Source organism: Crinia signifera, chromosome 4 (assembly GCF_055691185.1).
Source record: "Crinia signifera chromosome 4, ASM5569118v1, whole genome shotgun sequence".
Taxonomy (NCBI): domain Eukaryota; kingdom Metazoa; phylum Chordata; class Amphibia; order Anura; family Myobatrachidae; genus Crinia; species Crinia signifera.
In genome coordinates, this window is record NC_139220.1 from 183,283,675 (window position 1) to 183,427,853 (window position 144,179).

Genomic DNA, 144,179 nt, shown 5'->3' on the forward strand with positions numbered 1-144,179 from the left:
TAAACGTTTGAACAAGACTCTCATTCTGTGAGGACTGTCATTTGACATCACAGTGGGCAAAAGTCGGCTCCATATACTTGCACTAAGGATATATAAACGTGATATCCACCTATTCCTATTAAAGTCCTGTGGCTACTACTAATAATTGATGTGATATTGCTGCTCCGTATATAAATATTTTATATTTAAAATTTTATATTGTACAAATTGATGTGTTGATTAATGTGACATATTTGTGTATTAATATTCTTTATAGGTGGCCACCTATTATTTGTTCATTTATTCATTTATTTATAAAATAAATTGCATAATATTCTAAATTAAAACAGTCTCCATTCATTCTGAGCATGTGTATCCATTCATGGTGCAAAAAGTTATGAAAAAGGTATATTTTTAGTACATTAGCGCCCAATCACCTCTGTTTCAGAGGGGTTGAATGTAATGCATGTGTCGGCCTAATCACCCTGTTGACCTAACCCCATTTCGACCTTCAGGTGTGTCAACCTTGATGCATGGCGACCTTCAGTAGTCAATCCGATGCATGTCGACCTTACGTGTAGAAACAAAGCACCATTCACAACATGTATTTCATGGTGGTGTCTTAAATATGTTAAACCCATTACAACACCACATAATATTCACATTGTGCACCATACAATTACTCACATTTAGATATCACATATGGGGGCCTAGTTCAAAAGTGCTCACAGCTGCATGCACAGCAACAACCTTGTATTCAGCTGACTTGCAAAAATATAATTATAACTAAGGTGCTGTTTTATTTATATAGACATCTACTGCTTATGCACAAAAAGTGGAAACATCAATAACATTGGCCCCACAAAGGTCAGACCGTAGGGCCACTGAGCATTCCTATGCTGTCTCAGAATGTGCCTCTCATACAACGTGCCTGGGCTTCCCCCGCTGCGTACAAATTCACAGAGGTTGACTATGGCATAAAATGGTCCCATCATGCCTGCATTATTGTAGCCACTCCATTGCCCACCCCAAATGCTTGCACTGTGTCCACCTCTGAATCATATTCTGATGGCTGCAATGTATTATTTAGGAGGTTTTAAACAGACTTTTTCATTCAAACCAACACATTAATTTCTGACATCAAGAACAATCTAATATATCAGACACAATAATTTCTATATACCGTATATTTTAGAAAAATATGTTATATGTGGTCACGCAAAAAGAAAAATATGTGGTCACTCCAAAGAGAATTCTTTAAATTAAGAGTAATAAAATAATATTGGCATGTGATATATAAACTGAATATATGTAAACTATAATATTACATCTACTTCATTAAAAGCAACGTTTCAGATCCATCAGATCCTTTATAAACAAATAAGGCATTTGTCTTACATTGCTAAGTCAGAATTTAATATTTTACATTAAATAAAAATTACTAACTGGTATTACTGTATTTGAGTTTCTATGTAAAATACAGAAAACAGCCATGAAAAGGGAGAGAGAGAGAGAGAGAGAGAGAGAGAGAGAGAGAGAATCTTTAATATGTACTATAATGGGGTGCCGGACGGGGTCCCGACAGTCGGACCTCTGTACCACACCCCTATAATGAGTACATGAATTATTTATTTAACCATAGTTGCCTACCCTCTTGCATTCTGCAGGAGACTCCCTGAAATAGCAGCAATCTCCCTCTCTCCCTCATTTGTCTATCAATCTCCCTCATTACACCTGTACATTGATGTGGAAAAAAGGAATGAGAGATAGATACATTTTCATTAAATCATCAGCACCAATTCCCAGCACTATACCAAGTATAGTATCTCTTACTAACTCCTTTGGGGCTCATCTACATTTGGCTATAAGTCATTTTAAAAGATTCCTCTCAGATGTAGCAGTACACACCCACACTTCTAGGTGACACATTCACAATCTCTTTTTACAATCTCTCCATATATGGAACTAGACACGCCCTTTGGGTGGAGCATGACATGCCCCCTCAATGGGGGTGCTTTGCAAAATTCTATTGACAACTATAATCTCCCTGAAACTAGTTTTCAAAAGTAGGCAAGTATGTAGTTAACCGTTGGTGACTATCCATTGATGATTGTTAAGCACTGATAAACAAGTATCGGTCATTTCAGTGACACACATTGACTGCTACACAGCATGACCAGACAGAAGCAGCCAGACCTAGTAAAGGAGAAGTTGGGCAAGTAAGATCAGCATCCACTGCCAGCATGTGAAATAAGGATATCTATTTTAGATATACTTAAGTTTATTACTAGACAACCTCAGCGATGCCCTCGGGAGCTTCCTGGATCTACCCAATAGCAGCTCTAGACCCTCTAAATCAGTGGTGTCAAACTCATGGCCCTCCAGATGTTGTGGAACTATGCGGCCCAGCATGCCCTGACACAGTTTTAGCAATCCATTATATAAAATCTGTGGCAGGGCATGCTGGGAAGTGTAGTTCCACTTCAGCTGGAGGGCCATAAATTTGACACCACTGCTGTAAATGGTGCTGCAAAATGAATCACATTCCTCTCACAGATCCACATTACAAACTCCAAATATTGGATCTTTGTACTATCCATAATGCAATTCAAATGTATCACACTGACAAAGGGGCTATTCGGCCAAGACTCCCCTCATGCAGATTCAACTTCATTAAAGTCAATCTTCATTGTGAAAAAAAGCTGCTGATCCTTTCGAATCTGTGCCCATTTCTCACTATCGCCAGCAGTTTTCGCCACTCCACGGAGCTACCCAATGTCAGAATCTATTCCAACAGTAGTATAAAACAGATCCAACATTGAATAGGTCGATTGTCAATTTGACCTAATTTTGTTGAAAACAGCTGATTTTCCCATAGCTTTTAACACATCCCTTCATACATCTCATCTGCAAATATCTAACTCTCACCATATTAATCATTTTTCATTTATTTAGCAACCTTTTTGGCAATAGGACACAAAGCATTTTAAATTACTGCGTAGGGTAAATCTGCCATCTTAGATGCACTCTGTTGTTCTCCTGTGTGGTCTTTCACATCAGTCCCTTTCCCGTTGGAGCTTGCAATCACATACATTGGGTCTATTTCTTGTCAAAGGCTTGATCAACATGTCTTTGGTTTGTATGAGGAACCTGGAGCAACCCAAGCAGACACAGAAAACACATAGTTGGAATTGAACTGATGACCTATGTTTTGTGATGGGTACTGCTGCCCACTATGTGTCTGGCCTAGTCCTCTCCTCTTCTATCACAAACAGCTCTCACTTTTGCATGGAGAACTACTCTCATTCTGCATACACACGGAGATCCGTATCAAACCTTAGTAGACTTGTTTCTACTAGATGCCAATGCTTTCAAACTACTGCATGTGAAACCCCATTTACTCTATAAATCCTGAAAAACAACCGCATAACTCCCTGACTCCAACCCTCTACACCAGGGGTAGCCAATCCGCTCCTTGAGATTCATTAACAGTTCACGTTTTAGAGACCACCAACTGGGGCACAGGTGTGGTTATTACGGTCACATTTTCATACAAGCGCTGTATTCATTCCTAACCAACACATTCTACAGTTCCACAGGTGGCCTGAAGAACATGAAGTGTTGGTAGCTTTCAAAGACCAGGGTTGGCTACCCCTGCCCTTCACAATTCTGGGCACAAAGGCCCTGCTGTGCAAAAGGATCTGATACAAAATGTCTACAGTCAGCGTTGCATTGGTAAAGTGATTATACCTTACACTAGTCTCATCCTAACCTTAAAAATCTCCAAAAAAGATTATTTGACAACATTCTATTGCTGACATTCACAATGTCAGTATTATGCCATTTTGTCAGAACATGTTGACATTCTGGTGTCAACATTCTGAATGTCAACATTTGTTACTCAGCGATTCCCCCTTCTCCACTCGATTGCAAGCATCCAGCATAAATTTCCATCTTTATTCCACATTTATTATCATCTTGTTACTACATCACATGTTATTGTTTTATTTATGCTGTTCCCCACTGTCTAGATCTGTTCATCACCTTTGTCGGAGACCATCAAATGATGTGGGCGTTCCCCCGCAGGCTGCGTATGGATGTTTATGTCAAACATCCACACACACGCTGCGAATGGGTGGCGGCCAGGCCACCATTCGCAAGGCGGGGTTTGGTGAACTCGCAGAATTCGCAGCCTTGCGAATCAACCAGAATAACCCCCTATAGACGGTTTTCAATATTGTATAAATTGCGTAGTTTTGCAATGCAAGAATTTCGATCAATTAATTTCAAACGATTTCAGACGTGCATATATCGGAAAAATCACTTTTATCGTTTCATGCTCTGACCCCTCTTTCCATGACATTCTTCATCAGTTAAGATATTAGTAGAGAGACCTTAAAGGGATAGAGACAAAAGTATCCCACTAGTGTGTTTTACAGTCTATAAATAGGTATCTCACATTTGGTATACCAGAATGACAATATAATAACCAACAGCCATGCAGTATTCGCAGTTCAAAACGTATTTGACAAGTTCTATAGTTAATTGAAATCATTACATAATACTACTGCATTGTTATGTGACTTCAATAGCGGTCAGAATTTAATTTCCAGGATAACAGCAAGCATTGGAATGTAACAATAGGGTAAACCTACATGGCACCAGTCTTTGTTGTGATTTATCAAACTGCTTTAAATGTAACAAATAATTCTGTTACTTGTACAACATGACTAAAGATAGATATGGAGGCTGAACTACCAGATTTAAAATGATAGGTAACAAATATAGTTTGCTCTTACATTTATCCACAAGCAAAAGAACAAAGTTCTCACCAATCCAAAAAAGATCACAATATAATATTTCCTATACAGCCAACAAATGATAATGAATCTTCTTAAGACTAGAAGTACTTGCAAAAGTGTTCCTAAAATAAATGAATACAGTATATGTGTTGTATGCTATAGTCAGTCAGCAAATACATATTCAATTTTACCGTGCACAGATTAAAGCATCAGCTCTCCAGGCAAGATGAGCAGAGTAATTCCAGGGGAAGCAGGTAAATATTGTGTGTTTGCTAAATTTCTGTCCCGAACTGATTACTTCTTACCCCTGGCCAAGTCCCCAGCAGCAGCTGTCACTCACAACGTGCGCTGCCCACCTTCTATTTATAGACATGCAAGCATAGGGACGGTCACATTTTCCAGGAGGTCGTGGTGGCTTGGGAAGTGACTGGATGTTACTGGGGGAGGGTGAATGCATAGAAGATAGCCATACGTAACGTGTTTTGGTAGCTGACTTTTGTTTACTGTATTTATATAGCACTCACATCATATTACATGATATATAATAAAACAATTTGTTTTGCTAAATAATTGCTAACAATTTACTTTATATAGAGAGAGAGATGGCAAAATAGCAACTACTGTATTTAGTTCTTCAAAGTGCTGTCTGATTTTCAAGGTCCCACTTCAAATGTCCTTTTGTACCCCTTTGCTGCTGAGGGTTTTCTTACCCTTGTACTGAGTCCATTTCACATAAGAAGCCTTTGTATTTTCAGAAAAAGTATTTTTACTCATTCTAACACGTTTGTAAAAATGTAATTTGGCCAAAAGTGCGTTATATTGAAAAAAAAATGGAACCAAAAGCAAATGTGATTTTATTAGTGTTATAAGCACCACAAAGAAACAAATAAATACCTTTTTTTGTTCTGGTTTCGGAAATAACCCTCCTTTGCAAAATAGTAAAAAGCAGGATTCTATATGTAGGATATGGCAACAAATTTCCACTTCATTAAAAATAAAATGGCACTTTGTCAGTATAAACACTTCTTAAGTGTAGGAAGAATATGGTAGAGTAACACGGCCTACCATTTTATAAACTAGACAACCTGTCATACAGGGATCATTTGATACAAGATCAAGAAGATAAGGGCGTAATTTCATACAAGGGTGCATCCATCTTTCTAATTGCCAGGGTTCAGGAGATAGAGGAACTTAGAGCCTGATTCTGGTTCACTTGTAAAAGCAAATTCTCTCTCTAATGGACAAAACCATGTGCACGGCCGGTGGGGCAGATGTGACGTGTGCAGAGAGATTTGAGGGAGGTTTGTACTTCAAACTGATTCTAAATTGCAGTGTAAAAAATTAAAGCAGCCAGTATTCACCCTGCACAGAAACATAATAACACCCAAATATAACGCTCTCTGCACACGTTACATCAGCCCCACCTGCAGTGCACATGATTTTGTCCATTAGAGAGAGAATTTGCTTTTGTGAGTGAACCAGAATCAGGCCCTTAATGTGTCGTTGCTCCCCCCATCTAGGACAATAATTTTAAAGGTTTTGCAATATCACTACACCAGTGGGTCTGGTTGATAGGTCGACAGTGTCTAAGTTGACCACTACTTGTCGACAGGCAAAGGCTGACATTGTCTAGGTCAACATTGACAAAAGGTTGACACCAGTTTTTCATGATTTGTTTGTTTAACAGACTGGTTCATACTTCACAATCCAAGTGGGCCTAGAAGGAGAATATAATAGTGTGCACAGCAAGGCACCATGCCCAAAGCATGGCAAGCACAGTGAGCCATGCTAGGGGTCATGGTACATTAATATGGTGCCCATGATGGCAGATGTTGACAAAAAATAAATTGTGTCGATCATTACCTGTATTGACCATTTCCATTTTTCCATGTTGACCTTTTTTCATGTGTTAACCCTTTGCCTGTCAACCTAAAAATCCACACCTCTACTCCAGGGCCAGACCAAAGTGCCAGATGCACTAAGCTTGAAAAGTTATAAGATGGAGAGTGATAAACAGCCAGCCAATCATCTTCTGCCTGCCATGTCACAGACTGTGTTTAAAAAATGTCAGACAGGAGCTGATTGGCTGGCTGTTTATCACTCTCCATTTTATCACTTTTGAAGCTTAGTACATTTGGCCCCAAGACAACTAGAGGATACTTTGCTGGACTCATCATCCACATTATTGGATTATTATATAGTTACTTATATTGAACAGTATATGCTGTTGTGCTTTAAATCTGGAAACAGATAGTAATTACACAAAACTGGGTGATAACAGACAGGCATAGAGGATTGGAAAAAGGCCCTGCTTGCAAGGTCGCCCTCTGCATCAAAGATGCTAACTCTGATTTCACACTGCAGAATTATAGCATACTCATACTGTATGTAATATTATTCGTTTCATTATATTTGATTGTTTGTAACTGTGTATGGAATATGATGCAATGTATTAATGTACACTTGACAGTATTCTCTGGTTTGTTCATATAAATATAGTTGTTTTTTTTTTTTTTTTTTTTTAAATCATTTTTAATTTATAATAAAGTTATATCCACAATATACAGTATATCAGGGAGACAAGGCATATTAATATAAAAAATGGCACATTGTTTACTGAAACAAAAATACAGATGGAGGCATAGGGCGGTATTCAATGTGAATACCGGCGACGTGCAGCGAATCCTGTTTAGGATTCGCTGCACATTCGCCACTGCTCGCTGCGTTCCGGAGCCTCGCCGGCTCCGGTATTCAACGAGTCAGGGGCTCGCTGCCCCTGACCGGCGAATTTGAGCTCCTGCGGCAGACGTCGCAGGGAGCCTGAGGACGGTGACAGGCAGGGAGATGGAAGTCTCCCTGCCTGCCCCAGAACATTTGTGGGGGGGAGGTGGGCTCCCCGGGTTCCAGGCAGCACAGGCTGCCCCCCGGGGGTGCCAGCAGGGGACCGCGTATATTCACTACACCCGATCATGAATATGTAATGATCGGGTGAAGTGAATATATGAATATCTAATGAGCGGCTCGGCTCCGGCCCCCTGCTGGCTGGTCTGTGTAAAAAAAAAATATATATATATTTTTTTTAATTAAATATATATTCATGTGCTTACAGCACATGAATAAAAATAGCATGCCCCTCCTCAGAATAAAATTCCTGATTTTTTGACACCAAATGTAAAAAAAACCCACTTTATTTTAAAAGTTCACATTTCACTTCACCATAAAAACATAGCGATTGCTACTCGGTGAATCATGGCGAAAAAAACCTTGAAATGTATTCGCCATCTGGTCATTGAATAGGGTGATTCACCATTTTAGTCAAAAATTTGCCTAACAGCACAAAATCGCCATAAAAACCTGGCGAATCAGCCTCATTGAATACCGCCCATAGACATTGATATCAACAAATCAGAATGAAGATGAAGTGAGAAATACTCAGTGGTGTAGCTAGGTGCCACGGTGCCTGGAGCAAGGGCTTGTTTCGCGCCCCCCCTGCGCGCCTGTATAGTGGGACACCACGGGCAGCTCCCCTAGTATAATAATAATAATAATAACGGGACATCACAGGCTTCCCTCCCTGTATAATAATAACAACAGGACACAACAGGCTGCTCCCCTTATATAATAATAATGGGACACCAAAGGCTGCTCCACCTGTATAATAATAAGAACAGGACACCACAGGCTTCTCCCCATGTATAATATTAACGGTACACCAAAGGCTGCTCCCCCATAAAATAATATCAACAACAACAACAGGGCACCACAAGCCGCTCCCTCTGTATAGTGGGACATCACAGGCTGCTCCCACTCTATAGAAGCCACTACCTGATCAGACACAGAGGCTCCAGCAATAGATGAAAATGCCATCCTTTGACTGGAACACAGACACAGGCCAGAAGGAAGGTGGAACACACGGGCAAGAAGTAGAGTGCCATTGGCACAGGTTGCCTACCCTCCTACATCCTGGCCACAGCCCCGCCTTCTGTAGAGATGTCACCAGATGTCCTTTCCTCCGGCGCCGGTAGACATTTTCCTGTAGACCAGTACGGCAGCAGAAGTGTGCAGGACAGGTGCGGCGGCAGGCTTTTCCAGTCACCTACCTGCACATCACCTGGCACAGCAGGGAGCCAGAAGCGGGCGGGGGGAGCGGACAGGGCTGGTGGGCGAGCTGGCAGTGAAGGCACGGCTCCGGCGCCAGTCTGATCTTCCTGCGCCTGGAGCTCGTGCTCCGCCGGCTCCGCCATCGCTACGCCTCTGGAAATACTCAGTGGGAATAAGGTCACAGAAAATGAAAAACAAACGAGCAAGACCACATCCAATAGACAAAATGCCTACATTGTAAAACCCCTACAAAAATAATGGTAGTGAGGCAGGTACCCGAAACCGCCATTCAGGCCCATGCCCCACAATATCAGAAGGATGGTGAGGGATTAATATAGACCTAGCCCTAATGTGAGGAATAAGACAGCACCTATCTCTCAACATCTAACCACAAACCGGGCTGGTCCAAATCAGTCTATGGAAAACCAACAAGAAATAAGCAGGTGCCACAGGGATACAGAATAAATACTAGCCAGTATCTCCGCGGCATATATAACAATGACCATCCGCCCATCTATTATTTCCTACACTGTATTACCATAGCACCTACCTACAGCATACTGAAACCCCAACAAACACAAGCTCCCCCCCCCCCTCAACAAAAAGGAGTGCAACTAAACCCACAAAAAATGAGTGCAACTAACCAATGGAACCCCAGCCCAGAATTAAAGGGATCAACAAAGAGAGTCTTAAAAGCAATAAGCAAAACCAAATAGAAAATTACAAGCCCTAGAAGCAGATCATAGTTGCCTACCTTTCTGCCTTCCGGTTGGTGCATGGGGGAATGTCTGAGCGGAAAGATGTGGTGATGCGATTGTTTCATAATTGTCCCCCTCTATACAGTGCTAGAAGCATCAAGGTTGATATCAGTCATCTGCGAGAGTTAGGGAGCTCACAGACCACAGCAGCAGGCTCTAGGAACTATCCCACCACACATGGGGGAAAAATAGCTACCAGGAGACCTCAGGAGGCAGCATGGTATAAAAGGTTGAAAGATCGACAGTCAATAGGTTGATACAAAACAGTCAACATGCACAAGGTCAACACAACCAAATGGTAATTGTCAACATGAACAGATTGAGATGAGTTTTTTATTTTTTTGGTGTCAAATTGTAGATTTCTTCACATGAACCCCAAATTAGTATAGCATTAATAAATAGCGCTGTGAGGTGATTATTAAAGAGGGGTGCCCCACAGTCTCACCGTGTCGTTCCACGCATACTCTCTCTTCCTGCCAAACACTTGACCTGTTCTCACAGATACGGGCGGCAGCCATTGCTGGTGCAGGTGCCTTCCGCAGGTGAGAGTGAGGAAAATACTTTGAGCTCCCTATCTGTCTCTACAGTCTGCTGTGGGAAGCTAGGGTGTCATGGTTGAGGGTTTGTGAACACGGTGAATATGTGAGGTCTGTGCGTGTAAGTGGGAAACAGGAGGTTAAAATGGATGAAAACTTGGAGGGCATAGTGCTTTCTTGTGTGATAGTTGAAACAAGGATCCCAATGAGAACTATCACATGAAGAAGATGGCAGACACTTGATAAATGGTTAGAAGATTTAATGAAGAATTTCACGATACAGTTCAACGGCAACCATGAAAAATAATACAAGGTAAAGCATGAATTGCATAAGGGAATTATGAAGATGAATGCTGGCCCTTGAAAACTGTGAAGAGATGCAGCCTGTGGCTGAGGACTGTGGCTTTAAGGCTAAGTAGTGATATAACGGGAGACCCTGAGAACCGGTATAACTGGAGACACTGTGAACCGGGCTGTGTACCGGTATAACTGGAGACACTGTGAACCGGCCTGTGTACCGGTAAACCTGGAGACACTGTGAACTGGGCTGTGTACACTGAACTGGGCTAAGTACCGGTATAACTGGAGACACTGTGAACTGGAATGCATACCGGTATAACTGGAGACTGAGTAAACCGGGCAGTGTACCGGTATAACTGGAAGCCAGCCGAGTAGCAGAGAGCAGAGATATACAAGAACCAGGTTAATAAGTATTACCTCCCAGGGAATTTAGCTGCTAAGCTCACGCTAAGACTGTGTGACTTGAGGAATTGGCAGCTTCTATATCTCGGGTCTCTCTACTTATACCTCTTGGTAATTTGCGACTATAGTCAGATTATTCATAGAGTCTCAGGCAGCCACATGATTGGATATCTCTTAGTCAGGTGATTAGACCCTGTCATCTCTGTACTCTAGGTTAGGCTCAGATGTGGAATTAGACCTAGTAGATAGAAAACCACTGAAGCCTAAATACCCAATCATGCACAGAGAAAGCTGCACACAGGTTCCTGCTAAGTACTCAGAGGATCTCCACTCAGGTAGCTAATCAGAACCAAGCAACACAGGATTGCAGTTTGCATGCTGAGTTGAAGCCATGCAGATCACAGGAAATGCTGAGGTAAGCCATAGGACATGAGAAACACAGTCAGGATCGTGGCATAGGGCAATTAACATTGTCTTTTTTCCCGTGAGGGCCAGTGTGTTCCCTTTTTTTCACATTGGATACAATGAGGGGGCCAATGTGTGCATTTTTTAGTTTGTGTACACATTACTGTGTTATATTATTTCATATACAGTATCATGTTACATAATCCATACTTCCCAAATGTTACTGTTTCAGCAGGACAGTAATTTGAACGCTGTCCTGTTTACCCTCCCGAAGTAGGAGGTGAGGGGGTTGGAACAGGTTTGGGTAGCCAGTGATCACCACTGCTCTGCACAGCAAAGCAGTGTGTGGAATCTGGACCATGCACAGCATCTAAGCAGTGTATTGTGGTGAGCCTGGTAGCAGTAGTTTGTTTATTTATAAGGCGCCACAAAGTGTCCACAGCGCCATACATAGCAAACAAAAAACAATTTACAAGGTAACGTACAGGGTGTGTTGATAAAATACAGCATAAACAGGGGTATAGCTGGTAGAACTAAAATCAGCATCAGTTCAGAAGTAGGTGTCGAAATTGTCGAGGAGACTGAAGATGAAGTAGAGAAAGAGAAGAACAGGGCAGGAGCACTGGTGAAGTAAAGAGGTAGGGTGAGTACGTGAGGAAGGAGGGCCCTACTCATAAGAGATAACAGACTAAAAGGAGGTGGGTGGACAACGAAAAACAATAGGATAAGTAGGAATGGATGGAGGGGTAGGGTAGGCAGGATAGGAGGAGCGAAAGAGGTTAGGAGGAGGAGGGATAGGCTAGTCAGAAGAAGTGGGTTTTGAGGGAGCGCTTGAAGGAGGTAAGGGAATCAGAAAGCCTGATGGGTGGTGGGAGGTTGTTCCAGTGCAGGGGGCAGCGCGAGAGAAATCTTGGACACGGGAGTGGGAGGAGGTGATTAGGTGAGCTGCTCAGCTTCTCTGGGCACTTCTCAAAATTATGAAAATGGGGGATGTGACATGAAGCCAAGCCCACCCATCCGTGAACACACCCCTTCTCATTCGAGGCCTACCCATTTTTTGCCAAGCAAAGGTACAGAGCCTCCCAGCTTAAAAGTTGGGAAATATGCATAATCATAATAATTGAGTAAACATAATGTTCAATATTTTGTTTTTCATTATTGTGTGAACTTAAAACAACTTCCAATAACGCCAAATCCATTATTAGCTCTATTTCATATCTATCGTGAAAACATGCCAGCCAATGATTGTTATGTGATGGGTCATATCCTAGTAACCACTAAGCTCCTTCTCGCAATACATTGGCGCACATCCTTTATCCCCACACCAGAAATGGTTAAATCAAATGTACAACTACACTGTGAATTTGAAGTAGCGGGTACTACGTATTCCTCATCTGCCTCAAACCTTTCGATAAATGGTTTCAGTGGTCAGAATATTGGCTTTCCAGGACACATGCTCCCCTTTTAGGGCCCCAACCAACATTAACACAATTCCCAGACCTGCCGAAATGTTTCGGAAGCTGATAAACACTAGTATTCAGTAAAGCACCCCAGTAGCCACGATAATCCTCTCAAAAGTTTGGCGAAGCTTCCCCATGAAACATTCTATATGGTGTGCATGTTAGATGACTATGGTCTCACTCTATATTTTAGACTATCGAAAACAAATGATTGGTTTACCCCCGTCCCTTTTTTTGCCTTTTCTGTACCTTTCCCCACCCCATTCTTGTTTGTTTGATTTGTAATATATTTTTGAATCATTGTCATTAACATGTATATGATTCTTTGAAATTTTCAATAAAAATTTAATTTGAAAAACAAAAACAAAAAAACAATCCAACTGAGCCACTTTGTTGTATGTACAAAACAGGATTTTACATGTGAGATGTATAACAAGAGTAAACACAAACTCCTCTTTGGGGAAGTGTTTTTGCCACAGGTAACTTGACACGGACTTCGTTTCCCAGATGATGCCATCTACGTTTCTTCATCCTACACAGTATATAAATCAGCTGCATGTCACATCTGACATCTGTTGCTGTTAGTGAAATTTCCTAGAAGAAATGAACGAGAAATAAGGTACAAAGAAAGACGTAACATCAAAACAGTGTAACATAGTTACAAAAAACACAGTTATTTCTACATAATACTTTATGGGCTCCCTGGAACCCAGCCATTACCCTATAAAATAAGAAATGACTTCTACAAAGTGTTAGTGATCCGGTCTCCTAGACAAACGTCACTGACCTTGGATGAGTTAATAACTGAACTCTCCTGCACCCTTTGCACTTTCCTGTTTGCATCAGCTTAGCAGCTACTCTATGCAGACACTGATGCAAGTGGTGTTGGTTTCATTTCATCTAATCACATGGCACAAGCTCCATTTGAATCAAAGCCCTAGAATTTCTTCTAGATTATAAACTCTCATATCAAGGGACAAAAAGTTTCCAACTGTGGCATTGCGCAATCTTTCCAGTTGCCCAGTGCTGCAGAATATCCTGCACTAGAAGTATGCAACAATACATTACTAGTAATAACAAAAATATGAATTAAGAAATTATTGAATGTTCGATTCCACACATCCTAAATATACTAATTAAAGTGTTGTCACATAGGACATTATTCTGGTCTATTCACAGCCGGCGTTCGTTTGCATGGGGACCGATGTTTGGCATATGCACAGCCGCATTTCTGCGCATGTACATACGCCGGGTGCGTGCGGCCACAAAGAACAGACTGTTTGCCGGGTGTACGCACCCAAGGCTGCGGCTGGAGGGCGTGGGGTGGATAGTCGTGCCCATGCTAATGCCCATGGTAATTGGGCTGTGACGTCGATGCTGGGCAGCTGACATCACCGGATGTCAGCTGCTCGCCCAATTGCTCCCGAGGGTGCGCGCAAATCTAAGTGAACTGAGTCACTTAGAGATGCGTGCACGTTCCACATCATTCGAACTGTTACTGTAAGGGTGCCAGAGAAAGTACCAGTCGTTTTTCCTTAAATGTTTTTTTAGGAAAAATAAAGCTTGCTCTGGAGGGTCATAACATTTTTTTCGAAGCAAATATTATATATGGTAACAAATCTCACCATATATTAAATATATGTTGATATTGGATAACCACAGGTGTATAATGGTGTGCTTCTCTTACCGGTTTTGCCGCTGGGATGGTGCTGCGTCTTCTTCTTGGGGAAGAATTGTGGCAGGAAACCGGTATTGCAAAAAGGGTTAACACTTTATTTCTTCCATGCTAAACAACCAATTGCTTTCAATATCACTAAATAATACACAATGACAGTTGAATAATGTACCACATACGCTATCTAACTACGATCACAGGAATCGATACGTCCCCTTTTCTCAAAAACACGGGTTTAAACAAATAATCAATGCAGTTCACTTGTTGCTACTTGTAACTGTACTACTGTCAATTAGGTACTCTCAATTGAATATAACCTTGGGCATCACATTCACATAAATCAAAACAACACAGATTATTATTGCATAGATAAAGAGAAACAAATAATTCTTACGGCATAGGTAATGACAACAGTAGATATTATTGCGCAATAATTAATGTTTTTATAGTGCACTTTTAGTACCTGAGATGATATCACTGTTAGTCCTTATAGAATCCTTGGGAGAGGAAAGTTCAATCACCCCTTAAAAGTCTAGAGTCTATCACAGAGATCCCAAAGGGTCAGTTCCTGCTTTGGACTATAAACTTGTACTGAATATTTGTAATCCACTGGGTTTTGGCCATAATTAGTGAGATATTAAATGTCTTTCCTGCAGAAGTCTTTTGTTCAAGAGGATCCAACTTTAAGAGGTTACAAACCAATGCAGTAGGATATTGGTTAACTCAGCTGCCTCTTCTATAAGCTGTAACCACATGGGCCAATGATACATACTTCCATACCCTGCCACTGAGCAATTCTGGAGCTATTCAATACAGTCTATTAACATGACAGTCTTTCTTGGTGTGGCTGGCTAGATTTGTGAGAGAGTCACTTAAAGATCATACCTCCCAACTTTGTCAGCTCAGCAGGCGGGAGAAGCTGCTGCTGCGCGCCGCAGGAGCGCCGAAATTTTCGGGGGGCGTGGCCTAATTTGGGGCGTGGCTTATACTCACGGCTCTCCCACGAGGCCACGCCCCCATTTTGCCGCTATGGGGGCATGACCCAGAGGCTCTGTGAGCCTCTAGCCATGCCCCCAGCCCCCTGGCTGCGGGAATAGACGCTGGCGGCACGCCCCAAAATGGGAATAGACGCTGGCGGCACGCCCCAAAATGGTGCCCGCTGTCCATCACACAGCAAGTGACCAGCGATCACAGGTGCTCACACACTGCGGATTGTGGGCATATGCGGGTCTCCTATGATCAACAGGGCTGCAAATTCACACTAGTGCATGTCTGTTTTTTCATACATTCTATGAGTAAAGGCAATATGATAATGTGCTTGCATTCAATATTTCTTCTTGACAAGAAGGAGGCCGAGCAGTGTTCACCAATTCCACCAACCAGGGCCGGATAAAGGGAGGAACGATACGGGTGGCCGTCCCAGGGCACCCACACAAAAGGGGTCCCCACATACTGTAGTTTGTCAATGTCCTTTGTTGGCATACCAGAGAAACAACAATCTGCTGCTGTTGCTTAGCCCAGCTTCTCGGCCGCTGCTGCAGCCTTGGCCCCTGTTACAGCCTGCCTGGGATCGAGGCAAATAAGTAATGGCAACAGCTCACCTCTTGCTCCACCACCCTTACTGTCACTGCCTCCCACTGGCTGCTGCTGCTAAGGGTCTTGGAGCCTGTCTGCTTGGACTGGATGACAGAGGGCAGAGGCTGAAGTCCAGAGAGATAGGCTTCACTGAGCCAGAGGCAATTGGATTCACCTCCCTGGTGAACATTATGCCAGCTGATATATATATATATATGTATAACATAAGACTGCACTCCATCCAACTATATATATATATATATATATATATATATATATATATATATATATATTTATATATTAAATTTACTTATGCTCAGAGTCGGAAATTTCATTTCTGGACGTCAAAGTCATACTGCACGAGGGAAAAATCAATGCCACCTTGTACAACAAACCAACCAATGGCAATTCTTTACTCCTTGCATCCAGCTTTCACCCCAATCCCTTAAAAACTCCCCTTTTCTCAATTTTGTAGGGTATGGAGGATTTGTTCCTCATTTGAGGACGAACAGGAACACTTAATGGCCATGAAAAATAAATTCTTGGAAACAGGCTATGCAACGCAAGATTTACAAGCGGCCTATGATAAAGCAATGAACATACCCAAGCAACAATTCCGAGAAGTCAACACACAAAAGAATGAGGAAGAAAAAATGGTATTCATAATCCAGTTCCATAATAACCATCCAGTTCCATAATAACAAAAACAGCCAAAAATTTCTGGCCCATCGTTAATAGAGATCCAGATAATCCATTACTCATCAATAAGCAATTAACCCCATGTTATAAACGGGGACGGAACATCAAAAGCTGGGTAATGAAAACTAATGTCACCGAATCAAAAATACATCCATCTCAACATTTTTTCACAAAAAAACAGGCAACTTCCGATGCCTGGGTTGTACTACCTGCAACTTTTTGGAAACGGGCACCACATTCTCTCATCCACATAGTGGCACAATTTATAAAATCAATCAAATATTTACATGCAATTCAACATTTCAACATTTGTGGTGTATTTGCTGAAGTGTCCATGTGGTCTTGCATTTAAAGAATGCATGGCACTGCATGGAATGGCCAGTTAGATCACTGGCGTAACTATAGCACCGCAGCCCCCGCCACCGCGCGGGGGGGCGCTGTGCATATGGGGGCGCCGGGGGCTGTGGTGCTATAGTTACACCTCCCCCCAATCCCCCGCAGGCTTACCTATTTCGCTGGTCCCGGAGGCTCCGTTCTTCTGCTGAGGACCACCACAAAATGGCCGCCCCATATAGCACACAGTTCTCTGAAACTGTCAGCTGTATGGGGGCGGCCATTTTGTGGTGGTCCTCAGCAGAAGAACGGAGCCGCGGGGACCAGCGCGAAAGGTAAGGCTGCGGGGGATTGGGGGGGTTTGAATGGGCGGCAGGGGGTGCCCCCCCTAACGGTGGGGGGGGGCGCCCAAAACGTAGCTACGCCGCTGAGTTAGATACCCCCCAAAAATATATATTTTGAAATAATCTATCTATAGTATGAATGTATACATTCTTTATGCATGTATTAGTTCAGTTATCTGCACCTGATTCTTAAGACATGCTGTGTGCGGAGCTCTGCGGGTGGTGTGGCCGTGTCAGATGTGGGGAAGGATCAAGTGGGGTAAGTCACTATTTATGGCACAATTTTGTTCATACACTGTATCCTGATGAAGGGGACACAAAACGTTGATAAGTATGTTTCACTAAATTGAAGTTTTTTCGATGACTTCCACTTCCGGTTCCATGAGCGAGGCTGCTTAACATCGCAGCTCCCGGCGAATCCCGATTACCGGCAATTAGGGGGCACCCCCAGACCCCCGAACACCGCTGCCCCCTGGTCACACACACCCCAGGACACCCCGACCACACAAAGAAACTCACAGCTCCCTCCCGCAGCCCGGCGCGGAGACGCCGGAGATCGAGTGACGTCACCCGCTCCCGGACGCCAGACGCCATTACACACACACTTAGGCTCACTGGAGCGCCAGCACGCGAAGGGAAAGGCTGAAATAGCCTCAATCATCTCACCCTTCAACCGGCACCCTAGCGGCAGTTGTACCCAGCGTCTCGCCCAGCACCTGCACCTCCTCCGGAGTGACTGCACCCGCTCCGCCCAGCATCTGTCAGCCAGACTCCCTGGAACACAGGCGCAGGTAAGGGGAAAGCACAGCCCCCAGAAGCCTATTCACCTCCGGCAGCCCTATACAACCCTCCTCCAGCAACACCACATAACAGCATCCACCTTTCTGGAGTGATTCCTCCTGACTCTCCCAGCACCTACTTATCCCTGCGCCCTCTGGAAATGAGAGAAAGGTACTGTTACACTTAAGTATTTTATACTGGCTATTGAAAATTCTTTTCACCAGCAGCCACCAAACGCTTCTCCCTGTCACCTGAGATACGGGGGCTGACCTCTGCCCCACAAAACCAACAGCACACTATTGCCCCCCATAAAGCAACCTCACCAGAGGCTCTCATAGTGAGACGGTCACCTTCTTCCCTCCACCCCAACCATATCCCCGACCAACCCTGGAAGCCACCAAATCCGGCCCCAAAGAAGAAGCCTACAATTAGACAGACCAACAAGCCACTTCTCTCACAGAGACTTAACCCAAATTACCCCTCACTGATGGATCAGCCCCTCCCCACGGGGAAACAGACCAAACCTACCCCGACAAGAAACGAAAAGCGCAGAGCTGAACAAGCCATGCGGCCAGAGGAAGAGGATGATATCACCCCCCTCTCCCCCGCTTCTAAGAAGTCGGCTGCTACTGCAGGTGACTCAGACACTCCACAGACCCGCAGAGATCTCGACTCACCAGTAACTTACAGAGACATTGTCGATGCCATAAAAAACACCATGGCCCCCCTTTTGTCCAATGCAATGCAAGAAATATCCCGGTAGTCGGCCTACCAGAAGAAATTAAAGGCCCTGCACTGATGGACTTCGTCACCAAGAAACTCCCCGAATTACTAGGCATCTCAGCAGAATGCAAGGACCTAGTGGTCGAAAGAGTCCACCGACTTGGCTTTGTCCCTAAACACAATGATCCCAGACCAAGACCGGTTCTTTTCCGGTGTCTAAATTACCTTCATAAAGTGGCATTTTGGAAAGCCTCCCGTAAAGCCCAGAATCTAATGTGGGAGGGGAAACGTTTACGCTTATTCCAAGACTTTTCTGTGGAACTGTCTAAACAGAGAAAGGCGTTCTCTCCCATCTGCACCCAACTGGTAGAGCAGAAACTGAAATTCGCACTGATGTATCCCGCCCGCTTAAGGATTTTCTTTGAAGACACCCACTATGACTTCTCTGACCCAGAAGACGCCAGGGGATTCCTGAGAGAAAAACTATCCCTAAGGCCAGATGACATCACAGACAACTGACCTACAAGCAACCCTGAACTCTTTATCATTCTTCGACACCTCATTACAGGGACTTCACAACAGAAGAAACCCGTATGACTGCTACCACTTCCGGTCCTAAGACACTATCTCCTTGTCAAAGCCCTTTCATATCACCCCTTCTCTCCCTCCTCCCCCCCCTTACCTTTCCCTACCCCCGCAACCCCCCCCTCCCTTCCATTCCCTCCCCTTCCTTCCCTTCCCACTACTTGCTCTCCCCATTGAGCGCCATACCCGATAAGTCTTAGGGATGTCCTCCATATCCCTGATCAAAAGCAAAAAAAAAAAAAAGGGATTACGCCCAGAGCTGACCCCCTTAATGGCCCGTATTCGCATTACTATCTGGAACCTTGTTATATGGTTCAAATTCATGTTAATCAAGTTTTACTGTTTTCAGCGGAGTGTCCGTTCTTTGGAACGCTCTCTGAGTGCGTGGACCGCACTACCCTGTTATATATGTCTTTCTCTCCCCATGTCTCGTGTATATGTGATCCCCCTTACTTGTACCCCCCCCCCCCAATGTATTTACAGGTTTCCCGAAAGGGCGAGAGGAAGACGGAGAACCGTGTCAACTGGATGCCCCGCCTACACATACACCCTGACTCCCATGACTGAGATCAAAATCGGCTCAATTAATGTCGGTGGTCTACACTCACCAGCCAAACGCCGTAAGGTACTGATGTATCTCCAAAAACACTCACTAGACATAGCATGCTTACAGGAGACACACCTACTCCCCCCAGACATTTTAAAACTCCAAATGCTGAAGTGGAGGGTCTTAGCCTCGGCTCCCTACAATTCAAAATCAAGAGGCATTGTGATACTGGCCTCTAGATCCCTTCCGATAGAGGTCATGTCGGCACAATCCGACCCTGAGGGCAGATATCTTATCATAGAAGCCAAAATAAGTGACAAGCAGTATGTCATATGCTCTATATATGCACCTAACACATACTCAAAACTCTTTTTCAAGAAAATCATTAGTCTACTCACCCCATATGCTGCCTCCCCCCTAATCTTATGTGGGGACTTCAATCTTACGGCCCACCCCACCCTAGACCGCTCTAACATACACAGCAAAACTAGAATCAGCCCTAAGATCAATATTCCTTTCCTCGCAAAGTCCCTACAGCTCACAGACATATGGAGGGAACACCACCCAACCCAAAGAGAATATACATGCCTTTCGGCAGCACACCACACCTTCTCACGTATTGACTATATACTTATCTCCACCAATCTGATACCCCAAATTACTACAGCGAAAATCCACCCTATCATCATCTAAGACCATGCATTATTACATGTCTCTCTACAGCTATCTAAAGAATCCTCCCCATATAGATCCTGGAAATTCCCCTCCCATCTCGCTGCCTCCCTCCCCTTCCGAGAACAACTGACAGCATCCTGGGAAGAATTCCAGGTACTTATGTAATATCTGGGCTCCCGTTTTTCTTATGAGACCGCGTCCCCTCGCGGGGCTCGCTGCGCTCGCCACGCTTCGGGCACGGTGGCTCGCTGCGCTCGCCACACTATATAAAATCAACTCCATGTGTAGTTGGATAGTAGGGGTATGAAAAAATGGGGTGCGTTTAACATGGGAGCCCAGATAATACATAAGTACCGAATTCCACGCCACCCATGGAAATTATCTAGCAACCAACCCCACTTTCTATTGGATGACAGCTAAAGCAGTTATGCCAGGGGCAATCATGAAATATGAGAAAGAACAAAAAAAAAGATAACCCAATCTTATAAAACAGCTCAGAAAACACTAGAGGACTCATATACCACATATCTCAAAACCCCGACCCACACAAACAAATCTAAGTACCTGCAGGCAAAATCCTCACTAGAAGACATATTACAATCCATGTCAGATAAGAGCCAGTTTATAACCAACTATAAATATCATAAATTAGGTAATAAAACAGGTAAATTGCTCTCCACAATATTGAACTCCACCCGCACCCCTATGGTAGTGCACCATCTAAAAACCCCAAATGGGGAACTTGCATCCTCTAACGCCCAGATCTCCCAAGTCATGTCTGATTTCTATAAAAACATCTACTCTGCCCACACTCCTCCCCCCCCCCTCTCCAAATACCACAGATGGCACTGCATCTGACCCACAGAACTCAAACCCGTGGGATAAACTAACTTACCCACAACTCCCTAATGAACTAGCACATAACCTAACGAACCCTATAACAGAATCTGAAGTAACCAAGGCAATCAAAGCCTTGAAAGCTGCAAAGGCTCCGGGCCCAGATGGGTTTTCAGGAGACTTCTACAAAATGTACCCGGACAGACTAGCCCCCATCCTCACTTCAGTCTTCAACTCAATACTAGCAAACAAAGCCATACCCCAATACTTCAATTCAGCAACCATCAAACTGATCCCCAAACCAGGAAGAGACCTCTCTCTTCCAGGCTCCTATCGCCCGATCTCTTTATTAAATTGCGACTACAAGTTGCTAACAAAGATCTTAGCCGACAGGTTGAACCCTATCCTCCCCCACATTATACACCGGGACCAAACCGGGTTCATAATAGGTCGCCACGCAGTCAGAAATGTGAGGAAAGTATTAGCAGTTACACAGCATGCGACCTCACATACCTCAGATTCCACCCCCAAACTAATATTAGCAGTTGACGCCGAAAAAGCGTTTGACATGGTGAGATGGACACATCTCTTTCACACCATGTCAAACTTTGGTATACCCCAACAATTCATCCATTTCCTTCAAACCCTGTATAACAATCCTACGTCCCAAATAGCTTGCAATGGCTACCTATCCCCCCCTTCGAGATCCAGAGAGGCACGAGACAGGGATGCCCCCTGTCTCCTTTACTATTTGCAATAGCTATCGAACCTCTCACCATTGCACTTAGATCCTCTCAATCGTACAAAGGGATAAATATCCGAAACGAAGAGCTGAAACTAGCACTCTTCGCAGACGACTTACTGTTGTTCGTCTCCGACCCTCTTACTTCCATCCCTGCCATAATGACCCTAATCAACTCTTTCGGCCCCATATCAGGTTACAAAATAAATATAGACAAAACTGAAATTTTACCCCTTACGCCTCTACCGACAAATATGACCATTCACCCCACCATTTCCCAATTCAAAATACAACCTGACAGCATAAAATATCTCGGTATCAATATAACTAAGACCCCATATACCATGTATAAAGCAAATCCTTACACCACTAATTCATAAAATCTCCTCACAACTCGAAGTATGGACAAAACTACCAATCTCACTGCTAGGCAGAGCAGCTACCCTTAAAAGCATCATATTCCCTAAAATATTCTACCAACTACAGTTGATTCCTTGCATTATCCCTAACACAGACTTACGCACTCTTGAGAAAATAATGTCTAAGTTTTTGTGGGCAGGAAAAAAACCCAGAATGTCTCTTGCCAGATTAATGTGCCCTAAACCTCAAGGCGGGCTTAAAATCCCCAATTTCCTGTACTACTCTTGCTCTATTCAATTCCAATACATAACAGACTGGCTTTATAACAACGACACATATACAGATCCTAGTCTGGATGAAAACATCTTCCACCCCTTCTCCCCTAGTGCACTACTCCACTCTCCTTTGTCAAAAATCCCCCATCATATCCAAAATCATATTCTCTTTAAGAGCACGTATAATGCATGGACCCTGATCAACAGAAAACTCCAAAGAGACCCACATGTCTCTCCTTTTGTCCCAATATGGGGAAACCCCAACTTCCCCCCTCCCTGACCAATACACAATACAAAGAATGGCAGCAGAAAGGATTAGACATTGCCACCAAACTTTTCGACCCAGGGGGAACCTTCCTCACTTTCCAGACACTACAAGACAAATATAACCTGCGAAAAAAACAATTCTATATGTACTTACAAACTCGTCATTATGTTAACTCAATATCCAAATACATAGTAGCCCCCAAACAACCAGACCCTCTAGAGCAGACTTTTATGACCTTACACCACACCAGATTTAAAACATTTCTCATATATGACATCCTGCTTGCCAAGCTCCCAAATAAATCCCAGGAAACACTCAGACTATCATGGGAAAGGGATGTAGCGGACGTGACCTCACCAGAGATACTGTTCTCAAACTACCAAAAGACCCTACAAATACTGCAATCCTCCTACCTACAAGAGGTCCACTTTAAAACTATTCATCTCCTTTACATAGCCCCGGCTCAAAGCAAGTATATGGCCCCAGAGGCCACAGGCGAATGCTATAAATGCAGAATGAGCAACGCGAAATTTCTGCACTGCATATGGGCCTGCACAAAAATTTTAAAGTTCTGGCGCAAGACTCTTCACTTCATAAACTCCCTCCTGAATCTCAATCTACAACCAGACAAGCTAGCCTGTCTTTGCCTAAACTTCCAAAACTGGGAAATACCCCCACCAGCATCGAAACATATCCCGCTCATAACCATAATCCTCACAGTAGCTAAAAAAATCATACTCACCCACTGGATTTCAGCCACACCCCCAACACTGAGCGAACTAAGAAGCAAACTATTTCAAATCCTCCTATTTGATAAAAGAACTTTGATGCTCAGCTTATACGACCATAAAATCTCCTTCTTTAACAAATGGAGACCGTACATAGATTCCCTAGACCCGACCCAAAAAACCCAAGTCATGACACATCTAACTGAATAAAACACCCCACATCATGAAGCATCCCGGTGTGAAACACAACCTCTCCTACACCTAACTTTTACACTACGAAACCTACCAAACGTTTCTCCATTCCTCCTCCACCACCCCCCCCCCCCCCCGAATGCCCCCCCCCTTCTCTTGTCTTGTCTCGTCTAGTCTACTCCTATCTGTTTGTCACTTTACCAACGAAGCATACTCCCTCATATGCCTCTGACGCTAAGTAGTTTCTTTTTTTCACTATCTTGTATAATGATAAACTATTGATTGCTTATAGAAAATGTTCATACTTTTATTAGAATCTCCCGACTTTACGACGCCCTCACGGGATTTATTGTTAAATTGTTAGAGTTAAAGTTAATACACAATGATAAGACAAGTCGGGATAGGGACTTAACCTAATGCCGCATGAGACCCGGTCATGTTTGCACTAAACTGTACAACACCCATCTATAAATGTATACCGATGTACTTATCATTTTCAAAATTGTGGAAACTCAATAAAAAACTTTTCAAAATAAAAAAATTGAAGTTTTTTCACAAGTCTCTGAGCGCTGCCTCATCATTCCTCTTTCTTCCTTTTAGGTTTGCAGCCCAGAGGAAGGCACCTGAGCCAAATAACCCCACCGGGGGCAGGGGGAGGGTTATTTGGCAAATCCAATAATACAGAATAATCAAATAAGTCATTTAAATGGAAGCTTTTGCAAATCCCCTTGTTCTACCAGACTATTGTATGGCTGCTAGAGGCACAATTTTTTGACACAGATCTGAGTACAATTGACTCCAGAAATAATCCGCCTTTTGTTAAGAGGGAAGTTTCATCCCACTTTCCCCAATGTGAAGGAATAAGCAGGCACCTGCCCCTCTCCCCATGGTAACAGTGCAGCAGCAGAAAATAGTCCCCAGAGCAGTTGACCACCATTATATCACTTTTATTAATAGGGGCCCCCAAAAGTTTGATGTCAGGGCCCCCACAGACCTTAATCAGGCCCTGCCACCAATAATCCCTATTTTCCCACGCAGAGGACACAGTGCAGGGTGTACGGTCATACAAACACACCCTTGCGCTCAACACTCTGGCACGAACATTTAAGTAGATACGGAGTCTCATCCAGTGTCCCGCCCCACCCTAGACCTTCCAAATGCATCAATCTGGGTAATTATACGGCGCAAAGAACGTATCTGAAGAATTTTCTTGAGCACAGATAGCCGAACGTCGCGGAACACCGCAGTTTGGAAAAAGATCTCACTGTTACACCCATTCTCCTGATGAACTGACTAACATTTTTGACATATACAGTATTTACTGTTATTATTATTATTATTATTATTATTTTTGACTATGATTATTTGATGTATGTTTTGCACAGTACTTTATTCCTCAATACAGTAAAAGGTAAAAAAAAAAAAAAAAATATCGTGTTTGCATACCTTCCCCCAAGGTTTCGATTACGAATTCGGACCTGAGCGATGAGGTCTGAACCGCTCCCAATATGTATTATACTTGATGGATTGGTCATCCTTGAGTGCGGCAGCTAACCCAAACACTAGAATTATTTACTTGGTGTGCAAATACACATACCCATTGTATAATTTACTTTGCCTTCCAATGTGTTTGCCTAAAGAATTTTCAGATTAGTAGTTGCCTTTTTACAATGCACTGGGGATTTTAGTTAATTAATATTCCAGGAAATGATATGCAAATGCAGGGATGTGATAAAGATGATTACTTGTGTGCTTTGTGGGTGCTACATTCGTCTACTGCACAGGTTCTTAAACTCGGTCCTTAGAACCCAATGCAGTGCATATTTTACAGGTCTCCTCACAGAATCAAGTAAAATAATTAGTTCCACCTGTGGATATTTTAAAATGTGTCAGTGAATAACGAATAGGTTTTTAGTATGTTTTGAAAAATCAAAAGTAAAAAAAAAGAGGAAACGGGTTACATTTAATTAAGCACTGCCAATTGTTTTATAATTGTCTTAAATGCAGTGACAATTACTAAATATTTTTGCCATAGCCTAGGTTCTCGGGGGGGGGCACGTGCCTCTGCCCTCCTACACTACAGTTCTCATGTGTGCCTCTGACCTCCTCTCCGTGATTGACTCTGAATCCTTCCCTCTCCATAGAACAAATTAATTAAGCCTTACAAAGTGATAAAGTGAAAAGAGATAAACTATCAACCAAACAGCATTAAATATCATTTTTCAAACACAGCCTGTGACATGGCTGTTAGGAGCTGAATGACTTGTACTTTATCTCTCTCTGCTTACCCCCTCCCCTCATCATGAATGCTTCTGCCTACCTCCCTTCCCAATAACTGCCTCTGTATCTTTACTTTATCATGAGTGTATCTGCCTAACTTTCCACACCTCATGTGTGTTATTGCCCCACTTTCACATGCTATGTTTGTTATTGCCTCTTTCCCTTTCCCATATGTGCCTTTGCTCCATTTTACCCCACCCCCCATGTGCGCCTCTGGACCCTCCACCACTTCCTATGTGTGCCTCTGCCCACTTTATCTCCTTCCCATGATTTCCTCTGGCCTCTTAAAATTGGTTTATAAGGTGTAAAAGATAATAAATGTAAGCCTAGGTAAATAGGTTACATAAGGTGATACATTTAATTCAACTATTTAAATCTGTATAAACAAGTGGTGTACAGCTGTAGTGAGAGATGTCCTATTTTTCCTATATATTCTATTATCCAGTCTACAGCGCAAAGTGGATCAGTCGTTTTTTGTGACATAAATTTAATACAACAAAAAGTCAGTCCTGCATCCCATGACTATAGTTCAGTCCACACTCGAGAGCACCAAACCTCCAACAAATATAACCAAAATATGAGTGGTCAAGTAACAACAGTCATGAGTATTCTTTAAAAGATTTCCTCCTTTCTGGTAACGGATCCTCTCAAGAACGAGAAATAACAGGATATAAGTTTACACCAGTAGGTGGTGTGGTGTAACCTTATTTTCTGTTCTTTCTTGTTCCAGAGAGGATCCATTAACAGGAAGGAGGAAATATTTTAAATAATACGCATTAATTCCATTGGGAATGTTGTATGCAAATCTTTTTCTGCTATGAACAAGGGTGTTAACAACATTGAGTATGTCAGGTGTTTAGTTGGCCAGAAAAGTATGCCAACATACTTTTTATGGCAGGGACGTGCGGTGAGGTAAATGGCTGAGGAGTCCCTGGCAAATACCAGAACCAGATACCTGTATGCACACAATATATGAGCCATGGGGTACATGCCGGCATTATACACATGTGAAGCAGTATACACTGCTGGAGATTCTCTGAGTTTTGATAAGAGATGTGCAAAACAGGTAGCCAGGTGAGGCACTGCCTCACCTGCCATAGGCTTTTTACTCCAGAGTTTTGACTATAAAAATGATTAGCATAATAAAAATAATTATTTTTTTATATATTCTTTGTATTTTTGACATATTTTATAAATTTAAACCGCCATATACGCTAGTATGACAGGAAAGGCTGTGCCTCATCTGCCTCACCCCACCGCACGCCACTGTTTCTAGGGGTGCAAGGCCTTCTTGCTTGAGGGAAACATGCAGTTTAGACATAATCTGCTTTTTTGGGTAAGTAAAAACAGCACTGAATTGATTTATGATTTTGAGAGGTAGGATATGTAATATGGTCCTAAATGAATAAAGTTACTTAAGTAGCATTATCTTTTAACTGCTGCAATTTGGCTCAGATGTACCCCTTTCACTGTTTCACATCACAAACACTGGGTCACACCCAAGATATGGACAGGGTTCCATCCTGGGAGCGACCTAGCATTAGCAATGTTTAGCCCCCTAACATCGGGAAGGCTGTGCGTCATCTGGGGTGAGGGAGAAGGCAGCGCTTGTGTCGAGGATGCTGTGTGAAAGGGTTTTCAGTAGACCTCATATCTAACCCAAGTTGGCAAGCTCCCTAATTTGTTCAACAAAGGGAGATAATTGAAATATAAAATAGCTTTTGCTGGTATTTGCACACTTGGTAATTTCAGAATTTAAAATTGTGTGGAGAACGACTGCACAGGATTAATTATTTATATAGAATTTCAGTAATAAGTCATTGATACAGCATATGTGACCCAGGGGTAGATTTATGACCTGTCGATCAGGGGAATATGCGCTATCCCTGTGCATTGTGGCAGGGGATAGCGCTTCCCCTGATCTATGACACCCGCCGAGCGGGTGTCTAGCGTGCGGCGTTGTGGGGCAGGAGGCATAGCGCAGCTACAATATTTCGTAGTCCGCGCCTGCCTAATTTATGAACAGTCAGCATCGCTGACCGTTCCTCCCGCCTGCAGCTATCGACTTCGACAGCTGCAGGCGGCGATGCCCTATGCCCACAGCAGGGACAGCGCTGTCCCTGCTGCTGGCTCTGAGCTGCGCTGGGGATCTCGCGAGGGTAGCGAGATCCCGCACATGCACTGTCAGACAGCCGGGGGGGAAGGAGATGGCTCATCATATTAACTGATGCGCTGTCTCCAGGAGGGACATCGGGGGGGAGTACATCTTGTCCGTGTCCCCTCCTGCTTCACCTCGCTAATGAGGTGAAGCAGGAACTGTTGTAGCAGCGCTACCCCCCAGTTCCCTACCCCATGCCTTAATACCTTATGCACCTGTTATCTCCTGTTGCTGCCTTGAGAAAGGTCCTAAGGGTCCGAAACTGTGTACCATTAAACTTGGACATTTACCTGGATGACAAAAATTAATACAAGTCTGGTGAGTGCTGTTTTCCCCCAGGGGAGTAGTCTGTGTGTATATATATATATATCCGGAGTGCCGGTGATCCCCGGCACTCCGGATAAGTAGAGTACTTGCCTGGTGCCTTCCGTGGGGCACGCTGTTTACACAGGGGCCGAATTCATATGACACAGTGACGGCGGCACTCAGGACTTGATACCAATAACAACAGGAGGCTGTGTTAGTTCAACGTTTCAGCGCTTGTCGCGCTTTTATCAAGAACAGCATAAAGTGATTCATAGTGAACTTACCATATATAGGAGCTCCGGGCTGGTGCTGTGTCCACCTCCATCAGCTTCCTGCTTCCCTCCAGTGACGTGGGTCGCCTTGAAGTGATGTCATCTGGCAGTACCCGATAGCTAGGCAACATGTATACAAAACGCTTGGTGTAGTCTGAAATAAACAGACAAAGATAACAGTGCTTTATCTCATCAAAATACAGTGTTGTTAGGGCATATGGATATGCGATGATACTCAATGTACTGTGTGTGAAGGAAACTGCATTGTGTAACTCAAAAAACAAATACGTGAAAAAAACGTGAAAAACAACGTGACAGTAACAAAAAGTTGTCTCCTAGTGTTGTGACAATCAATTTGCATTGCCTCACACTGAATTGGTGTGGGGACTTTCTGACTAACATTAAACAATAAAAATAACCAGGGGGACTAACTTAATAGACCTTAGGGCATAAACAGTATGTTTACACGAATTATCATTGATCCTATCTTAGAGGTGAAAATCTCACTGTTAGATGAGCTTTTTTAAATGCTTTGAAGCTATATGTACAACTGCTGGGAGGATGACAGAAAGACAGTTTCGAGAGAGAATGGGAGTGTAGGGTTCCGACAGTCAGGATCCCGGCAGTCATTAGCCCGATGTTGGGATCCCGACTGGCCAGACTCAGACAGCATGGCAAGCGCAACAAAGCCACTTGAGGGCTCGCTGAGCTCGCCACGCTGCAGGCACGGTGGCTCCCTACGCTCGCCACCTATTCTATTTTCCCTCTATGGGGGTCGTGGACCCCCACGAGGGAGAATAGCCGGTGACTGTTGGGAACCCATCTGTCTGTTTTTTAACAGTCGGGTAAATGACTGTCGGGATCCCGACTGTCGGGACCCCGTCTGGCACCCTTATGAAACAACCTGTAAAATTAAACGAAGTCCACCTCTATTCCACTCATTGTCCAGTTAGGTGTTCTGCATGAGGGAGGCATGGGTTTCATTATTGTAATGTAATGACAGAAAAATAGAATTGTGGGAAGATAGTTTCAATTTAGCACGGGATATATGCAAGGCAGCGCATGTAGATGCGAGCAATAAATTACCAGATACTGTAAAGGGAAAGTTAGATGGCCTCATATGTAAAAGGTTAGAACGGGGAATGTCAGGACAAAAAGCCTGCTCTAATGCTACCACAGCATAATTATTGGTTTGTCCAATCTACTGCATATAGACCGCTAAAACATAACTACATATGCAAGGTAAATTTACATCACTCAAATTCTTTGATTGACATAATTTAGTCCCCTCCCATATGAATGTACTAAAAGCATTGTTTAAGATCCTTAAATCTGACTCTTTCAACATAATAGGCAACATTCGACCTAATGCGTGTGTGGACCTAACGACCTGTCGAACTTGTGCAAGGTCAAACTAGACCTCTGTTGACCTTGCAGTATGTCGACCTAGTGGTGTAGATGGATTACCTGGGGGTGCAGTATATAATTTAGTATAGGATTCTAAAAAGGCATCAGCTATAGCAGGTGCTGTGGTCAATAAGCCTTTATCAGATGATATATGTGAGATATGTGCTAAAGGACATTGACTTTTGACTATAGAGGCCAGCCTACTTATTACCCCTCTGAAAAATAGCGATTTCTCTGGTAATCCAAAGAGTATTTTCGATGCATAGAGTGTCATAAAGTGCTTTGGTGTCAATGTAAGGCTGCCGAGTTGTGGGGGTAACATCATGAAACATGTCCGAATAGGCGGCAGAGACCGCTAGACTAAGATTAGGAAATCTGGTAAAGTGGGATTTATGTTTATCTGCTACATAGGCTATAATGTAACCCCAAAGCACAGGAAGCAGGCCTAAACAAACCCATGTAATCAATATGTTGTATATTATCATCAACGTAATTTAAAAAAGTGAATTTCCAATGAGCATTTAAAGTTTAGGAAAGGGAAGTGCTTAGGTGAACCAAGTTGGTGCATGGTCTGAAATTACTATATTCTCAATATTGGAGTGATTTACCCTAAGCAACAGGGATGTCGGGATAAGCCAAAAAATGATTCTTGAGGAAGAACGATGTGAGTGTGAGTAAAAGATGTATTCTTGATCTAGTGATTGTTGGTACCTCCACGGGTCCGAAAATTGTAAGAAATCCATTAACAGACTAAGGGCTGGTGGGGGTGTATCTTGTGACGCATTATTGGATTTAACCTGATTAAGTGTTGCATTAAAATCCCCTCCTAACATTATATGACCTTCAGCCCATTCCTCTAGTTGAACCAAAACATCCATTAAAAAAATGCTGATTTGGGACTAATAGGAACATATAAGGTTGCCACAGAAAAGAGTTCTCCTTCCAACTGTAATTTAACAAAAATTACCCATCCCTCAGGATCACACAGTTTATCTAATATAGTGTAACTCAAAGATTTATAAATTATAAGGGCAACACCACGCCGCTTAACAATAAAGGAGGCCGACATATAATCTATAAACCAATTATCCCTGAGAATATTAGGATCCCCTTCCTTCCAGTTGGTTTCTTGTAACACAGCTATGTCTGGCTGGAGGCGTTTCAAATGATGTAAGACCTTTTTACATTTAAGTGGCGTGTTAAGCCCCTCTAAATTCCATGATAAAAACTTTATGTGCTCCTGAACAACTATTTTAGTAGTGTGTAACTGCGTCATCTTAACCAATATCTAATTTTGGAAAAGGCAAACAGAATCTAAAAGTAGCAGTAACAGCAGTAAATCCCCATGTCCCAGCAAGCAAGGGGATCACTGCAGATAACAATGTGACACTGTCCACAGCAATATCAAAACATTACAAACATAACGTGCAGTTCCAATAATGTTTTTCATTTTTTTAACCCAAACAAATGGCCATCAGGGACGTAGGTAACTAGACCAAAATATGTTGGTGCAAAAATGGAATTAATATAAGCCATATAATAAAGGGGAAAAAAAGCAGGAAACCTGGGCCCTTATTCTGCTCTGTTTGCATGGACCAGTTTGTTTACATGGGGACCAATAGTGGGCGTATGCATAGGTGCCGATTCTGTGGGTGCTTGAGGGCCCGAGCACCCACGGAAATTGATGAGCACCCACCCACTCCGCAGCGGCCCACCCGCCAGTGTCCCACTGCACTCCTCCTCCCTCGTCGCTGGCACAGGTACTGTGTGGGCATTTATGTACCGGCACTGTGGAGGCATTTATGTATTTTGCACTGTGGGGGCATTTATGTATTTTGCACTGTGGGGTATTTATGTATTTTGCACTGTTGCCATAATTTGAATATTGGAGAAAACTGTGCTGCGGAATATAAATCAGTATTATTTTGTGGCCACACCCCTTTCCCATGAAGCCACTCCCCTATATTTTTGGCTTGAGCACCCACCAGCAAAAACATAAATCGGCACCTATGGGCGTATGCGCATATGCTTGGTGTGTGAGGCCACGGCGAACAGATTGTTCACCGGGTGCACGCACCCAACATTGCGATGGAGGTGGATAATCGCGCCCATGGGAATGCTGAGTTTGATCCTTCCTGGAGACACAGCAAGGGCTTGTAGGGGCACAGCGTACCTGCCTTCTGAGCTCCGGAGGATGCACTCACCGGAGGGGGACCGCTCACCATGTCCACCAGTGCAGTAGGGATCCGGGAGAGGAAGTCCGCTTGCCCAACGTTATCTCCGACGTCTCTGGTAACCATTACAGGGTTACCGTTACTGACATGTACAGACCCCAAACGCCTGCGAAGGGGGGTCCAAGTAGAGATTCCTTGTAAAAGGGGCCTGCTCCTAGGTCCGCCCACCGGAAGTGCTTTTATTGATGTTTTATATCTTGCATCATACATTTTTTCTTGTAGCAATTAGTTATATGTCTAGTACAAAAAGAATAGGTAACAGAGGAAACCTCTAGTGGGTATAATTTTTTAATGGAAAATGTGTTCATAGGAAATCTTTATTGTAAAATCTTGGGTCCTGTATATATAGGGTATGATTTGTAATAATTACCCTTAGGTCTCAAATTTACTGACTAATGCAGGGTACACACCAGGACAACCCACTCACGATGCACGATGCGCGTAGTGAGTGTTTCTTCCGACCCGCTCACGATGTGCACCGTGAGCGGGTTCGATCCGATGGCGACCCGCACTCGGTAGTATGGTCGTATGACCGACCGACCCGCGGGACCGCGCATTGGATCGATATCGGACCACACCAGGACAGAAAAGGGCCCAATCACCACACAATCTACATCCAATCAGTCGGAAATGGATCTAGATTGATGGGATCGGACCCTTGTCGCCAGGTGTGTACCCAGCATAAAACTTGATTTATGTTGTCCAAGTAGTCAAAGTGTTGAGAGAAATAAACCAAAATACCCTACATTTCGTTTTTCAAATATACGAATCCATATAAAAAAATCGGGAAAGGTGAAAACATAAACATTAGAATAAAAGGGTACAGAAAAAAAAGGGAGGGAATATAAGGAAGGGTAGGAAGGGGAAGGGTACATTCCAGGGGGTTACATTAAAAATGCCCACACAATTTAACATTAACTCTCCATTCCTATATAACTATGAAGGTTCTTGTTAGGAACCATTAGTATGGTTCAGGTCTGTTTTGTGTTCTGTTCTGTTTGTGTTTGGCATTTGACTCTTTGGTGGCCTCCGGTCGTCAGTCTGTGCCATTGCAGCTCAAATCTTCTGGAGTCTTGATTTATTCACAAGGCTGATTGATAATGAGCTCATTATTCCTGCTGGCAGGTTGGCTGAAGATGTCACAGGTGTGCTAATCACCTGAGTCCTTCTTAAGGCATTCTCCCCAGCAATGCAGAGCAGGTGATAGCTTCCTGTTTCCTGGTTTGCAATTTCCTGGTCTGGATTGTCTTGGTCTGTCAAGTACAGTATCTTGTCCTGCTGCAGTCTGGGTCCAGACATCCTGTGCCTTATACAGATAAGAATGCCCTTACATTATATTAACACTTTTCACTCACTAACACTCTCTCTCTCTACTATTTTAATTACATTTCATTTTTTTATTTTATCTCTATATATAGCTTCGGCTTTCTATCACTAATATTTATTAACACTATAGTATCTCAATGGAGTGCTGCACTGGGCTTCCTAGCTTATGACAGTTTTTGGGGTGCCGCATCCTGCACCTCGATATAGCGCTAGGGACCCCCAATATACAAAGAAGCCTTGACGTGGCTTGGGGGCATAGCATACACCTGCGCAGGTATATGTAACCAATATCTCTGAATTCTATTATCATGTAGTGTTCAAGATTGGTTACTAATACCACTCAGTGTGCTGGGGGAAAAAATGTCTTGTTTTACTTATCCTGTGCAGGATTCTTCCTGGGACGTGCTGCTGATTCCTTTCTGCCTGAGCCTGCTGCACTTGCTGACATCTTGGGACTTCCATTTTCCATCTTATACCCAGTGTCGTGAGTACTCTGAGCCTGCAGTTAGGTGGCTCTTTAGCATGTCAGTTGCCCTAGCGGAGGTTGGGCCTTATTCTTCCTTATGATTTGTGTGGGGTTAACCCCTTAAAGTTGTGCTGGGAACAACTTTACGGTTTGCGACGAGGTCCCTTGGTTGCGACAGAGTCGCTTGGCTTTGGTTTTGCTTGCGACATAGTTGCTGGATTCAGTTTCATTATGTCAGTACTCCAGTGTTTATTTATCTGTTTATCCCGTACTTGTGTTGCAATAGGGATTTGTACTTCTGCGTTATCCTTCAGAGCTGGGGTTCGTTAGTTTAGTTAGATTCTCCTCTTGGACTTATCCTTGGCGGTTGCCGTGGGCTTGTCACCACCTAACACCTGGCTGCATCGGAGCTTGGGCGGGCCTAACTCGCCCTTTCAGCCGTGGCGGCTACAGGCGAAGCCTAGAATCCCGCAGTCCACCTGCCAGAGGGAGCCAATGGAGTCAGGCTAGAGGATAATGCCACCTACCAGTCTGAGTTGGCACTAGGTTACCAGAGTTACTCCCTGGATCGTAACCGTTCTCTTATCTGTATTCCACAGTTGCACTTCTTACCTCCCATTACCAGCTCTGTTCCCATCTATTCAGACATACATTTCTACCTCAATAAGTTGATGTTTTAGAGATCCAATCTATTCTACTTTTATTTCTAGGACCCTCCCGCTTTCTGTAACATATGTACACCATATCCTCCATTTTCTCAACAGCGATATTGGAGGTGAAATACCTAGTGTGGCCTCTGTCTCGATTGTTTATTGAAACTGGACCTTGGAAATCACCTTCTGGATAGTTTGCTTCCAACATTGGACCAGGGCTGCTCGTGCTGCAATACATTTGTGACCCACCACATACCGTTGGTTCACTGTCCCTTCTATTGGCTATACAGATGGAGCTGGCCTGGTCTTTGCAGGGGATGGCGGAAGAATCACCAGCCGACTTCCCCCGCCAGCCGCCATCTGATCTGCGAAAGGGGACGGCGCTTCCCCCGGGTCCCACCCAGGGTCCCCACGCCTTCTCCGCTCTCCCCCATCGCCTCCCCTAACCCTGTCCGTCTCCCTGAAGCGGAGACGGACAGGGTTCCCGTCGCCCCGCCACCCGGAAACTGAGACGCGCGTGCTTGTGAGACGCACGCGTGTCTCAGTCAGATGGAGCGCCTCACCACTGGAGGATCACCAGCAGAAACAATCTGCTGATTCGCCAGCAAGAGGGAGGCCGGCTCCATCTGTATGTGTAAGAGGGCCAATTGTGGGGAAGGAACCACTGGCATTTCCAATACCTTGCTAAGAAGCACAAAGACCTCTCTCCAATATTGTTGTATCTTCGGACATAGCCAAAACACGTAATAAATATTACCCACTTCTCCACATTCCCTCCAGGAGTATTGTGAGCATGAGGGCCAAAATAAATGTAATTTGCCCAGTCAGATATAGCCTATTTATTAATTTAACCTGCATTTTTGAGTGATTCAGACATCTTGACATACAGTATTAAAGGAGGTAGTATAAATTGCTTCCCATTGTTTATTGGATAAATGAAGGCCCATGTCGCTTTCCACACTTTTGTTGGGCTGGGGACCTTGGAGTTTGGGACATTTCTGCCAAACAGTTATACCAAGGTGAAATACCTCCCCTTGTGTCATACTTATTCAATTGGGCCTAGATTTCTTAATATGGGAATTTACTAAATTAAAGATTCATCTAATATTGGCCCTTATTCTGGTTCATTTGCATAGGCAAATTCCTTCTCAAATGGACAAAACCATGTGCACCGCAGGGGGGGGGGGCAGATGTAACATGTGCAGAGAGAATTGGATTTGGGTGAGTTATTTTGTTTCTGTGCAGGGAAAATTCTGGATGTTTTATTTTAATGCTGCAATGTAGATCTCACTTTGAAGTTAACCCCACCCAAATCTAATTCTCTCTGCACAAGTAACATCTACCCCCTCTGCAGTACAGGGGCGGATTGGGTTAGAAAACCAGCCCGGGAAATTTTTGGAAACCAGCCGGAGTCTGCTGAGAGGTGGGGTCTGCTGATGCTCCCTTCTCAAAAGCAAGAGCTTTATAAAAAAACATTAACAAATGTTTTCCTGGAATCTTATGGTATATATATGGATACCACCATGCAGGGTGCAAATGTGCAGCAAACTCTGTCACATATATAATCGACAAATTGTGGCACTCTGGTATCATTGATAACTCAAATCATGATGCATCAAAGCCATGATTTGAGTCTACAGTTACACAATTCTATGAAAGACTGGTGTGCTGCAGTTCGTGGATAGATAGATAGATATATATATGAAGAAGAAAAGCGTCACTCCAGAAAAAAAGACAAAACTTTACTGTGGTTGGTCTACACCATTTCAGGCATTTTGTCTTTTTTGCACAAGTCCTGGAGTGACGCTCTTCTTCTTCATATACTGTATGTAAAATGGGGGATTCGTCCTGACAAGCACCCATGCATTTACAGCACACTGACCTGCAGTGGCGTATCTAGAAATGCAGCTCCCCCTGCCAAAAAAATTCTGGCGGCCCGCTCCCCTACAGTATGCAGAATTTGTGCCACTAAAAGTCTGAGTCAGTCAGCCCTTGGGGACAGTGCATACTGGCACCTGTAGTGCATCAACTTGCGATCTTCATATTGCTGCAGCCCAGGTTTACGATAACTCTGGATAACACATAATGGCATGACACACTGTACATGAAGTACCTTGTGAGAAGAACGGCCATAGTGCAAAGCCCTAGCTGCAGCCACAGAAAGATAAGGCTAGCATGACAATCCATCTATTCCCCCCCCCCGGCTCTCCCCACCTCAGCGCTGCACATCTTCTGGGGGGCCGTTGTACACAACAAGCATCACTATCGAGCGCAGAACCTGGCACGCTTGTACACCCTACTCCCAGCGGGTGACCGGTCCATTGCACAAGTGGTAGTGACTTGTGCAAGGGTGTGTAATCTCCCCTCCTTCCAGGGACTGCAGCAGATAGGCATCAGCTGGGCAGAATTGACACCAGTGACAGCCAGGCAGAGAGCAGTGGCCTGCCCGACTGTCCCCAGAGCAGGGTCTCAGCCATTTGAAATTTCCTGCCGTCTCGCAAGCTAATCGGAGCTCGTCGAACCTGCTCTGGGGACAGCCGGGCAGGCCACCGCTCTCTGCCCGGCTGTCACTTCTGCCGGCCTGCCTGCCCTAGTGTGAAATCTGGCCCTGCCTGCACCCCAGTGATACTGGGGTGTCAGCAATGGAAGTGCAGGGACATGAGGCAGGGGCCCCTGTGTGCAGGGCAAATAGGAGGGGAGAAGCAGGGTGGGTGCTTCATGTCTGGGTGCCTAACTGAGGCTGGGCGTAGGGTAGGGTTGCTCCTGATGTCCTCTGCGGGTGAATGACAGGCTGCCAAATCCCACAGGCTCCAGCACTGGTAAGACACCCTGGCGACGTGTCTGTCCTTGGTAACTGCAGCCAACATTATCCCCAGCGGCTCCGGCCGCAACAAAGCACCGCGCGGTGTCCTCCCTGCTCAGGCAGGCGAGAATGGCACCAGCGAGGGGGAGAAGAGTGCCGTCACAAACATAGGACCAATGCGCTGCCTGCTGGGGATCACCTCAGAGGGGCCACGGGAGCTGCTGCGTGCGACCGTGCATGCGCACCAGCTCTTCTGCGGCCAATATCAAGGGATGATGCTGGCCGTGGCCATCTTTGTTTTGGGTAAAATTGCTGTTGCCGCGGCCGCTAACCTGCGGAGAAGGAGGTCGGGCGGTCCACGGTCCAGGTTTCCCGGTGGGCCAATCCGCCCTGCTGCAGTGCATATGGTTTTGTCTATTTGAGAAGGAATTTGGCTCTGCAAGTGAACCAGAATAAGGGCCAATGTGTGGTGCCTTGTCTAATTGACTAAATTATGTACAACAGGACCAATCATTTGTTGGCATTTATGCAATAACAGTTCAAATTTTGCTGGCCAATCAGGTGTTAGTTTAGGGACTGGAAGGACCTCTGACTGAGTTTATGCTCTCTAAAAAATTTGTATGGAGTTATCAAAGCTTTGTTTGATTTGGCAATCGTTTAGTAGTTATATTAGCATTATGCTGTTTGTGGAGAATTATGGAGCTATCTAATTGTTATGCTATTTGAAGATCATTTACTAGGTTATGTAATTTTTCATAATAGGAAATAATAGTATTTACAATGTCTTGTGGGGGTTGAGATTTAAGCAGCTTGCTTGTTATTTATACTGAATTACAATTGTCTATGCAGAAGCTCACAAGGTAGGAACATCATCTACTGCCTGCTGGAAGTTCATCATGTTTCTTATTCTTTTTCTAGCTATTGTTTCCCCTAGATTATTAGCTGTAGTATCTAAAATGTAGAAGTTATTTATTAATGAGCTCTTTATTCAATATTATTATTGGTAATTTTTTTTCTAATATTTCTAGTAAAGCGACTTCTTAATTTTCATTACAAGAATTATTGTAGTCTCTCTCTCTCTCTCTTTCTCAAGCACCAGGGTCATAAATGTATGTGTTCTATGGTCCTGCATCAATAGGGTATGAAGTTCCCCGGTCACCAATGTCTATTTCGACAGTCACTAGGTCAACCACTAATGGTCGACAGTGACTAAGCCGGCACCTATTAATGGTCAACATACTCTAGGTCAGGGCTGGGCAATTGCGGCCCTCCAGATGTTGAGGAACTACACATCCCAGGATGCTTTGCATTAGTTTTGCTATGTGGCCATGCTGAAACTGATGCAAGGCATGCTGGGATGTGTAGATCCTCAACATCTGGAGGGCCGCAATTGCCCAGCCCTACTCTAGGTCAATATGACAGAAGGTTGACATAAGCTTAAGGTCGACATGGACATGGTCAACATGAATAACAGACTCCCCTGAAAATGAGAAAAACTCATGTCACCCATGACCATGTCAACCTATCAGTTTTCACCTAGGGTATGTCGATCATTCTTAGATGACAACCTAGTCACTGTCAACCATTAGTGGAAGAACAAGTGACTTCGACCTGGACATTGTCTATCATCTATACCAGGGATGGGGAACCTTTGGCCCTCCAGCTGTTGTTGAACTAAGCATCCCAGCATGCCTTGCAACAGTTTTAGCATGGCCAAAATAACATTTTGAATTAAAAAAACAAAAACAAAACTGTAGCAGGGCAGTATGGGTTGTGCAGTTCAACAACAGCCGGAGGGCCAAAGGTTCCCCATCCCTGATCTATACTGTATGACATTGGGCCTAATTCTGATGACAACGCACCTTTTTTTTTTTTAAATGAACAAACCCATGTTCAATGCAGGTGGGGCAGATGAAACATGTTTAGAGAGATTTAGATTTGGGTGAGTTAATTTATTTCTGTGCAGGGTAAATACACTGCGATTTGGATTTCAGTTTAAACACACCTCACCAAAATGTAATCCTCTGAGCCCGAAGCATGGTGAGCGAAGAGAGCCATGCGAGGGGACGCAGTACACTTTATCCTGTGTCCATGTCAACTGTGTCGACATTCGGGTAAAAAACAGTGAAAAACCTTTTGACTGTTGACCTAGACCATGTCGACATAATGCTTGTGTCGACATAATGACCTGTTGCCTTAGACCCATGTCGACATTTCAACATGACGACCTAGTGCTGTCCACCTAATGACTGTCGACCAATTGATCCATACCCTAACAGACAGTTATAGAGTTAGAAAGGCCCTGCTCACAAGCTTACAACCTATAGGGGAAGAGGCATTGATAGGTAAAATAGGTGTTTTTATCGGGATACGGTCATTGGGTCACCACCAAGTAGGTAGACAAGCATTAGGTCTTCACCACTAGATCAACATGCAGGTAGGTTGACATGACTTTAGGTCAACATGGGTTAGGTCAACAGTCAACAGTTAGGTCGACAGGGTCATTAGGTCGACATGGGGAAGGTCAACAGTCAAAATGTCGACATGGGTTTTTTACTGTTTTTTTTTGTGCCGACAGGTGGTATTTAATGCCCTACCATCCACTAGGGCACAGTGGGAGAATAAAATAGTGTGCCAAGCATAGTGAGGCACCATGCTCAAAGCATGGCGAGCCATGAGAGGGGACGCGGTGGTACGTTTCGGTGTCCATGTCAACACGACATGTGCCGACAGGCGGTATTTCATGCCCTACCATCCACTAGGGAATGGTAGGAGAATACAATAGTGTGCCTGAAGCATGGCGAGTGTAGCGAGCCATACCAGGGGACGCGGTGCTATGTTTTAGTATTTATGTTCACTGTGTCGACATCCGGGTGAAAAAATGTATCATGTCGACATAACCAATGTCGACCTTTCTGCATGTCGACCTAATGACTGTTGACCAACATGCTGGTGACCTAATGATCCATACCCTTTTTATATATTGCGTAATGACCCAGTTACATCCCCACTGTACAGTCCATACATAGCTTCACATATAGGGGGCGATTCTCTATTACAGAAAACAGGGTTTTTACCGCATTTCTATATGCTATATGGCGCCTCCGCAGTGGCAGTGCTGCGGAGGGAATCGCCAGCAAAAGCTGGCGATTCCCTGCAGAACCCCATGGGCTTCTTACCGCAGCGCTGTTTGAGGGATCCGTCACGGATCCCTCCCAGCATGCCCTGAGGCCGGCGCGTCACTCTGCGCATGCGCAGATGGACTCCCGGGTCACAGACCCGGAAGTCCAGTGCCGGCACCGCATCGCAAGGGACAGCTCTTATCGCAAGAGCTGTCCCTTGCGTTAATAACAGCATATGTTACAGCATATACCATTATTAATAATGCGATGCCCAGCGAAGGGGGGCTGCGGATGTTACAACATCCCGCCCATATTCTCTTTTCACTTTCACATCATCCTGACCCCAGGCCAACATTGCTGTTTGACCATGTGGTACTTGTGTATTATAGCGGCGCCTCCGATGTGCATCGCACGATGTTTTCATCGCGTCGCATCGCATGCCATGGGATGCGACGCGATGTTTGCCCCCTATGCGATGAAAGATCGTATAAGCACCATAAAGGGTGCTTTTAAGCACCCTAATGGGTGCTTACAATGTGAAATGCACCCCCACGCCACCCCCCCACTATAAACGTGAACCCGAAGCGTGGCGAGCACAGCGAGCCGACGAGGGGTGGCGGTACGCGTCCTCCGACCTTTTCATACCCCCACTATCCACGTCGGCGTGGAGTTGAGAATAGAAAGTGTGGCGAGCCCGAAGCGTTGCGAGCGCAGCGAGCCCCGCGAGGGGACGCGGATACCTTCACAGGTATCCGCGTCCTCTCGCGGGCTTCACAGGTGTCCGCGTCCCCTCGCGGGGCTCGCCACGCTTCATCAGATAGATAGCTGGGTCCACTGTAAAAGAGAGTAAAATATGTATCTATATTTTACTCTCTAAGGAAGCCACTGAGGCTAACAGCAGGTGGGGAAATGCGTCAGAGGCTTATTGGACAGACACATTGGACACTCTTGTATTCACCTAAGAATATCCCTTTCTTTTACAGTGGACCCAGCTATCCATCTGCTGTAGCTCTGTAACAAGCTGTACCAGTAAAGGTACTGTACCTTCTAATTGATTGGCTAGACAGGACTTTAAAATGTTGGCACACATGTAATATATCAACTTAATTGATAGATGATGATAATAATAATATTAATAATACAGGAAGAAAATAGACTGTTTAAATGCAAATTAGATAACACAAGAATATATTATATAAATCTGGTGACTAACACATAGCTGCCTACCAATCAGATGGCTGATAAATGGCTAATGTATCGCAGTTCTCCCATTTGTTAGCCAATGTACATTAGCCTATGAAAGGATAAAGATAATTAAAGTGGACCTGTCAGTTACTCGGAAGAGGCATCCGTTTTTTGGCTGACACAGTGGCCAATAAATCAGATAGAAAAGAATGACATCACATATTCATGAAGCATGACTCAATTTTGTGCAGGTGACAATTCCACGCTAAACTGAGAAGGCCAAGCTGCAGCTGACTGATGCAGGGGAGACAAAGCTCTTCTGCACATTATACTTTCAGTTACCGTACTTGTGAGTATCTGTACATAGCTGGCTATTATTTTCTTTCTTTGTTTATGGATAGAAAGCTCTTTTGACCTATGTTTTCAGCTTATGTGCATATGCAGGGTGAGTGCACCCACTGTGAATACACAGATCACTGGGTGCATGCACCTAGGACTGTGGGTGGGGGGGGGGGGCGGCCCTATTAGCTTATGTGAATGCCCAGCATTTTATGGGCGTTCTCATGCTAACGAGGCCATGACGGGGCCAACGGGGGCAGGCAGCTGACATCACCGGATGTCAGCTGCCTTCCCATTTCCTTCAGAACGTGCACACATATGTATGGGAGCCTCAGACCACTCTTTCTTATGTGTGGACGCTCCACATCATTCGATGGTCGGCGACCATCACATGATGTGTGCGTTCCACTGCATGCTGCGAATGGATGTCTATGCAAAACATCCATTCACAGTCAGGGCGAATGAACGGGCCTTGCGAATGGTGGGCCGGTGGGCCGGCGTGCCACAGTTTGCAAGGCGAGGTTAAGAGTTGACTCGCAGGATGCGTATATGCATCCAAGGGAATCAAGCAGAATAACCCCCTTATAACGCATGCCAGTGGTAGGAAACAAGATATGTTTTAGGACTACGTTTTAAGTAGGCCATCTCATATGCTTACAGCGGAGGATTTGCGGTTCCTTTTACCATATTTTCAACACATTTTAATGTTTTTTTTTAAAGTTTATCTGGTACTTGTGTAGTTTCACGGCGCCAGGGTTCTACACTCGGGTTCTACGTTCGCCACAAACTATGTTAAAAAAAGTAACTTAACTCCATGCCAACATGGATAGTTCATACCCCCACTATCCATGTTGGCATGGAGTTGATTTTAAATAGCGTGGCAAGCGTAGCGAGCCACTGAGCCCACAGCATGGGCGAGCGAAGCGAGCCCCGCAAGGGGACTCAGACGCACATACTGGCGCCGTGAAACTACACAAGTACCGTTTATCTTTATTTGACATTTTCTGTACATACAATCCATAGACATTAATATACAACTTTTACATCACTTACTTATTACGTACATAACAATGACACTAACATTATACTATCACTAACACACAACACATAAAAGTTCTGCATCATATCTTTAGTCCCATGCACTCTTGCCCCGATCCTACCTGTCTCTTATATCCTTTACTAACCCCTATCAAGTCCCACAGTTTTGTTCCATATAGAGGTGGGGGGATTTTTATTATTATTTATCTTTGACCGAATTTTGTTCCTGCCTGGTTAACTTATTGTTTGGGCAGTGACTATTTTATAGTGTATCCCTACCCTATCGTGGCTATACCTACTATTACTTCAAATCTTATACTTTAATATATATATATATATATATATATATATATATATATATATTTATTAACCAATTAAATTTTACCTTAATTTGGCTTCATGTGTACGCCCTACTGTGGTTATTTAATTATACTTGTGGTATTCAAAGAAATTTTTATTTGTGTACTTTTATCTTAAACTTTTGTGTTTATTTTATATTTGTTATACTTTCTTAGTGATACTATCTACTTATTTGGCCCCTTATCATTCGCCTTTCTAAGTGCTTGGTGCTGTATTATAATATTTTGAGTGATACCAGGGGAAACGGTCATCTGTCAGACCAGACTTAGGTCGACAGTCATTAGGTCGACCCCGGAAGGTCGACTGTCCCCAAGGTCGACAGGGTTAAAGGTCGACATGGCTCAAGGTCGACGTGACTTAAGGTCGACGTGGGCCAAGGTCGACATGGGTTTAGGTCGACAGTCATTAGGTCGACATGAGTTTTTCACTGTTTTTTGCGCCGACATGTGCCGGCAGGTGGTATTTCATGCCCTACCATCCACTAGGGCGTGGTGGGAGAACAAAATAGTGTGCCGAGCGCAGCGAGGCACCATGCCCCAAGCATTGCGAGCGAAGTGAGCGATGCGAGGGGCTGCGGTTCGACTCCAACTGTGTCCATGTCGACTGTAAAAAAACTGTAAAAAACTCATGTCGACCTAATGACTGTCGACCTAAAACCATGTCGACATTGGTCCATGTCGACCTTAAGTCATGTCGACCTTGAGCCATGTCGACCTTTAACCCTGTCGACCTTGGGGACAGTCGACCTTCCGGGGTCGACCTAATGACTGTAGACCTAAGTCTGTTCTGACAGATGTACCGCTTCCGATACCAGTCACCCCAAATTTTGTAAAATGTATTTATGTTGTTTCTTGTTATATATATATTTCTCTCTCGTGCTCAAAAGTATTGTTAACCAGGTTGGACCATTCTATTAGCGCCGGTGCTCTCTTTGCCATCCAATTCCGTGCAATGCAGAGTTTGGCTATCGAGTTTAGGTTAATAGCTAGCAGCCTTATTTCTGCGGACATACCCAGATTAGGCCAAACTCCAAGTATCAGTGCAATGGGCTTGATTTCTAGCTGGGGTATTCCCAGACTGGTCATTATGCCACTGATATCATTCCAAAATTTTTGTACCGAATTGCATTGCCAGATGAGATGCCAAAAATCGCATCCTCCCTCTTTACATTTTGGGCATTTATCTGCCTCTTTACCTGAAAATGTACTTATTTTTTCAGGGGTTAAATAAGTTCGGTGAAAAATATTGTACTGAGTTTGTTGCACTCTTAAAGAATTTGTTGAGGTCTTTATTATTGAGAGAGCCTTCTCCCAGTCTTCCTTTGTTAGTTCCGGAATGTTGCCGACCCATTTCGTCGCTAGACCTTCAAGCTGGTCTGTCTGTGTTATAGATATAATTTGTTTATACAATTTGGAAGTGCTTTTACCTATGCCCATTCTTTTAATAAAGGTTTTTATTGGGTTGTCCTTCACATCGATATGTTTGTTTTTAGTATAGTCCTCCAAGGCATTCCTTATCTGAGGTACTGGAAGAACATGGTCTTTGGCAGATCATATTCATCCTGGAGTTGAGAGAATTTTTTAAGTTTATTTTGTTCGATAACTTGGCCGATTGTTTTCACTCCGACGTCATCCCATATTACCCTGCCTTGCTGTTTTTCAAATTTTTTAAACGGGGTCAGAGAGAATATGGCTGTTTCGGGATCTATCCCATTTGTTGCCTTGATCCTTACTGAGCCATCTCCATATTTTTATAGCCTGGTTAAGTATTGGGGGATATTTTTTACAGCACTTACTTGTAAGGATGGCTTGTAGAGGCGTGTGGCCTGGGATGGCCACATTAACCATTATCGATAGCTCCATCGCTCCATTCCAAATTTCAAACCGTATTACATGGCTGCTCAGCTGGCCCACTTGCAGGAATGGTCCTTAAGCCATTCCTGCAAGTGGGCCAGCTGAGCGGCCATGTAATACGATTTGAAATTTGGAAAAGCAAGTCCTCCTTGTTCTTTCGACCTCATAAATGTTTCAGGTTTAATCCTAGGGGTTTTATTTCTCCAGATAAATGGTATTAATACCCCATTAAGCCTCCTAAATACCGTGTTACTGACGTATATGGGAGAATTACAGTATTAGGATGGGTTAATAGATTGGTATATCGCACATCCAGCAGCCGGTTGGCCTAATATTCCACAATAAGGTCCCTCTAAACCTTCACCAACACCACAAAAAAAGAATTAGGAATCAGACTTATCCGGCGCTTGGAGTCTTGATTACACCTGGATCTCTCTGGTGACAATTTACATAGAAATAAGAAAAAAGTGTGCAATAGTGAAGTACGTTTTTTTAAAGCACTTCCAATTTAATACATTTCTCATTAAAATATAATTAAAAACACACATAAAAAATCTCAATTACACAAAGCAATTAGCACTGTTTTAAAGTGCATAGGCGGAATCCAGAATGAGAAAGTACTGAGAATTACCGGGTAAGTGGGAACTGATACACGGAACAGTCCCAAAACAGCTTAAATGTGCACTCCTATGGAGTATATCTGCTGGGCTCCAGGTCCTGTCACGATCCCCCGGGTATCAGTCTGTCTCGTCAGTCCATATGCATATAACACCAACGCGTTTCTTCCTCTTAACGGAGGACTTTTTCAAGGTGTACTTGTCATGAGCATACAGTCTGTTTAAATACCTAATCCTTCCCGCGCCCCAGCTGGACTCTAATTAATTCAGCAGAAGACTACCAGTCCCATAGTCCTTTGCTGGGACGCGGGCTTCCTGTTTCCGTCCGGCGACGGTATTCAGGGTAACCACGGCAACCACTGACTCACTGACGCAGCAGAGGTCGGGTGCCGATACGTCACTTCCGCTTCGTCACTTCCGTTTTGAGCGCAACTTTTAGAATGGAGAGAAACTTCATATCCCAGCAGCCTTTTTAAATGCTGCCGTCCTCCATCTTTGTTGTTTACGGTTGCTAGGCACTATTTTACTATGTGCCGCACGTAATGGCTTTGCAGAATTTCTCTGTTTTTGATCTGTACACAAATAAATATAGATTAATACAGAGTAAATACCGTGTATAAAATCAACATATATATTTAAAATATGAAGTGCATTTTGCAAAGGCCACATATTAAAAACTTTCTATATGTTACAATCAACAGTAAAAATCAATGGTAAAAATCAATGATAAAAATCAATGATAAAGAAGATTTTTCCTTGATAACCTCAAAAAAACTTTTAAAATGAATTAGAGAAACCACTTGATTTCAAAATCAGAGTTTAGACCTCCAGGCATTAGTGTATTGAGGTCATAAATCATCTGCATTTCTGCACGGGCTAATTGTTTTGCTAGCCCCTTTTGTCGCCAGTTTTCCTTAATTTGTTTGAGTCCACAAAATGTTCAAATATCCTTCGTGCTGCAGTTATGGTGCACCCTAAAGTGCTCTGCTAGTGCATGTGTTTTAAAACCATTTCTTATGTTTCTGAGGTGTTCCCCGATTCGCACCTTCAGTGGCCTTGATATCCTACCTATATACCATAGGTTACACTTGCATTGTATTGCATAAACCACACTGCTACTATTGCACGTTACAAAATTGTCTATTTTCACAATTTTTTCATTGATGGTTATTTCAGTGGTTTTGGACACTTTTCCCGGTACCCCCCTACATGTGTGTTTTTAATTATATTTTAATGAGAAATGTATAAAATTGGAAGTGCTTTAAAAAAACGAACTTCACTATTGCACACTTTTTTCTTATTTCTATGTAAATTGTCACCGGATAGATCCAGGTGTAATCAAGACTCCAAGCGCCGGATAAGTCTGATTCCTAATTCTTTTTTTGTGGTGTTGGTGAAGGTTTAGAGGGACCTTATTGTGGAATATTAGGCCAACCGGCTGCTGGATGCGCGATATACCAATCTATTAACCCATCCTAATACTGTATTTCTCTGCCTCTATAATAGAAGTGGTTAATCGCAGCAATGTTTTCCCTAAGAGAGGGGAGGAAGTCAAAATTTGAATATGTGTTCCAGGAAGAAGGTGACTCTGTCATCTTGATTGATGAGAACCTGGAGAGTGTGATGAAAAAATTGGAAACATCACTCTTGAAAGAAAATCGAATCTGGTGGGAAGTGGTAACACTTGAGAAATATCTAGCCCACCAGATTATACCAAAAGGTTTGCTCATCTCCAAAGATGCATCTTTTTCATCCTCGGATGAAAATTTTGTTCTGGAATGGCAACATATCTTAAAAACATGCTCTTTGTCACTAATTAAATTGATTATTCTGGATAGAAAAAGAGATCTAGAATATCTAGATAAAGAGATAAGTACGCTAAAAGAACTCACTCACCCCTTCATTAATTTAGAAGAATATAAAGAACTGGAAAAAAGAATAGAAGGTAACCTAAGAAAAAATGAGAACGCTATTATAGAACGTAAAGTTAGAAAATTTAATAGGGATAAAAAACGAGAGGAAACGGGACCAGTAGATAGTGACACACCAAATATCGCCAAACCAATAGAGGAGATCAAAGAACCTAAACAAACTAAATGGGCACTTAAAAGTGGAAAGAAAAATAGGAATAAATATAATAATGATTATATAATAATTTCAGGGGAATAGAAAGTGGATTCCACCCCATAAACGAAATCATCGGGACGGGGAACAATATAACAATGAACCTCCACTCCCTAAATATGAGTTCACTGAGAGAGAACGTTATTGTCACAATTCCCCACCTATTAAAAGACACTTCCACCAAAAAAAACCACACCTGAGATCAAGGTGGGATGAAAGAGCAGAAAGAGAAAATGGGGAAAATAAACGCCAATTCCAACCTGCAAATAGAAGAAAAAATTCCAATAGAGAAGCTGATAGGGACTATAGGGATTTTGGACCATCTAGATGGGAGAACCAAAATAGGTTTAGACCTCTGATGGATAAATCTACCCCACCACCGATTTTTTTATCCAGAAGGAGGGATTCATTCCGACCAAAATAGAAATAAAAACAACTAATAGGACTAAAAGGGGAAAAAGAGGTGGGAAACTGAAACCTAAACAAAAGAAATCAAGAAATAGAAAGAAAAAAATTAAACAAACCCGTGTAGAGGGAAGTAATGAACCCTCGGAGGAAAGAGGTAAGATTAAAATCTTTAACCTCAGCAACCATATTCTAGAAACAGCAGAAATAGCTGTCCTGGAAAAAGGGTTAAAATATGCCCCTTCACTCCTGTTTAATAAATTTAATACCTTCGTGGATTTGAACAAATTCATTCGGAAATTAAGCCTAAAAAAAATTTTTTGGGGTAAAGAAACAGAGATGGAGAAAGAGGAACAAGCCACTCCATTTAAACCAAAATCCATTTTCAATCCTGTCCACATGAGAGGAAATTTTATAGAGACATTCCTTAAACTAGTATCGGATGATATAAAAGAAATGGCTCCAAAAACCAAAGACTGCAACCTGACCTTTAAGGAAAGGGCAGCCCTAAGGAAACTCAGGGAAAATGAAAACCTGGTAATTAAGCCCACGGACAAAGGGGGGGGGGAATTGTCATCATGACTAAAGAGAATTATGACAAAGAAATATACAAAATTAAGATGTGACCCCACCACTAAAACTATGGAGAAAGTCAAAGACCTTTTAAACACATATAAAGAAAAAGAGGTAATATCAGAGAAGGAATACTCCTTTCTCTTAAATGAGGAACCATCCCTCCCTGTCCTCTATATTCTTCCAAAGGTCCATAAAAACCCCCTGTGCCCCCCAGGAAGACAGATAATTTCGGGGATTGGCTCAGTAACGGCCAATCTCTCGGAGTATATCGACTTTTTCCTTCAACCGTTAGTGACTAAAAATAAGTCACATCTTAAAGATACTAAGGACGTCCTAAACATCTTAAAAAAATGTCAAATGGGAGGATCTGCTTATTACAGCAGATGTAAAATCACTGTACACTATAATCGAACACCATAAAGGTATAGATGCCCTAAAAAAAGCTTTAAGTACAAGTGATTTAAATGATGACCTACAGGAATTTTTAATACAAGGAGTACGTTTTATTTTGGAGAACAACTATTTCTCTTTTAATGGTGGTTTTTACTTACAAAATTTTGGCACCGCGATGGGCACCAGGTTCGCCCCCAGCTACGCTAATATTTTTATGGGGCAATGGGAGGAGGAAAATATTTGGAACCATTGTCCCCTGGGGGCGAACCTGGTGCTATGGAAACGCTACATCGACGATGTCTTTTTTTTTTTGGAAGGGGGAGAGGAACTTTTAAAAACTTTTTTTACATATCTCAATACTAATGTGTGGAACATAGAATTTTCATTTGAGAAAAGCTGTAAGGAAATCAACTTTCTCGACATTTCCATATATGTAGAAAACAATATATGACACACACAAAATTACAGTAAACCAACTGATTCGAGTGCGTACATCCAGGCCACTAGTTGCCATCACCCAAATTGGCTTAGCTCAATACCAGAGGGCCAATTCAGACGCTTAAGAAGAAACTGCACTGAAAAAAGTGTCTACACAGACCAAGCAGCAGTGATGAGCAATAAGTTTAAATCATCCGGATATGTGGGAGAAAAAATTGACTGTGTCAGCAGTAAAGTAGCTGAGCTGGACAGGTCAATACTCCTTAAACCATCCGAAAAAGTGAAAGAGGATAATCCATCTGCATTCCAATGGGCTTTTATTACAACCTTTAATAGTCAGTACAAGTCCTTGGAACAGACACTTCAAAGACATTGGGCCATATTACAAAAGGACCCGGTAATAGGGAAACTTATACCAGAACGGCCCAAATGTATATACAAAAGAGCCCCCACAATAAGAACACAACTGGTCAAAAGTGCAGTTCCCCCTAGCAAGTCCATGACCACTATAAAATCTAAGGGGTTCTTTAGATGTGGACTCTGTTTGGGATGTAGGGGGGTACCGGGAAAAGTGTCCAAAACCACTGAAATAACCATCAATGAAAAAATTGTGAAAATAGACAATTTTGTAACGTGCAATAGTAGCAGTGTGGTTTATGCAATACAATGCAAGTGTAACCTATGGTATATAGGTAGGACATCAAGGCCACTGAAGGTGCGAATCGGGGAACACCTCAGAAACATAAGAAATGGTTTTAAAACACATGCACTATCAGAGTACTTTAGGGTGCACCATAACTGCAGCACGAAGGATATTTTAACATTTTGTGGACTCAAACAAATTAAGGAAAACTGGCGACAAAAGGGGCTAGCAAAACAATTAGCCCGTGCAGAAATGCAGATGATTTATGACCTCAATAGACTAATGCCTGGAGGTCTAAACTCTGATTTTGAAATCAAGTGGTTTCTCTAATTCATTTTAAAAGTTTTTTTAAGGTTATCAAGGAAAAATCTTCTTTATCATTGATTTTTATCATTGATTTTTACCATTGATTGTAACATATAGAAAGTTTTTAATATGTGGTCTTTGCAAAATGCACTTCATATTTTAAATATATATGTTGATTTTATACACGGTATTTACTCTGTATTAATCTATATTTATTTGTGTACAGATCAAAAACAGAGAAATTCTGCAAAGCCATTACGTGCGGCACATAGTAAAATAGTGCCTAGCAACCGTAAACAACAAAGATGGAGGACGGCAGCATTTAAAAAGGCTGCTGGGATATGAAGTTTCTCTCCATTCTAAAAGTTGCGCTCAAAACGGAAGTGACGGAGCGGAAGTGACGTATCGGCACCCGACCTTTGCTGCGTCAGTGAGTCAGTGGTTGCCGTGGTTACCCTGAATACTGTCGCCGGACGGAAACAGGAAGCCCGCGTCCCAGCAAAGGACTATGGGACTGGTAGTCTTCTGCTGAATTAATTAGAGTCCAGCTGGGGCGCGGGAAGGATTAGGTATTTAAACAGACTGTATGCTCATGACAAGTATACCTTGAAAAAGTCCTCCGTTAAGAGGAAGAAACGCGTTGGTGTTATATGCATATGGACTGACGAGACAGACTGATACCCGGGGGATCGTGACAGGACCTGGAGCCCAGCAGATATACTCCATAGGACTGCACATTTAAGCTGTTTTTGGACTGTTCCGTGTATCAGTTCCCACTTACCCGGTAATTCTCAGTACTTTCTCATTCTGGATTCCGCCTATGCACTTTAAAACAGTGCTAATTGCTTTGTGTAATTGAGATTTTTTATGTGTGTTTTTAATTATATTTTAATGAGAAATGTATTAAATTGGAAGTGCTTTAAAAAAACGTACTTCACTATTGCACACTTTTTTCTTATTTCTATGTAAATTGTCACCGGAGAGATCCAGGTGTAATCAAGACTCCAAGCGCCGGATAAGTCTGATTCCTAATTCTTTTTTTGTGGTATATGGGAGAATGTTGTAATACATAGAGTACTTTCGGTAAAATTATAATTTTTATTAGGTTGACCCTTCCCATAATTGTCAGGGGTTTCAGCCAGTTTTTACATTTTGTTTTTATTTCATCGATCAGTGATAAGATGTTATCTATTACATACTCCTTTGGGTCCTTAGAAATTACGACTCCTAGGTAGTTAAATTTGTCTATTCTGGTGATATTCCCTTCGCCAATTGGTATATTCTCCGATTTACCCACTCTTTCTTCTACAATCAAAAAAGACTTGTTCCTGTTTATTATTAAACCCGAATAGGATCCAAATTCCTGGAGAATAACCATTACCTGAGGAAGGTCTTTCTTATAATTAGAAATGCCCACTAGTAGGTCGTCTGCGTACAACGAGACAAGGCTGCCCACCTCACCCCCGTCCCCCGCTTTATTTTCATAGAAGTTTTTCCTGAGCTTACACGCAACTGGCTCAATGGCCACCGCGAATAAGGTGGGGGAGAGTGGGCATCCCTGTCTCGTACCGCGATATAAGGGAAATAATTCTGAGACAAACCCATTGATGGAAACTCTAGCAGTGGGGCTCTGGTAGATAGCAAAAACCCTATTTACAAATCGTGGTCCGAAGCCAAATTCGTCTAGTGTGTTTTTCAGGTAAGGCCACTCCAGTGAATCAAAGGCCTTATTGGCATCAAATGAGGCCACCGCTATCTCAGTAATGGTGATCTTTCCAGTTTGTAGGTAGGTAAATACCCGGCGTAAATTTATTGCGGTGGACTTACCCCTCCTAAATCCATGCTGATCTGGATGGATAATTTCATCTATTACATTGTTTAATCTGTTAGCTAGAACAGTTGCGAATATCTTGGCATCCACCGTTAATAGGGAAATTGGCCTATATGACTCCGCCCTAAGTGGGTCTTTTCCTTTTTTAAGTATTACCGTAATAACGGCCTCTGTCATAGACTGAGATAGCGCGGCCTCATTTTCCAATTCTCGAAAAAAATATAATAGCCTTGGTGCTAGTACGCTCAAATGCCTTATATAACTCTGCTGGCAGGCCATCTATCCCAGACGCCTTACCGGCCGAGAGTCCCTTTATTGCACCTTCAATCTCTGCTAGCCTGAAGGGCTGTTCTAGTGATTCCCTGGCTTCGGGGGATAACATAGGAAGTTCAAGATTATGTAGGTATTTATTACAATCAAGAATCCCCTGTGTATTTTGGGATTTATATGTTTCTGCTAGATGAGTCACAAACACATCTACCACCTTTGGTGTATCGGTAACTATTTCACCTGTATTTGTATATATTTTAGGAATTACATTAGAGGGTTTGTCCACTCTAGCCATAAATGCCAAAAGTTTTCCTGCTCTATCTGAATTCAAAGACATTTTGTGGGAATCCTTTAACAGCTTGCATTTTGCCATTTCTTGTAGGTGTGTCACCCAGGCGCGTTGTGCGACCAACCATTCTTGTTTACTTGGTTCGGTTTGACTTACAGTAGGAGCAAGTTTCATCTTTGCTCCTTTGGTCATGGCTAGCCATGGCCATTGGCTCCTTTGGCCATGGCTATTCTATTGTTCTCAGCTGCAATACAATACGTATTGCAGCTGAGAACAATAGAATAGCCATGGCTAGCCATGGCTAGCCATGGCCAAAGGAGCTCCTACTGTAATAAAAAATTTTGCTCTAAGTTCATCATTTTTGCCTCTAACGACAATGCTATTTTTTGCAGTATTGCTTTCACCTGGGCAATTTTTTAAATCATTATACCTCTTAAGAAGGCTTTAAAGGATTCCCAAACAATTGCTGCTTTAGTGGAGTTAATGTTCATTCCAAAGAAGCCGTCAATTTTCATTGTCACATCGCCTAGATCGCCCAGCTGAGACAACCATGCTGGATGGAACCTCCAGTACTGGTGGCCTCAGCAGGGTTCTGGATCCATTTGTATTTTATTGAGTAGATCTCTGGATGAAAAGAACATATCAATTCTTGAAAAGTTATTAAAAGTAGGCGAGTAACATGAGTATTGACGCTTCTCCGGAAACTTTTCTCTCCAGATCTCATACCAGCCTACTTCATCAGTAAACTTTTTTTTTTATTAAGTTTTTATTTATACAAAAAACAGACAAACATTTTTGAGACATACACTTACATACATAACAATTACATAGATAAAAGGAATTTACGCTATACGACATAAGCACACTTCCTCTTAAGAGATACTGAGTTAAAACCAGATAGAAAGAACGACAATCTGCCAATTTTCTTATTCCTGGCGGGGTAGTCTATAATATTCATTCTAAGCTGTCTTGTTGATTTCTAAATTCATATGTATATGTTTATATCTGCTTGAGATTGTTTGGACACTACTACTACTACTACAAGACTATTGACCCTCATTGGTTTATGCGTAACAACTTACTAGCCCTCACAGATTTCCCACTTATTGACCTACCATTAATCAGGCCCATAACTTTTATAACTAGCCAATCGCTGGCCTCGAATACCTCTTATAGAAAAATAAAGAAATAGAAAATTAAAACGAAAAAGTAAATATAAGTGTGTATCTACGTAGCAACATATTGAACAATATCGGTTGTAATGAAAGTGACCTGTGTTATGTGTTCCCCCCCCCCTCCCAACCTACCCTCCCCCACTTGTATTATGTCTTAGTTGATTCCAGTGTCCTAATACTTCATCGCTTCCAATCTATAGGTGAAAACCAAAATATTAGTTTATATATTCCCCCCCCCTTTTATACTTAAGTGACTTATATGCTATACTTTTCTTAACGTGTCATTTTAAGTGTTCCTTGTACTTTAAAGTGTTGAGATCTATGCCAAGTTTCCCAAATAGCATAGAATTTAGTGCTAGAGTTTCTCGAAGCATAGATGAATTTTTCGTGTTCATACGTGATATTTACTTGATTAATCCATTCCTCTACTACTGGGCCATTTGTTGCCATCCAGTTGCGTGCTATAACTAGCTTGGCCAGTGCTGTGAGGTTTAGTAGCAAGGCTCCCACCTCTCTAGGGACATTTCCTCTGTGTCATACCCCCAGCACTAAATTTATTTCTGATAGGGCATTTCGAGAAATCTCCAAGCCACAAATGACCTGGCATATCTTTTCCCAGAAACATCTCACCTTTTCACAGGCCCACAATAAGTGCCAAAACGTGGCCCCCCCTTCCCCACATTTTGGACATTTATCTTTTTTGGAGCTATTCATTTTATTTAGCCTAACCGGGGTTATATATGTCCTGTGTAATATATTAAACTGGACTTGTTGTGTCCTTGTGGAGTTCGTCGCCCTTCCTGGATAGGCAAGAGCTACCTGCCGATCCCTTGCATCTAAATTTGGGATATCCCCGGTCCATCTCTGCCTAACCTGGTGTAGGTTTACATTGTTGACAATAGTCTGCGAATATCCATATAGTTTGGAGATCTGTTTCTGATGGGATATTTGTTGGATAAATTTGTTAATTGGGGTTTCCTCCAACCACCCTTCCCTTCCTCCACTATGCTGGGTCATTGCACTCCAAACTTGTAAAAACCTAAAGAACATCTCTCTGGGTAGTCCGTATTCAGCCTGCATATGCTCGTATGACTTAATGTTTTTCTCTTGGTAGAATTGGCCTACTGTGCATATGCCATAATTTAGCCATATTTTCCCACCCTGCTGTTCCCTGACTGCTTGAACTGTTGTTAAGGTTAGGAAAGAGGTCTCTGGATCCACCCCTGTGTATTTATCCTGTTTACAGACTATTCTCCATATTCTGATGGCCTGGTTAATTATGGGAGGAGACACTCTAGATGTTCTATCAGATAACAGCATCTGTAGGGGAGTTATCCTCCTGTCAACACTATTTATCAAACTGTTCAATTCCTTGGTTGCTTCATCTGTCTTAACTCATGTTTTTATCTGTGCCATTTGGGCTGCATAATAATAATTTTTAAAGTTCGGTAGTGCAAGTCCCCCTTTTTCTTTTGTTCTCCAAAGAGTGGCTAGTTTGACTCTAGGTCTTTTATTACCCCATATAAAGGCAGATATTATGGTATTTTGATTTCTAAAAAAGTTGTCTTTAATGTATATTGGCGAATGCTGGAGTATGTACAGGATCTTAGGTAATATGACCATCTTTATTAAATTAATCCGGCCGATTAGTGTCAGAGGGAATTTTACCCAACATATACATTTCTTCCTAACCTCCCCCAACACTGGTATAAGATTATCTCTCAGATATTCTTCTGGGTGTCTGGACATTACAATCCCCAAATATTTAAAGCTATTTACTTTTTCCAGGGACGTATTTACTTGTTCATCCTCTAACCAATCCTTACCTATTGCCAGTAGGTGGGATTTGCTCCAGTTGATGGTAAGCCCAGAAAATTCCCCGAAGGTTTTAATCTGTTCAACTATCATTTGCAGATCCCTTTCGGGCCTGGCCATGCTGACCAGGAGGTCGTCTGCATATAAGGAAATCAAATCGAAGCTCCTATCCAATCCCACCCCCTGGCAATTCAGCCTGGATCTTAGTAGGCGTGCCAACGGTTCAATGGCTATCGCGAAAATATAAGGTGAGAGAGGACACCCTTGACGGGTCCCTCTATTCAATAAGAAAGGGTCAGATGTAAACCCATTTATAGATATGCGTGCACTTGGGTTTCTATACAGTAACTTTAGCCATTTAATAAAGGATGGACCAAATCCAAATGCCTCAAGGGTGCCCCAAAGATAACTCCATTCCACGGAGTCAAATGCTTTGTTGGCCTCGAATGAGGCCAACGCAGCATCTAACCCCACTTTGTTAGCATATTGGATGTATGAGAATGCCCTCCTTAGATTTATCATTGTGGACTTTCCACTCATAAACCCTGTTTGATCAGGGTGGACTATACTTTGGATGACGCTGCTCAGTCTGTTAGCCAAGATTTTTGCGATAATTTTAGCATCTGTTGGAATTAGCGAAATCGGCCTGTATGAGTCCACCCTGATCAAATCTTTACCCCTTTTAGGTATGACTACGATGGAGGCTTCTGCCATTGAAGGTGGTACCTCATCTTCTTTCATCATATTTTGATAAACTTTGACAAGCCGTGGGGCCAGAATTCTCTCAAACTTTTGATAAACCTCTCCTGGCAGCCCGTCCAGACCTGGGGCTTTCCCTGTAGGCAGGGATCTGATTACTTTTTCTACCTCCGCCATTTCTATAGGGGCGTCCAGGAGAGCTTTGGCTTCAAATGAAAGTTGTGGGATATCTAATTCTTTTAAAAAAATCTCTATTTCCTCCGGGTTTTTTGTTATGTGGGATTGGTACACTGTCTTGTAGTGTTGGACAAATTCATCCACAATTTTGGGAGTGGAAGTCAGAATTTCTTCTGATTCCATCTTCATTTTTAAATATTATATTTGATGGTCTATCCTGTTTTGTTAAATATGCCAAAAATGTACCAACTTTGTCAGAGTTCGAATACCAATGGTGCGAACTTGAAATAAGCCGTCGGCTATTTATATCCTGCATATACTCCAGCCAATCACCTTGAGCTTTTTGCCACTTACTCCAATCTATATCTGTTTTGCTAAATTGGTATACTGCCTCAAGCTGCATCATATGTACTTCCAGCTTGTGAGCACTCTTCCTATGTTCTTTTTTAAGGAAAGAGATTTTTTTGATGAATATGCCTCTCAAAAAGGCCTTAAATGCGTCCCATAGACACGTATTTGAGGTGGATCCTTCATTGTTTTCAAAGAAAACCATCATTTCTCTTTCAATCTCATCTGAGTTAAATTTTGACAGCCAAAGCGGTTGGAGCTTCCATGATCGATAACCCACCGATTTCTCCAGATCCATATGTATTATTAAGGGGGAGTGATCTGAAATTCCACGCGCTTTATACTCTATATGCACAATTTTATTAATTATTTTATCTGAGGTTAGCATCATGTCTATTCTGGAGAAACTCCTATGGGTTGCTGAATAGCAAGAGAATTGGGACAGGTCTGGATATCTAATACGCCATGGGTCCTTCCATCCTATCCCTTCTATAAATTCTGCGAATCTGTTCTTGCTATTATGAGGTTCGCTGTTTACCCTACTCCATCGATCGAACTGCGGAGAAAGGATATTATTGAAGTCTCCAAGACATATCACATGGTTCTCAGGATATAAAATAGAGAAATCAACCGCGGCCCTTAATACCTCATATGAAAATGGCGGAGGGATATAAACATTCATCAGACAGAAATCAACATGGTCAATGCTACATTCAATAAAAATAAATCTGCCACCTGGATCCGCTTTAACCGTTCTACTTACAAAGTTAACCGATTTCTTCACCAGTATTGACACCCCTCTAGATGTGGATGTAAACGGGGCGTGAAAAACTGCGCCTAACCATGGGCGTTTTAGGGCCATTACCCGATCCCTACTTAAATGGGTTTCTTGGAGGCATATGATTTCGGCCTCTAATGTTTTACAGTGATTTAATACTAATGCCCTTTTGATTTTGTTATTGAGACCCCTAACGTTCCACGTAAGTAGTTTAATCATCAAAACATGTTTTTATCTGGTATAGTCCCCGCCCCTACTTTCCGGTTTCTGTTTGTCGTTTTAATAACCTCTATCTCATACAGTATCTCTAATTGCGTTCCTGTTTTTTCATAGTGCTTAGACCGAACCAAAACATCCTGACACAACATATACAACATGTACCCCTTCCCCCCACCCCCACCCTGTACCTCCTGAGCCCCCAGGTGTACCTAAATTCCCAATCCCCCCCCCCCTTCCCTTACTATCCTCCTATATCCTCCAAGGAGCACTTAGTTAATAGCCACCAAACGCGCGGCCGGCTCTCCATTTCTGTATAGTTTTATATCTTATCCTACCCCTCCCCCCCATCTCACATCCGAAGAAAAGAGGAAAAAGAACGAAGAAAAGAAGCGAAAAGAGAAAAAAAAAAAGGAAAACAACAACAACACCAGGATTAAATCATGTGTCCATAGTATCCGTTTAGCTATATGCTATGAACATAAACGAAGAAAGGAAGAAACGCATTCCATCAGGTCTCCAGTCTTTGCTGGAGGTTGTACATTTGTCTCCTGCCCGGATAGGATCTGTCCAACCATTCGGCTACTTCTCCTGGGGAAAAAAAGAATTTTGTCTCTCCATTTACTTTGATCCTTAATTTAGATGGGTATAACATTGAATATTTAATGTCCAACTCCCTGAGCCTTGACTTTATTTCTCTGAACTTTGCTCTTTCTTTTTGGATCTCGATCGGGAAGTCCGGGAATGCTGAGATTCTTTTCCCTTTATAACCAAAATTGGGTTTAAGCCGTGCTAAACGTAGAATACAATCGCGGTCTTTGAAGTGTAAAATCTTGGCAATAATGGTCTGGGGAGGACCTCCTGGGATGGCGGGGCGTGCTGGAATTCGATGGGCTCTTTCGATAGCAAATTGTGCGGAAAAGGCCTCCTTCCCAAATTCTTGTATCAGCCATTCCTCCAAAAAAATTTCTGGCTGGCTGCCCTCCGCCCGTTCTTCAAAGCCAATGAATCTGATATTATTGCGACGAAGTCTCCCCTCGAAATCTGTCATTTTATGTCACATATCCGCCATTTGTACTGCCAAAGTTTTAAATTGAGATTGAAGGGGGACCATTGCATCCTCCACTGAGGAGACTTGGCCTTCTATCTCTGTGACCCTTTCCCGTGTCTTCTGTGCATCGTTTCTCAGCAACATTATGTCGGGTTGGACCTTCATTATTTGTTCCGAAAGCCGAGATTCACAAGTGTTGACGGCTTCTAATACCTGCTGCAGAGTAACATCAGTTGGTTGCGGGTCCTTAGATCCCTTAGCAGGAGTTGTCTGAGGAGTAGTTAACTGGGAACTGTTCCCAGTCTGTGTCTGGGAGCGGGCATATTTCTCCAGCCGCGCTGCGGCCGTGTTTTGGCCTGTTTTACCCATCTTTTATATTATTTGTTGCACAGAAGATAGAAAAAAAAAAAAAAAAAAAACCCCGTCTCTTTCCTTTCTCACCTCCCTCCTCCCCACCTTCCCCCTTCGTGCTTTTTTTTTTCTTTTTTTTTTCCCCTTGCTTTTCTTTTTCTTAGAAGGGGAGAATCACAGACGGGGTGACAACGAGGCACGGTTGTTCTATTTTTCCAGATTATTTTTTCTCTTTACCAGCTGACGAGAGTAGAGACTCTAGAGCTTTCTGTACCCTCTAGTTATTACCAGGGCCAATGAGACCCGTTTCAAGTTTTGCAGAGTTAGGTATAGTTCGTATAACAGTCACTGACCGGACCTGGATGAGAATTACTAAGGCACAGTTCACTTTAATGCAGGCTTATTCGCCTCTTCCTGTAGTTTATGTCACACTTGTCTTTGCAGAAAACACAGAGCCCCAGTCTAGGCTGATATGCAGTTTCTATGCAAACGGATACTGAACCGTGTTTATGCGCAGTATTGCGGCAGCAAAAGCAGACACCGTTCACCCATGTATCTGCTTATTTCCTTGTTTATGCAATTCATACCCCTCCTGCCATTACCAAAAACACAAGTCCCCACACATAGGTTTATATAGGGTTCATATGGCAGTCTTTGATGAAAAGAGATAGAAGGCACACGACAGTCACAGTAGGCGTTTATATATTTATTCTGCCTTTTTTGGTCCCCCTACTCTCTGCCAGGAGCGCCTTGACCCATAGATGGGAACAATAGTATTATATATAATTAGGTGGCAGTCTCTGTGTGAAAGATTGTTCAGCAATAATGGCTATGCGTTAAATGAGAGACTTGCTTGTCTCTAAACTTCTGGTGTGTCCCCACCTGTCTACCACCACCAACCTTTTTGACCGCTACCGTGGGTCGAGGAGGAGGATCTGTCCTGTATAATAAAGAGGTTCCCAAGGTGGTTCAGATTTACCGCTGTGGCTGGTATCGCAGTCAGGTGGGTAGCCCAACACAGTCCTCCACTCAGGTGCAGTTCCAGCAGGACCCGTGTCTCTAGCCACAGGGTTCCCCCTTGCTTTTAATCTTTACAGCCGCCTTCTCTCCGCTGCTCGCTCCGTGCTAGCAGCTTTCTAGCTGCCGTCTGACTGCTTTCAGCCGCTGTCGCGTCTCCCGGTGAGCGTCAGAGGTCGCACCAAGGGTCAGGCAGGAAATACGCGGCCAGCCGGACAGGCGTCACACGCCGCAGCACCGTCCTCTTCCAGCCGCTGGAATATGCTGCGAACTTCACGGATGCAGCGCTAAACGAAGCTCCGACTGGCCTCTATGACACACGCCGTCTCAGATCACCCCAGACACGGTAATCATCGCATGTGGGTCTGGGCGTTAGGAAGCCGTTCTTTCACATGTAGGAGAGCCGGCACATTACCTCCCTCACTCGCGCGCTGCCGTGGCCACGCCCCCCCTTCATCAGTAAACTTGGCAAAATTACTTCTCCCCTCCGGGCTTCCCCTTCTGGGGCTCCATATATCCAGCCCATAGTTCATCACATTATTATAATCGCCTAAACAAATAAATGGATTATCAGGCCTAGCTGCAATAAATTCCAGAGCAGCTCTTAATACATCGAATTTGAACGGTGGGGGGACATATACTGTTAACAAGCTTAACCTAACTGTACTGACCAGTCCATCTATAAAAACATAGCGGCCATTCTGATCAATCTGGACCGAAATGTGCTCATATACCACAGTTTTTTTTATGAGAATGGCGACCCCTTGTGAGGATGTGGTAAAAGGTGCATGGAAGGCTCGCGCTATCCATGGACTTTTTAAAGACAACAATTTTTCTCCACACAGATGGGTCTCTTGCAAGCAGATTATATCAGAACACATTTTAATGTTAGTTCTAATGTTTACTGCCAACCCGCTAAGAAATCCCACATTTTGGCTCCAATCATTGTAATAATATATACAGTGGATTACCACATATTTGTTTATAACACAAAAAAAAATCATCCTCTAAACCAGATAGCATGAATAATTGTATTTCTGCAAAAAGGTGCGAGACAAGAGCTCGGTGTTCTTTTCTCACTTTTATATAGTTCCCACATTTCCTCATTTTATTACTGCTTTCTATAGTATTTCCTTTTCCTCTCAGAAGTGTTTGTTGCATCTCAGTTCTTCACATACAGTACCACCAGACCACATCCTACTTTCTGTTCCAGGAAATCTTAGTTTGTGGAGCAAAAACAAAAGTTCTGAACAGCAAATTTTGTTCAGATCACAATTGTCAGCTTGAATGTCTACACTTTTTTAGCACCACCTAAACATCTATCTTATCCATTAAGAACATTCATCTGGATCAGAGTCAAAATCAGATTACAGATTGATGGAGGCCCACTAATAAATCTTCCCTGTAAAAATTAAGCAAACGCAGGTTGGGCAAATACTGCACTTCAGTTACAGTAGTTTTGCTCAGCCTTATCAGTACTATCAGTTCACACAACACTCTGTAAAGAGAAGAGATAGAAATGCAGACACACATAGTGGCACAGCTTGGCAGCAAGGAGCCTGCACACAGGCTCCTATGCGGCCGCCCAACCATTAGAGGAGGGGCTGCAGCTTACGGGTGGTACCCTGAGGTAGAAGGCGGGAAAGAAGGATTTCGGCAAGAACACATACATTGCAATGTATGTGTTCACATTGCGGCTGTAGCGCTAGAAATCTGGTCAGCAGTGGCCGAATCCTGTTCTGCAGGATCCAGCCCCACCGCTGTGTGTGACCCCACACAGCCTCCTTGCGGCAAAGTGGGTACAGCTATGTGTGGCCCCAGCCTTACTTTAACTTTTAATTTCCAAGCAATTACTATGTAACCTGTATACTGCCCAGCCATAGCTCTATAATGTTTCCTACCTTACCAGTCTATCCCAAATTTGTCCAATCCTTACAATTATGTATCACAAAACCCTTTGTTTCACCTACTTTACCACATATAGTAACATAGTAATTAAGGCTGGAAAAAAGACACTAGTCCATCGAGTTCAACCTATCTAACTTGTAAAGGCCCATACACACTGGGCGACTTTGCTCAAAGCCGCCCAGTGTGTATGGCCCGGCGATGAGCGGTGAGCGCTGCTGCGCGCTCCCGCAACATCGCTGGGAAAGCCGTTCATCTGCTGGTTATACCAGCTGATGAGTGGCTTTCAGGACGGCTTTGCATAGCGCTCTGCTATGCAAGCCGTCCTCCCCCCCTCCGTTGGTGCCGGGCAGGGGGAAAGCCGCTCAGTGTGTATGCACTGAGCGGCTTTCCCCCCAGCGATGAACGTGATCATCGCTGTCCATACACGCTGGGCATAGTCGCCTAGTGTGTAAGGACCTTAACTACTGACTTGAGTAAGTCAAATCTATAGGATTCCCTTAGTGGCCAAAAATGTATCCAGTTATGATTTAAATTCATTAACAGTAGTTGCTGTAATCTTCCCCACCGGCAATGAGTTCCAGAATTTTACTGCTCTAATGGTGAAGAATCCTCTTCTTAATTCAGTATGGAATTTATTCCACCCTCTTCTTATTTATAATAATAATAATAATAATATTTGTACTATGCAGCATAAATTAAATGTACATTAGTGAACTACAGTATCTTAGGAGAACAAATCATAAATACAAATATTGGTACTTGTTTCCTAGCACGGCGCCCGTCAGGGTTGATCGCATGCCTTAAGTTAAGGTACTTAAGGCATGCGATCGACACAATGGATGCGATTTTCTGTCAATTTCCAGCTTTAATTGCCGGTAAAGAGAAAATCGCGTTGATCACGTCCATCGCGGGCCATTATAATGGGCCGTGATGCTACCGACGCGATCAACACGATTTTCCCATAGAGAACAATGTTAATTGAGTTTTAAAGTTAAAATCGCGTTGATCGCGTCGGTCGCATGCCATTATAATATATTATCGACGCGATCAACGCGATTTTACATAGGGAACAATGGGAAAAGGGCCAATATGGCCAATTTCTCATTGTATATGCCCCCTCATGGGTATTAAATATGGTTAATGCCCCCCATTGTTAATGCCACCCCGAAGTGTGGCGAGCGCAGCCAGCCCGCATGGGGGGGCGGTATGCGTCCTCCGACCTTTTCATACCCCCACTATCCACGTCGGCGTGGAGTTGATTTTATATAGTGTGGCGAGCACAGCGAGCCACCGAGCCCAAAGCGTGGCGTTAACAATGGAGGGCCATTTCACCCATCGCGGGGGGGGGGTTTGGGGCTTTGGGGGGGTTTGCTATCAAAATGGGGGGGTTTGGGGCTTTTTACATTTAAATCAATGTAAAATTGGGTCTCAGGGACCATTTTACATTGATTCCAATGTAAAAATCGTGTCGATCGCATCGCATGCGATTTGGTTGGCATGCGATGCGATCGACGTGATTTTTGCGGCCGCTAACAATAAAATTAAAATCAGTGGCGCCGTGCTAGGAAACAAGTACCCAAATATTGTAGTTACACTACAGGCAAGAAGACAAGTACTAGGGAAAAGGGTAGGAAAGACATTGGTGAGACAAAGGGCAAAAGACCCCCATACATCAGAATCAGCTTTATTGGCCAGGTATACTTGCGTATACTAGGATTTTGTTTGATTTGCTGTGCAGCAGCCAGGTGGGTAACAAGTAAACAGCATACAGTATAAACTATAAACAATGTAAACAGGTGGGGGAACATGTACATGTCATATATAAAGTTATTCCGAGGGGACACCGTGTTAGATTATGTGCAAAGGGTTAAGGCGTGACTAGACAGTGAGGTGTTCATGAGTTCACGTGTCAACAGGTGAACCGCTTGAGGAAAGAAACTTTTTAGGCTTCTACTGTACCTGTTGGGAATAGCCCTGTAGCGTCTGCCTGATGGCAGCAGGATAAACAAGCCATGGCCATGATGTAGTTGGTCCTTGACTATTTTCGTTGCCCGCTTTTTTGCTCTGGACAGGTAATGTACAAAAAAAATACTTTGCATGCGATATCCCATCTGTTTCCTCAGGCAGTAATCAATACTGTCTGAGGAAGGGACAGAAGGTTCCCGATATGCGTTGCAGCAGAGGACTGGAGTGTGTCACTTGTGAAAGAAGGCTCCCATTGCTTTTGCAGTTTAAGCATCTGAAGGTGTGGTTTTTCTGAAGAACTAGGAACACCTAAGAAAAAAAGATCATTCTACAGGCACTTTTACTCACCAGCATGTGGTAAACCTCCATTCATAATATACTAAGGCACAAGGTTAGGAGTTTTGTTTGACCCATTCATTTATTCATTACAGTTAACTGTTGTTTTATTGTATATTTTTACTATTGTATTTCTAAATTTTTAATCGTGACAATATTACACTATATCGACTTCTTTATCTTTCATATGGCTCCATTATACATGTTTTCAATGACGAGCCTCTAGTAGGCAAAGACACGTGAGACAAGGAGAGTTGTGTTGATTTCTATGTATTCACCCCACATATATTGATTAAGAGGGTGTCATATTGGGAGATATTCACTGTTAAGCTGTCAGTGCACAAAGTCACTTATCTTCTATTACACAGTTTTAATATCAAGTTCATTAGCCCCAATATTAGCCGCACTGAAATCACATTTTTAGACTTGTCGATTTATAGTAAAGACAATCAGGTATTCAAAAAAACTTTAGAAAGAGCAAAAATTCTAATTCTTATATGCAAGTAAACAGTCAACACCAGAAGTGTGATATAACCAGATTGATGAACTAACAAACTGGTATAGTAAGGAATATTTGAATAAAAGTAGGGTTTTCAACTATGGTAAAGCCGGGTCACTGGACACTAGCGGCCATAGAGCTCTAGAGGCCCTCGGGAGTATTGGACTGGCTGTGGTGTACTTGCACGTCCATGGTATTGTATCCTCTTTGTTTCTTGTTTTGGGAATAAGTAAGGTTTCCCTGGGTATTTCCATAACCCCTTTTTTCGCTCTATTTAGGAGCACTAAAAGAGGGTCTTCCTAAGTCTCAATTTATGAGGGTGGCCAGGATCACCAGTGACAGATCCACATTGGGAGCCGAACTGGACAAGATTCAACACAAATTCGAAGAAAGGGGCTACGAGCGTAGACTCCTAAATAGAGCGAAAAAAAGGGGTTATGGAAATACCCAGGGAAACCTTACTTATTCCCAAAACAAGAAACAAAGAGGATACAATACCATGGACGTGCAAGTACACCACAGCCAGTCCGATACTCCCGAGGGCCTCTAGAGCTCTATGGTCGCTAGTGTCCAGTGACCCGCCGTTACCATCGTTGAAAACAACCAGACCTATGATATGCCACATGAGAAGCAGCAATATTAAAGATATGGGTCGTACATACGGATATCACCAATTATGGACAAGTCACCAAGGACACTCAGAAGGGCAGCTTTTTAAAGAAGAAAACAGGCTGCTATAAGTGCTTGGGCTGCACCACCTGTTCACATATGACCACAGGGCCCACCTTTAAGGATAAATCGGGAGAGAAGGAGTTCCGAATTAGGCATGTGGTAACATGCACAACAACACATGTCGTATACATTATCACCTGTCTGTGCCTACTGCAATATGTTGGCAAAACGGTCAGAACATTCCGGGAAAGAATGGCTCTGCACCAATTGGCCATCAATGCAGCCATTCCTGACAAAAGAAAGGGCAAAATTGCGGAGCAACCAGTGGCCAGACATTTTGTGGAGAAGGGACATTCTATCAATGATTTGAAACATCAAATCATTGATCACGTACACATGAGGGAGGGGATAGGGCAGGCAAGCTGTTACAGCTTGAAACCCGATGGATTTTTGAACTGAAAACCATGAGTCCATCTGGGCTCAATGAAAAGTTCACGTGGGGGGTATTTTAAAAATGTACATAGGCATAAATCCCGAGGGGATAGCATCACTTAACCATACAGAGACAACCAATAGGTGTTCTTAAACTATTTCACAGTTCTTCACAGGCTTTATTTTCTGTATCAGAAATGCCTTTTATATCACTCTAATGAGTGTCTTACAGCACCACAGTAATTAGATTGGTTTTAATATAAATTATTGAGCACCTCATACACCTATTGGAGGTAGTCTGTGTATGGCACAACAACATTGGTGGTCCAGATATGATTATACCCTCTTATTATAGACACACCATAATGGGCTGATAGTCACTATAATTGTCTTATCCCTAAAATCGGGAACATCCTTTCCCCCCCCCTTGATACCATGGGTCAAACAGCATTATTTAAACGATGTGGTTATTTCACATAAATATAGTCAGCGGCATACATATCATACTCTAAGTGATTATCTCTACCACTCTTATCAGAATCAACTTTATTGGCCATGTGTGTTTGTGCAGACTAGGAATATTTTGTGGATTACAGTGCAGCATCAAGCAGGGATAAGGGGGGGGGACATACATTACATTACATGTGGTGGTGGGGGGGGGGCTGGGGGAGAGTGTCACTTAGGTCTGGGGAGTGACAATGAGGCCTGGGGCTGGAGTTGGGCCCTCCCTGGGCTGAGTTCCATGCCACCGATAGTCTGATCCTACCTCCTCCCTTGGGGGGGGGGGGGCGCTGCCGGCAGATGTGTATCGCCCAGAGCATTGATGGGTGCCGCCACCAGGTGCTGATGGGGGGGGGGTCGCCTGCGACCGGGTCCTATGCTACGTCCTGAGCCTCTGGAGGTCAATGCCGGGGCCGAGCTGACGCCTGTGGCCGGGTCCTGTTCCACGTCCAGAGCCGGGTCCCCCTCCTCCTCGTCACTTCCATCTTCTCCGTGCGCATCTCCTCAGTGCCGGGTCAGTGCGGGGGCTGTGGTGGTGCCCTGTCCCAGCCAGGGGGGGGGGAGTGGGTATCACTGTGTCCTATGCCGGGTCTTCTCCTCTGCCTTCTCCCCCCATCCTCCTCCCATCCACAGGGCGCCCTTTCTCCAGGGGCCAAATATAGAAGCTCCAGTAGACGGGAGATCGTATACTTGCGACCATCCCCGGCCCCCAACACTCTGGAGTGTACTGCTGACTCTTCCAATTGCTACCTTTATCACACAATGAATGGGGGACAGATGGGGCACACTGTTGCATTGCACTGCTGACACCGGCTAGTCAGCACACTACTCACAAGGACGGATACTCGGTGGAGGCTGTCAGTGCTGGGAGCCATATGTGAATAAAGTAAGAGCTGGATGTGACTCAAGAGCCACAGGTCGGCCACAACTTCTCTGGAGACTGCCAAACATATATTTCCAATCTCTCAAGTGAATTTTTTTTTATCATCAATAATTTTTATTGAAACCAAATTTTCATGGGGGTACAGAATAAGGAAAAGGGAAAAGGGGAGGGAGGGAAGGGGCATAGGAAAATCCAAAATTACAGTAAGATTGCAGTAAAATTTATAGCATAAATAATACCATTTGAACAACAGAGAAAAACAATGTAGACAATAGATGTAAGTATAGAACATTTTATATGAAAACAGTAAAATATATGGTCTTCTAAAGTGAAGAAATAGGTACAGTAGAAATCTAAAAGAGAAAAAAAATATGTAACAATCTTTTTAATCAGAGGCATTTTCATTTAAGCTGAGTTTCTCCTTCAGTAACATAGATATGCCAAGGGGACCAATGAACAAAGGGGGAGATGGCTGAATAAGAATATGGAATTAGTTCAGTTTCCATGAGGAAGTGGAAGTTGTTTTTTTTTTTTTATAACTTTCAATAACGTTGGGGGGTTCATTTGTTTCCACTGATGAGCCAAATGTGCATGCACTGTGGCATAAGACATTTATTTGTAGGATGGACATCATCATGCATAACATAGAGTAGTGCCAAAGCTGGGTCAGGACAAATGTTCATATTTAATATTTTGTTAAGAAGATCAACAACAATCAGAATGTATGGTATATGTGGCCTATATCGCCACATTGTCTCCAGCAAAGCTTAGCACTGGAAGTCCAAAAGTTATGAATGCGAGCAGGTGTTAAATAAAGTCTATGGATGACATGTAATAGGATGTGATTTTTAGTAAGGTTCTGAAATCGCACCATATCGCATGTTTTCAAATCACATTTTTTTTAGAAATTGACTATTTAATGGGATGCGAATTGAGGCATGAAAAATGTGATGTGATGCGATAAAGTGCAAATTTTAGTCATGAAAATGTGTGAATTAATGCACATGTGCAATTTGTGAAAAAAAAAACAATGGCATGGGGTTCCCCTCTTGAGCATAACCAGCCCCGGGCTCAAAGAACCTGTCCTGGTTTTAGAAATTCAGGGGAGCAAAATACATAGGGGATCCCCAGGATTTCTAAAACAAGCACCAAGCACAAGGGCAAGTTCCCAAAATACGGGGTACAAAATGAGTAGGGGTCCCCGGCCAATAGCCGGGGGAAACTTTTTATGCAAGTTCCCCTGGCCAAAGCATTCATCCCTGTGGCTGGTCAGCCTGGGCAAGGACCCTGGAGGAGTGGTGAGCCCGGTCACAGACCCTGAAACCCCCCCCACCCACAATTTTATTGATCCCCTTCAGAGTTAATCCTGCCCAGGCTGAAGCCCGGGACTGTCTCCGGTGCCCCTGGGCTGTGGGCACCGGGCTCATTGTTGTGTAAAAAACATTGTAGTGGGACTACAAGTCCCAGCCATTCTATTCACGTCATGTTGAGAGTGACGGGCATCATTTCATGCATTTTTTATTTTATTGAAGTATTAAGTGTCACACATACAGATGTTTTATAAGTGTTAAAAATACAATTAACAGGACTAGCCATAGTTCCAGGGCAGTATTCAATTCTCCCGATTCACCATTTTTTTTTTCAGCAAATCAGGCTGTTTGCACTCCTTGCGGTGAATCTTTTTCACTGAAAATCTGATTCACCCTATTCAATGTTCACAGTTTTCCAAAAGCGAACAGTGAATGCCGGCCAGTTCTCCATTTTATGATTGCTGCAATTCGCTGGTGTATTTTAATGGGGTTTTCACTGGCATTCGCCATGAGTGTATTCAATGCTAGAATGGAGAACTGCTTTCAGCATGATTTTCGCCATGATTCACTGTTTTGCATTCAACATCTTTTAAAGGTGAACTGGAAAGTGATCCTTTAAAATAAAGGTTTTTTTTGGTCAAAAAATCTGAAAAACTTTTTTGTGAAGGGGCATGCTATTTTTATTCATGTGCTTGAAGCACATTAATATATATATCATTTTTAATTTTTTTACATTTTTTTTACTTTTTTTTTTACATATTCGCCAGCAGGGGCCAGGAGCCGCTCATTACATGTTCATATATTCACTTCACACTGCTCCCGCTCATTACATATGCACGAGTGGGAGCAGTGCAGCGGCTCCCTAACTGTGTCCCCTGCCAGCTGTCCTGGGGGGGCAGCTTCTGCTGCCTGTGTCCCCGGGTGCCCTCCTTCTCTCCCCCCACATTCTGGGGCAGGCAGGGAGGCTTCCAGCTCCCTGCCTGCCGCCGTTCGCCGCAGAGGTTAACATTCGCCGTCAGGGGCAGTGAGCCCCTGCGGCGTTGAATAGGGTGACAGGGAGGGCTGGCAGCGAATGCTGCAGCCCTCCGTAACCCTGTGAATGTGCAGCGAATCCTAAACAGGATTTGCTGCACATCGCGTAATTTATCATTGAACACTGCCCACAGAATGTTATGTGATACATAATACTTTTATAATAATACTAAATTATTATACAATTAGTGTTCAGCCTAGCACCCTGCATCTCCCAAAAAGATGCAATTACTCTTCCCTGCCTGTGTTGTCACAGTCTGCTGTGGTGCTTCTAGAACTGTGTGGACTGTATTTCAGCAGTGAAATACAGACCAGACCTGTGCTAGAAGCACCACAGCAATGAATGACACCCCAGGCACGGATGATGATCAGTTTTGAAAGATGCAGGGTGCTATAATGGAAACTATAAAATAGAAATTAAAAGATTGCTCTCGTAGAAATCTATTACAATAAAAATGAATAACATAAGGTCCTAATTCAGACCTGTTCTCTTGACTGCGTACAACAGGTAAACGCAAATGGGTTTGCAATAAATAGGTCTGTGTCGCCCCATAGTGAAATAAGGGTGATGTTAGCTCTTCATTAAAACAAATAAGAGCCAAGCATGGTATCTGTAGTTTTGATGACTGTAAAGCGCCTTCATAGTCATAGTCCATCATATTTTTTGATCTTTGGTGGTTAACCAGTTCCAATTCTTTTAGTCTCTGCAATAATTATTTAAAGATAGTTTCATCTGAACAGACATACACAGTTAATTAGACATTACAAAAACACTTTGATTTAAATGTAACATAGGCCAAGTCTGATGACACGCTGCAAGATCTCTGTGGGTTGACAAAGTAACATTCCTGGGAACTGAGCTCTTTTCCAGTCCAACTGAATGACCTGGACAACAGGGGTCTACACAACAACCTGTCATCCCTAACAATATTCCGCAACAAGTCATTGTTGATGTCCTCACTAAGAACTTCAATGACTCTAATACATAGATCCTATTTGGCATTGCATGCCAAGCCCTTTGCCATCAAGGTCTAATTTTGGAGGACCCATGATATTATTTGTTGACTCAACTATTTTACAGTTAACAAGGAGCTTTTGTGCATGGCCAGGCAACTGGATTCTTACAAAATTTAAATTGTCCTTAAGCCACTGCTAGAAGAACTGTAAAAGCAGGCCATTTGGCCATAGAACGACTCTATATGTGTCTGGATCGAGGCGCATATACTGGATGCCATAGACTGACAAAAAAAAGTGATGAATCTATTTGCAATCACCCTGCAATCTGATTGATGGTGGTAACCAGCCATTTTTTGGAAGTGTCAGGAAAATGCATGCATTCCCAGGCAATTTCAGGGTGGGTCTGTGATTGGAGTGTGCACCAGCGATAAATCACCGGGTGCGCGCTCCCGTTTTCAGCCCCTGGATGCGGGCTTCTCCGACCAGCGACTTCCCCTGCCTCTTCTCCCGGCAGTGTGTCATTTTCAGCTGCGACCATCACTGGTCGCAGATGAAAACGGGACACTGAGCAATACGATTGCTGAGCAATATATTGCCAGCGATCATATTGCCCTGTGTGTACGAACCTTCAGGCAAGAAAATTTTGACTAGATCATAGACTATCATTGCTTAGACAAAATCGCTTCGTCAAAAATCTCCAGTGCATCTAGCCAAAATCTCTCCCAAAATTGCTTAGTCAAAATTGTCCATTAATCAAAATCTCCCCGTGTGTACACTCCTTAACAGCAGCCGCCAGGGACTTCCCGAGGAATCACATGCTTATTATTAAATCCAGTTTCACTTTCACCTCTGGCTCCAGCACTGTAATTGGCCCATGGTGTTCTTACTCACTATGCAGCCTGACCAGGAAGGAAAGCAGTCAGTCAGTGTTTGTGTTATTATTGCTACTGCTGCTGGATGTTTCACCATGAGCTGCTGTACTCATTGCTGCCGGGCAGATCATTCCGTGGGTGAGTGTGTACTACACCGATCTCTTGTTTTGTCTCCCGCACTACTAATGTATTGTAGGGTTTATCTGTATAATGACACACAGGGGGCTTATGTCAGAGAGAGTGTGAAGTTGTAAGTACTACCAAAAGGTCACAGTTCCTCAGAGCAGCCCTGGTATAGAATGTAACAGCTGCAGCATTCCATGACAGTGCAGACGGTAGGTGGAATCAGCAGGTGTGTCCTAGTCTCAATTTACTCTCACAGAGGCAGTGACTAGTTACATGTGATTACAGTGTCCAGTGACGGAGCAGTGTAACAATATCACTGTGAGTTGTGTAAATGACTAGTGAAAACAGTTATTGTACCAGATATTTAACAATCAATATATTATTATTTATTTGTGATGCTGGACAAAAATCTGCAGCGTCACAGAGTGGGGAAGTAGAACAAATGACAGTTCTGTACCTTCATGAAAATATCTATACTGTACTATTTTATCACCAATCGTCATCCTGCTGGAAATATACAGTATACGCAACTCATTAACCATATAATGATTTTTCCAGTCTGTGCGTAACCCTGACCCTTCCACAAGTGTGTGATTGAACCAGACTGTTCGAGGCCCTGAAATGACATCACACACCCTCCCTGAAAACACCAGGTTTTTTTCTGATGCACCCGAAAAGTGGAAGGTCACTGCCCATAAACGGCATCTTCCCATCAGTCAAGATGTGAGGGGATTGCGTGTAGATTCATCATGGCGCCAACGCCATATTTCACAGAGGCATCTCTATTGCGTATGCATAAATCAGTGGAAAAATGGCTGCCACACCTATGATTCCTGTCTGTAGCACCTGTGGCTGCTGTGGGACTCCGGAGGGGTAAGTATAATTATATGGGGGCATTTTTGGCCCTGCAGGACTTCCAGAGCCTTTGTACACATACTGTACGTAGCAGCAACACAGAAACAAAACTAGCCTCGAAAACTGATTTATGCTCACAGCATCACGTCTGCTATTTTTTTGCCACCACTCCCCCATGACGTTCTTAAACAATTGCTTCCTGTCAATCGCTTTGAAATAAAATCCTCTCTGTGAGAGGAGTTGCAATGGCACCTTGGCGCCTGCTGTATGCGATCACTGCAGTTGGCCGATACTTTGTACACTTTGCTTACAAATCAGGCCCTTAATGCATATCAACATAATTGTTTGAAAAAAGCGCTTGTTAAATAGGAGTGCAGTTTTCCAGGTGGTTTGCAATATGAGCAAGTAGCTCTTCAGATCACACATGTATCCATTTTTGGGAAATGTCTGGTACAGAATTGGCCAAATAATGAATACTGGGCCAAACTCAGTAGAGCACACATATTTGCAAACATCGCTACTCTGCAATGTTTGCGAACACCTGAGCCCGCGATCACAGACTCTTAAAACTGGTCACATTGGCCGTTATTCAGAGCTGATCGCAGTACACATTTGTTTGGGCAAAACCATGTGCACTGCAGGTGGGGCAGATGTAACATGTATAGAGAGAATTAGATTTGTGTGAGTTATTTTGTTTCTGTACAGGGTAAATACTGGCTGCATTATTTTTACACTGCAATTTAGATTTCAGTTTCAACACACCCCAACTAAATTTAACTCTCTCTGCACATGTCCCATCTGCCCCACCTGCAGTGCACATGCTTTTGCCCATTTTCCAAACAAATTTGTACTGCGATCAGATCTGAATAATGGCCATTGTAAAAATTGCGACCAAAGTCTAAGGACTGGGTTAGCGTCATCAACAGGCGGAGGCAATTGAGTGCTGTTGGGGCACAACGCAGACAACAGAGGAGTGTCCAGGCCAATTTTTTTTTTTTTTTGGGGGGGGGGGGGGGGGGCAGCTGCATGACCCCAGGCACAAATACTGTGATCAAAAACATGGCAGCCCTGCGCCTTGCTTCCCAGGGGGCTACTGGTACTATGCAAGTGACTGTCGCTGGGCGCGCGCTCCCGTGACCACCCCTGCAATAGTCACATGCTCCTGCGACCAGCATCTTCCCGGCCAACAGCTGTGTCCCCCTGTGGCTTCCCCCGGCAGTATCTCCTTTTCATCAGCGACCATCTCTGGTCACTGATGAAAAGGAGACACTGAGCAATATGATTGCTGAGCAATATATCGCCAGCAATCACATTGCTCCGCCTACTTTAGAGAAACCTGCCATTATAAAAATAAATAATTGTGAAAAGTTTCCTTTCTACATTTTCACTTAGTCGCGAAGAAGGATAAACAAAAGGATGGGTCACCAGAAAACAAAGCACAGTTTATTAGAGGGAAGGAGGGGAGGGGAGCTGCATAGTAGCAGGCAAAAGGATAGGGGTATGGGTGACAGAGGAAATGTAGAGGGAGGGGATTGCCCCTCCTCAGGCTAAGGACCATATATAGGGAGGGGAGCAGAACAGGGGAGACACACACGCAAAAACACATTTAGCAGGAGCAGAGTTTTTCTCACCCACACAGCCCAAAAAGAGAGGAAGGAGCGAGAACTAATCAACATTCTGTATCAACAAGACAGGTCACAGCAGGCTGAATTACTGCAGGCCAAACAAAGGCCCTTATTCTGATCGGTGCGGCCCGATCAGAATATGCGGCCACGACCGTGCAGGCGAATCCCCGCCTTCCATACGGATCGCCACCTCCGTCCGTACGCGGATATGTGGCGATCCGCATGAAAGTGGACGGGGATACGCCTCCTCCGTCTTGGGAGCAGCCCCTGCATTCGATGGTCGCTGAACATCGAATGCAGGGCCGCACGCTCCACTAGGTCCCGCCACCCAAGACCACACGGACACTTTTCCGTGTGAAATCATGTATGGGGGCGGGCAGCTGACATCCGGCGATGTCAGATGCCCGCCCCCTACACACGCGTCACGGCTTCATTACCATGCATACGCCCCGCGTTTGCATGGGAACGCCCATGAAACGCGGGGCGTATGCATAGGGTAATGAGGCTAAGTAGCCCCTCACGCCCCTCTACGCCCCCTGTGCGGCGTGTCAAGAATACGTGCGGCGAAATCGCCTGCACATGCGCAGAGTGACCTCTGCACATGCGCAGACGATAACCATCGGCGGGACGACCGCATGCGGAGAAATCCGCACCGATCAGAATAAGGCCCAAAGTGTGGCACCGGAAATACTGGAGGCACCCCTAGCCCCATAAAAATCAGGCCGAGGAGTAAAGTACTACCGATATGGGGCCGCGCTAAAGCCGTTGCAAGAGTGGGGTTGAAAGACTCTCCATGGCCTGGCATCAGGGGGTAAAAAGGGTTGCCCCGGGCGGTTACAGGTTTCAGTTGCGATAAGTGTTCCCTGGCCCCCCAGGTCGGTTACATGATTCAGTTGCGAAAAGGGCTGGTGCACACAGTGGCGTAACTCTGGGAGACAATGGAGTCATCTGCCACCGGGCTCCTGCTCCCAAAGGGGCACCTCTCCTCTCCTGCGAGTTTGAATCATTTAATTGAAAGTCGTTGATATCGCTTCTGTGACTGACTCCCGCTCCTAGCAGGACAATAGACATCACACTTACATCATTTTTTGCAAGTGGCACACTCTGTATTAGAACTCATGACCTGTTCCACTAGAAGCAGACACCTTACTGATTGAGATATTTGCTCATGGGTTTGAAGCCTGAGAATTCTAACTATATGAAGTTACTGCACTACATAGCTCTGCCTAATAGTAATGGTTTTGAACTAACAAATACATATTCAGAATCTGCATACTTACTGTGCAGAAGCAAATAGTTTTATCAGTAAAGTGTCTGCCCCCAGTAAAACAGATTACAGGTTCTAATCCTGGGTATTTGTGAGAGGGGGGCACCAATATTTATCTTGCCTCTGGGCAACTGGGACAAACTTATGCCACTGGGTGGACAGCAGTGCTTTCTTAGCCACTGAAAGAAAGAATAGTACATTTATAATCAAGTTAATAAACTGTGAACTTTGAAATTCGCCATAAATACATGTCTCCTTCTGTTTATTTCAAGTATTATTGGAGGTGAAGGGAGGGGGGGAGTTTTGGTTGAAGAGAGTGCCCCATCAGATACTCAGAAGTTTAAGGCATTCCCCTTCACATATTATTGCTTCAAGAATAAAAATTCCCTATGCTCCCTTGACTTTGTGCCTGTTCTAATGTACTTTGGTTTAAAAGATATTTATTTCCTCTTTATTTTGTAAATTAACCATAAATCACCTAGGGAGCATATCTATCTGCATAAACCTTATGTTACCAACACAATGGTTAAAAAAAAAGAGAAAAACTGCAAGTTTTGCATCATCAAAAATCATCCAAAGAACAATCTTATAGGGCAGGCATTCCCAACCACGGTCCTCAAGGCACACCAACCGTGCAGGTTTTAGAGATATCCAGGCTTGAGCACAGGTGACTTAATTAGTATCTGAGGGATTCTGATTAAACCATCTGTGCTGAAGCCTGGATATCACTAAAACCTGCACTGTTGGTGTGCCTTGAGGACCGTGGTTGGGAATGCCTGTTATAGGGCCTACACATATAGTGATTTTGCCTTTTTTCTAAATGATTTGACTAGATCTGACTAGGGGGATATTCTGGTTGATTCGCAAAGCTGCTAATGTGAGTCCACCAAACCCTGCCATGCAAATGGTGGCCTGGTCACCACCTTTTCGCAAGGGCAATACCATTGCAGGGCCTGTGAATGGATGTTACACAGTAACATCCATTCACAGCCTATGGGGTTCCTCCCACACCATGTGATCATCAATGATGGCGAAGGTACACGCATATAAAAGTGACTCTCAGTTACTTACTCTCAGTTACTTATAGGTGGACGCTCGGGAGGAAGTGGGTGGGCAGCTGACATCTGGCGATGTCAGCTGGCCACCCCCCGCACCCCCATCATAGGGAAATTTGCATGAGAACGCTCGTGAAACGCTGGGCGTTCCCATATGCAAATGCCCAGCCCGCCAACTAACTGATCCCTCTAGTTCACAGGTTCTCAAACTCGGTCCTCAGGACCCCACACAGTTCACATTTTCCAGGTCACCCGACAGGTGCACTCATTACTGACTGACACATTTTAAAAGAGCCACAGGTGGAGCTAATTATTTCACTTGATTCTGTGAGGAGATCTGCAAAATATGCACTGTGTGGGGTCCTGTGGACTGACTTTGAGAACCTCTGAACTAGAGGGATCATTGGAAATGTAAGCTACTACATTGAACCAGTGCTAAAATGATGCAATATCACTTGTAACTTTTTCATGTTTGCAGACTTCCTCTTCCATCAGTAAACAGGTCAATAGCTATATTTACTTTGTGACCATCAGTAACTCCACAAGGTTAGCCAGGCAACCTGACAAACATCATGCAATTACAAGAATTTTAATCTTCCATCCCTCCGTGTTAATCCAGACCACTATCCTTGTTAATCTAAATCACTCAGCACTAGACAAATCCTTTTCTCTAAACTACTTAAATAAATAGTTTTGTTAACCTTTGTTGTCAGTAGTTGTTGGCCTCTAGTTTAGATTTTAAAGTTGAGTTCCAAGTATAATTCCGTGCAGGGTGACCCATAGTAGGATAACTTAATTATTATTATAGACCTTTACAATTTCTACACAGAGCTACTGTATAATTGCCGATACAAAAAAGCACACTGTATTTAGGTAGCAATATATCTACTCCCCTCTAGGTGATGAACATTGTAGTAACTTCATTTAATTGTACTATTAAAGTCTCCATTTCCAATCAGAAGTTTTAATTAAATTTGTTGCTAACAGGCCAGCACTTGCTAAAGAACAAACTATTACAGGTCGAGTATCCCGTATCCGAATATCCGTTATCCGAATTATTCCGAAATACGGACATTCCAGAAAGTGAAAATAATTTTTTTTTTTGCTAAAAACTCACTGGGGACATATGTAACAGCATCACTGGGGACATGATATGTAACTGGCACTATATATGTGCAAGACAATGATTGCTTGGCATTCAAATTCAGTGCTGAGATAGTACACACATTTTGTTTCACGTTTTGAAACCTTGTTTTTTGAACAATTAAAATATGTTTGTGTGTATTTTATGTGGTAATAAAATATATTTGTGTGTATATTATGTGTTTATACAGCATAAATGCAAGATACTTCAAAATACATAATTGAAATATTAAAATATTCCGAAATACGGAATAATCCGTTATCCAAAATTCTCCTGGTCCCGAGCATTTTGGATACGGGATACTCAACCTGTACTAATATGTCCTCAAATTATTTCAATTTCTCATTCCATATAAGCGGTATGCACACACTTCGATTTGCTCTAGATTTGATGTTAGATTCCATTTTCTATTACATTTTCTATTAGATCTGGCATTAGATCTGTACTTTTACATTCGATTCTATATCAGTTTCACAGTGTACACATTCGATTTAGTGGATTGTGTTCGATATTTCCTTGGCTGCACAGTCTATTTTTCTTTTCGATATAGAGAAAACAGTAGCACGCATCGAATCGCATGCCAGTCGAAAGTGTCTTAAAAACCATTCGATTTCGATTAGGTTTCGATTTGATTTTGCTTCTATAAGCAAAATCTAATCGAAAACAGGGAAAAATCGAAGAGTGTGTACACCCCTTAACAATGCTCCAACCTTCAGCAGGAGTGATTAAAAGAAGTAGCTAAGTGTAGAGAGAGATGACACACAAATGGTAAGTGTACCTGTGCAAGAGCAGCCATGTAGTTCAGAGGAGCTCACAGAGATGGGAAGTGGTACCTGTGAGGAGGGCACTAGCCACCAGTAAAGCAGTGTGGGGTCTGTCAGAGTGCAGCGGGTGACCAGCAGCCAAGAGGACAGAGATGGCAGAAGTCTGGGGTCAATAGCTGCAGAATTCAGGGCCCTCAATAGAAATATTGGGGCCTGTTACACCATATTTGCCTACTTTTGAAAACTAGTTTCAGGGAGATTAGTTGGTAGTAGAATTTTGCACAGTGCCCCATTGAGGGGGCGTGACATGCTCCACCCACAGGGTGTGTCTAGTTCCATATATGGAGAGATTGTGAAAAGAGATTGTGAACATGGCACCTAGAAGCGTGTGTGTGTGCTGCTATATCTGAGAGGAATATTTTTAAATGTCTTATATCCAAATGTAGATGAACCCCAAAGCAGTTAGTAAGAGCTACTATACTTTAATGTAAATTTATCTATCTCTCATTCCTTTTTTTCCCTTTTTTTTATCCCAAAATGTAATAGTGTAATGTGGATTAGGTGAAATGAGGGAGAATGCTAGACTAATGAGGGAGAGAGGGAGATTGCTCTTGTTTCAGGGAGTCTCCTGCAGAATGCAGGAGGGTAGGCAACTATGTGTTACACTGATATCTCTGGGGGGCCCCAAACACTTGATCAGCGGATTTTTATTACATTGCATATTTAATGTGTTTTTTTTATTATTATTATTACAAAACATAGATAATGTAATAGTCACTATGCAATGTAATAAAAGTCTGCTGCGCTCCTGCTGGGCACAGTGTCCATAAGGTTGACACAAGCAAAAGGTCCACACATTTAATAAGTTTATCAATGTCGAAACTTGAGCTTGTGGTCCCCCAATCAGTGTAAGGCGTGGCTTCGTGGCAGGTGCCTAGCTCCACTGCGTTCGGCACACTTTACCATTTCCACGCAGAGCTCACGTAGATGTTCATTTATGAAAGAGTAAAAAACAAAAAATTAGAAAACTTGAAAAACTCATGTATGCCTAATGTTAATGTTCACTTTGTGCATGCCGACCTTTTGGTGTCGACCTATTGACTGTTAACCTATATATTATCATCAAGATCCCATTAGAAATGCTGAATTGAAATCTATTTTGGAGGGAAGTGAAAATTGCAATATCTGGTTGTTATGTATCTTTTAATAAATTAGAGTTTAATTCTTCACATGTGGAGTCATTGGGCCTAATTCAGACTTTTAGGCTGGACTGCGAATTCACAGCCCCAGTGAATGTCGTGCGAGATGTCCCTGCGACGAAAGTCAGCATTGACTTAGTAACCCTGGCCATACACAGGATGATTGACATGCAGCCGGCATTTGGAGGAGGGACCTGACTTTTTTCAAGCTGGACCCAGTTGTTTAACCTCTGACATCAGCTCCGGGCCCGATCACCCAAGCTTCATTGCAGTGCCGAGTAAGTCTGTGGATACTCCGCCACTGCACACAGGGGGCAGTGGAAAAATCATAGATGTACCGCAGATGGCGGTTTCACACAACCGCAGATGTTAACAGCATACGTCTGCCACGAGCAGCACAGTCGGAGCGGTTACACTCTCACAGTATTGACCGACACCAGGCCAGGCCCCTGGCACGTACGGGGAGAATATACAAACTCTGCACAGTTACAGCCACGGTGGGTATAGAACCCATGACCTCAGCACTGTGAGGCAGTAATGCTAACCATTACACCACCCGTACATCCGTTTTTTGATTCACGTATTAATGAAGATGATGAGAACGTTGCATTCCATGCTTCCAACATGTCCCTATCATATTGCTCCCAAGTAAAGTCCTGAGACCTGATTGCACAGCTGTGAATTCACAGGCCGGGTGATAATCGATAGACTGCGCATGGGCATGGCTCATAGTACGCATGCACAAGGCCATCCTGCGATAAAATCCTGCTACTTTATTAACCACTGGCCGTACGCTAGTTGATTGACCTGAAGCGTTTTTCGGTATTAACTGGCCATTTTCTGAAAGTGTCAGGGAAAATGCAGGCGTGCCCAGACATCTAGAGCAGTGATTTTCAACCTTTTTACCTTGCGGCACACTAAATAAGATTTTAAAATTGCCAAGGCACACCATGAGATCCCCACAGGGCAAAACACATTGGCCACCACAGGAAAAAAACAAACCTATTGGCCGGGCCCGCATATAAAAAACAATCACACTGGTCCCTACAGGTAACAAAAATAAAATACATTGGCCCTTTAAATAAAAAGAAGAGACCAGTAAATAACACTTGAACTGCTGGTGGCTGTAAACTGGTTTGGGCATCTCTAGATCTGGGGGCACACTTGAGAATAGTTCAAGGCACACTAGTGTGCTACGGCACAGTGGTTGAAAAACACTGGTCTAGAGGGAAGTTATGGGAAGTCAGAATCCTGTTACTACAGCAACCCCCAAGTAAGAAATCATTCAAATGGTGAGTGATTGCGAATTTATATTAAATTCGATGGCTGGGCGGTGTACACCTGATCACAGCTAGAAACAATCAGGTCCGAATAACCCCCAAGTGTCAGTAGTAATTTGCGCAGCCCTGTATTACAGGTGTTCATTTAAAAAGTGAAAGGTGTCATATCCTCATCCTGATGAGTAGCATTAAATATGATAGTGTTATGCAAACATAGAAGTGTGATGGGTAGATATAAAGGAAAGAAGTTGACCTGTGATAACCTTTTTAATGTCACATGCAAAATAACAAATAGATAAGTACGTCACAAGCACTAGCGGGCAGTGAAATGAGAGAAGTTTAGTTGAATAAATTAGATCAACCTTTGTCAGATATACACAATTAGGGAACTTGTCTGGGATTAGTAATGTTTGTAAAGAATGAATATGAAGTTGTTTCCACCTTCTATATTAAGTTCTTTGTGTTTTAAAAAAACACAAACAAAAAACGTTGTTACATTTTGGTTTCCCGTTTTCAGACATTTAAACATTTATAATCAATTTATCACATGAAAAGACTCCCGGGGAGGGTTTTTAAAAGATTCAAAACTGGTTAGCGGCGGGGTGGCAGTGGCGGGTCCCGGGTAGCAGCGGGTTCAGGGCTGTGCTGAGCGCCCGGGGTATGACAGTGTGGGTGCCGTGCTGCTCTGAGCACCCAGAGGGTGGGGGTGACCGTGCAGCTGCGGGTCCCGGGTAGCAGTGTCTGAGAGTGCTCTTTTGAAAGAAATTTTGTGTGTGCGTGCATAGCCCTGGACGTATTAAGTGGCGGGTGTGCATAGCCCAGGACTTACTCAGCGGCTGTGATGGAAGCAGTTGGATTGGGCCTTGACATGCCTGCATTTTCCGTGGCACTTCTGAAAAACGTCCACTCACCTTGCTTCATGTCAATCATATTGTGTTTGGCCAGCGATAAACAAATTAGCTGGATTTTATCCCAGTATGGCTTTGCACATGCGTATTATGGGCTGTAGGCATGCGCAGTCTATCAATAATTGCTCGTCCTTTGAATTTGCAGCTGTGTGATCAGGTCTGAATAACCCCCTAAAGTGGTTCCCAAACTGTATGCAGTGGCTCCCTGGGGTGCCTCGGGACACTTGCAGGGGTGCCCCGGGTTGGTGGTCTAGGACCAATTCAAATTATTTATGGTTAATTATATATGAACAAAACCAGTGCTGGTGGCTGTCAATCATAAAATGTGGAAAAAAAACAGAAGAAAATCTGGGTACTAGTGTAGTTTCACAGCGCCAGGGTGTACGCTCGCCACAAAATATGTCCAAAAAAGTAACTTAACTCCATGCCAACATGGATAGTTCATACCTCCACTATCCATGTTGGCATGGAGTTGATTATAAATAGCTTGGCGAGCGTAGCGAGCCACTGAGCCCGCAGCGTGGGCGAGCGAAGCGAGCCCCGCAAGGGGACTCAGACGCACGGCGCCATGCTGGTGCCGTGAAACTACACAAGTACCAAAATCTGTGCCATTTTTGAATTTCAAGATGGCCATGGTAAGCTGTGATTGGGCTGGCTAATCGTGTGAGGCAAGAAGAAGATAGGTGGGTGGCTACTAGAGATTGATTTACCTGTATGCAACCAAAGGGTCCACTTAAGGGGGCCCGGCAGCTTACCTAAAATCATGCCCTGATTGTGATACACCCAAAAAGGGGCATTACTTCTTCAGTTACAATATAGGGAGCCACAGGTCAGTCTAACCTCCACTCCCCTTTCCCCTGCTGCCAAAGAGCTGTAGAGTCCTGAGTGCAGTGAGTGTGAGATAGCTGGGTGCAGGTGCTGGCAGCTCGGGCCAGGACTGTGCAGCAGCATTACCTGATGAGGGGGAAATCGGTCAGACTGGTTAGTGAGGAAGTAGAGCAGCAGGCTTCAGCTGATAGGTCCTGTGAACTGCGGTCTTAGCAGGGAAGCAGCGCAGCAAAACAGGAAGTGGCAAAGTGAGAAAGCTGGCAATGTTCTGAAGGAGGATTGTTTGAGGTTAATGATCAGAACAAGAAAGTGTTCCTGTGGTCTTGTGAAAAGATGTGGAAAGAGGAAATCCAGAATCCACAGGATCTGATGCTTTTAGGACAATGGGGCAGATGCATTAAGCCTTGTACTTTAGCTCTTCACCAAGCTTAATACATCTGCCCCACTATTCTTAAAGGTGGGTAAATACTATTACATCCAGCCAGATACAGAACTAGCAGCAGGCGGCTGGTGCTCCATGGCCTGATGCAGTGAAGGGGCCTTTAGCATTGCAGTGAGTCACATGGACTCATTTTTTCGGCCCTGCTGCCCGTCTGTCCAACCAGGTACTGTGCAGCCAGCGGCCAGTCCCCAAGGAACTAAAGAGAGCAACTGTACCTAAGCGCAGTGTCAATCTGACAAGAGGAAGAGGAGGGACTTTGGCGTGGATGGTGCGACTATGGAGATGGTGTGTCTGTTATTCATTTGTATGGGTGGCTGCCAGTTGCAACCTGCATAATAATGCAGTGTCACGATGCTTGTGCCCATGCATACGCATTGCAAATAAACCTGGCTACATCTGCATACTTTACAACTTTTGGCAGCTGGGAAGAGGGACAATTTAGTGGGCGTAGCCTCATGGTTATGGCTGTTTTTACCACTGAAGCCCCCTGTTTTTGCTGCTGATGCCTCCTGCAGCTAATGCCCCTGTCACACTTTGCCAAAGAATAGATGCTGTGCACACGTGCACAGCACCTACACACCTGGGAGTGAGAGAAGGACTCCCAACTACTCCCCACCCCCTCCTTCACCGAGGGACACTGCTGCCCGTGGGTGGGACAGTGGAACAGTCCCAAAAAAACATTACTCTCCCACCAAAATTGGGACAGTTGGGAGGCACGCCCCTTTGTCAAGATGTGGGTTCACCCACACCTTGACAAAGGGGTGTGCCAGCCCAGAAACGTTGGTCTGTTTCACAAATATACCTTTTGAAAAATACCTTTGAGTGCCGCTGCATGCTTCCTCTATTTAGTATATATATTTTTTTATTATTATTATTATCGTTTATTTATATGGCGCCACAAGGGTTCCGCAGCGCCTGACAATACATAGATGAGCAAAGAACAATACAAGAAAGATTGTGATTTACACTACAAATACAAATGAGGACAAGTACATAATAAATAAAAAGACAGTTGCAACGGTGGACACTGATGCAATTATAACAGTGGCAGAGATATATTCTAAGAAAAGCACATGGGGAGAGGGCCCTGCTCGTTAGAGCTTATGACTTACACTAATCAAATTGTAAATTTTATTTTTATTCTCTATTATTATTATTATTATTATTATAATCATCATCATATATTTTCTAGCCTATCTGTGTGTATCTGTATGTTTTCAGTCTTCAGCTGACCATTTTAATATTGTGGAGAAAAGGTGCACAATGTTCCTCCTATGATGTCTCCCACGTGCCCACAGGCCCAGCTGATTAGTAGCCATGCTGAAAGGTGAGGATTAGAAATCTGTCTATCACATTTAAAATGTACTTTCACATTCATACAAATGTATGACAAAAATAAATGATAAGAGAATGCAGTGTTATTGTGTATACACACGGTGAGATTTAACATTTGATTTTGACTACATAGTGGTAACAGGGTTTTAACCTTTCGATCCCGATGCAATGCCGATGCACGCTCCCGTTTAGCACATATCGAATAGCGAAATAGACAGGGCAGCAATGACTATATAGTGCAAATCTAATGCAGATAGCAAGAATTGTATGTAAATAGTACAGAGTTAGCAAAGATTGCATAGCAATCGAATCTTAAGTCGAATAGCAAGGGAATCTCACCGTGTGTACACAGCATTAGCTTGTAGACAACCTGCCAGCAAATTGAGCAACTGTGAGATCTTTGATCAGAATTATAGAGAACTACTGTGCGATATGGCTTCCGACGTTGCCGATATAGTGAACATCGGATGCAGATCGCATGGTGATTGTATGCTTTTTTAGGGCTTGCGAACCCGATGCGCTGCCGATGTGCGCTCCTGTGCGAGTGAAAGTTGGCGGTCAAATAGAGAGGACAGCCAAGACTATAGATCTGCACTATATAGTCAAAATTGTGCCACTGCATGCATGCCATGCTATGCGAGTCCCGATACGATCTGATCGCATCGGGACTCGCATAGCACGGCATATTTACTGTGTGTACACACCATTAGAAAGGCATAACATGTCTCCAGCCTGTTACATTTAGTTTTATTTTTTTTGTGGAACACACAAACATTAAATAACAAAAACAGGTATGGATAAATAGAAAATGTTACAATTAGTAGCAGAGTTATATATTATATATAAGAACCCACACTCATAAATGAAATGACAATCATTTCTTTAATTCAAAGGAACCATGTCCACAGAAAAAGTGGACAGCAGATAAACTGCTAGTTTGTGTCTGAACTGGCAACCATTTTCTATGGAAAAAGTGCCAGTAAGGGTTCACACAGTAAAGAAAGTTGAATGTGTTTGATTATTATTGATGCTATAAAGATCCATACACATTGTGCGACTATCCCCAGTGTGTATGGACAGCGATGATCGTTTTCATCGCTGGAAGGAAAGTTGCTCAGTGCATACACACTGAGCGGCTTTCCCCCTGCCTGGTGTCGACAGTGGGGGGAGGACGGCTTTCTTGGCGATGATGCGGGAGCGCGCAGCAGTGCACTCATTGCTGGGGCATACACACTGGGCGGCTTTGAGCTGAAAGCCGCACAAACCTGCTGTTTTGAGCGACTTTCAGCTCAAAGTCGCCCAGTGTATATGGGCCTTTAGTTTAAATTAATAATAGTGGAAACAAAATTGTATATAAATGTGTATTGCATGTATTAGAAGGGATACAACACAGTCACATAATGCATAGTCAGTTTATGATGACTGTTTAACTGTACTTCAAAGTGATCTGTATTGGTGGAAATAACATGTCTTTTTTTACATGTAGAAATCTTAATCACAGAGCAGCCAGTGTGTGCCTCTGTGCCCCTGGACTTTCCACTCACATTGCGCTGTCGTGCACAAGGACCTCTAATGTGTCACTATCAGTGGTTCATGCAGTGGGAGGTAATTTCAACACTTAAACTTACTTGCATAAGTGGTACACAGTATATATTTATAGAGAGGCGACCTCATGGAACAAGTATGTGTCAAAGGCACTTCCTTTTCTTCTGTGCTATCTGTCACAACATTTAAATTACAGAGAAAGTATTATGTTGTACCCCAGCCTGCTGCTGCAGGTTAGCTAGCTGCCCTGGTCTAACTGTTTCTAGCTTATGAAACGATCAGCGAGGTACACGGTTAGGATGGGCAGTGGAATGCCATAATGTGTAAAGTGTGCCAGGCACAGTGGTAGCGGAGCAAAGCACCTGTACAGAAGCATGGCGAGCCCAGCTGTACACTAATTGGGGGCCACATGCTCAGGTGTCGACATTGAAACGAAAAAATCATGTTTTTATGTTAACCTTTTGCCATGTCGATTTTTTGCTTGTGTTTACCCTTTGTCACTGTCAACCTTGTGCAAGTCGACCTAGACCTTGTCGACCTAATGAACATGTATAGTCAACATAATCCATATTATGACACACAAGATTCCTGTGATGATACCAATTGACAATATACAACACCACCATAATGCCCCATAATGTGACGCACAGTAATGCACCAAACTAGTAATATGCCTCACAGAAGCCCTCTCATTCATCCTCTTTATATGCCAACCTCAGAACCCCCTCAAGTCATGCATCACTATATGGGCCTGATTCTGGTTCACTTACAAAAAGCAAATTCTCTCTTTAATGGACAAAACCATGTGCACTGCAGGTGGGGCAGATGTAACACATGCAGAGAGAGTTAGATTTGGGTGGGGTTTGTACTTCAAACTGATATCGATATAGCAGTGTAAAAATGAAGCAGCCTGTATTTACCCTGCACAGAAACAAAATAACTCACACAAATCTAACTCTCTCTGTACATGTTACATCTGCCCCCCTCCAGTGCACATGGTTTTGTCATACTTGCCTACTTTTGAAAAGCAAAATGAGGGAGATTTTAGATGCTAGCAAAATGCACCGAGCGCAGCGTCGCGCAACATTGACGGGGTGTGTCAAGTTTCAACCAAAGGGCGTGTCTAGTGACACATATGGGCGTATCTATTTCCACCCAGGGGTGTGTCCTGCAGTGGCTGGTGGAAAAAAATATATGAAGAGCCGCATACCACCAGAGCAAGTATGTATATGGAAAACCTACGAACAGAAACTGTACAATTGAAACCAGCAATCATGTGTTTGCTCCCTCAAGCCAAAACATTTCCTGCGCCCCTCCCCAAAACATTTCCTGTGGCGCCCGCCACCACCCCCCCCCCCCCCCCAACATTGGTGAAACAAACAGGGGTGTTTCTAGACTATATGGCTCCCAGTTGTAACAGTAAAAATGTGCCCCACATACAGATATTTTAAAAATAAATAATGCACACATTTCAAAACGTACATGCGGCCTCGCTTCAAGGGGTACTGCCCTTTCCAAAAATGCTGAAACACTGCAATTCGCATTAACAATATGTCCCTTAAACATTATGCTACACATCGCAATGTCCATTACACGTTATGACACACTGTAATGCCCATTACACATTATGCCACAAACTGCAATGGGCGTTTCACAATATGCCACACACCACAATGCCCTGTACATATGCCACACACTGCTATGCCCATTACACAATATGCCACACACTGCAATGCCAATTACATATTACATCTATATGACACAAACCATAATGCCACTTAGACATTAAGTCCCATATACATACTGCTAATCTGTATATATCTGTAGGTGTTTGACCTGACGAAGGGGCTGATACCCCGAAAGCTTGTCCTAATGCTTTGAATACACCTTTTTGCTTTCACCATTCCGCCTCCTGAGTGCCGTTTATCTTGGACTTATATATATATATATATATATATATATATTACTGCCTTACTGTTACTTATGTAGATGGGGCAGACAGGCTGTGAACAACTAGAGAGAGCCTGCATCTTCCTCTGCGACTCCTACAGCAGGTCCAAGCCTCCTTCTCCCTGCAGCCTGCGTGCTCAGCCAGTCACTGAGCCGCAGGCTGCTGTGTCAGATACGACTGGATAGCTGAGCCGTCGCTCAGCTGTCCTGTCCTCTATGGAGCCGGCGGCTCAGGCTGTCAATCAGCAGCGAACTCGGAGCAATAACACACAGCCTGTCTCCAGGGCTGCCATTAAAGATTTTGGGCCCCAGATGAATTGAGCATACACACTGAATGGTATTGGTGAACAATATCATTCAGTGACATCACAATAATGATATTGAGTGTTCACACTAGGCATTGTTTTTAAATGTATGTGCATGTATGGGGCTTTACTCTGCTCATTTATAAAACAATGATGGGAAAAAAATTCTGTTTACACTGAAAAGCATATTTCTCATTCTTATCTATATTATATAATGCAAGGGGGTGTGGGCACAGCGCAGGGAAGCCTAGACTAAGGATTAGTCACAGGACAGTGAAAGCTGGACTATAGGGGCACAGATCAGGGAGGGCAGGGCTAGGGGGGCACAGGGCAGGGAAACCAGGGCTAGGGGGGCATACGCACAGAAAAGGGAAGGCAGGGCTAGGGGGCACAGGGCAAGGAAGGCAGGGCTAGGGGGGTACAGAGAAGGGAAGGCAGGGCTCTGGAGCACAGAGAAGGCAGGGTTAGGGGCGCACAGAGAAGAGAAGGCAGTGCTAGGGTGCACAGGGCAGGGGGTGTTTGGCACAGCGCAGGGAAGCCTAGACTTAGGGTTAGTCACAGGGCAGTGAACGCTGGACTATAGGGGCACAGGGCAGGGAAACCAGGGCTAGGGGGCAAAGGGAAGGGAGGATAGGGCAAGGGGGCATAGAGCAGGGAAAGCAGGGCTAGGGGAGCACAGGGAAGGGAGGAAAGGGCTAGGGGGGGCACAGGGAAGGGAAGGCAGGGTTAGGGGGGCACAGAGAAGGGAAGGCAGGGCTCTGGAGCACAGGGAAGGCAGGGTTAGGGGCGCACAGAGAAGAGAAGGCAGCGCTAGGGTGCACAGGGCAGGGGGTGTTTGGCACAGTGCAGGGAAGCCTAGACTAAGGGTTAGTCACAGGGCAGTGAACGCTGGACTATAGGGGGGCAGGGAAACCAGGGCTAGGGGGCACAAGGAAGGGAGGATAGGGCAAGGGGGGCATAGAGCAGGGAAAGCAGGGCTAGGGGAGCACAGGGAAGGGAGGAAAGGGCTAGGGGGGGCACAGGGAAGGGTAGGCAGGGTTAGGGGGGCACAGAGAAGAGAAGGCAAGGCTAGGGTGCCCAGGGCAGGGAAGGCAGGGCTAGGGGGGCACACGCACAGAGAAGGGAAGGCAGGGCTAGGGGAGCACAGGAAAGGGAGGAAAGAGCTAGGGGCACAGGGCAGGGAAGGCAGGGTTAGTGGCGTACAGAAAAGAGAAGGCAGGGCTAGGGGGCACAGGGCAGGGAAGGCAGGGTTAGAGGCGTACAAAGAAGAGAAGGCAGGGCTAGGGGGCACAGGGCAGGGAAGGCAGGGCTAGGGGGGCACAGAGAAGGGAAGGCAGGGCTATGGGCCACAGGGCAGGGCTAGGGGGGCACAGAGAAGAGTAGGCAGGCCGGGCTAAGGGGCACAGGGTATGGAAGGCAAGGCTAGGGGGGCACAGGACAGGGAACACTGGAGTAAAGTAAGGCATTAAAGTGCTAGTTCTTTAACAGCCACTTCAACCAACTTACTTATTACTCTTGTTGCCATGGGCCCGTTCCTCCTGCAGCAGAGAGATCAAGAAGGAGCCTGCAGGCACACACGGAGAGCTCTTCCCTGCTCCCAGTAGTGCTTTGCAGGAGGCGGGTCTCACACACACACAGCAGCAGCACTGCCTTATGGAGAGGAAGCTGAGCTCTCTGCTGCCACTACAATCAATCTGCTGCTGTCTCTCCCCAGCGGTGTCTCACACACACTGTTGGGACAGGGAATAATTGCTAGTAACACACAGGAGCTCCCTGATGCTGCTGTGCACTGCAGTGTGAGAAGGAACTTCCTTCTCACACTGCAGTGCACAGCAGCATCAGGGAGCTGTGTGTTGCTAACGATCTTCCTGCCCTCTGGGACATGACAGCCCGACAGCAGCATGACAGCCCGACTTCTTCTCCCCCCTCTGGGACATGACAGCCCGACAGCAGCATGACAGCCCGACTTCTTCTCCCCCCTCTGGGACATGACAGCCCGACAGCAGCATGACAGCCCGACCCCCCCCCCAAAATGCCGCTGCAGTGGCGTGCATTGTGCAGTGTAGGGAGCTCAATAAAAATAAGAAGCAGGTTTAGTGGGGGAAAGAAGTTACAGACTGTTACTTACTGCTGGTCCCGGCTCCCGCTGCCACGCACGGTCATAGCTGCTCCTCTCCGCGCTGGCCCCCTACTCTGTGCGGCGCGCTTCCCAGCTCCTGGCTCCCGCTCACTCTGCTCTGCTGCTGCTGCCGCTCGTTGAAGGCAGCTGCTCCTGCTGCCGCACCACGTCTACCCACACAGCCCCGCGCGGTACCCGGCCGGCATAATCAATGACGTCACAACTTCGCGCACTAGGGCCCCGCCCCAGAAACATGCCGCTCGCGCATGCGCAGTACATTTTTTGGAGAGGAATGGGACAAAAACCGGGAGGAACAGAGGGATTTGCGGGAGAGCGGGAGGAGGATTGAAAAAACGGGAGACTCCCGCTAAATGCGGGAGGGTAGGCAAGTATGGGTTTTGTCCATTAGAGAGATAATTTGCTTTGTGAGTGAACCAGGCCCTATATCTTAAGTACATTTCCTATGTCAATTTTGATTTTGAAACAGCTGGGGACCAAAATATTTCCTTAATCCTATGCCGCCATGTAAAATCCCACTTGGCTCAAATATATTCTATAATAGGGTGTGTAGCTTGTGCATTTTACACGAACAATTTAAAGGCGCTCTTACTTCTGTTAACACACTCTCTTCAATATCGCAGTCTACCGCTAAAGAAATTCCAGGGGCAACAGGACCAGATCTACACATTAAGACCAGACAAAGTCAGTTGTACACCTGCCGCGTACATGACCAAAATGGACGCATTTTGTTCAGCCATTGGGTGAAGGTGAAAGTACTAAAGAATGTTCTTATTGGTAAGAAATAATCTGAGCATAGATTCTCCTGAAATACCATGTTTTTTAGACTGTTTGTTTAGGTGCTAATAACCATACTCGCAGACAGACCCAATTTGCATTATGCAATCCTAATTGGTAGTATCCAAAGGGGCATGAGATGGGTGGATGGGGCATGACTGTTGGATTAGGGATAGAGCATAATTAGTCCCAATTTTCCAACTCTAATCAGGAATATTGATAGGTATTATTGGATTTAGCTTTTTTTTTGTAAATCTTTGCTACACTGCAACGATTTTTATGTCAGAAGACAATTAAGCTACCCGTATGCCTCTGGACGATAGAGGGAGAATGGATTACCTGCAGAAAAACATGAGGGGAGAACATATAAACTAAAAGATGGTACCCTAGTTTCTATTAAACTCCTGGTTTCTATTAAACTCATGTCTACTGTGTACCACCATATTAACTGGATTTGGTGTCAGGTGTTGTGCATGAACTGCACTAAAGTAGTATGCAGTTGATGCCAAGGTGTACCAAAGCACTAAATCCAGTTGAAGTATTCTTAGTTTCAAACTCTTTGGGAGAGATGTTTCAAGCTTCAAAAAGTGATAAAATGGAGAGTGTTAAACAGACAGCCAATAAGCTCCTACCTGTCAGTCTGAAACTTTGGCTTGTTGGGGTTTTTTTCTACTTAGAGAGGGGGGATTTTTAGAAATTGAGGTTATATAATATTATTGTGAGTTTTCTGTTGCATAAATACACAAACCCAAAAATCAGAACCCAAGTATAAGCAGAGTTTTGTGTGAATCGGTTTAAAGTAGGGATGTGCAGATCCGGATTTACCCAGATTTACCCGGATCTCAAAAAGGGGTCTTATTGGCTATCAGCTGTCACATGTTTTGGCTCCAAAACATGTGACCGCCAGATAGCCAATAAGATCCCATTTTGAGATCCAGGTAACTTCGGACCTGTACATCCCTAGTTGAAATAATCCCATGTCATGTGACTTTTACATTGTTTCTGCTTTAATAAGATATGAATCTTATTTATGTTAAATATCAAAACAATTACAGAACATAAATACTGTGCAGATCATTCAAATGCATATTGCATTTAACAGGTGTAGTAGAAATGAATAGTAAATACAGTAGCTACTGAACATTTCAGTAATCTTACATACTTAAAATAAGCTTATTTACTGTGTTCCAGGGTGTCTCCCACATGACTGGGATGGAAAGCCTATTATAGTGACTGAACCAGTCTCTCAATGTGTGAAATCCCATAATTCAGTTCAGCTCAGCTGCTATGCACTTGGAATTCCAGCCCCTAAATACCAATGGTACCACAATGGGTTGTGTCTGCCAAATAGAGGGGAGAATGTGATCCAGGTAAGATAAGCGTTTGGAATAGTACAGCAGTAAAAATATAGTGACCTCTAATGCCATGTATGGAGAGGCAATTATGTACAGCACTACTACACATAGAGGCTCATACAAATATTTAAGAAGTGCAAAACTGTATAGCGCATTGTAATACATGTTAATTTAAAGACAGAGACAGCATAATTTTCCTTAAAAAATGACCGTATTTTTCGCTCTATAAGACCATAAGACACACCTAGTTTTAGAGGAGGAAAACAGGAAAAAAATATTCTGAATCAAATAGTGTAATGCCTGCTCCCCTCCCCTGGTACTTGTCAGCAGCTCACAGAGGTCCGGGCAGTGTGGATCATGCAGTGTGCTGTGGGGTCCCTGCAGCAGATGGGAACTAGTAGTGCTACTAGTTTACACTGCGAAGTTGCTTTGGTATCGAAGGTATTATTTTTTTTTTTTTGCAAGGTTTCTTATTAATTAAATAGACAGAAGGGGATTTATCTACAAAGCAGTAGCTTTTGTAAGCTGAGGTGAAAATTTAAAGAGGCGCTAACAATAAGGGAATATTTCATTATCTGTGGTAAAATACCATGGGTGAAAACTCCTGCCTCCTACTGATAGGCTTCCTAACTCTTGTAAACTTAATAGGGGACATTTACTAAGATGGGAGTTCTATTTCACAGGGGAAGTTGCTACAGGCATCCAATCAGATACTATCTGTTATTTTCTAGAAGGTGCTAAATATATAGATTCTGTAGTAGTAGATTCTGATTGGTTGCACATAGCAACATCCCATATGAACTCAAACTCCCATCTCAGTAAATTTTGCACAAAGTGTTAACTGGCATTAACTTGACAGAATCCATTAAAAAATTTACAGATTCATTCATTAACCACCATTGCTGTACCTCTTAACCGTATGACAGCCGTATGCCCCCAGTGAATATTTCCATGTATATGAGGGATCCAGGTATGCAGCCTGCTGTTGGTAGTGGCTGTAGCAGCAGCTGCTGAGTGGGACAGGAGATGCAGAACAGCTGAGCAGCCTAATGACTCCTCGGATCTCTATGCCAGCCAGGGTTCCAAGGAGTCTGAAATAACGGACAATTCAACTGATTTCTCCAGAATCCTTGGATCACAGGCTCGTAGAACAGAGGAGTCAGTAGCCTGGTGGTCAGCAACATGGAGTCGCAACCCCATGCTGAGATGTCAGGGCCCACTTTGGGGTCCAGACCCAAGATTTTAGAACTAAAAAATATTATCCGTCCCCCAAACACCATTGCTAACCATGTTCTTGCTTCCACCTTGGCAGCCCAGTACTTAAAAATAAAATAACAATGATGGAGATAAATAGGCTTCTTTCATGGAGCCCCAGTGAGAATAACTGTGAAACAGCACACAACTTCTGCTTATTAATGTGGCTTTCTCAGAGTCTGACATTATTGCTATGTGACGGCATTATCAGGCCCAATTTTCTCAGATGTTCTCATGATAAAAATGTAATGTATCTGGCACTTAAATAAAACGCATTCCATTTCCCCCCCTCCCTTTACCAGGTTACTAATAATGTACATATGTGAATTTAGATCACGTCGGTAAAACCAGAGGACTGCGGTAATTACCTTTGCTGTGTCTCTAATGCACATGGGGAAAGGTGGAGTGAAGCTGCTGAACTTACCTTAGGTAAATAACAAAATGCTTTCTTGTGAGTTTCCCTAAGTATGACTAATTTCCTTGATGAAAACACATGCCACTTTCCTCACAATAAAAGGCTTTATTTTTCAGAGGAAGAGGTTATTCTACGGGAATCCCCGCAGCCATCTGTATGGCCAGGTAATTAAAGCAATGAGTCAGACTATGTCTGTGTGGATTTGTTTTCTTTATATTATTGAGCTCTCACCTTGGCTCTTTCTCCTTTTCCTGCACCAGGTTGCTTGAAGCTGGTTTATGAAGTCATTACATGCCCTGCCTAATTGCAGTCTAGACTAGACGGATAAGAAAATAGTTTGCAGTTATTGGTGGTGTACCATAGTATATGGGCATGCAATATAAAAAAAAACTATAAACAGAATCAATCCTGGCTCGCAGTGCGCAAGAGAACATTGGAAGTGGTTCTGATAGGTAGTGAGACGAAGCTACACAGATATTTAGAATAATGTTATTGTTTTATCCTAACAGGTACAAGGCCACCTTGCAGGTACCTTGGTGAGTATCTTACAAGAGATCTGGGGTATAAGGTAGTTTTGATAATTGAATGAGCTACAGTATGCTTTACATTTATTTTATTTTATTTGCATGAAAAATTAAGTTTGTGTATGTTTGTGTGTGTGTGTGTCTCTCTCTCTCTCTCTGTATATGTGTGTGTGTGTGTGTGTGTGTGTGTGTGTGTGTGTGTGTGTGTATATATATATATATATATATATATATATATATATATAATATAAAAATGCAAAAGCTGTGAAAGCTAGTCTGCTACCTTGTGATTGCCTCTGTGTTTCTGTATGTGACAAAGAGATGTAGTATCACTCACTGCCAGAAGAGGGCAGTGTTTCAGTTAAACATTAACAACAGTTTCTTATATAGCGCACACATATTCCACAGCGCTTTACAGGGGATATTTGAACATTCACATCAGTCCCTGCCCCAGTGGAGCTTACAGTCTATATCCCCTACCACATGTACACGCAATTTTTGTTGGGAGCCAGGAGTAGATGGGCAGCACTCACTGGAAGTCCAGTGTTACTGCATTTTTATTATTATAAGGCCGTGAGTTCTGCACATCTACTTGATTCATTTACCTGGAAGGGCACCCGGCATATTTACCTACTGTATTCATATATATAAAATCCCCAAAGAGTCATTTACTAATATTTTAAAATTGCCGGAATTTGACTTGTGATCCTTTAGAAATGGACAACCGCAGACATTTAGCTTTAATTAAATAGACTGTTTGTTTTTATCTGACAGCATCTGGAAAAGTGGCATTATTGATTGGCAACAATGGTTACTTGAATCACCCCAATCTCCTGGCCCCAATGGTGGATGTGTTTGAGCTGTCAGTCCTTCTCAGGAGACTGGGTTTCTGTGTAATCTCACTTGTGGATTTGACACGAGAAGAAATGCTAATGTTTGTCAAACAATTTCTGGAACTCCTGGGTGAAGGGGCTTATGGTAAGTTTGTACAGTGTACATTTTAAATTCATTACAGCACTTAAAAATAGCTACTTGTTTGTCAAAACCTAGATTTGTTACTAGTAAATATTAGCATTTATAATAAGTTGTGTAACATAAAAATAAACAATTCTTGCAGAATTGTAGAATGTCATGTGCTCACTTCTAATGCGCTCTTTCCCGTTGCTGATGCAGATACAGGGCCGGCGCTGCCACTAGGCAGGGTTAGGCAGCTGCCTAGGGCGCTGGCCGCTAGAGGGCGCCCTTGTTCACCCCACAGCAGCCGACCAATGATTTTATTTTTTAATACATCTTTGCCGGGTTTTCTGGGAGGCGGCAAGAAGCTTATCCCTCACCTGGAGCAGCGTTATACAGTTGACAGCACTGCAGCTACATGGAGCGGTACCTGAGTCCTTGCCAGCAGTACTCTCAGCGGCAGCTGAGCGGTGGGACTACGCAAGGTGGCTGGGGAACAGTAAGCAGCAGACATAGATGGTAGCAGCAGGGAGCAGTAACCCCCCACTACAACCCGGTGGGCTGGGCGGCAGCAGCAGGAGCGCAGGTACAAGGTCCTGTATGCTTCTTCCTGACAGCCGGGTAAGCTCCTCTGCTGACTCCACGGCTGTCAGACAAAATGCTCTGGCTGTGGAAAAGATGGCACCAGGGCACCCCTCTTCACTTTAGTGCTGATTTTTTTCTGCTATTCTTACACACATACTGTATGTTCAGTATACGCAGGCAGGGACAGGAGTCACCAGCGCTATCTCTCCCACACGCTGCAGTGGGTCACACAGGTTACATACAGAGTGTTTACTAGATCTCACGCTGGGAGCCAGGGACAGTATGTAAACTATTATCTCCCTTTCCAAGTGTATTCAAATATTGTTGAATACACTTGAATAGTAGCATGTAGTTTGCAGACTACCCCTTACTCCCAGAGTTCGTGTAACCTCTCAGACCGGGAGAAGCAGGCAGCTTCCCAGCACCAGCAGTAGCAATACAGAAAAATAAGAATTATGAGTGTGCTCACTGCTCAGCTGTATGGGGAGTTGTGGATTTAGGTGGGTGCCTCTATCATCCTGTGTGTGTCCCTTTAGCCTATGGTAAATCCAGATGATCTGTGTCCCTCCCCACTACTACTCCTATCCAGTACCTTCTACTACTCCCACCCTTATCTCACCAGCTCCCATGTGCTCCCATGTGCCACTATAACTACCCCCCACCCAGTCTCTACAACTCCTACCCTTACCTCACCAGCTCCCCCGGCTACCATGTGCCACTATAACTACCCCCCACCCAGTCCCTACTACTCCCACCCTTACCTCACCAGCTCCCCCAGCTACCATGTGCCACTATAACTACACCCCACCCAGTCCCTACTACTACCCTCACCTCCTCCCCCAGCTACCATATGCCACTACATTCCTTACTACCTCCCTCCCTCACCCCCACCAACTCCACCAGCTGCCATGTGCCACTATGTCTACTACCACCCTCACCCAACCACCTTCCACAGCTGCCATGTGCCACTATAACTACACCTACCCAGTTCCTACTATCACCCCCCAAAAAACATTTGCTTGTTAAAGCATTTTTTTAAGGACTTTATTATTTTATTTTGTAGCATATTTTTTATCCAGTTTCTTTTATTATGCATATATTTAATATTCAACTACTTCAGTGACATGCTAAGTATGCTAGTGCGCAATGGTTGGGTACGAAACCCGATGCACAGCACAATGACGGTCAGATACTTTCAGACCCCATTGAGTATTTTTATCCTAACCCACCCTTCCTACCAGGACCATATTAATAATAGATATACTGTATGTATGGATGCAGTGTATAATTGTATGTATGTATGTATGTATGTGAGAGGAAGTATATAGATGTGCGTGCGTGCGTGCGTGCGTATATATATATATATGTGTGTGTGTATGTATGTATGAGACACGTGGGAATAGAAACAGATATAGGTGTATGTGGCAGAACAAAAAGGAGATAGTATTTATTTTAAGAGAGAGTGAAATGTGAAGGAATATGAGGGAGGAACTATATAGATATCTATATATGTATCAGAGGCAGAATGAAATAGAACTAGATACTCAGCTGCATAGGGCGCCAAGATCTGGGAAGGGGTGTCAGTAAGTGTGCCCATCAAATATGTGTGTGTGTGTGGGGGGGGGGGGGGGGGGCGGCGTAGGCCAAAGTTTTGCCTAGGGTGCCAAGAAACCTTGCACCGGCCCTGTGCAGATACTGTGAATATCTCTCTTCCAGGGATGTTTGCATCATTGGCTAATAATACACCGACTCAGCTACTGCCAGTCCTTTGTGACCTTGTAGCGAAGGTCAAGGAATTGTGTTGTGTAACCACCCTGCATTTCTACTGATTGATTGATTTTTATTTGATTTTCTAATGGACATTCATTTACCAAATATATTTTATGATTGCATTATACTGTATGGCTGGACTATTTTATGTAGCATTAGTGACAGAGAGAGATTTCTTGTACAGCCACTTTGTTTCTTGGTTCTTCTGTGTATATTACACCCATGTTCACATACTGGTTCATTCTATATGGGGTTATTCTGGTTGATTCCCAAGGCTGCAAATTCGCAGCCTTACAAGTCCACCAAACCCATTTGCCCATTTGCAAGGGCGATTCCCGTATAGGGCCTGCGAATGGATGTTACACAGTAACATCCATTCGCAGCCTATTGGGATCCACCCACATCATTCGATGGTCGGCGACCATCGAATGATGGCAAAGGTGCACGCATATAAAAGTGACTCTGAACTTACATATACGTGGATGCATGGGAGGAAGTTGGCGGGCAGCTGACACCCGGTGATGTCAGCTGGCCGCCCCCCGCGTCATCGGAGCATTTGCATGACAACGCCCAACGTTCTCATGAAACACTGGCCACTGCCCCCCCTCTGCACACTTGGGTACTTTATAGTCAAAATAGGATAAAAATAGGATGAAATTGAACAGTGGTTAGGAGGCTTGCGATACAGATTCACGGCTCTCCCGGGAAAATAGACTGTACAGGCAAGTCTATTTTGATTATGTTGTCTGTGAATGTTTTTGGCCTACAGATGGAGCCTTTCTATGCCATTCCGACAGCGTGCCAGATATCTCTAGCTGGCGAGCGCCGGTGGAGGATGGGCCGGAGGACAGGTATATACACGCTCGTGCATCCCATTCCTGAGAATGGGGCATGCGACTATCTCGTTAGCACGCGCCTCATTCTGGCGTATGGCACAGGGCAGTGGCGCATGATCATAGTCATGCCGGGAGCTGCTCTAATGGCTCCATCTGTAGGTCTAAATAGCTAGATAGTCAAAAAAAAATAGGATAGAAATAGGATAGTCAATCGGCCATTAGCCTGAATTGCATTGTGGGTATACACCTTAAGAACTCTGGTATGATTGACAGTTACATGCAAGCCTACTGCAAATTGCTTTCTTGCTGCATGCACAGAACTAAATGCAGATATTTTATTTGCCTTTAGAACTGCCCCAGTACACCTGCATATGGCAATAATCCTCATCATTATCAGAGCACTCTTACACCATTCCTATACCTGGTGCAAGAGATCCTTCTGAAATTAATGACACTATTTTGCACTCCCCCCCCCCCCCCCCCCCCCCACACGCCCACACACACAGTGTTACTTGTGCCATATCTGCTGCATGTGGACCTATGTGGTGGCAGCTGTATCTGCATCCCAGGAAAACACTGCAAGTTTCCATTTCTTATGCAGATACAGCCGCAGTCACACACTGAATATAGATATAGATATGCTGCATATGTAATTAGCAGAAGCTGCCTGTGTGTCCTATTCTTCCATTTTGCAAGTAAGACGCTATTTAATGGAAAAAAGTCACTCAGAGTGATGGAGTACAGAGTCACGCGCAGCTCATTCGTTATGTATAATGCAGCTTGTAACGCAGGATAGATGTATGTGGGCACATCTGTATGTATTGCTTGTGGATGTAGCATGCCCAGTGATAAAAATGTCAAGATCCATCTGGAAAATGGACTTGCAACTATGAATTGCCTTCTAAATAGGTGTTGTACAGTTGTCTTGTTCTACTCTCTGAAAATACCCCAGATGCATAACATTTGTGCATAAAATACTACATCCGTATGCCATGTCACACCAACCCACATATGTTCTCTGCCACACAGGGCTATTTTATTATGCTGGCCATGGGTATGAACGTTCTGGCAGAAATTATATGGTCCCCATTGATGCACCTCAGCCTTACAGGCCTGAAGACTGCATCAGTGTGCAGAGAATCCTACAGAAGATGCAACACAGAAAGACGGCCCTGAATGTGGTTCTACTAGACACCTGCAGGAAATGGTATGTCTCTTATGGTTGCCTAAACATATTCTGTCATTTGTTACAGCAGTTCATAATAGCTAGTTTATATGTGTTTATATCTGTCATGTTAACTTACATAGAGAAGAATTTACAGAGACAGGCAATGGAGTCATCAGGGAGCAGTTGTTATGTAGGTTTAAAAGTCTGACTGTCTTTTCTTACACAATATGTTGTCCGGATGACTAAATGAGATACTGAGAAATGTTTGTATAACAAAGGGGGTTATTTTGGTTCACTCTTTCTGATAAATTCCTTCTTAGATGGACAAAACCATGTGCACTGCAGGTGGGGTAGATGTTACTTGTGCAGAGAGAGTTAGATTTGGTTGGGGATTTACTTCAAAGTGAGATCTATATTGCAGTGTAAAAATAAAGCAGTCAGTATTTTCCCTGAAACAACATAACTGAAACAACATACCCCCCCCCCCCCCCCTGCAGTGCACATGCTAAGAAGGAATTTGTCAGAACGAGTGAACCAAAATACCCCCCAAAGACAGATGTCTTCATGGCAGGACAGAAAATTTATTTGGGATAAAACAGTAAACTTTATCAGGGAAATTAGGAAATAACTATGGGCCTTATTTTGGTTCACTCTTTCTGACAAAATCCTTCTTAGATGGACAAAACCATGTGCACTGCAGGGGGGCAGATGTAAAATGTGCAGAGAGAATTAGATTTGGGTGAGTTATTTTGTTTCTGTGCAGGGTAAATACTGGCTGCTTTATTTTTACACTGCAAAATAGATCTCACTTTGAAGTAAAACCCCACCCAAATCTAATTCTCTCTGCACAAGTTACATCTGCCCCACCTGCAGTGCACATGGTTTTGTCCATCTAAGAAGGATTTTGTCAGAAAGAGTGAACCAAAATAAGGCCCTATGTGACACTCTGAACACAATTATAAACTGAAAATTGGCTAAATAAGAAAATCTTGATAAAACATTGTAAAAATAAATCCACACATACTGGGCTTTATTTACTAAGATGAGAGTTCTATTTAAGATGGGATATTATTACTATGGGCAACCAATCAGATTCCATCTATTATCTTCTAGACGGTGCTAAATAAATAAGAAGTAGATTCTGATTGGTAGCTATGGACAACATTTCATCGTAAATAGAACTCCCATAATAGTAAATAAACCCCATTGGATATAGTTGCAGTTAATGAAATAATATTGCTATATACTATAAAGCAGGGATGGGGAACCTTTGGCCCTCCATCTGTTGCTGAATTACACATCCCAGCAGTCACTGCTACAGTTTTGCAGTTTTGTTATTTGGCCATGCTAAAACTGTAGCAAAGCATTCTGGGATGTGTAGTTCAACAACAGCTTGAGGCAGCGGCGTAGCTTTGTTTGGGGCGCCCCTCCGCCGTTAATGGGGGGCGCTCCCCTCCCGTCCGTCCAGCCACCCCCCCCCGTGCCCCCTCCCCCCATTGCCGCATGCTTACCTGTCCGTGCGTCCCGGCTCCCCTCCTGGCTTCAATAAATTCTATGCAGACGGACCACGATAAAATGGCCGCCCCCATACCGCAGACAGTTTCAGAGAACAGTCTGCTATATGGTGGTCCGGAGAACCGTCACCATTTTATCGTGGTCCGTCTCCATAGCATTGATTGAAGCCAGGAGGGGAGCCGGGACGCGCGGACAGGTAAACATGCAGGGCATGGGGGGTGGTGGGATTACTCTAGCACCGCAGCCCCCCCGGCGCCCCCATCTGCACAGCGCCCCCCTGCAACCGCGGGGGCTGCGGTGCTATAGTTACACCACTGGCTTGAGGGCCAAAGGTTCCCCATCGCTGCTATAAAGAATCTAAATGCATGAGTGTTTTTTATCCCTCCTCTGCGAAAAGTGTCCTGTGTGATGCCACAGTTTAGAAGAGACTTCTCACATCATCTGTCAGTCAGTCACCGCCATGCTAGCCTAAATCCTGGCTATAAGATATAATGCAAACTAATGTATGTAGCATATTTTTAATATACTTCTTTTATGTTGTTTTGTAGGTATAATTCAGACTGTGTTTTATCCAAAGTGACTCCTCTGAAGCCTTGGGGTAACACAGTGTATGGATATGCCACGTAAGTCATGTAGTGTGATCAGCTTTTTACCATTGCTCAAAGCTTTTCAGTATCTTTGCGAGCAAATAGCCTGGGAGGGGGATCTTGAAGAGGGTTCTATAACGGTGGTGATAAATTGTTTTTAAATAGTGTAAAATAACTCTGCACGCTATAAATATTTGTTATAAAAAATGTGCTGGAGATTTTGTTTACTTTTTATATAAAGTAGATACGTTTGCACAATTCTGTTTCCTTTAGTTGGTAATTGCCACTGGCAGGGAAGTCCAGGAACAGAGCATTTGGTACCTAATGAAATGGGCCATGTTGGAGGGTATGTGTAAATCCTTTGCAAAGAGCATGTAACCCCTGGCAGAGCATGTTAACCCCTGGCAGATAATGTAAATTAGGGCAGACAGCTTAATCCCTGGCACAGAATGTTAACCCCTGGCAGAGCATGTTAACCCCTGGTAGAGCATGTTAACTTCTTAATATGCAATGAGCATTACGGTGTGTGGCATAACGTGTAATGAGCATTATGGCATGTGGTATAATATGTAATGGGTGTGTGACATGTGTAATAGACATTACAGTGTAAATTTTTGTACGTGTATCCACCTTGGAAGCAGTGGCGTAACACCGGGTCTGCAGAGTGTGCGGGGATCTCCGTCCGTGGGGGCCCCAGGAAGTTGTTGTACCAGGGCCCAGGATTTCTCTTGGCGGCCCTGGATGTGTGACAGTGATTGCTCCATAAGCTGAAGCTAGCATGCTGTATTTTCACTTTAATGATTTTGGGTAATGATTTCATGATACAGGTTGAGTATCCCGTATCCGTAGATCCCGTATCCGAATTATTCCAAAAACCGTGTTTTTTTGGAACAATTCGAAATTATTATTTTTTCCCCCTAACCCTTTTTTTTATACTTACCAAGTCCTCCCGCGTCCATGGCAGCCCTTCAGCATCCTCTCCGATGTCACCGGCGCGTCTGGGAACTCGCACAAAGCACTCCTGGGACCACTGGAGGCGGTGCTGAAGGCCTGCTGTGGACTCCGGGGGACAACATGGACGCTGAGGGACCACCGAGCACCACCAGGGGACAGGAGAGTATGCCTAAAAAAATTATTCCAAAAAACTGAAAATGCCCTTATCTGGAATGCTCGTGGTCCCAAGTATTTTGGATAAGGGATACTCAACCTGTATAATAACACTTTCCCGAGTAAAATAGAAACTAACACTCAGGCAAATCATGCAGAATATAGGACCACACTTGGCAGTGCACAGAACAGAAATATTACCTTACAGCTTCTAATGTCCCACTAATCCATGCCGGCGTTTCCCTTATGATGAAGACAATATTCATTGACTTTACCATTGTACTTTTCCATTTTATGCCACGTGATAGGAACAGAGATTTAATAAGAAATGTGGGTGCACGGCTGTGTATACGAGTACATATGACATGACTTTTACAGAGAATTTCGTTCGCTATAAATCATGATTACAAAGGGGTATATTTTATGTAGTGTATGTCATTGTTCTGGATGTTTTGCACATTTCCCTTGACACTAAGCTCTTACCACAATATACGGGTGGGCTGTCTAACTACAGAGAAGTGTCATTAAATGTGTTTGTTTCTGGTAAGTGGAAGTAGTGCTTCCTCTGCCAAGTTGTGGTGTTGGCTTCCGTAACCTTTTATGTGACATTGCTTTCTGAAAAGTATATTAGTGCTTCTCATGTAGACCAAACCAAGGCATGTATGTGTTTGCAAGTGCAGCTAACCACCATTACTGACTTCTATCTGTCCTATAGTTAAGCGCAATGCATGGCCTAACACATAACCTGTTACTTCTTCCTCACAGAATAATATAACGGATTTAGCGTACACCTCAGAGTTATATAGCTGTGTATGAAACTGCTGTGGCTTCCCAGTGCCATATGCTTACTGTGGAAAATATCTATTGCTGAATACATTGGGAGGCTTGTGACGGTCCCCTGTCTTTAAATGAGATGAGGAAGATGAGGCTTGTTAAAAGGTTTCTAGTGAGACCAGACACAGGTCAGCAGTCTATATGTCACACCAAGAGGTCCACGTGCAGTAAGTCAACATTGACAGAAAGTCGATATGCATACTGTCAACATTGATAATAGGTTGTCACAATCAAAAAGTCAACATGGAAAACATTGGTATGAGTTTTCAAGTTTAATTGTGTCAATGTCGACACCTGAGCATGTCGACCACCACTAGTGTACTTTGATCGCCATGCTTTGGGCCAGATATCTTGCTCTGCTAACGATGCGCTCTGCTGTTGACCTATTATTCAGATACCAGACCAGACATGGACTGGAAAATACTCCACTTGATAATACACTCTCGGTACTACCAATCTGGACATCCTCTGGTATGTTTTAGGGGATCAAAAGAGCAGTGCCAAAAGACAACCCCTTTAATTGGCCTTTATTTAGTATGTGACAATAATATCCATTCCTATAAGGGAACTTCTCAATAGAAGGCATATATTAACATTATTGTCCTTGATTTATACAGTGCCACAGTACTCCACAGCCAGAGAATGTTTCCATAGATATACTGTACAAGGTGGAAAATAAAATGCAGATGAGAAAACAAAGAATAGGGAGAGCCACTCTCATGAGAGAGCCTGCAATATACCAGGGAAATGGACAGCTGAGGCATGTGGAGCGAATGAAACACTGAGAGATTAGGATAGTGGTGACAGTAGTAGGATAAGCTCTGATAAAGAGATGCCTTTTCAGAGGTGTTTAAAGCTTTAAAAGCCCCATACACACTAGATGATATGCTTCGTGAGTGATATCGGCAATGATATAGGCTGACCTCACGGGCAAATGATATAGTGCATACAAACTGAATTATATTGTTCAGTGTAGGGTGGCCAATCCTGGGATTGGGATGGGCGGGATCCCAGGATTGGGCCCTAAAATTCCAATCCCGGGATTTCTAATGCGTCTGAGCACACGCTCATCCCGGAGCACCGCTCCCTCCGCCCACCTGCTTGCTCAGTATGGCACCTCTGGACCACTCCACAGCTACATCCTCCCCCCCCCCCCCCCCCCCGCTCTGCATGCTCAGTAGGGAACCTCCAGACCACTCCCCAGCTGCATTGACTACCTCGCTTGCCGACCGGTCGGTTGGGGGGGGGGCATATTTTTTTAATTAGGGATGCCAATCCCGGGAATCCCACGATTGAGCATTTTTCAATCTTGAATCCCGGTATTTAAAAAATGCCCCGTGATTGGCATCAGAAGTTGATCTAAAAGGACTTGAGGGAGAGTAATTCCATTTAATTGGGTTTTATGATTATTTTATTTTTTTTCCTTTTCATTTTTTTCAGTTGTCTGCCAATTTATTTCCCATAATAAAAATTATTTTAGGAGCACTGTCTATAGAGGATCAGGTTTGTAGGATAACTGTTGATTTAGGATTTATTCGCTCACAACTTTTAGGGAAAGTAAACTGTAAATACAGACATCAGTTATCATATTCTTTGTTGTTGGCCAAAAATGTAAATATAGAAACTTAAGGATCATGGAGCATTACTGTTCTAGAAGACATACTGTAAATTTTTTGTGTGCTTTATTTTGGTTGTAACATAGTTATTAAGGTTGAAAAAAGACGTTAGTCCATCGAGTTCAACCTATCTAACTTGTAACTCCTGACTTGAGTAATAGTCATATCTATAGGATTCCCTTAGTGGTCAAAAATTTATCCACTAACAGTAGTTGCTGTAATCACCCCCAATAGCAATCCCTAATTGTGAAGAATCCTCTTCTTAATTCAGTTCGGAATTTCTTTTCCCCGAGCCTCAGTACATGCCCGCGTGTCCTAAGTATAGGCCTGTTAGTGAACAAATCATCTCCCAGTTCCATATGATTCCCAGTCTTGTCTGTGTGTGTGTACTGTAACTGATATCTACATGTACAGGATGCAATAGTACATCATTACACTTTGGCATTAACTCAAATGTCAAATATTAAATAGCCCTCTAATAGAGAGTCTGAGCTATAGATGTGGGGTAGGGAAGTTGGGAAATGGGAATGATACTCCCTCTGTGGCTTTAATGTTTGCATGTGCCATTATCAAGCAAATTTCACTTTTTCTTAACTGTCCTTTTCCTGCCTGTATCTGTGACTCTCTCACATCCTAACTGGAAGTCAAGGTGCTTAGAATAAAATTCAATGATGCAATTATTCTCTATCTCCTTTCACAAACAGTAGCGAGAACGCTGAAGCATATGAAGTACAAGATGAAGAATTCAGCTCTGGTATCTTTATGACGTATTTGAAGAAGCATATTTTGAAAGAACTGAAAGTGACGCATATGCTAGAGCAGGTCCTCGAAGGTAAATCTCTTTGAATGCAAGACAGGGATAACCACATCATGGCAAAGAAATACAATGATGTGGAGTTCTGCACTCCAATCATCAAAAAGCACATCCCAAACAGAGTGATATTAGCCAATAATAGCATAGTTGCCCCATAGATGTGTACACGACACTGCCTAGAGTAGTTCTGGAGAGCTGGGGGAACTCATCTTCCTCTGTCACCTAATTACTTCCCATTATCCTAGTAGGCAGAGCCATGGCCAGTAGGGTATGTGTATGGGCAAAGGACAACAGGGCTTAGGTCAACAGGCACAAGGTCGACAGGGACGGAATGTTGATACAAGCATTAGGTCGACAATGGGAAGGTTGTCAGTCAAAAGGTCAACATGAGTTTTTCTAATTTTTTTTTTGTCCCAAATGTTGACACTCTATCAGTGTACCGCATCCCCTAATGGGCAAAACCATGTACACTGCAGGTGGGGCAAATATAACATGTGCAGAGGGGGTTAGATTTGGGAGGGGGTGTTCAAACTACTATTTAAATTGCAGTATAAAAATAAAGCAGCCAGTATTTACCCTGCACAGAAACAAAATAACTCACCCAAATCAAACATTTGCCCTTCCTGCAGTGCAACATGGATTTGCCCATTAGAGACAGAATTAGCGTTAGCGATCCATGCGGAATCAGTCCCGTAATGCCGCAAAAGCTGGTATTCCAGTTAAATAAATTACCCATGCTTCCATTTATTAGGTTTCAATAGTGTCAATTTGTGTATGTCTGTACTGAGAATATTAAAATGTGTGCAGTGGAAAGTATACGTTTGTCTGGTTCAGTTGGTTACAGTACTAAGAATCTAATACTAGGTGATTCATCGCGCCCCACGGGCGCTCTTCACACCGGCGTAAGGGGCTTCATTTGTGAACTTTTGCATTGTGAGAAATATGGTTAGAATTGTATGAAAGATGCCCTGTATTACAACTTGAGTTATAGGTGAAATGTGTTCAATAGAGAGCATATGATTTGGAAGGGGGTGTGTATTGTTTTGTTTAATTAGGGTATGCTAATATTGTTGCTGGGATGTGTAGTTCGAGATCAGCTGGATGGCCACATGTTGAGTATCCCTGCTGTAAAACCTCAGAGAATGTCATTTTAATATATCTCACTGGCCAATGAAGACACTGGGCTTTTATTGAGCAATAACTGTTAAAACAACTTGCAAACATTTGCAGCTGAGAAATAGCTTTAACTGCTTGGGAAGACTTAATGAATCTCAGGACCTGCATGGGAACTTAGAGCAAATCTAGCTAAAGGGCACAAATGTGTATAATGTGAATGTGAAGGGGGGAGGGGCAGTGGCGTAGCCAAGTTTTGGGTGCCCCCCCCCCGCTGCCGCCCCGCCAAGCACCCCCTGCCGCCCCGGCACCCATGCAAACCCCCGCCAATCCCCCGCAGCCTTACCTATCGCGCTGGTCCCGGCGGCTCCGTTCTTCTGCTGAGGACCACCACAAAATGGCCGCCCCCATACAGCAGACAGTTTCAGAGAACTGTGTGCTATACGGGGGCGGCCATTTTGTGGTGGTCCTCAGCAGAAGAACGGAGCCGCCGGGACCAGCAAGATAGGTAAGTCTGCGGGGGATTGGGGGGGGTGTAACTATAGCACCGCAGCCCCCGGCGCCCCCACATGCACAGCGCCCCCCCCCCCCGCATTGGCGGGGGCTGTGGTGCTATAGTTACGCCGCTGGGGAGGGGAGTAAATGTAATATGTTTTGCAAGAAACAAATACTGGGCAGCTCCCTCCCAAATCTAAATCTGTTCACACATCTTAAATTTTGGTCAACTTGCAGATGACCAAATTATACCTTTAATAAATCCGAGGATAGGAGAAAATATTAGAATTGGTAATGCTCTAACTAAATCTCTCTGCCCCATTTGAAGATATTGGCAGAGATCCCCTGGTAACTGGCAAACAAGTTATGGAAATAAGACACTCTCTGAAAGAGTCTCGAGCTCTGACTGATGAGATCGACATCTCAGAAAGAGAACAGCTGAACAGGACGGTATGGGATCAGCAGAGCCGTAAGTAGGACAGATGCTGCCCTCTAGTGGGTGCCTTCAGTTTCACATTGCTTTGCATGAATTCTGTGAATGTACTAGTAAGCCCGCTCTAAACAAAAGCTTTGAAAGCTAGTCTGCTACCTTCTGTGTTTGTGCATGTGTCAGAGAGAGGTGTAGTTTCACTCTCTGCCAGCAGATGGCAGTGTTTCGGAGACTCACGGACACTAGAGAGAGAGAGAGAGATGATTTGTGTCTGTTATAAAATGTATATAAAGCAGCTTTCCTGCTGCTTTATATACATTTCGAGGATTTCACTAGCTACTGTATTTTATTGCCCTGGTGTCGCAACAGATGCTCCATGATACTCTAATAACACCCTTTATTCCTTTTAGAGTTTGTACAGCCTAAATATGCCCCGGTAGAAACAAAGCATGTTCAAACTTGAATGTTGACAAACCTCTTCTGTCTCTCATCCTCCATTTTTACATTTTAGATGCAAAGAGAGTTTATCCGAGCCCTAAAATGCAGGGGGACATGGCCTTAATGCGGAAGGTGTGGCCATGCCCCCTTAGAAAAATTTGCCTGGGGCATATCCAAGAGGAGGGTTGATAAATTACATAATTTTCAGTTCAGATATGGCCTTTTACAATCTATATATCAGATGGTGATTGCCTCATATCTGCATAAATATCAATGGGGCAGATGTATTAACAAGAGATAAATGCAAGGGTGATAAGGAGAGATAAACGTCCAGCCAATCAGCTCCTTACTGACTTTTAACTAACTGCTAACTGCCATGGCTGTGTTTGAAAAAAGTCAGTAAGGAGCTGATTGGCTGGACGTTTATCTCTCCTTATCACCCTTGCATTTATCTCTTGTTAAGGCTTAATACTGTACATCTGCCCCTCTGTGTGTTCCCCATTATAGTAGTATAGTATCTTACCATATTTAAGTTTTTTTTTCTTCACCATAAGTTATTTTAGGGAACATAAACATAAAGAACGGCCCAGTAAAATATCCAAGCTCATTCCAAAGCTGATGGAGATAACGACCTTGACAATGTTCTGGTGGCTCCTCCTTTATGTAAAGGAGCAATATCATATATTATAAATTCCTTATGGAACTTATAGATTACTCCTCCATACGTTCAGGACTAAATCAGTGGTTGAAACATTTCCCTTCATCAACTGTAAAAGACTTAAAATGTTACAATATTCTATTACTAATTTCCCAATGGCTAAATATTCTGAAATGTACTTAAACATTTTTCATTGTTCTTATATTTCCCCGACTAAAGGATTCCATATGGGAATCCTAGATGCCCCAACGTGTATGAAGTGTAAATGTTCTCAAGCTGATCTATATCATTATTTCTGTTCCTGCCCTGTCATTAAAAAAATTCAGGATGCAAATGAGACCTTTTTCTGTAGAACGCCTAGTCAATTACACTGCATGTCCTGCTGAATGGGCCATTTTTGGCCTTCTACCTGAAGGTATTAGTATCCCTCGGGCAGTTAAGTCATTACTTCTGTCAATCTCATCTGCTGCCTGCAAAACCATCTTGCAGATGTGGATTAAAGAGGCCCCTTCTACTTTGAAAGTTTTTAAGGATAAGTTGTTTTTCATTTTTCATAAGGACTGGCTAGATGCCTCTCTTCAAAAAGAATCTCGCACCAAAAAACTTTTAGAAACTGGGGGGAATTATATTGAGATTGTACTGCTGTCTATAAGACAAACCATATTGCATTGTTTTCTGAAAACAATTTGGTATGAGGAGCGTATTTTGCTCAATAATCCTCCAATTTCTTTTGAATAATACTACTTTTACACGGGTGTGGTATATGGTTCCGACAGTCGGGATCCAGACAGTCATTAGTCCGATGCCGGGGTCCCGACTAGCCGGACTCAAACAGTGGCTCGCTACACTCGCCACCTATTCTATTCTCCCTCTATGGGGGTCATGGACCCCCATAAGGGAGAATAACCGGTGGCCGTCGGCAACCCGGCTGTCAGTGTTTTAACAGTTGGGATCCCAAAGTCGGGTAAATGACTGTCGGGACCCCGTCCGGCACCCCTTTTACACATAGGGTTAGCAAATTTTTTGTAAATCTGTTCATATCGTTTTTATTGATTTGATAACCTTATTCTGTTTTATATTTCCTTGGAATTGTAATTCATATATTATATTCACTACTTTGTGACCTCTTGAAGCTTTGACTAAATAAAGCTTTTAATAAAAAAAAACCTAAAGAACAGAGATAAAGTAAGAAGAAGTTCACAAATACCCCTTTCAGATCGCACCTAATTACTGGGTTCATGCCGGTTTGTTGCTTGTTCGACCCGGTAATAGGCGCATCAACACAGCATTACAAACGGGAAAAAAACAGGAGGCAATGCTTGGGGGTTTGAAATGAAATCCCAGCGGTCGGAATCCCGGCGTTCAAAATCCTGACAAGGGGGGGACGTGGATCGCCCATCCCCCCCCCACCCACCTTGCGGGCTCGCTTCGCTCACCATGCAGCGGGCCCGGTGCCTCGCTACGCTCAGCACACTAATTTATTCTTGCTCTATGGGTGTGGTGGACACCCATAGAGGGAGAAAGTGTAGGGATTTGAGCGGCTGCGATTCCGACCGCCGGGATTTTGAACTCCAGGATTCCGACCGCCGGGATTATAACTGCATCCCATGCTTGGAGCAGCACCAGATCCAAGTGCTGCCTCCTCCCCCACCCCACGCATGACATCAGCAAACCGGCAATATAGCCGGTTTGCTGAAGGAGCCAGAAAGAGCAAAATGCAGGGTCGAACCATTTCAAGCATTTTGCGCTGTGAAAGCAGTATAAGCGAGCACAAGATCGCAAAGGGAATGGGGGAGACAGGACAACCATTGATATCAAGCAAACATTTAAACAAAATCACACAGGAAAAATCAATCATCTATGTCCCCGGTTGTGGATTCTTTAAGGTTTTTGTTTGTACTAATTTCCACTATAACCATTCATTTAATACTAGTGCCTTATACCACAAGTGGCAAAGGAAGTTCTTTTTCTAAGGCTTAATAAACCAGCTTTCCTCAAAAAAAAAAAAGTTTTTTTTAAATTGTCATTCAGATTCTGTTCCTTAAATGGCATGTGTAATAGTTTCCAACATGCTAATATGAGGTGTTCTAATCTAAACCATGGGAAATTCTTGTATCTTTTTTTAGAACAACCAGTTCTTTCATTTTCCGACATTTGACTTTTCTACAATGATGATGCACCAATTAAAAATAACATCACTTTTTTTTTTGTAACCCTCAATTTAAGTACAAATTCTGTGTTGCTATTTTTCAATTAAGTTTATATGTCTAAAAAAAAATCATTAAGGTGTTATCATTTTTAGTAGTTTATAGGTATGTTTTAGTGAAAGAGGAACACGTTTGCATGTATTTATGTCATGAATCACTCCAGAACATTTACTAATATGTGTTCTTGCATATTTTTCAGAGATCCCAAAACAAATGGTAAAGTTCTCATGTGGCGTAGAAGTGGAATTGAGATTTAAATGTGTGTTCTCAAACCTCATCCACGCTTTTGCTAAACTGACTTATACCCCTCCTCACCTATCAGATATCAGGATTACTCTCTGCAAATCTTGTGTAAGTGAGCGCCTCAACCAAATGAAAGATCAGTAAAATAATGAAAAATAGCAGTAATTTAATTATAAATGTAACATTTATAAATATATAGCATATGGTTTATGCATTTGGGAATTTACGGTAATTTATGGCAGGCATGTCCAAACGATGGCCCTACAGCTGTTGTGATGTATGGCAATGCATGCTGGGATGTGTAGTTTCACAACAGCTGGAGGGCCACAGTTTGGCTATGCCTGATTTAGGGCTACCATAATTTAATCCCATAGTGTGCAGATTTCCTTCACCCTAGAATAGAAATTGAAATTACCAATTTGATTTCTCCCTTAATTGTGGAAATAACTATTTATAAACAACAATACAATTACTCAGTGGAGTGTTGGGAATGAAAGCCTGAATGAAGTGAGTCTAATAGGGTGTGAGAGTAGTATAGGATAAGAAGAGTGTGGATACTTATTTTTCAGTTGTGGGCTCAAATGAAGAGAAAGTGCCAGAGGGTTCAGAAGGGGAAGTAAGTAGGTTAGATGCTGCAGAAGAGCATACCATTTCATCTCGGATGTTATCAATCTTGTCCTTAAAGTAGGAGGCAAGTTCTTGTACACTGATGGTAGCTTGTGGGGGAGGAGGGCGAGGGAACAGAAGAAACTTAAATGTGTTAAAAAGTTGCTTAGGGTTGGTGGCATGAGATGAGATGATAAATTGGAATTATATTTGTTTGGCAGTGTTTAAAGCATTGCAGTGAGTGGTATATGTGAGGAAATCAGTCATATTACGAGATTTAAGCCATTGGCGTTCTGCTTTACGTGACTGATTTCGTAGTTGTCTTGTTGTTTTGGAGTGCCATATTTGGCATCTAAGCCTGCATGGGGTGTAATGGGAAACTCAGTGGAGTAACTATAGCTCCGCAGCCCCCGCGGTGGCGGGGGGGCGCAGAGAAATTGGGGGCGCCGCCGGGGGGGCTGCGGGGCTATAGTTACCCGTGGTCTGCGTCTCGCCCGGCTCTCTGCCGGGACCTGCTTGACGTCACGGTCCCGGCCGGCTCCTGCTGCAATGAAAACTGACAATTAGAAAATGGCTGCCCCCATACTGCAGACAGTTTTCTGTCTGCAGTATGGGGCAGCCATTTTCTAAGAGTCAGTTTTCATTGTAGCAGGAGCCGGCCGGGACCGTGACGTCAGGCAGGTCCCGGCAGAGAGCCGGGCGAGACGCAGACCAGGAGCCGGCCGGGACCGTGATGTCAGGCAGGTCCCGACAGAGAGCAGGACAGGTACGGGTAAGAAGGGGGGGGGCAGGTTAGGTGTGTGTGTGGGGGGGGGCAGGTTAGGTGTGTGTGGGGGGGCAGGTTAGGTGTGTGTGTGTGAGGGGGGGGGCGCCGAAAAACGTGCAGCGGGGGGGGGGCGAAATAGTTAGTTACGCCCCTGGGGAAACTGGAGTCAGTAGTGTAGTAGAGGTGGGAAACAGCAGTCAGGAGAGGTAAATGTAAAAATTAGTGAGAGCTGTTGTTGCAGGGAGGTGGAAAGTTGTGGAAAATTAATAGCATTAGTATTTCTTCGGTTTCTACAGATGTGTTTTTTGGGAATACTTCCCAGGGAGGCTGTGTTTAGCGGCCATACCAGTCGTGCATTTCATGGGTATCTCATATTGCATATATGTACTAAATTGAGACGTTGGAGTGTATACTATTATTCCCAAAGTCCAGATATCACGATTAATGGGCAGCATCCAATTAGCATCCACTTGATCAGCTGAAAATGGGCCCGTGATTAGGAAAAAAACATAAATTCCCATGTGTTTTCGCAGGTTCTAGCAGCTGTTTTTCAGGGATTATGAGGCACACATAATCCCAGATAACAGAGGGTATCGGGAGAAGGGACGATGGCATTGGGGCTAATAAACTAGCCCTATGTTAGCCTATCATTAGTTTATTACTCATTAGTCTTGGCAACAACACCCAGAAGTACCAGGAGAGGCCAAGTGGTGAAAAAAGTTGGATGTTTTATACCAGCTAGATCTTCCAAGCTGCCACAAAAGTTTTGCTTAATGTTACTTTGATCTGTACAATTTTGCCAATAAATGCCAGATTGAACCTTCTCATAATATTATAAAGTTACATATTACCTTTTCCTGTTACATATGTGGTTTCAGAGTGCTGTATTTCTCAAGTCACAACTTCCCTGTAAAGGGTTAAGAAGGAGCTCTCCAGCCTCAAAGAGAGTGCTTTGTAGCCAGGTAGAAAAACCTGGTTCACTTCAAAGGAATGGGTCTCTGAGGTGTGTTTGAGGGAGAGATGGGTGGGCTCTTATGCACACGGCTGCGGTCTGGGTTTTTAGACCTGCACATCCACAGCTGGGAAGTGGGCTGCTTGAAGTAGAAGGGATTTAAACCATGGTCAGTCTGCTGCTCATTGCGCTGATGCCAAAAAAGTGGCCAGATGCTAGGCCAAGTAATCTAGTGCCAGAGTCTTGGACTGACAGTGCAGAGGTATATGATTCTTTGGTTGTATGTATGACATTAAATACTTGCACAAACACTGAAAACTGCCTGCTGTGTCCTGACTTGAATGCGACCCTGTTACACATAATAATAATAATAATACTTTTAATATTGAATTAGTTTGCTCTATTTACATACTGTATCTGTGGAATGTGGAATCATTAATGTCTTAACATTTTGTCTAAACTGATACTTGGCAACATAGAGGTCACATATGGTTCTGGGCTAATGGGTCACCAATTTCTAGGTCAACAGTGACTAGGTTGACAAGCTGAAGGTTGACATTTTCATGTAAAGTGTGAACCATGTCAGTCTAAACCCCCCAAAAAAACATGAAAAACTTTTTGTGTGTCAACCATGTACATGGTGACCTTAAGTTAGTGTTGAGCTTCTGTCATTGTAGACCTAGGGTATATGTACTCAATCTAATAGTAACACTGATTGCGTTGGGTAATGTCTCCAAGTTCTATTTCTCCATAAACAGGAAGTATCAAGCTTTGGAGAGAGATAAAGTGGAGAAGTTGCCCAAAGCAACCTATCCACTTCTAAATTCCATTTAAAAACTGTGCTAGATAAATGACAGTTAGAAGTTAATTGATTATTACAAGTCACTTTTCTACTTGAAACATCCCTGCCCACGGCTTGATACATCTCCCCCACAGTCAGTCACTTATAGATTAAACTACAGCTTGGGCTTTAGGTCAAGGGTTTGCTTATACTGTATACATACATTTGGGGTTGTTTGAGTATTCATTTCTGAATTGGCTTTTCATCAGGACGTGGCAGGACTCTCACATACCTGCAAACTTGACCCAGCAGATTCTCTGCTGACCATGGAGAATGATGGGGGAAAAGTAGATTTTATGCTCGGACTTTATAGCCTCCAAAAGATCGAGGTAAATAAATCTGCTCAATCTCTGAAATAACAGCTTCATCATATGTCCAGTATGAATAAGAAATTATATATTTATTTTTTGTGTTTATTTACAGAATGACATCATCTTAATTGTTGATCTGCATTATACCAATGCGGATAGCAGTGTCAGAACTCAGGAGAGTTTGGAGCATGTGATCCCCCAGTCATGTATAGCCAGGTTGTTGAACAGGACAGATGTATGTTGTTTGGAGAGAAGCCAGAAAAATGGTGTTGCATCCCCTACCAGCAAGCCCGCTATGCAGACAGAGGACACCATGAACACACAGCCTGGAGCACATCATATGAAAAATGCTGGAGCAATGGCTTTTAGTGGTCAGTCTAAATCAAGTAGTGAGCCAGAGGAAAATGATGAGAGTGACCCATTACATGTCTTATGAAGACCTTTGGGGAACTTTACTCTCTGCCTGTATCTCCCAATTGTATTGTTTCTGGATGGTCCTTGAGAGTTTACAGTGCACGTTCACAGGGTACATGGATGCAAGTAAGATCAATGCTTTGGGGCTGTATTTGAGACACTTAAGATAATTGATTGCACTGATCATTGCTGTTTGGGAGTAAAAAGACAGAAATCATGGTCCAAGTATAGCAACCCTGCACAAGCTATTTTTTTTTTTTTAAGTAAATGAGATTGTATTGTATATGTTCTTATACTGTATTGTTGTTATTTGGTGCAGCCTCCTAACTATTTGATTTGAACAAAGAATGTGCTGGTGCCACTGTGGTAGATTGTATCCAGGGAAGCCAAAAACAACATGGGGCCTTATTCAGAAATGGACACTAATGCAGCTGCAAGAGTGACTTTCTCTGCATTGTAACTGCTGAAATCAGCAAGTGAAGCTGTTGCCCAGAAATTAAGAGACGCCCACCGAAGCTACTGCAAGTCATTCACGTACACATTCACAGCCGATATGTATTTTTTAAATATAGCGTTTTGTGAACTTAAAATGAAGGGGAAAATGACTTGTCTTCACTCCCACATTCACTCTAGGAAGGATGCTAAATATATCATGCACAGTTAATGGCCAATGGTTCCTCAGGGCTGGACTGTGGTGAAAACAGATTATACATAATAGGGATGCATAAAGTAGACAAAATAAATGCAATGCAAACAAGGCAAAAGGTTGGCCCTGCACACGAGAGAACTCACAATCTGATGGGAAATGGACACAGCAGTGACAGGACTGTGTGCGACTTAGTGGAGTCAAAGGAGTAACAATAGGCAGTGAATAGAGGTGGCCTGGTTAGAAGGCATGGTAGGGAATTCCAATGTTTGTAGAGGCAAAGTGTTGTGGGCGGAAGTGAGAGATGGTTTTCACAGAGGAGGAAATGCACAGGTCATTAGGCCAACCGTTAATGGCTTCAAGCATTCACGGGCACTGGCAGCCCTCTTTAGCATATAAGACTTCAGTGAGTATGCACATGATTATTGCCCCTCAGAGCCCAAATGTCTGTTAAGAAGGCCGGGGGAGCATGTAATCTGCTAAGTGTAAAAATACCAACATACCACCACTGGTATTAAAGAGCAAGGAAATCTATGATCGCCTGGCCAACCTGTGGCTCTCCAGCTTTTGTGAAAATACAGCTACATGGAACTCCAAATTAGTGTACTGCATACCAACGTATGGCTTTCCTCGCTTGCATCCTTCAGGCCAGGTGACTTACTCGGCATTCCAGATGTAGTCTTCTCGAGTGGTACAAACAAAAAGGTTCAAATATGGAAAAAAAAATAGTGAAACACTGTTGAAAATGTTGAACTTTTCATGTGTTTACCCTTACCGTTTCAGTCTATTGTCCATGCCGAGCTAATGCACATTGAACAATAGTAGCGGAACTGTTGACTCAAACTCCGGATCCCGCTCCCTCATTATATGCTCTGACTGTGTTCTGAAATAACGGTAACTGTGTATTGTCAGACGAGTAATTTATAGCACAGTTCTCTGTAGCTTCTCATTTAAGATACTTCCGAATACATTTTTGAACAGACATTTCTGAGAACCTAGTAGTGAATGGTTTAAAGATACCACAGAAGCACTAAAAACATTAAACCTGCTCTAAGCTGATGGGCTGAAAATTAGTATTACAACTATGAATTTATTTATTACACTTTTTCTAGAGCATCAAAACAGTACTTGGTTCTAAAAATTAAGAGTTCTCATTATTCTGTGTACTTGTATTAATTCTCATTATTCTGTGTACTTGTATTAATTGATTGTTGTGCAACACTTTTTGTATTTCTTCAGAGGAAAAAATATTCTAAAATGTCCATGCATTGTGATGATGCTGGAACCACTTCTTAAAATAGAAAAAAACATAGAAAGTGACTTAATGTTTATGAACAGGTAGTGATGTTATCATATAACATCTTTTTGTCTATGAAAGCTTATTATTTCTGTGCTTTGATCATTTAAGCAATTTGCTGTAATTCTTTAAAAAAAATAGATAATAAAAGCAATTTTAAGGATCCTAGGGCCTGATCTAGAGAGATGCAGATCCTAGGGCCTGAGCCTTATGTACTGTATGGGATGCAGTCAGCATTCCGGCAGTCAGTATACCATGTCCGGAACCCCAACTGCCGCCAAAAGACCAGTGCCGCAATATAGAATGGATCAGGATGCTGGAATACTGACAGATGGCATCCCGATCAGTATGTATGCGGGGAGCGGTAGCGGGTGTCCGGGGTGAGGGGGGTGTTAGGTTTAGGCACTAGTGCGGGAACTTAGGAATAGTCTGCGGATGTTAAGGTTAAGGCTGGAAGAAAAAAGGGTTAGGCACTAAGAAGGGGTGTTAGAATTAGGCTGAGGGATGGGGGTTTAGGTGACAGAGGGGGTTAGGCACAAGCAGGGAGGGTTAGGCCAGGCTGCTGGAAGGGAGGGATAGGGGGGGGGGGGAGATTTCCCTGTCTGAATTCCCTTATTTAGTGTGCCAGCTTTGGTATACCCAATGGTTTTAGTACATCTCCAATATATGTGGGACTGCAAAAGTCTGTGCATGTGCCTCAAGCTGCTAGTGGTGTAAACAGGCCAGCGATGCCTGCTTTTCTTGGCAGGAGAGGGCGATTGTGAGCATAGAGATAGAGCCGTGCTCATCGTTGCTGCGGTATGTACGCTACTGCCCGGTTTGGACAGCAAGTCGCACCTGCGACGATGAATGTCAATGTTGCACCAGGCGCTGCCTAATGCTTTCCTATAAGCTGCTGGTGAGAATTGGGTGCACAAGTGTGGTGGTGGTTGTGCGTCACGTACTGTATGTCACACATGGCGAATGGCAGAGCAACAATGAGCGTGCCTATATCTGGATTAAGTGTGTGGGTCGCAAATGACCAGCTCTTCTGGCACATTTACTGTGAATAGCAAATATTCTCCATGGGACACTGACTGCTCCCACATCAGAAGGTGGAACATGAATGTATTGCCATTACAAATAGACAACACCATGTCATGCAGTAACCTCTGCTCTGCTATTGCATCACATCAGCCACTTACCCACATAGCAAAGGAACAAAATACATTGTAAAATCCAGTGTACTGGGTACTATGCATATGGAATTATTTTCTGCTTATATAGATTACCGTATGTTTAGGCTGATACTTTATAACTTAAACAAATTATTAATTTAATGTAAATTACTTGTTAGTTGATTTTTTGATTTGTTTAAAACTTTTTTAATATATCCTTTGAATTGAATCAGAAAATGTTAAAGTATCTTCTCAGTCTTGCATGGAACTAATAGGTGTTCTGTAAACTGTAGCAATACAGTATATATAATAAAAGGATACATACCAATAGTGCAATTGCTTTCAGCATCTAGCATTTATATATACAACTGTGTGTGTGTGTATATTATAGAAACATAGAAACATAGAATTTGATGGCAGATAAGAACCACTTGGCCCATCTAGTCTGCCCCTTTTTTAAACATGTTACCTCAAACCATATTTGATCCTTATTTTTTTGTAAGGATATCAATATGCCTATCCCAAGCATGTTTAAATTGTACTACTGTATTTGCGTCTACCACCTCTGATGGGAGGCTATTCCACTTATCTACTACTCTTTCTGTGAAGTAATTCTTCCTCAAATTTCCCCTGAATCTTCCTCCCTCTAGAATATGTATGCATATTATATGTATGCATTACATACATATCAGAAAAGTCAACTCGCACCCATGAAATCCTGATACTATTATAGTTCTCAACTACTCTTGTATCATTCAGAATATGACATCTTCTCCCACAGAATCATAGATTTGTCCCTGCATCTAATCACTATCCATAGGAACATAGGTCTCGCAATGAATATGACTTTCAGCTTGCAATACTCCTGGATGACCACTTGGTGGTGACATTTTACTATTCTTCTCCGAATAGTGACGCGGTGATTGCGATTGTCAGAGATGTGTGACTCATTTTAACATAACGCAGACTGTTACTAGATGAATATGATCCTAGATATTCTTACAGAACTACAATTTTATACACTAAATTAATATGATCAGTTATATAGGACAATGCTATTCTGGGAAGCAATATAAAGTACCTTTCTTTAAAATAGATAGGACACAATCATATAAGGACACAAATAATTTTATTTCATAGACTGGTAACAATATTGCTTGGTACTGGAAATTGTTACTTTTCTTAATATTGTTAGATAAAAAATATTTAGCGTTAATAAGTCAATGCAGCATACTTGCTTGGTCTAATAAAAATGTTTCCACACAGTATCTCCTTTCTTATTTCAATGATCAGAACTACAGTATTTGTTGTGTTGCTATTTGTTACTGATACTTGTCTATCAAACACTACTGATTATCGGAAAAATGTGTCAGGTCATTTATATAATCATTGGCATATATGGTATAAAAATGGAAAATTGAGATTCTCCATTCATTTATGCCTAACCTTTCCATACAACAAATAATTAATTGCAGATTTACAGGAAGACTCTGAGTGTTAGTAATTTATAATTTTTATTCCTCTTTTTATGTTATTATTGTTATTGTCCAAGCAACACACTTAATATGTCCCTATATCATGGGTGTGATTAAAGTCATCATTCTGTCATAGTGAAAAAATGAAAAATTGGAACACTGCAGCCTATGGGCCTAATTCAGACTTGATTGCAGGGCAAATTTGTTCTCAAAATTGCCAAAACCATGTGCACTGCAGGTGGGGCAAATGCAAATGTGCAGATAGATATTTAGATTTGGTTGGGGTATTTTCAAACTGAATTCTAAATTGTGGTGTAAAAATAAAGCAGTCAGTATTTACCCTGCACAGAAACAAAATAACTCTACCAAATCCAACTCCTCTGCATAGGTTCCATTTGCCCCACCTGCAGTGCATATGGTCTTGCCCATTTTGAGAACAAATTTACTATCCAAGTGGGCATAGAGTGAGATTATAATAGAGTGCCCGAAGCATGATGAACGAAGTGGTACACTTATATGGTGTCCATGTCGACTTATGTCAACATAGATTCCAGAAAAAAAAACATAAAAATCTCAAGTCGCAATTTTCCTGATGACCTTTTCCATGTTGACCTATTGCTTTTGTCAACCTTTTGACCACGTTGACCTTTTGCCTGTTGACCAAAAGTGGTTGACGAATTGACTGTTGACCCATACCCATTATGACATAGATAGTCCAGAGTTCATATTTTGCCAAATTACATTACCCCCGCTTCATACAGTATTATGCCGCACTACAGTGCCTCCTCCTTATATTGTGCCTCATTACAGAACCCTAGTTCATATTATGTATCATTATAATTAGGGTGGCCAATCCCGGGATCGGGATCGGCGGGATCCCGGGATTTTGCCCCCAAAAGGCCGGGATTTCAATCCCGGGATTGGAGTTTCCAATCCCGGGATTTCGGGATTATACTGCGCATGGGCAGTCTAATGCCAGGCAGCGTCTGAGCACCCTCTCAGACGTTGCCTGGCTTCTCCCGGCACCCGGCAGAGCATACTGCGCAGCGTGACCTCTCAGCGTGACAAGGTCACGCTGCGCAGGCAGGGCAGGCAGGTCATTCACGTCACGCCCGGCAGCCCCCCGCCGCTCGCCCGCCCGCCCAACTAGCAAGCCAGCAGGAGCATACCGCGCAGCGCGACCTCTCAGCGTGACGAGGTCACGCTGCGCAAGCAGGTCACTCACGTCACGGGCGGCAGCATGAAGAAGCCGCACCGCGCCGCTCACCCACCCGCCCAACTAGTCAGCCAGCAGAAGCATTAACTACCCGTCCCCCAGCCTGGCTTCCTAAGATGACCGCCCATCCACCCACCCAGCAACCCAGCTGCCCCTGCATGGATGTAAGTAATTGCGGGGCAGCCAGGGCATTTTTCTATTAGGAAAGCCAATCCCGGGAATCCCGGGATTGAGCATTTTTCAATCCCGGGATTGAAAAAATGCCCCGGGATTGGCTTCCCTAATTATAATGCCCCTCAGTTCATTTTATACCATATTAAAAATATGTAGGTCCAGGGGAATAATCTATATACCAACCAATTGGTGAAAAAAATATTTAACACATATAACTTTGACAGGAAAGGTGGGCCTTGCTCAGCTCTGTGGCCCATAGCAACTGTATTCCATGCACCTATGTACCAGTGGGGGGCAGTGGAGTCAGGGTGACCGTTCACGGCCACTTGCAGATTACGGCCTACCCGAAAACCGGTAGCCACGGACTAAATTTCCATCGCCAGCCGCATCGCTCACTATCCATGTTAGCTACCCCCTGATCTCAACCTCATCAATGAAGTCTTGCGCCAGAAGATCCAGGGGGGTCAGCTCCAGGTGGGATGGTATAGGTCCACTCCCAGTGGTCATACTGTGCCTCCACCGGTCAGTAAGCTTCCTCTTCAGGGCATACTTGAAGTCCTGCCACCCAGTGGTGCAAGTATGGCGGTACGGCGTACCGGTAAAAGATATATTGGCGGTACCCCGTACCGCTATAACAAATGCCCCCAAAAGTTGTCAATGCGCATGCTCGCATATGTAAGTGGTGGGGGCGTGGCCTCCGCCTCCTCGCCACAGCTGATAGCGTTTAGAGGGGAGGGGAGCGCATTGTGCGTCTCTCCTCCCATTCCCTGTGTCACTGTGACACAGACGCCTGCTCACCAATCAGAGCTGGCAGCCAGTCAGGAGCCAGCCCGCGAGATAGATGGCGGGGCAGGAGAGACAGAAGATGCCCTCCCCAGGGAAGAAGCAGGCAGCAGTGGCAGGGGACGAGAGGACCTGACCTAACAGTGAGTTGCTGCTGAATACTGTGGGGGCATTTATGTGTGGCACTGTGGGTGCATACCTGGCACTGGGGGCATATGTGTGGCACTGTGGGGGCATATCTGGCACTGGGGGCATATGTGTGGCACTGTGGGGGCATATCTGGGACTGGGGGCATATGTGTGGCACTGTGGGGGCATATGATATCTGGCACTGGGGGCATATGTTTGGCCCTGTGGGGGCATATCTGGGACTGGGGGCATATCTGTGGCACTGTGGGGGCATATGATATCTGGCATATGTGTTGCACTGTGGGGGCATATCTGTGACTGGGGGCATATGTGTGGCACTGTGGAGGCATATGTGTTGTACTGTGGGGCATATAATATCTGACACTGGGGGCATATGTGTTGCACTGTGGGGCATATGATATCTGGCACTGGGGGCATATGATATCTGGCACTGGGGGCATATGTGTTGCACTGTGGGGCATATGATATCTGGCACTGGGGGCATATGTGTGACACTGGGGGGGGATATGATATCTGGCACTGGGGGCTATGCGCATGTGTGGCATCAGCATACCGCTGACGAACGGTCTGTCCCAAGCGAAAAATACTATCCGCAATCGCACATTGACAGTGGGCGTGATGTGGGCATTTTTAGAGGAGAGGCTAGAAAACTGGGCGTATACCTGGGCATACACGGGGGTGTGCACTCAAACTGCACGGAGGGACAACCACCTCGCTCGGTGAGCGCAACGTGCATTTTGGGCCAAAAACAGTCGGACGCCAAAGAGTGCTCAATACCACTCTTTGAGTTTCCGCCTGAGTGCGGACGCCCTGGTCTGCTAATTAACGCCAATTACAAGTAATTTGCATACACCTGACTGCAATATTAAGCAATGCTGCAGCCTATTATCTGAAATGCCTCATGTCAATACCTGCAAGCCACACACAGCCCTGAAATACTTCGGAAGGTTCTCTTTCTACACTTCTCACCATTTAAGGGTTGGTTTATTTTTATGTAGTATTAATCCAATTAAACATGTATTTATTTTGTATACATCTACACCCTTACTGCAAGTGTGTTTCCCATATTTTGAAAACCGGACCCACAAATCATAGGTGTCGACATGTGTCAACTTTTTCACTGCAACACAAACATACAAGTGACATTATTTATTTTCACACATCTATCATGTCTAACACCAACAATGGGCCTTATTCTAGTTCATTCTTTCTGACAAATTCCTTCTTAGATGGGCAAAACCATGTGCACTGCAGGTGGGGCAGATGTTATTTGTGCAGAAAGAATTAGATTTGGGTGGGGTTTTACTTCAAAGTGAGATTTATATTGCAGTGTAAAAATACAGCAGCCAGTATTTACCCTGCACAGAAACAAAATAACTCACCCAAATCTAATTCTCTCTGCACATTTTACATCTGCCCCCCTGCAGTGCACATGGTTTTGTCTAAGAAGGATTTTGTCAGAAAGAATGAACTAGAATAAGGCCCAATGTGATTTTGGATCACCTTTTCTACTTGCAATGTTTGTTAAATGTCTTATGCTCATGGACACGCTGAGTCTCCGAGCGAAAAAGGCTGAGATCCGTCCGTGCACATTGGAGTAGGCTCATATGTACGCCAGGTGACGGTGGGTAAAGGGCTGAGATCCGTCCGTGCACGTTGGTGTACGGTCAAATGTATGCCACTCCCCTTTGTCGGTGTCTGTGACCGTCCGTGTGGGCGGACTCACGCTCACCGTGAGAGTGCGGAAAACCCACGGTGTGCACGTCCATACGCACATTTCACCGATCCGAATGAGGCCCAGAATGTGTAACGGGCATTATGGCATGGGTCTTATGTATTGGGTGTGTGACGCGTAACAGCCATTACTGTGTACATTTTGGCCGTGTGCCTTCGGAGTGCAATATTCTAGCCACTCCCCCTAGTGTCATATGACCACACCCCCTAACCACGCCCATTTGGGCGTGGTTAGGAAATGAAAAGATGACATAGGAAATGAAAGAATACTTAGTGGTACTGTGCGCCGCACAGTACCACTAAGTCATCTTTCATACTTGCACCACTGCTGCCACCTTAAATTTACAAAATAAAAACATGTAATACCCTGCTCTCACTGTAGCCAAATTCCCGGGTCTAGCATGTAGACCCGGGAATTTTCCTTTAAACACAGGATTTTTGGCAGTGTGAACGGGTCGCATACCCGGATCTCAGACACGGTTAAAACCCTTCTTTTTACCCGTGTCTGTGATCCGGGTATGCAGACACGGGTTGACCCGTTCACACTGCCAAAAAACCCGTGTTAAAAGGCAAATTCCCGGGTAGAACTTCTTCACCCGGGAATTTGCCTTGCAGTGAGAACGGGGGGTCCAGCGCGGCAGAAAAGCTGTGTATTTCTCACTCGCAGTGAGAACACGGCATTAATCAACTACACATGTAATGGTCTCTGCTACCACACATCATTACTAGTGAAAAGTTAGCATTGTGGCTGGTATGATCTGAATCAATATAAGTTTGCAGCTTCCTGATTGTGGACTCCATAACACAGCATCAAACTATCACATATTGCAACCCATTGAAAGGAAACGACATCCACATGTTTAATGGCCACAGTTTTGGACATGTTACAGTAAGGGGAGTTAGGCCACACAATTTTTTTCCCTCTTTTTGGGACACACAATTATGGGTGAACCATCACATACACCACAGGAACCCAAACGCGGTCTTCAAGGCACCCTAATGGTCCAGGTTTTAGGTATATCCATGGCTCAGCACAGATGATTAAATCAGACTGACTGAGTTACTAATTAAGGGCCTTATTTTGGTTCATTCTTTCTGACAAAATCCTTCTTAGATGGGCAAAACCATGTGCACTGCAGGTGAGGCAGATGTAACATGTGCAGAGAGAATTAGATTTGGGTGGGGTTTTACTTCAAAGTGAGATCTATATTGCAGTGTAAAAATAAAGCAGTCAGTATTTTCCCTGCACAGAAACAAAATTACTCACCCAAATCTAATTCTCTCTGCACATGTTACATCTGCCCCCCCTGCAGTGCACATGGTTTTGTCCATCTAAGAAGGATTTTGTCAGAAAGAATGAACCAAAATAAGGCCCTTAGTCACCTGTGGCCAAGCATGGATATACTTAATATCTGGAACGTTGGGGTGCCTTGAGGACCGCATGTGGGAACCTATGTCATATAGAATTCTTGTCCATGGTGCAAGGTGTCATAATCACACCACCTGGACAGCACTCCCCTCTATAAATATGCTAACATGTGTAAATGAACTAACTACATATCAACAAACACACCTTTATCCTAAAAGGTCTATCCAATTTTTGTTTTCTAACACAAACAACTACATATCAGTTAGAAGCACACACTTGCCTTTTTTGCACACACTTGAAATCCCTGTGCTGTAATGCCACCTTATTAATTTCATCTGCGATATAGCCTCAAATCTTGTCCTTTGCAGAGGCGGTCAGCTTCCTGTTGGAAATCTTGATCCATTCCTGTGCTCGGGGTACCAAAATCTGAAGTTCACGCTCCAGAAATGCAAGGTTCTTGATCTTTTTGTTGGGATCCTGCCTACGCCGTTTCCTAGATGATGCAGACCTTTTGCTTGGGTGGCCAGTCGCGTCAGCATGCAACTGCTGGGTCTCAGATGTCTCAAGTAATGGCACATCTTGTTCTGCCTGGTTGCTTGGCCCCTGTTCAGCCTTGTGCCTGCCTCTGGGTGTGAGGCTGCCCCTTGGTCTGAGTGGGACCTTTGGGCTCGCCTCTCTCTCTTTCTCTGCCATTCTGCGTACATTTTCCGTCATAGACTGCAACTTGGCTAAAATGACTTCAGGGTCAGAGGTGGCCCCATCAGAACTGGAGTCAGACATGTTCGCAGCAACCTTTCCTTCTAGGCGGTCACCTATATACACGCTAAATACCGCCCATTTTCAGGGTGGTCTTTTTACGAAACTCCCACCGAAAATACGGCGTAAATTACGCCGACCTAATATTTGAAAATATGATTGTATGCAGATGCTAATTATTCGCAGAACAATTGCTTGCAGGCAGGGCAGCTGGTTCGTTTTTTTCTGTCTTATAATGCATAATTCATACATACTGTATGATTCGAACACTACAGGGACGGCATGGGTAAGCATGTGTATGCCCGTGTAGATGTTAAAGTCTGGCGTAAATTTAAACGCACACATACTGTTAATATTGAAAGGATTAATAAAGTTTATACCAAATAAGAATGTTTGCAACCAATCAGTGATCAGCATAACTTATATATGTGAAAGATGCACTCTAGAAGATTATTTAATATATTTTATGGGGACATAGTCCTGATTAATATCAAAAGTGGGGAATCCTCTTAATCTTTAATATTTTATGGATTCAGGAGACACCCACTATAGTTGCGAAATAGAGAGGTTAAAATTTTTTTGGACATACAACATATATACACTTTGGTGAGGACTAGATGGAAATTTAGTGTTGGATAGATTTTAAAATATAGGTCGATGGGGCTGTGAAATGTGGCACTTATTTGTTTGCTTGGGATTAGTGTACCCAGGATATGTTTCAGGAAGTAGTAGTACTGTTTTTTTACCAGGTGTGTGTCGATTTTTTGCCTCTATTGGCTTTATTAGGCACATATACCAGTACTAACCTGTGTATGTCCTTGCCAGACCCTTATTAAACACTTATCAGTAAATGCTGTACTTATTACATGTGGCTCTAGGTTTTTGACCACTTTTGGGGTAAAGAGGTTTTTCCCACAATGATGTGGCTTCTGCTACAGTCTCTGTCTTGCAGTCGTGTTACAGCAGTGTCAGTGTTAATGTTTGTACCCCTATCTTGCGCTTCTGCTAAGATTTAAATAGGTGGGATTGGATGTGGGGATTTCACAAATATATGTTTAGGATCATTGGCCTATATTGGCTTAATCTGTGTGAGATTCCTATTTTTCATGCATTTGTGATACACACTGTAAAAATAGACACACTGTATTGTGATTCAGTGTACACTTGGCTGCTGGCCCAGAGTTATAAAGGGTAACACTGTTGCACAGGGTAAACAACTTCACTCTGCTGTAATAGACCAAAGTGAGAATTTGACCCAATGCTGACACCTTGTGGTGTTATGTGGGATTGTCTCCTCTTACTAGGTCCTCTACATACAATGTGTTACATTCAACTGAATTGGTACAGTGCAGGATTACTGGCACAAGTCTATTGACATTTTAACATTGAATCACGGACACATTTCCTGCCACTATTAGTCACAGCCCACTTTCAGACACTATAAACAGGTTAGAACACGTGTTTCGCACTTGTAGCTTCTTCCTAGCTTGAAGAAGCTACAAGTGCGAAACACGTGTTCTAACCTGTTTATAGTGTCTGATAGTGGGCTGTGACTAATAGTGGCAGGAAATGTGTCCGTGATTCAATGTTAAAATGTCAATAGACTTGTGCCAGTAATCCCGCACTGTACCAATTCAGTTGAATGTAACACATTGTACGTAGAGGACCTAGTAAGAGGAGACAATCCCACATAACACCACAAGGTGTCAGCATTGGGTCAAATTCTCACTTTGGTCTATTACAGCAGAGTGAAGTTGTTTACCCTGTGCAACAGTGTTACCCTTTATAAATCTGGGCCAGCAGCCAAGTGTACACTGAATCACAATACAGTGTATCTATTTTTACAGTGTGTATCACAAATGCATGAAATATAGGAATCTCACATAGATTAAGCCAATATAGGCCAATGATCCTAAACATATATTTGTGAAATCCCCACATCCAATCCCACCTATTTAAATCTTAGCAGAAGCGCAAGATAGGGGTACAAACATTAACACTGACACTGCTGTAACACGACTGCAAGACAGAGACTGTAGCAGAAACCACATCATTGTGGGAAAAACCTCTTTACCCCAAAAGTGGTCAAAAACCTAGAGCCACATGTAATAAGTACAGCAGTTACTGATAAGTGTTTAATAAGGGTCTGGCAAGGACATACACAGGTTAGTACTGGTATATGTGCCTAATAAAGCCAAAAGAGGCAAAAAATCGACACACACCTGGTATAAAAACATATCCTGGGTACACTAATCCCAAGCAAACAAATAAGCGCCACATTTCACAGCCCCATCGACCTATATTTTAAAATCTATCCAACACTAAATTTCCATCTAGTCCTCACCTAAGTGTATGTATGTTGTATGTCCAAAAAATGTTTAACCTCTCTATTTCGCAACTATAGTGGGTGTCTCCTGAATCCATAAAATATTAAAGATTAAAAGGATTCCCCACTTTTGATATTATTCAGGACTATGTCCCCATAAAATATATTAAATAATCTTCTGGACTGCATCCGTTACAACTACTTTCTTTCTCTTTTCTTGCTACTATATATACCTAGTTGGCAGGATAGCACCCCCGCTAACCAATACAAATGCGGTATACACCCTTACAAATATAGGGTTCAAATATATTTTTTGTGTGCAGATCTCAAAAACCCTTTCTCCAAATAACTTATATATGTACCCGCCCGATCCAACCTGACTAATGTCCAATGTCCTCAACACACTTTCAAATATATCCGATGACAGAGTCTGTGTCTTCATTGACGTTGCCATCAACTGCACCCTCAAACATCTACCAGTCAGTTGTTAAAAAATACCTCTTCTGCATCCCTACTCCATTCTAGAAACTGGTTTTCCCTGCTTTAATTTCTGTCTTTAAGTAGGGAGTAGGGAGAAGAATAGAGCAGTGGTCTGCCTTACCAAAAGCAGGGTGGGGAAGCGATTAGGTACTTGTTTCCTAGCACGGCCACAACGATTTAGATCGTTGTGGTCGTAAGATAAAAAATCGGATCGATCGCATCGCATGCGATTTGGTTGCATGCGATGCGACCGATCCGACCGACCGATTTTTCACCCGATTTTTTTTTTTTTTCACCTGATTATTTTTAATTGCCCCCCCAAATGTTACTTAGTGGGCTAGACCCCACGATAGACGTCAACCCGAAGCGTGGCGAGCGCAGCGAGCCCGCGAGGGGCGGCGGTGCGCGTCCTCCGACCTTTTCATTCCCCTACTATCCACTAGGGCGTGGAGTGAGAATAGAATAGTGTGGCGAGCGCAGCGAGCCACCGAGCCCGAAGCGTGGCGAGCGCAGCGAGCCCCGCGAGGGGACGCGTATAACTTCACAGGTATACGCGTCCCCTCGCGGGGCTCGCTGCGCTCGCCACGCTTCGGGCTCGGTGGCTCGCTGCGCTCGCCACACTATTCTATTCTCACTCCACGCCCTAGTGGATAGTAGGGGAATGAAAAGGTCGTAGGACGCGCACCGCCGCCCCTCGCGGGCTCGCTGCGCTCGCCACGCTTCGGGTTGACGTCTATCGTGGGGTCATGGCGGGCACATAAAAAATGTGAAATGGGTCATATTGGCCCATTTCACCTTTTTTATCATTTTTCCCTATGTGAGATGGACTTAATCAAGTCCATCTCATCTTGTGCCATTATAATGGCACAAGACCGACAAGATCCTCCCGATTTCAATGTTAAAAGATTTTTTAACATTGAAGTCTATGGAAAAATCGGGTCAATCGGTCGGTCGCATCGCGGCCGATTTTAATTGGTCGCGACCGACCGATTGACCCGATTTCTGTCAATCAAAGGGAAAAAATTGTAAAAAATCGGCCACATCGTGAGGATCGTGTCCCTTAATTAAGAGCCACGATCACTCACGATTGTGGCCGTTCTAGGAAACAAGTACCAGCGATTAAAAGCAATATTCAGCCGAGTGACAATGAGGCATGTCCCAGTTGTAATTTTTCAGTACAACAACTAAACCAGAACCATGGATGTTAAGGGAACTTCTTGAGCATTTGAAAGTTATCTCTAAATAGGAGACTAATATTAAATTTAGTATTTTCACAGATTAGATTTAATGTTGTACAGATGCCCAAGCAGCTCACACTCTCATTATGATAAGCAAGGATATTTCATATGCAACACAGCCAGAAGATTATCTGTAGATATGGCCATTATATTAGATTGCTTACCTAACCTAATGTCATAAATGTTGTTGCTGACTGGGATAACTCTCAGCGGGGCTTCAAATAAAGTAATATAGGCAACTTATTATATTGCCCAATTCGTCTTTCTTGCTATCAATAGACTATGTTTCTATAATAATAGAAATCAAGGCAAACAGCAGGCATTCCTGTTATGAGACATTGTTAATAGTGAGATAGGGGGAGAGAAGCTCAGAGAAGCCCATTAGCTCACACCACGGCATTGGGGGGTGGAATAATAATACTTTAATCCCATAATGCTTATAAGGACCTAAACCAGAGCTTGCAGACACCGTTACAGAACCCCAAGCACCCTGATCACAAGTCTTTTTAGCATTGATTGGTAACAAGTCTAAGGGACTTTGTTAATCTTTGAAGTATGCAGATGTTATAATTACAATACCCCTCCTGTTACTGGGATACAAGAGTAATTTGACCTGGAAATGTATTTGCTTAAATATATATTTAGCAAGAAATAAACACATTAATATATGGATGGGATAAAACTAATGTATATATAATAAAGGGCCAATTCAGTATGATTTGTTGAAGTGCAAAAATCGCTATTAGCCCATTTTCACACTTCTGTGCATACGCTGTAGCAGCAGCACGGGTGTGGTACAGGGTTCCGACAGTCGGGATCCCGACAGTCATTAACCCGACGTTGGGATCCCGACTGGCCGGACTCAGACAGCGTGGCAAGAGCAACAAAGCCCCTTGCGGGCTCACTGCGCTCACTGCGTTCGCCACGCTGCGGGCACGGTGGCTCGCTACGCTCGCCACCCATTCTATTCTCCCTCTATGGGGGTTGTGGACCCCCACGAGGGAGAATAGCCGGTGGCTGTCGGAAACCCGTGCGTCGGTATTTTAACAGTCGTGATCCCGACGTCGGGTAAATGACTGCCGGGACCCCGTCCGGCACCCCAGCAGCACGCATGTGCAAACCTCAAACTGCAGTCTCATCCCAGAAGCATGCGATCACAGTTTGAGTGATAGCAGGCAAATGTGATATGGCAGCAATGCAGCATAGGGGGCGGGGGGGGGGTGCAATCCGAACAATGCAGTCATTTATGGACCATTTTTGATACGGCTGTGTAACTTCACACACAGCCATTAGGGGACAGAAAATGCCGGCACTACGCATGCCTTTGCATCCAGGCTCTGCAGGTAGGGGACTACCTGAGAGATGCAATTATGTTGCTGGGAGGTACTTTGCACATACCCTCCAACATTTTTAGGGCAGAAATCGGTGGTCACGCCCCCTTTCCGAATGTATACTGGGCATTTTTTCAGATATATGTATTTAAATATGTATGCAGGAGAAGTGTGTGTGTGTGGGGGGGGGGGGTGTAAGTGCAGCCACCTTACTTGCTGCAGTGTAGTGAATCAGTGCTGGCTTCATGTGCTACTGAGGCTCCGACAAGGATGTGACGACCCCCAGTCACGCGCTGGCCACCGCACCCCATGTTGAACAGCTAAGCCTCAGGCAGCTTCACGCCCAGAAGGTGCTCACTGCGCATGGGGAGAGGGCTGAGATAAGCCTTTCCCTTGAGTGTGTCGGGTCCACGGTGCACTCTTGGGAATGGGTGCTGGGGCCAGGGGAGAGTGGAGCACAGTGTCACACCGAGCGGAGGAACCCGGAGCCAGGACGAGGACGGAGTCGGACATATTGGAGAGCGCACCAGTCGGTGACTGACAGCAGCCGGGGGGAGCAGCAAAATAATAGGTACATTCGGTACAATCTTTATTTTCCGCTACAGTCTGTTAAAAACCGGTACTATACCTGCACATTCGGTACAGTTGGAGGGTATGCTTTGCATGCTGGGAGGCCTAGCAAAACCAACTGGAGCTGAATCAGGCATATTATTTATTTCTGAGTTCTCTTGTCCACTCTAGATTGCTACCAATGTATATTATGTGTTTTTATAATGCTTAGATTATCTGCTTTAAAAGAAAATCTAAATTATTCTATCAAGTAAAAAATTATTTTAAGACTTGGCAGCACTTTTTGGTAACCTTTTTATGCAATTCAGTATAATAGCTATGAAAAGAGTATGAAACTTTAGGGAGTAGTGGTGCAGAGAAAGAACCATTAGTTTTCTTAGTTTGCCAAACATACACTAAAAACATACAACACAAATGAGGATATTTAAAAAAGAAAAAGCATAATGATTCAATAGTGCTATTTTAAGGGGTTTGATACGAAATCCCAGCGGTCGGAATCCCGGCGTTCAAAATCCAGACGCCGGAACCCTGACCGCCGAAATCCCGACAAGGGGGGTACGTGGATCGCCCCCCCTTGCAGGCTCGCTGCGCTCGCCACACTCAGCACACTAATTTATTCTCCCTCTATGGGTGTCGCGGAGTGTCAGGATTTTGGCGGTCGGGATTTTGAACGCCGGGTTTCCAACCACCGGGATTATAACTGCATCCCATTTTAAGGACTAATGTGAAAAAGTGCTCCAGCATAATTTTATTGGTGGCATCTCCTGTCAGTTTTTAAACACAAGGGTCTACTTACTAAGACTTGGATAAGTATAAAGTGGATAAAGATAAAGTACCAGACAATCAGCCTCTAACTGCCATTGACTGTGATTGAAAAACCAACAGCAGTTAGGAGCCAGATGGTTCAGACTTTGGGCCCAATTTAGACCTGCTTGCTGGGCTGCGAGTATTAGGAGCCCAGCGATCAGGTTAACGCCACCCCGCTGAATGTATGCTGTGCAGGGCTACGAACGGATGTGTATGGGTACACATCCGTTTGCAGGTGCCTACACAGAGGAAAAATCATTCAATTGACCCTCAAAACCGAATCCTGGGTTATGCTCGCAGCCGCTGCATAACCCAGGAGTCACTAGGCGGCTGCAAGGATTTCAGCGATTTCCATACAGGCGCTGACTTCATGCACCTGCCCCTACCAGGCAAAGGAACGCCTTTGTTATGTCGGGAATGCCTATGAAGGGTTGCAGGGATTACAAGGGACTTGCCCACCTTTTCAGGGAGGGCAAGAGGGGCCCTGGTTTTATGGGAGCCTCCTGGCCATTTCAGGACAGTAGGCAAGTGTGCTTCTTCGCCTGCCTTAACTGCATTCTCTAATTCTTCCAGTTTGCTTCTTTTTCTACATTGTGTATCTTTTGTTAATATGCTGTACTATTAGTCCAATATAAGCCTTTGTAATAATTTCATATTTTTATATTGGAGGTTATTTAACAAAGCTTGCACAGACAACAAACTTCAATCAGCTTGTAACTGTAATTTTTCAAATACAGCTCGTAAATTGTAAGGCAGAAGCTGATTGGCTGGTAATTTATCTTTCACAATTTTATCTCTCTCCCTGCTTTGATAAATAGCAGGGAGAGAGATAACTGAACAAATCTGCAATCCATCTAGGGTTGTGTCTATAATAATAAATATATCTTTTTTTTTATCATCAACAAATATATTACACAACGTTCCTCTCCTATCAAACCATTTATTTCTGCATTATCCCCCTCACGTGACGTGCAGGACAGTAATGTCGTGTGAGCTGCACTGAGCATCATATTCTAGGTCATTTTGGAGAAAATAAAATTCAGACAAATACTATATTTCTATTATGCTACACAGAACATAAATCTCCTGAGGTTTTTTCCTCTGACACCCCCTCTGACACTCCTGAGTGTGACTCTCTTCTGAGTCAGTCCGCACCAGTGCACGTCTCTAGGGGAAGCTGTAAGATAGACAGATATGTCAGGAAAATATCAGCTGTTACACACACGTCTGATCTTAACCTCCCCACAGTCACATCAGAAGGACGCAAGCAGTAGCAAACAATATCAAGTCTCATTACCATAGAATAAAATGACATTTTAGAACTGCTTGTCCAAAATATTAACTCTAATAGTAATTTTTTTTTCAAAAAGGTTATTTAAATCTTCCCATCTACAACATTACCCCACAACATTAGTGGGGTTTGCAGATATTTGGAACCTCATTCACCCAAAGGGGCTGCTGAAAAATTAAATAAATCCCTTAGATACACCTGGATTATCCAATTCCATCAATACCTGAGGAATTAACGCCCACATCTATTTCTTCCCAACGGCCTGCTGCATAGGTGCATGCAGTTTATAATGAGTCATTGGGAGGTATTAAATCTGTGCCGATTTTTCCCAACAGCGGAAATATCAGCACTTGCCTATTCAAGGCTTCAGTTAACAGTATTGGAGGCTGTCAGATCAGATTCCTTTTTAAAGTCAGATCCGTTTTGTCGGAAACGGCCATGGATTGACAAACTCGTGGCTGTTTTTTGACAATCTGCATCTGTTTTCGCCAATATGTGGACTTTCTGACACTCGACAGTCAGAACATAGAATTTTGACTGTGGAGTTACTGTCGGATCAGATGAAACGGCCTAGGATTCTGACTGTTGGGACATTCCGAAAGTTGGAATCCCGGAATGAATATCCCCCCCCTTTAGACCATAGCTCCTAAATTTCCATTCTTTTTGTCATAAGAATGAGATGGAGGGCCTCCTCCAACTGTTGCCCCTCCCATTCACAGAGCACTGCATGTTGTCGGGTATATCCCTCATATTTATTTTTGTAAATAGGTCTGTATACCTACAAGTATACAAGTTACAGAAACAACATGATAAAATGAGAACCCACATCAGAGAAGTGCGAAATATAGCTCCCGGCTTTTAGCTTCCTTAGACCGAGCATGTGTGACTTGGAAAGGTGGTGTGGCCTCATTTGGATGGGTGTTGGCTTGTGGAACGGACCTATGTGTCACCTCCCTGCACTGATGCCATCTATTCAGAGATTGCTCATTGCTTTGCAAACCAGAGCAACGGGTGATCAAAAGTTACCCCTACAACCCCCTTCCCCTCCTGCGTGTGCCTGATGGACATGGCCACAGGTGGAACTGCAGGACAGTTTACGAAAAGCAGAAATTTCCATCTGAAATGGGGACCGTTGGGTGGAATGATGAACGATTTATAGCTAAGTATATCCTTCAGTTGTATTAGTTATATTAGATATATTATTCAGAACACTTGATTCCTATTGAAGTCAAATACTAATTTTGCTTGCTCTTTAAAGGATAATTGATATTTTTATTGGGTGTAGTATAGAAAATCTACAGTATTTGGATCAACAGTGAATAGATCAACACCAAATGGGTGACAGGTACAAAAGATTGGCATACAGTATTTAATGTCAACAAATACACACGGTCAACAGGTTCAAAAGGTCAAAGTGACATTGGGTCAAATCTTGAATGTTGGGTTATATGTAACCACCGTCAGTAGAAACATATAACCCTCGTGTGCTCAATTTTACCTGGATCCCAATTTAAATATGTTCTTTCTCCTTGAAAACAGCCAGTTGTTTTCTAAATGGCATGACGCTTGTCTGAGTCACATAATCATCATACATCATACATAATCATCATACATTCCTTATTTTTATCCTTTTGCTTAATTGCTGTATTATTGCAAAATGACTGTGGTAAATGGCAATGAGCTAAGATTTTATCACCTGTGGCAAAGGCTTCACTTTTGGAAGCACATTGTATAAGACTGAATAACATATCTAATTAGGTTTATCATAGCACTGAGCAGGGCTAATTGTGTGTAGCTTTTCTCTATGGTGCCGGGCAGCTAAAAGATGGTAATAGAATTATATAGCAAACTTCAAATTCCTTCATTACCTCAGATATGCCATAATATTTTTTTTGTCTTCTATGTTTGCAGTCTAATTCCTCCCTTGCATAAAACAACGCACGTCACACTGGTCTATTGCATACATCACTGGCCTTGGCGCTCTCCTCGCTCTGTATCCTTTGCTACCGGCTGCAGTGCCTGTCATGCCAGTCTGTCAGGCAGCAGCGTCGGCAGTGCTATGTGCCTCTGATACCCCCCACCAAAATCCCTCCCCCACAGCTGGCATCCAGAGAGAGAGGCTGACAGGGAAAAGGCTGCAGTATTGTCCTTGCACTGCGCATGCACAGAACCCGTTTTTTTACAGGCTGCCGCTCATCAGCCCATATAGAGGCATCTCGGAGGGAGGGAACACCTGCCAATGGGACTGCCTTGGGTGACTGGCGGGTCAGACTTCCAATAGGAGGTCACTTTGGTGCCAGAGCAGTTTCACAGACTGCATCTGGCTTCACATAGGCTGAGAACAGTGGTGGATTTCACCTACTGCAGTGAGGCATGCAAGGGGATGTGTTCTCGCTCCACATCCCCTTGCATGTTTGTAGGGGATTCGGGGGGGGGGGGGGGGGGGTAGAGTTAGATTTTGTTAAGTTGTGTTGTTTCTGTGCAGGGTAAATACTGTCTGTTTCATTCTTACATTGTAATTTAGATTCCAGTTTGAAAACTCCCCACCCAAATCTAACTCTCTCTGCACATCTTACATTTGCCTCACCTGCAGCGCAACATGGTTTTGTCCATTTGAGAAAAAAATTGCTTTGCAATCAAGCCTGAATATGGCCCTGCGGACTGCAATCCCTGGTGGTAGTCTGCGGGGGGCGCTCAGCGTAGGACAAGGGTTCACGCTAAACTGTAAACGCTTCTTTCCACAGCAAAGTGCTTGCATATTGCTGGCTGCGCAGCCTAGCCAGGTACAGGCCTGCTATGTTTAGAGTCACAGCGGCTGCGTGTGATGTCCCACAGTCCACATTGCCCCCCCCCCCCCAGGAGTGGCCTGGACACGCCTGCATTTTCTAGACCGCTCCCAGAAAACAATGTGTCCAGCCTCTGTAATGCCATGTTGCTATCCCCAAACTGAAAACCAGTTTTACTGAATAGAAAATAGACACTGTATAAGTACAATCAATATAATTAATTACTATTACTATTTATTACCAGTTATTTATATAGCACACACATATTCTGCAGTGCTGAACATTCACATCAATCCCTGCCCCAGTGGAGCTTACAATCTATATTCCCTACCACATGTACACACACACACACAGACATTCTAGGGTTCATTTGTTGTGTGCCAATTAACCTACAGTACCCAGGGCCGGTGTAATGATTCTCAGCACCCTAGGCAAAACTTTAACGTACTGCCCCCCCATACTGCCACCATTAACCACTTTCCAACCCCTTTAGGCATACTTGCCTAACATTCTGGAATTGTCGGCAAGCTCCCACAAAAAATCATGTGGTCCTCCCAGCCCCCCCGGGAGGTGGGCAAGTCCCCTGCTTTCCCTGGAGGCCCCATGCACGGTCTTCTTTGCGACCCACAACAGAGTACAAGGAGGATGGGGCAACAAAGTACGGAAGTATGCCTCAAGGGAAAGTATGGAGATGAAATTTTAGCAGTTCCACAGCCGACACCTGCATTAAGTACAACAAGGATCCTCATAGACATCCTTGATTTTTTGTTAGGTGCCCCCCAGATCCCAGCACCCTAGGCAGCTGCCTAAAGCTGCCTAATGGTAAAGCCGCCCTGACAGTACCAATATATTTTTGAATTGCAGGAGGAAAACGCAGCACCCACAGGAAATCCAAGCACCCAGAGAATATATAAACTCCACACAGTTAGGGCATGGTGGGAATTGAACCCATGAACTCAGTGCTGTGAGACAGTAATGCTAACCATTACACAACAAAAGACACAATTAGTGTGTTCCTAGGCACTGATATGATGTCCTGTGGGATTCATTCCTCATGCATCCCCCTCATAGGATATAACCTAAAAGAAAACAGAAAAGCATACAATAGTGAAGTTCTGTTAGTTATTTTGCAAAATTTTGGGGTCTTTCAATATATGAAGGGTGTCGATTTTGAATAAAATATAAAATCAGAGGTACTAGTGGGGTATGACTCTCACCAAGCAAGAGGGTCCATAAAAAATTGTAGACCAGTAATAGTGTAACACATTTTTTATTTTTCTAAAAATACAATAGAAAAGCAGAGGTAACAGTGTGGTATGACTCTAACTGAGTAAGAAGGTCCACAAATAATTGTAGACATAAAGGCATATTGATGTAACCCGGTATGTCCTTCTATCCTCTCACTTGGCAGGGTCAAATTCTCCACACCGTTTTCCCCAATGAGCCGATCAGTTTCGATAAATAGACATCTTTCTTTATGTCTACAATTTTTTGTGGACCCTCTTGTTCGGTAAGCAAGTTGATGTTAGAATGATCTCCTCAAAGGGGATTAAAGTACATAAATGCTTTGGAATAATGTCCCAGAAGAATGCCCAGTGGGGGGATTAACTCAGTGGTACTGTATACCGAGTGTTGATAGCCAATGCTCAATAGCTGTGGCTTTCAGATATTAGCTGAGTTTTGTATCCTACCTTCTTAAACTGGCCTGTATAATGGGTCTCTGCGGAACACTGGGTGGTGAGATAGTTATGCTTAAATCTTTTCAATATGTACCCAAGTATTCTGCAGGAATTCCCATATTTGTCTACCCTTTGAGTGCCAAGTGAATTTGTCAAAATAGGTGTGAAAAATGCCAAGCAAATATTTGTATTCATATTAATGACCTGTAATGTTTACCATGTATAGAAAATGTAATCTATTTTTACACATCTTTTATTTGAATGTATATAACAAATGTGAGGTATGCTGACATTTTTACCGGATATTTTTTACATCTCCGAGATATCCACAAGCATGGGATTTCTTAGCAAAACAAAATAAAATTAAAGTGTTTTACTTCCCTAAACCGTGGGCAATATTTAATCCTTTTGATTTATACCATTTAAAGCAGAATGTAAGGACTGAATCTATTTATAACATCTCTGCCACGTAGGTTTGCCGCCTAGGTTTTTCTGGATTAGCTGCACTACGTGCTACAACATGCTGGTAATATGCTCTGTGTGTAGCTCCTGATTGGCAAGTTTACACTGGAAAAGATATTAGAACACACCAAGCCTAGAAATGCGCACTTGTGGCATATTTTACTTATTTTCATTGATATATTTTTCTGCTAATAATAATAATAATCTATGAATTTGCCTTTCTATCTTATATGTCAAGGGAAATCCTTTATGGCCCAGAAAAATAAAATTATGTACACATATCTATGGGGGATATTCTAGTCCATTCTTTCTGACAAAATCCTTCTTAGATGGACAAAACCATGGCCCTTATTCTGATCGGTGCGGCCGGATCCGAATATGCGGCCAGGACCGTGCGTGCGAAACCTCGCCTTCCATACGGATCGCCAACTCCGTCCGTACGCGTTAAGAAGCTGGCCGAACGGACCGCACGTGTATTTTTCATGGAATACGCCTCCTCCATCTCAGGGAACCTCCCCCATCATTCGATGGTCGCAGACCATCGAATGCAGGACCGAGTGGTCCACCAGCTCCCGCAACTTCAGACCACACAGACATTTTTCCGTGCAAAAGCAGGGATCTGGGCGGGCAGCTGACATCCGGCGATGTCATATGTCCGCCCCCTACACGTGCGTCACGGCCGCATTACCATACATACGCCCAGCGTTTGCATGGGAACGCCCATGAAACGCGGGGCGTATGCATATGGTAATGAGCCCAAATAGCCCTTCACGCCCCTCTCCACCCCCTGTTCGGAGTGTTCACATTTCATGCGGGATTTGGCCATACGCCCCGCTCGCACATGCGCAGAGACGCCTCTGCACATGCGCAGACACAAAACATCGGCGGCACGAACGCACGCGGATATTACCGCACCAACCAGAATAAGGGCCCATGTGCACTGCGGGTGGGGCAGATGTAACTTGTGCAGAGAGAATAAGATTTGGGTGGGGTTTTTCTTCAAAGTGAGATCTATATTGAAGTGTAAAATCATGCAGTCAGTATTTTCCCTGCACAGAAACAAAATAACTCACCCAAATCTAATTCTCTCTGCACATGTTACATCTGCCCCCCTGCAGTGCACATGGTTTTGTCCATCTAAGAAGGATTTTGTCAGAAAGAATGAACTAGAATAAGGCCCTATATATCTGACTGGCACATATATAATTTCATAAGCCCATTCCACTTTTGGTGTCAAAACATTGTTGGTGAGAAGCCTAAACCTATAGAGCAAAATCTGTGTTGTCATGCAATGGCCACCTACTCTTCCAGGACATAGTAATTCAGGGGTTTATTTACTAAGATGGAATGTTGCTATGGGTAACCAATCAGATTCTATCTTTTATTTTCTAGAAGGTGCTAAGTAAAGAGATGTAGATGCTGATTGGTTGCAAATAGCAAGCAATGAGTAAATAAATCCCTCAGTCTCTCCATCTGCACGTGAAATTGTTTGGGACTCTGGATAGCCATTTTTTGCAAAAAAAAGAAGTTTATTCACGCTATTTCACATTTCACGCTCCATAGGCTGTGGAAGCTGATGTAGGAAGTTAGACAGTGCATGCAATGTCTATACTACTAAGATCGCCTATAAGCATAGACAAAACATTGCTCAGCAAATATCGCTCAGCACACATCGTAGGTGCATTGCATGTGTGCTGAGTGATCTGGTGGGTTCTTGGGTGCATTTGGGAAGTTGGGGAGTTTGGGTGTGTTCTGGTGCTCAGGTGTTCAGGGGCGATCTGGTATTTGAGAGTTGGGGGGCTCGGGCACGTTTGGGCGCTCGGGTGCACTTGAGCGCTTTGGTATTAGAACTGAAGTGTTAGCGTGTTCGGGCTCCCATGCATTCAGCGGGGGGGAGTGATTGGTTGGGGAGCAGCGTAGGGTGGGGGTAGTGAGGATACCTTCATGTCAGTGGCATGCACAAGAATCTTCCAGCGGGCCAGTGCCAGCAGTGCAGCTCACCCAGGAAACTTTCCAGGCATACCACCAAAAAGGTTATATTTTTGCTGAAATATTTAGATAGATCTTTGTCAAAATGTACTACAGGTTGAGTATCCCGTATCCAAAATGCTCGGGAGCAGGAGAATTTTGGATAACGGATTATTCCGTATTTCGGAATATTTTAATATTTCAATGATGTATTTTGAAGTATCTTGCATGTATGCTGTATAAACACATAATATACACACAAATATATTTTATTACCACATAAAATACACACAAATATATTTTAATTGTTCAAAAAACAAAGTTTCAAAACGTGAAACAAAATGTGTGTACTATCTCAGCACTGAATTTGAATGCCAAGCAATCATTGTCTTGCACATATATAGTGCCAGTTACATATCATGTCCCCAGTGATGCTGTTACAAATGTCCCCAGTGAGTTTTTATCAAAAAAAAATTTTTTTTTCACTTTCTGGAATGTCCGTATTTCGGAATAATTCGGATAACGGATACTCGGATACGGGATACTCGACCTGTATTTACAAGAAATCTTTTGTCCAGGACTGATGGGGAGTTCAAGGGAAATCTTATCTTTTACACATGTTTCTTGTGTGTGAGCACCTTTGCATGCATGCTTAGTAGAAAAAAATTGGATATCTTATGTTTATCTTATGACAAGGAGCATGCTTATTGGGCATGCACAGTCTTATTGGCTTTGCTTTGACGTAGAGATAGGTTTAAGCGCAACATCTCTGTCAGATGCAAATTTGATAACTAATACAATCTGTAATTTGCTAAAAACTGGTGATACTGAATGTTGTTAGAAGACAGATAAACATACCCCTTTATATGCAGCCATTTTTATCCAGTTTGACTCAACTCAATAGAACAGAAGATGGGTCTATTTATTACGCCTTGGTGAGAGATAAAGATGTATCCAGAGGTGCATTTCAACCTCATGGGGCCCTAGGCAAGATATGGGTTTGAGGCCCTCCTCAAACAATCCATAAAGTTATCTTTTTGCAGGTGGCATCGATAGAGCACCTTGTCGCATGAACAGTCTACCGATAAATCCTCAGCTGCATCGGCATTGTGTACGAATCTGGAATCAGGCTCTAGGTCTTTTGGAAGTAGGCTTAATACCTGTGTCACATTTAAAGTATTGACTTCCCACATACAGTAAATGAATCCATTTTGTGTGTCCAAAGATTTTTTATACTACCCAAGTACATAAAAGGACTTTGGGAGTGTGGTCAGATCCATATGATGTCATGACGTCACAAGGTAGTTGCACAATGCTCCTCTGGGAATGATTTAGATGGCCAGGATATCTTTATGGGACCCCTCAG

The 144,179-nt window shown here is 43.6% G+C and overlaps 1 protein-coding gene and 1 long non-coding RNA gene across 6 annotated transcripts; one reads left to right on the top strand and one right to left on the bottom strand.

Annotated features, from left to right (window-relative positions):
* Window positions 1–13,021: 13,021 nt before the first annotated feature.
* Window positions 13,022–91,166, bottom strand: LOC146074715 (uncharacterized). The gene is made up of 3 exons (XR_014473453.1): window positions 90,904–91,166; window positions 29,110–29,251; window positions 13,022–13,337 (listed from the first exon to the last, which is right to left on the bottom strand). It is a non-coding gene; the product is annotated as an uncharacterized LOC146074715 (long non-coding RNA).
* Window positions 19,856–121,485, top strand: LOC146074714 (mucosa-associated lymphoid tissue lymphoma translocation protein 1-like). 5 transcript variants are annotated; one of them, XM_083183135.1, is made up of 16 exons: window positions 19,856–20,082; window positions 85,484–85,589; window positions 87,084–87,202; window positions 92,158–92,311; window positions 93,503–93,681; window positions 95,253–95,349; window positions 95,452–95,499; window positions 95,845–95,871; window positions 96,634–96,837; window positions 101,034–101,211; window positions 103,236–103,310; window positions 107,536–107,663; window positions 109,582–109,722; window positions 113,186–113,337; window positions 116,604–116,723; window positions 116,818–121,485. In XM_083183135.1, the coding sequence occupies exons 2-16, from the start codon at window positions 85,580–85,582 to the stop codon at window positions 117,139–117,141; spliced, it is 1,956 nt and encodes a 651-aa protein (XP_083039261.1). In that variant the 5' UTR covers window positions 19,856–20,082; window positions 85,484–85,579; the 3' UTR covers window positions 117,142–121,485. The 5 variants fall into 5 exon arrangements, with proteins under 5 accessions (XP_083039261.1, XP_083039259.1, XP_083039258.1 ...); XM_083183133.1 differs by lacking the exon at window positions 19,856–20,082 and adding an exon at window positions 42,548–42,642; XM_083183132.1 differs by lacking the exon at window positions 19,856–20,082 and adding an exon at window positions 72,769–72,907.
* The last annotated feature ends 22,694 nt before the right edge of the window (window positions 121,486–144,179 follow it).

Coding starts and splice junctions, on each gene's coding strand:
- LOC146074714 (XM_083183135.1), top strand. Junction 96,838..101,033: donor CCTGGGTGAAGGGGCTTATG/GTAAGTTTGTAC, acceptor TCTGCCACACAG/GGCTATTTTATTATGCTGGC. Junction 103,311..107,535: donor ACAGTGTATGGATATGCCAC/GTAAGTCATGTA, acceptor TTTCACAAACAG/TAGCGAGAACGCTGAAGCAT.